Source organism: Chiloscyllium plagiosum, unplaced genomic scaffold, assembly GCF_037043375.1.
Source record: "Chiloscyllium plagiosum isolate Xiang-an unplaced genomic scaffold, Cpla_swu_hap1 HiC_scaffold_13, whole genome shotgun sequence".
Classification (NCBI taxonomy): domain Eukaryota; kingdom Metazoa; phylum Chordata; class Chondrichthyes; order Orectolobiformes; family Hemiscylliidae; genus Chiloscyllium; species Chiloscyllium plagiosum.
The window spans coordinates 31,654,659-31,757,662 of record NW_028270151.1 but is presented as its reverse complement, the minus strand read 5'-3'; the positions used below and the strand labels follow the sequence as shown (position 1 = coordinate 31,757,662).

The window sequence follows — 103,004 nt, the reverse complement described above, 5'->3', positions numbered from 1 at the left end:
CCAAAGAAATCCCCCACTGCAACTTCTACCACCTGGCCTGGCTCATTCCCCAACACCAGGTCCAATATGGCCCTTTCCCTTGTCGGACTATTGACATACTGCTGTAGAAAACTTTCCTGGATGCTCCTTACAAATTCTGCCCCATCCAGACCTCTGACACTAAATGTATCCCAGTCAATGTTGGGAAAATTAAAATCTCCCATCACCACCACCCTGTTGCCTCTACATCTTTCCATAATCTGTTTACTTATTTGTTTTTTTCTACCTCATGCTCACTGTTGGGAGGCCTGTAATACAGCCCCACCAATGTAACTGCACCCTTCTTATTTCTCAGCTCCACCCATAACACCTCACTGCTCAAGCCCTCCATAGTGTCCTCCTTTAGCACAGCCGTGATATCATCCCTGACCAGCAAAGCAACTCCTCCCCCACTTTTACTTCCCTCCCTGTCCTATCTGAAGCGCCTATATCCTGGAACATTTAGTTGCCAATTATGCTCTTCCTTCGACCAAGTCTCTGAACACAAAAATGTCATACTCCCAGGCACCAATCCAAGCCCTAAGTTCATCTGCTTTACCCACTATACTCCTTGCATTAAAGTGTATGCACTTCAGGCCGCCAGTTCTTTTGCGCATATCTGCTCTCTGCCTACTCTTCCCCTTGGTAATGCTAACTTTGTGATCCTTACAATCTCCGGTTTCCACCTCACTGTTTGGTAGTCTTCGCTTCTGGTTCCCAGCCCCCTGCCACATTAGTTTAAAATCTCCCCAACAGCAGTAACAAAAGCTCCCCTAAGGATATTAGTTCCAGTCTGGTTCAAGTGTAGACCATCAATTTGTAATAGTCCCACCTTCCCCAGAACCAGACCCAATGTCCCACAAATCTGAACCCCTCTCTCCTACACCATCCCTCAAGCCATGTGATCATCCTGCCTATTCTTTCATTTCTACCCTGGCTAGCACATGGTACTGGTAGCAATCCTGAAATCACTACCTTTGACGTCCTCCTCTTTAACTTCTCTCCTAGCTCCTTGAATTCTGCTTTCAGGACCTCATCTCATTTTTTTACTTATATCATTGGTGCCTATGTGCACCATGACAACTGGCTGTTCACCCTCCCCTTTCAGAATGCTCTGCAGCCGATCGGTGACATCCCTGACCTAAGCACCTGGGAGGCAACATACCATCCGGGAGTTTCGTTTCAGCCACAGAACTGCCTAGCAACTTCCCTTACAATAGAATCCCCTATGAATATGACCCAACGTCTCCTTTTCCCGTCTTTCTGAACAGCAGTGCCCGCCACGGTGCCATATCCTGGCAACTGCTGCCCTTTCCCAGTGAGCCATCTCCCCCAACAGTACCCAAAATGGTGTACCTGTTTTGGAGGGAGATGACCCCAGGGGACATCTGCACTGCCTTCCTACTCTTTCTCTGTCTTTTGGTCACCCATTCACTGTCTCCCTCAGCAATTATAATCTGCGATGTGACCAATTCACTAAACATGCTATCCACAGCCTCCTCAGCATTGCGGATTAGATTAGATTACTTACAGTGTGGAAACAGGCCCTTCGGCCCAACAAGTCCACACTGACCCGCCGAAGCGCAATCCACCCATACCCCTACATTTACCCCTTTAACCTAACACTACGGGCAATTTAGCATGGCCAATTCACCTGACTTGCACATCTTTGGACTGTGGGAGGAAACCGGAGCACCCGGAGGAAACCCACGCAGACACGGGGAGAATGTGCAAACTCCACACAGTCAGTCGCCTGAGTCGGGAATTGAACCCAGGTCTCTGGCGCTGTGAGGCAGCAGTGCTAACCACTGTGCCACCGTGCCGCTCCACAGTGAGTCCATCTGCAGCTCCAGAGCCATCATGCGATCAAACAACAGCTGCACCTGGACACACTTCTTGCAAGTGTAAGAGTCAGGAACGTCAGCTACTTCCCTGAGCTTCCACATCAGGCACGTTGCACATGCCACAGACCTGAGCTCCCTGCCATTGTAAGCTTTAGTTTTACATCAACTAACTAAAACCACACAATGCATTTAAATGTATGAAAGAAAAGAAATTTTAAAAAAGCCTTACCTTACAGAGTCCTTTTCCTTCTGGTTAGAGGAGGGTGGACAGGAGGGAGATACTACATGTGCAGTATCTCGGGTTTAGCTGCTGCCCAAATTTATACTAAGTCCTTACCTTCCTGGCAACCTCCTTATCTCCAATGTCACCTCCGCTCTGTCTCCCGCTGCTCCCAGACAGGAAAAAATGTTTTAAAAGTGAGCTTAATAGCAGCAATTTAATCACTGTTGATTGTTAAAAAATAATGGTCATCATGGTCTGGCCTACACGTGGCTGCAGAACCACAGCAATGTATCTGGCTCTTATCTGAGGCCTCATGTGAGATCGGTAATAAATGCTGGCCAAACCAATTAAAGCCTCATTTTGTGAGCATGTTATAAAAAGGAGAATTATGAGCTCACAATCAATCATTGTTGCTGATAAATTTCATGAACAAACTAATTAGGAGCAGAAGGAGGCCATGTGATCCTTCAAACCCGCTCTACTATTCAATAAGATCATGGCTGATTTGCATGTATTTCGCATTCACATTATCTTTGATTCCCTCTTCTAACACAGTTAAAAATATTCAATGACTCTACTTCCACTGCTTTCTGAGGCAGGAAATTGCAAAGTCATTTAACTCTAAAAAAAATCCCCTGATTTCTACCTAAAAATGAACAGATTAGAGCCCCCAGTTTTGTACTCGAGGGTGTTGCCCAATTCTGATCCACTAGAGGACACATCTTTTCCAGGTTCACCTTGCCACGACCATTCAAGATCTTATACACTTCAATCAAATCACACTTCACTCTTCCTAACTCCACTTGAAGCAAACCCAATCTGTCCAATCTTACCTCATGAGACAGTCCTCTCATTTCAGGTATCAATCTAGTAAACTACCTCAAAACCATCCTCAATGCATTTACATTGTTCAGTAAATAAGAAGGCCAAAGCTGCACACAGCATTTGAGATAAGGTTTCACCAATGCCCTGCATAACTGAAGCATAATTTGCTCACTTTTATGTTCAATTCCTCTTGTAGTAAAGGATAGAATGCCATCATTTTCTTAATGACTTGCTGTACCTGCATAAGGACTTCCTGTGACTTGCACTTTAGAACAAGTAGATCCTTCTGTACTTCAGAATTCTGCTTTTGTTCTCTATCTATATAATACTCTGCTTTTTAAAATTTTTGCATCCAAAGTGAACAACTTCACACAATTTGCTGTCTGTGAGGTCTTTGTACACTCATTTCAACTGCTTATGTCAGTATTTTAAATTAATTAGTGGAATAAACACGGAATACAAAAATGCCTGTATGAGTAATTATAACCATATAATTACCAGAAAATATAGACACAAAGAAAGTCAGGTAGGGATAAAGCACTATTGCGGTTGCAGGAACATGGTTTAAGAAGAGCAGCAGTGGAGGCTCACTGTTCTTGGTCATTAATTTTGGTCATTTCAAATGCAATGGGTTTAAAGAAACAATCACAGCTGTGATGAATAATGTATGTCAGAAAGATCAACCATGTTACCCATAAATTATTAAATATGAATTAAACATTTATTTAAACTGCGTGATTCTTTATGTTAGCGTCGAACATGTGGTGTTGGAAAAACACAGCTGGTCAGGCAGCATCCGAGGAGCAGGAGAATCAACGTTTCATGCATAAGACCTTCATCAGGAATGTGCTTTGATGTCTTTGTGTTAGGCTAACCACTATATTTGTTTTTGATGGTCTCTCCAACACTACTCTTTCCACAAGCCCTGTTATTGTTATTGCATGATTTTCAAAAGTGCAAAGTTGCACAAGAGTGCAACTATTGTGATATAGTAGGAAGGACTGTACTTGAAGCTACATCAATGTCATAGCAATGGAAGACATTCAAAGTGGAGCTTGAATGGAGAAGAACTCGGGACAAATACATTCCCAGACAAAAAAAAAAGGATGAGATACCAATATGTATATGTTGGATGTAGATTAAAATAAAATGAGAAAGCTTAAGCAAGGTGCCAAAAGCGCAATGGCACAAAAATCCTAGAGGATTATATATAGGGTGGGGTTAACCAAAATAAAAAGGAAATCAAGAAAGCAAAGAATGAAAATATTGGGAAAGAAAATCAAGGAAAACCCACAGATGTTTTATAAATATATTAAAAGCAAAAGGTAGTTACAGAAACAGCAGAAACAACTGGAGATTTTTTAAAAATGCAGAGACTGAAGATGGCAGAATTTCAATAAATACCTTTTTTAAAAATATGTAACATGTGGACATTGTAGTTAAGGAGGATTACTATGAAATATTAGGTGTTATAAACACAGCGCAGGAGAACATATTAAGATGTTCAGCATCCCTGATAGTGGATGAAAACCTAGGTCCATACAAAGGGAAATCATGTCTTACAAACTTGATTGAGTTTTTTGAAGAAGTAACGAAGAGAATTGATGAGGGCAGAGCGGTAGATGTGATCTATATGGATTTCAGTAAGGCGTTCGACAAGGTTCCCCATGGGAGACTGATCAACAAGGTTAGATCTCATGGAATACATGGAGAACTAGCCACTTAGATACAGAACTGGCTCAAAGGTAGAAGATAGAGGGTGATGGTGGAGGGTTGTTTTTCAAACTGGAGGCCTGTGACCAGTGGAGTGCCACAAGGATCGGTGTTGGGTCCTCTACTTTTTGTCATTTACATAAATGATTTGGATGCGAGCATAAGAGGTTCAGTTAGTAAGTTTGTAGATGACACCAAAATTGGAGGTGTAGTGGACAGCGAAGAAGGTTACCTCCAGATTACAACAGGATCTTGATCAGATGGGCCAATAGGCCGAGAAGTGGTAGATGGAGTTTAATTCAGATAAATGCGAGGTGCTGCATTTTGGGAAAGCAAATTTTAGCAGAACTTATACACTTAATGGTAAGGTTCTAGGGAGTGTTGCTGAACAAAGAGACCTTGGAGTGCAGGTTCATAGCTCCTTGAAAGTGGAGTCACAGGTAGATAGGAAGGCATTTGGTATGCTTTCCTTTATTGGTCAGAGTATTGAGTACAAGAGTTAGGAGGTCATGTTGCAGCTGTACAGGACATTGGTTAGGCCACTGTTGGAATATTGCTTGCAATTCTGTTCTCCTTCCTATTGGAAAGATGTTGTGAAATTTGAAAAGGTTCAGAAAAGATTTATAAGGGTGTTGCCAGGTTTGGAGGATTTGAGCGATAGGGAGAGGCTGAACAGGCTGGGGCTGTTTTCCCTGGAACGTTGGAGGCTGAGGGGTGACTTTATAGAGATTTACAAAATTATGAGGGGCATGGATAGGATAAATAGACAAATTCTTTTCCCTGGGTTGGGGAAGTCCAGAACTAGAGGGCATAGGTTAGGGTGAGAGGGGAGAGATATAAAAAAGACCTAAGTGGCAACTTTTTCACGCAGAGAGTGGTATGTGCATGGAATGAGCTGCCAGAGGAAATGGTGGAGGCTGGTACAAGCGCAACATTTAAAAGGCATTTGGATGGGTATATGAATAGGAAGGGTTTGGAGGGATGTGGGCCGGGTGCTGGCAGGTGGGCCTAGATTGGGTTGGGATATCTGGTCAGCAGGGATGGGTTGGACCGAAGGGTCTGTTTCCATGCAGTACATCTCTATGACTGTAAGTGTATCCCTTACTGCTAAGTGACGCTCAGAAAGAAATAACAGAAACTCTGACCATCATACATGATGATACACAGATGATTTTTTTAAATGCAAAAGTCTTCACCTGGAATTACTGCAATGAACTTTACAGTGGGGACATACTGCTTGTACATCTCCATCTATCTGATTGGCTGATAGCTGCATCATTCCAGCAGCAACAGGGATCAGTCGATGATCCCTGAATGGTGGACAAACAGTTGCACCCAGGTCAGTAGGTCTACGAGGAATCGTTAACTCTTGGGATGGGGATTGTGGGAATGTCATTCTAAATGTTAAGAGGGAGACACTGACAGACTGAAAGGAGTCACTGAGACAGTCAAACTCTTCTGCATCCCCATGGCAACATCCTGACCAAATAGAATCTACCAACCTGGTCTGAGAATTAAGAGCTTCTGCTAGTCAGGGAGAGACCAGATGGAGGGCAAATATGAAGGGAGCACAGCTTGACAGGCCAAGACCTGGGAATGAGGATAAACTTAGAGCAGAGAAGCACTGCTGGCAGCAGCTGGAAAGAACAAGATCAGGGCCGGAGGTAAAGGCAGTGTGTAAGAACAGTGAGGAGGAACCACAGCAACCATTTCGAGGTGGAACTTCAGAGAGAAGCAAGAGCAGCTTCAGAGTCAGGAACAGCACAAACAGAGATGGAGCCAGTCAGCTACTGCAATAGGATAAGGGAGGCACAGAGCACGGGTCTTGATATTGAAAATTAAAAGTGCTCAGGGGACACAATGGCAGTCAGCACCGGTCTGACTGACCATTTATAAAATTTTCAGTTTGCTGATGTGGCAGCTACTGAAAATGTGTAGCTGGAAAAGCGCAGCAGGTCAGGCAGCATCCTTTTCAGCTCTGATCTCCAGCATCTGCAGTCCTCACTTCCTCCCTGATGTGGCAGCTACCTTTGCTGGTACTAGGAACGGCAATCTTTAGTTTAGCTGCCTTTGGCAAGACTCACCCTACTGCCCCTAGATACATTACCCCGTTTTCATGAATTCGCTCTCGGCTAGATTTATTAATAAGCCAGCTAACCATAACTGTTTAGATAACGCAGCCAATGTTTTACAAAGTCAACAAATTCCAGTCCTAAAATTGGTCTTCTTTTGTTCCTTGTCTCTGATTTCATTTTTCTCCTGTCATACTATTCTGTGCATGCCAGAGTACATTGGCTGTTGCTCCTAATTTTTTCACTTGTGCTCATTAGATTCAAAATTTGACTAGAAGTTGATCATAAGTGAGCACTCGAGCTGAAGTCCATTTCAAATCACAGGCACAACCTCAAAGATAACACTGACTATTTGTTCTTGGCAAATAACTTGTCTAAACAGTTTGCTTTTCTGGCATCTTGTTAAACTAATCTTAAAGGATAAATAGCAGAAAACGAACTCAACTTTTTATTCACAGTCACAAAGTCTCAGATAATGATCAGAGCCAACTCCTTCTGTCACAATTAATCATGTATTAATGGGGCAGCACATCACACTCTAATTTTATAAGGTGACCATTTTGAGCAATAGAAATACAAATAGTTCTCCTATAATGTCGTAGTTACGTTCCAGCAAAACTTTGCACAATAGAAAATCTTTTAATAGAAATAATGGTGTTGATGTGAAAAGTGGGATTAGGAGCATACTAGCAATAAATATCACTTGCTCAAAAATCACCCAAAAGTCTAATGCAAAGTATAACACAGCCTGAATTAAAGTTGAAGTCATATTTGTTAATGAAACAAAAGTACATTTAAAAAATGTTAAGTAAGCAGCTCTCGGTACAGTGCCTCTCACAGAAAGCTGCTGTCTCAGCAGCTGCTATCGGCACATGGCAGTACAGCACAAAGCCTGAAACTGATATCACACATGCATGGGGCCAATGCACGCACAGAACGATAGGACCACTGGCACATCAGCAGAAAGGAGCATGCAAACTGATCTCCGCTAGAATCATGGTAATGCCAACAGAGATAACCATTCTCCAAAATACCATTCCCTAATTCTTCAGCGACATTATAGTCAAATCGCACTGCCGAAGCAGGCATTATCCCAGACCTACCTGTGTATCATTCACTTATGGTCATTCAATTCTCATCATGTATAGAATCCCTGACAGTTATGCAAGGTATTCAGTTTCAGGTAGACTGGTTGAGACTGTTATATGTTTTATAACTCAGAAATGCTGAGACAGCTCTAGTTTTGATGTGTAACAGTTCATAGTGCTTAAAATATCTGATAAATGGTTTTACATTCATTCTTTATTCTTCTGAGTCCATGCCCAAGTTTCAATAATTAAGTAATTAGGCGGAGCAATGGCTCACAGTGACCCAAGTTCAATTTTATCCTTGGGTGACTGTCTGTGTAGATTTTATGCATTCCCCCCATGTCTGCATGGGTTTCCTCCAGGTGCTCTGGTTTCCTCCCACTGTCCAAAATGTGCAGGTTAGGTGGATTGGCCATGCTAAATTGCCCATTGTGTCCAAGGATGTTGAATTAGGTGGATTAACCATGGGAAATGTAGAGTTACTAGGATGGGGTGGGTCTGGGTGGGATGTGATTCGAAGGGTCAGTTTGGACTTAATGCATCAAATGGCCTACTTCCACTCTGTAAGATTCTATGATTCAATGATATTCTATAGTATAATCAAAATCTGGATGAATTAATCCAGGACTACATCAATATTAATAGTCTCTTGTCATCAAACTCAGAACAATTGAACACTTCAGACCACAATGCATTGCAATTTAGAGCAGCACGGAAGGAACTGAAACAAAGTCACAAATTCACATCGGCAGTTCCCAGCCTCAATGAACCTAAAATAAAGGCACTTAGTAGACTCAGGGCAGGATTTTCAAAGGTCAATGGAGTGGTCATCACTGTGCTCCAAAACCATTTCAATCAACCTATGAGTTTCCCACAGAGGCAAGGGGACAGACTACATGGACGCAGCCTTTTGATGTCAGCCCAGATGACCGACCCTGCATAATACTTGTGAGGCTTCCATATCCACTCCGGTTTCTGCCAACACACAAGAATAAAAAGTCAGTGCTTCGAACACCATTACTGTGGATCTGGGAGAGATGCTGCACCCATTCCATTTTTGCAGAGCAGCTAAAGTCCCCTCATTGACTTCCAGCTGCTCACTGGTGTGCCCCTCAGTTGCAGGGTTCATTAAACAGTGAGGGTACAGGGTGGTGCATGGTAGCCATCCAGATGCCCAGGAACTTGTTGGACACACACAGGACCTCCCCAGAAGCTTCTTCTGAGGACACCACAGAGGTGACTAGACCTTCACTCCCCACCCACCTATAATACTGTAGCCTCAGTCGAGGAGAGTGAACATGCATCTGGGCAAGACACTCTCAGTAGGCATGGGCTGTCAATACCCAATCACAACCAGGGATGAAGAAGTCTTCCAGGCCAACAACATAGTAGGCTTCCTCCAGTCTAGCTATGAAAATCTTTTAGGGAGCAGGAGAGGAAGAGGAAACTTACTGGGGATACAAAGGTCACATGAATGAAAGTTAATCTTGCAAATTTGTCAATGTATATTTTAATTGCTCTCTTAAAATGTCTGCTCATGTGTCCTTTTTTGCTAACACTTCTGATTAAATCACACCTATTTGAGAGAGGAGTAGGTCTTCAGACATCCCAGAACTGAAAGAAGTCGTAATGGGTAAGCCTTGCTCATCTCCCACAAGCAAAGAGTCCTGGACGAAAAGTAGCCTTAGACATCAGGGATTCCTTAACGCTCAGGACCACAGCTCCTTGAAATGACTTGGTGGGGTTAAAATTCAAACTAGCTGTGACTTTAATAGCCATCAGGATGAAATTGTCACCAAGTCCTTCCAAACACAGATCCTGTTCCTGCAGGTAACAGTTTAGTGTTGGTGGCTCAGGCATCCATGATGTATGTCTTATTAAGTTTTGAAAAAACTGCAGGAAACGACAGTGAGGCCTGTAGATGCAGGGGAACCTTCATCTTGTGCATCTCTTCTGGAAGCTGAGCAGCAGTTACTGAGTTTTGCTGTTTTCCTCATACTTTAATAATTCCTGTCTTTTCAGCTTGACCAAGGCCACAAGAATTCCAGTCATAATGATGGCCATATCAGACATTTGAGCACATAAGTTGGGCCTGTCAGAGAGAGAACATTGTCTCTATAACTATACTCCCGAGACCTCACATCAATCACATTGCAGCCTCATATCACCCCATGATACAATGTAGAACTTTGCAAGGAGACCAATTTCATGCATCCATAGGGACCTCTGAGGTATGTCACCTTATCTAAATATATATTGTATACCCAAAGTGCTCTTGCTACATTGGAGGAGCAAAACTCTGACACACACACGCGCAAAAATGGCAGCTGCAAAGTTTCCAATGTTACCTAAGGATTATGTTTCAGAAATGCCAAGCCTAGATGATGATTATATGTCAGCTTGCTTGATTATAAGAGATAGGATTTATAATCATTTAGGAAGGAATAAGTTGATTAGGGATAGTCAACATGGTTTTATGAAGGGTAAGTCGTGCCTCACAAACTTTATTGAGTTCTTTGAGAAAGTGAACAAACAAGTGGATGAGGGTAAAGTGAAGTATATGGATTTCAGTAAGGTGTTTGGGAGGCAAATGCACAAAATACAGAGGCATGGGATTGAGCAGTTTGGATAAGAAATTGCCCAGCTGAAAGAAGACAGAGAGTGGTGGTTGATGGGAAATGTTCATCCTAGAGTTCAGTGACTAGAGGTGTACCAAAAGGATGCATTAGTAAATTTGTAGATGGCAGTAAGCTTGGTAGAATTGTTGATAGTGCTGAAGGATATTGTTGGTTACAAAGGGACATAGATAAGCTGCAGAACTGGGCTGAGAGGTAGAAAATGGAGTTTAATGCAGAAAAGGGAGAGGTGATTCATGTTGGAAGGAGTAACAGGAATGCAGAGTACTGGGTTAATGGTAAGATTCTTGATAGTGTAGATGTGCATGTATATAGATCCCCGAAACTTGCCACCCAGGTTGATAGAGTTGTTATGAAGACATATGGAGTGTTAGCTTTTATTAGTAGAGGGATTGCGTTTCAGAGCCATGAGATCATGCTGTAGCTGTACAAAACTCTGGCGTGGCTGCACTTGGAATATTGTGTACAGTTCTGGTCAGCGCATTATAGAAGGATGTGGAAGCTTTGGAAAGGGTTCAAAGGAGATTTACTAGAATGTTGCCTGGTATGGAGGGAAGGTCTTCCAAGGAAAGGCTGAGGGACTTGAGGCTGTTTTCGTTGGAGAGAAGAAGGTTGAGAGGTGACTTAAGTGACACATATAAGACAATTAGAGGGTTAGATAGGTTGGACAGTGAAAGCCTTTTTCCTCGGATAGTGATGGCTAGCAGCAGAGGACATAGCGTTAAATTGAGGGGTGATAGATATAGGACAGATGTCAGAGGTAGTTTCTTTACTCAGAGAATAGTAGGGACGTGGATTGGCCTGCCTGCAACAGTAGTAGACTGTTAGCTAACCTTAAGGGCATTTAAATAGTAATTGGATAAACATATGGATGAAAATAGAATAATGTAGGTGAAATGGGCGTCAGACTGGTTTCACAGGTCGGCACAACATCTGCGCTGCAATGTTCTGTATTCTATGTTACATTTGCTTCACTGGAGTTAATTAGTAGTCATGATTGTTTGAGACCAAAAGTTGGAATATGCTGCCAATGAAATGCAATTTAATGTCCAATGAGTGGCATTACTGAATCCAACAAGGTTTTCCTCTTCCAAAGTGAAATATAGTAAGTTCATCCACTCTCCATGCAGTGACAGCTATTGTGCAGTTGACTTTGGATCAAAGAATGAAAGGTTTCATCTTTGTGTATTTGTGGAGGACTGGGATACAAGATGATCTTTCCATCCTTCACGTTTCTTTCATGTTGGTGTCCCTGTTGTGCCCTGTGACCTTTCAGCATCTCCCATGTAGATTTAGCCCTTTCATATAAGGACAGGCATTTTTGGATTCTAGGAAGATCAAGTGCCTATGTGACTCTCTGTGGCCAACCCTTTGGTCTGGAGTTAGACGAGTCCTTGACTGCCTGTAAACCTACTTGACTACTCCCTCCCTTGATTTTTAGACATGGCATGGATAATTGCTTAAAGAATGTGTTTAAGCTGATGAAGGGCTTATGCCTAAAACATCGATTCTCCTGACCTGCTGCGCAGGATATTGCCTGACCTGCTGCGCTTTTCCAGCAACACACTCTCGACTCTGATCTCCAGCATCTGCAGTCCTCACTTTCTCCTATATTATGTTGCTGTCCAGTGACACTTCCATCCCTTGACTGTTCAGTCCTGCTCCTACTGTAATAAGCTGGGTGGGTTTCCTCTAGGTGCTCCGGTTTCCTCCCACAGTCCAAAAATGTGCAGGTTAGGTGAATTGGCTATGCTAAATTGCCCGTAGTGTTCGGTGCAGGGGTAAATGTGGGGGAATGGGTCTGGGTGGATTGCACTTCAGCAGGTCGGTGTGGACTTGTTGGGCCGAAGGGCCTGTTTTCACACTGTAAGTAATCTAATCTAATCTAATCTAATCTAAAACTGCCAGTTTTTCCCTCTACCCTAAAAAGCAATGTAATCTACAGCCTTCAAGTAAGTGCAAAGTGAGTGAGTGCTAAGAAAGTAAGTTGCATCATAATATGCTAATACGTGTGTGTGTGTGTCCATGCACATGAAACTTGCACAAGTCATAGGCATCCTTGAGTTCTGAAGTAAGGTCTTAAAGAGCTGATGTGGGATGTAAGAGGGTCGAAGGACAGGCACAGCGAGTATACCAGTTGATCAAGGTTGCTTCTGCTGGTATCATGACTGCACAAAAGCTGCAGGCTCTCTCTGAGCTGTGTCCTCCTAGCCTCTGCAGATGCCTGCTGCTTATCCTAGGGGTGCCATTGCCCTGGGATCCGCCTTTGATTTCTTTAGCATGGTAGCCATAGCTGCCAACATCCCATCAGCAGCTGAGTGCTAGACTATTGGAGGAAATGACCTACATTGGGAACATCAGAAATGAAAGAGGTTCATCGATCTCAGAGCTGTTGTTTCGGATGGCTTTACCTGCAGATGAAGGCTGAAAATACACTTCCATTCATTAAGGCATATGACCTGTGTTATCAGAAGTTGTATCTCCATTATTCATTCATCTTCAGCCTTCATATGTGCAGTAACTTGGTAATATGTTGCCTTTGACATCATTAGCCTCATTAAGAATATTACAACAGAGACAGAAAGCTGAAGCAAAGCATCCTTTCCATCTCTAGATTCACAACACAGTAAAATTAAACCATCAAAAATCATCAATTAGTGATTCCAAAAGTTCCAAACCAGATTTTTGAATAACCAATCCGAGACTTTGCAAATAATCAATTTTCACACACAAGTTTTGTATCCTAAACAAAAGAAATTAACCATTTGGGCCAGGTGCTGGCAGGTGGGACTAGATTGGGTTGAGATATCTGGTCAGCATGAATGGGTTGGACTGAAGGGTCTGTTTCCATGTTGTACATCTCTATGAGTCTATGACAAGCAGAGAAAAAAAAATTGAACAAAACCATAAGCTGATTAATATCTGTTTTAATATCAAAACTTGTATTTTAAGCTCACAACCTCACAAAAGACTGACAGACAAACATAGTTAAAGAATAAATGAAAGAAGATAACAAAACTGGCCAGAGTACTTAAATGTCATTCAGAATGCATTGTTACACAGTCAGAAATATGGAGTCCTTGGCTGATTTTCTGAAGGATCACCTTCTTCGTTTACCTAGATAAAGGAAATATGACTTCAAACGCAGTTTCAACTCTCTTTGGGCTTCCAGAAGCCAGTGTATTACGTTAGGCAGGGAGCTTTCAAATCTTCATGCTATCTCAGCAACATCCAGAATTATCTCAGAAAGCATAGTTTAAAAAAAAGACTTAATTCTGGTCCACCCTGATACACTGATCAACTCCACCTGAAGCTTCTATTGCCATTTAATAATTGTCATCTGCTTCAATATCAGGCCTCTTCCAGACTTGCTGGTATCAATTCCCAGATACTGACCTCATTAATAACCAATTTCTGCTGTCTGTTTAAATAAAAAGCACTTCCTGGGTTTGGTCAGTCTGTTAAAACCCTTTTAATTAGGGCTCAGTCTTCAGTTAGCCTCCAGGCCTTACCTCACAAACAAACAAAGCCTATCTGATATGTTCTTTTGCTTTTAATACAAGCTGTCCAAAGCCTATATTCAAGGAATAATTTCCAATTCAAAATGATTTTAAAAAATGAAATATCAGCAAGGCTCTAACAGGATACCACTGCTAATTTCCACATTATCAGAAGGCAAGTGTTCAATTTGGATCTGCCAATGGAATGGTGCAAGTCACCCTTGACAAGCATTTGAACTCATTGCAAATGGTTGTAAATTAAATATAGCTATAGCTTACAAAGGCCTGCCTCATGTGTTTATCCCTTCACTGTCCTCATACCAAGTAGAAGCAGATCCTGTGTTTTCACCCATCAAACTGATACTAACCCAGCTCACTCTGAGTGTTCTCTCAGCCATTTTCCAATTGCATTTCACTTCCAGTGATAACATGGAATTCCATCACAGCAAGGAATTCCATCATCACAACTAACCAACATCCACCAACTTCCCCACCACTCAGCTTCCATGTCCCTTTTACCATGCACTACCTGACAACCAATTTCCTCCATGTGTCAGATTTTTCTGCTCCTGTCTTCCAGGCAAAGATGTCATAAACTCAGTGTAGGTACCCCTGGTCTTAGAAGACATACCTGGCTGAAATGGTAGAAATAGGACCCAGGCTAGAAACCCAAAGGTGAGATTGTGTGTTAAGGGAATTTTTACGAATAAAAGTTTTAATGCAGTCCCCATCACTAGGTCAGACTTGCATGAGGAAATGCACACAGCCCTGGGTTTTTGAAATTCTCCGATACTTACAGAATGTTTAACAAGAATAGGTCATCACAGACAGGGTTGCATTTGTTTGGAGACCCGTCATCAGTGTCTGCCAGGTCAAAAACAGAATTCAGCAATTGGTGCAATCCTTATGGAAGTAAAAAGCCCACCTTCATTGATGTTCAGTGCCATTGAGTTCATGTAGCTCATCTCTGCACAGGCAGAATGAACTGAGACTTGGAGGGAAAAAAATCATGTGAGCTTTAATTTTTTTTTCTTCTTTTTTTATGCTCAATTTTCTTTTTTTCTTTTTTTTTCTTCTTTTTTTTACAGTGAAAGATACAAAGTGCACGAATCTTTATTCAAATTCCACCACCAGGAAGTCAGGAAAACACCCGAGTGGCCAGTGACAAACACTGCCCTTTCTCCTGGTTTTTTTTTTCTTTTTTTTGCAGGTGCGAGACACAGTGAAAGACACAAGGTGCACGAATCTTTATTCAATTTCATGTGAGCTTTAATGGTGTCCATTAGAGATCTACGCTATTAATTATAAGATTGAGTATGACTCATAAGACTTTTAGTTGAAAGCAAAGTGGAGATAGCTCACTCCTGACTTTTTCATTGGTGGACAGAGCCATCAATTTCACATTCAATTCCAGCCTTAGATTAACGTTTTCGTTTGTTTTCAATTCATAAACATCCAAGTGCCAGCACAAAAAAGGATATTAGTGATTCATACACAAGCAATAATTCTGCATATCTACATTATAAAATGTTATTTTTGCTTTAAAACAAAATGAGTCTATCAAAAGTTAGGTAAATAAATGGACTAGAGAGAGGGACAAATTGATCCATTGCAAGGGTAATGGAGAATTGACTTTGGCATGAACTTGAGAATTTAAAAAGCCTAAGAGATTAATTGAAACAATGTATTTTGCCTTTTCCAATTCATTTCATTTCGTAAAGATTTCACAATGAAAGGTGTTTTTTAGCTTTGTAATAAATCCTTTCGTTCAAGTAGCATTGAACAGCAATTAGTGTGTTAGATTTTTTTTTATTGGTTCAGGATTCCAATTAAATTCCAAACAAATGCAGTCAAAGTCACTGATTAAAAGAGCTAATCCTCTTAACAGATGCCAAGTTCTAGGCACAAGTTCATCCTTTCTCTGTTAATTTGATATAAGGATCATTCATTCTGTGATCACTGATTGCTCCAATTAATTCCAATGTTTCAGCTTTATCTCAATGATCTCATTGGTGTTTCATTGTAACTAATTATCTACCTCATTTATTCTCCAGTTTCTGATTAATGGGAGTTTCTAAGCCTTGGTTGAGGCACTTTCTTCTGAACACAGATTGAAATGAAAGAGGATGAATCTGGAAGAAGACTTCATATTTATCATTTTGGATCCTCCGACTCAACAGATGTCTATGAGCACTAAATTATAAATAGAGTAAGGAAGCTGGTTGAAAAGAAATGCAGATGATAGGCTCCTGATTTTTCCAATATAAAATTAACTTCTGAATTCAAGTTTTATTGTACTGTTCCTGAAATGTGTGAAAGAGCGTGTTCTTTCAAATTTTAGTTGCCGAGTGTCTCCATCTGACATCAGGGTACAATATAGAAATGAAAGCCTGAATACAATTAATTGGATTTAAGGAATGTTATGGCTGAAAATAATCTTAAAGCTCTTGCTGAATTTCTGTTCCTGCCCACACAAACAAAAATGTTTAAATGGATCACACTTAGATCCCACCGGCTCAACAGCTTCTACTGAGAAGAGAGAGCTGGTCAGTGCTGATGTACAGAAACTGTCCAGATGAAGGCTTTTGGTAACCTTAGTGAGACAATAGGGAGGAAATATCTCAGGAACATATGCTCAACTAAGGTATACAAAAACAAAATAGTGTAGATTCTAATAATCATAAATGAGCACAAAATAACTTGGATGAGTGCAGGAATCATCAGCTGAGAGCAATGGAGTTAATGTTTCAGACCATAATCTTTTTCCACAGCTGAAGGAAAATAGAAATGTAAGGGATATTGAAGGCAGGAGAAGAGTGTGATGGGCAGAAAGCACAGTGTAGAATGCTTGTGAGAGCGTGGAGAACAGGGGTGATTATGCAACAAAGAATTTCATGGTGCAACTACCAAAGTGTGTGGTATTGGATGCAGTAAATAAATATTGGAAATAAATAAATAAATGTTCTGTCCAAATGAGCTGTGAATTGTTGCATCAAAACCATCTGAATGCAACATTAGGACTGTCTATTGCTGCCTGTGGAGAACTCTGAGGAAAAGCATAAGTTGGAGACATTCTATAAGGACAGCAAAAAAAATGGTGTCCACAACTACCAGACCATCACTGTGGAAAAGGCCTTCCCACCCCACAGACTGCTTGTAGGAGCAAATTACTACAGACGTTGGAATCTGTACTGGAAACAAAACATGCTGGAGGTCAGGTAGCATCCATGGAGACAAAGAAAACTAACCCTTTGAATCTAGATGATGCTTCATCAGAGCTCTGTCAAGTGTTTAGCAGCTACAGTTGTGACCCTCTTGCATTCCCAGGTCTGGATAAGGGGCACCAATATGTTATACGGTAGGTAGTTGATGTTAATCTCATCCCAGTCCCAACAAAATCAGTTTGAGGTGAGTATATACTGTCTACCACACGTTTAGGTGCACTTCAGTGCAGGATTTTCTAAAGTTACTGCCATCTCCCTGCAGCTGACCATTTTCTAGGCTACCAGTCACCCATTTGAGAGATCTATAATTTATAAAAGTCTGGTCAGGCACAATTGGGCGATTCTTAGGGTGATTGAATACTTTAATTTTACAATGTTGTGAACCCAGTGATAGAAAGGCTGATTTGATTTGACTTAGCCTTAGTCATAATAATGTGAAAATTTGGTCCAATCTTAGACTGCCAAATGAACTAGGAATAAATGAAACAAAACCACAAGTTTATATTATCAATGATTCTCTTTATTTTACTTTGTGACTGATAAGCATTTCTGAAGTGGACTATAAGGTAGCACATTAACCTATTCGTTATACTGTGCAATGACACCTGTTGTTCCATTATTCTGCACTGTTCCACATTTTACAATATAATCATTTTCATCGCAGTCGTAATCCTGAAAGCGTGTCAAATCCATGATTATTTATGTGAAATTATTTTATGTATACACATGATGAGGTTTATGCAAATCAAAAGCAACTATGAGGAATTAATCAAATAAGCTAGAGGTATTTGCTATATTTTTGCCAGCACCCAAGCAACAAAGTCCAAACTTAACCTGATGGCATTGAGATGCTCATTATTCTTTTATTTTTCATTGTTTTAATTCTGGTAGAATTGAGGTTGAAGTTTGAACAGCTGCAAGCTTTAGAAAGAGAAGAAAACCAACATGAATATTGCTGTTGGTGGCTGGCCTGGAAGATAATGCAATTTAATTTCTAATCTAAGGAACACTGGACAATGTGACACCATATGTTGCCATGTCCAGGGCCGGCAGCTAGGTAGGGGTTGAGCTGCTCAGTCAAAGGAGTATTGATGTTAACCAGAAAACTACAAAGATTATTGATTTTGTTTTTTAAAAAAGAAGAGATAAGTAAATCAGTTTTAAATGGTTTTGCCAGATGCAGAATGATTTTAGAAGGATTGGCTGTTGCTTTTTTTCACTCTCTAGTTTTATATCAAGTTAAAGAATTGTTGAATGTTCTGAGAAATGAATCATAGTCTGTAAGAACTAAATACCTAGTATTGGAAGCATAATACTATTACTCACATTCTGTGGTGACTTTGAAATTAGGTACACAGTTACATGTTTGTGATTAGCTTATTTTCCAAGGATTACATGAAGGCTTAGCATCCATTGATTGAAATTGTTGTGTTTGAATTGACATTATATATCCTTTTGTTATCTTCTTAATTTATCCCTTAAATGTGACAGTCATTCTGCCTGACTGTAAGTAGGGATGTGACAGAATTGTTTAAATTATAGATATTAGTCAGATTACCTTGTTGTTTAGCTTTGTCCTACTAAAATAGAAATATTAATCGAGTAACTTTTGTTTACATTATAAACTTGGTCTCCAAGATCTATTATTAGTAAAAGTTTAATCAGGAACAATTTGGTAATTACTAGATCATTGAATATTTTAATTTCACCATGTTGTGAATCCAGCAATAGAAAGACAGATTTGGTTTGGCTCTTACCCTTAATCATAACAATGTGAGAATTTGGTCCAATCTCTGACTGCCAAAATGACAAGGAATAAATGAAACAAAGTCCAGTCAATCAAGGTTGGTTGCTTTCATGGTGTTTCGAAGACTCTGATAAGTATTGGTTAAATCTTTGGCAAGGGCTTCCATGTCTTTCCTGGGCATTTAGGAAATACCAGACGATCTGTGACTTGTTCCGTTTGTTCCTGTAGTAATTCTGAGACACCAAATGGCCCCCAACCCACGTATTGAAATGCATCAAACATTGGTGTCTATGAAGTAACAGATTTAAAGTTAATTAACTACCCTTGAAATCCATCAACAATTACAATAGGTTGCACACCATAGACAACTTGTACATTGTTCTCAGATGCTTGATAAATACTGTCAATAATAAAATATTTATCATTATTCCTGATGTGAAAAATTTATCTAAAGATTTGATGGCATTCATTATCAACCTTCAATGTGGAGGGAGGACTTCCTTTGTTGGCTATTTATAATGAAATTGTAAGCTCATCTGTGAACAATGGGTTTATAGTTAACATGCCTGGGTTAAAATGTTAGTCAAAGGTGGTTTGCATAATCCCCGGGTCCTTGAAAATTGAACACTAGCATCTCAATGATGCTGAAGTTAGTGGCAATGAGTTAACAAGAGGCCAAATATTAGTCAAAGACAACCCATCAGCAAGTGACTGCATATACTAAGGCAGAAGCTAAATGATTAATGGGCCTTGTTATTGAGGTCCAGCAAGCCTCACTTTATGGAGGAGTATGTTCAGCTGTTATCTGCAGGGTATGCCACCATGACTGCTCTGACAATTAAAAACCTCTTTCACCCCTTATACTGCCAATGGGTTTCACTTCCACTGATAAATCTATGCCCAGCCGCTGGTGGAATGTTGCAGACTATGGCTGATGGATACAGGAGGATCCAGGCTAGCAGAAAACCCAGGAACAATGACACACCAACTCAAAGGACGAGGAGCACTCAGCTCAGGCAGAGAGGATAGACTCATGGGCCACTCAGGATACATGAGGCGGATGGGTATTTTGGCTCTAACTCTATTTTTCCTGGACATGAATGAATGAATGTCAACACTGGCTCAGTGTATCGCAGGACACGGATGGAATGACAGCCAGATGCTTGAGTGGGACCTGAGGGATGCAAGGTCATCCTCTGTCTCTGGCTGCGAAAGTGTCAGCCACTTTGAGCTTCTATATTGCAGTTCCTTCCAGGAAGCAATGAATAGTCTGCTTCCACCTCTCAGTCATGTGCCCACAAATGTATCTGGTTCTTTAGAGGGACCAGGTGTCCTACCAGGCTGGTTACTGGGGAACAAGGGATACTCACTGTGACCAAAGCTGATTATACCATTGTGCAACTCCCTGATTGATTCAATATAGATACAATGTTGATCATGCTTTCACAAGGGCCTGGTGAAGTAAATAATAAGGCTGTTGAAGATGTGGGGATTATGCTAAATGGATTGACATTTCACTATCGTCCAGACAGAGTGTGCAACATAATCTTGGTTTTCTGTACTCTACACAATTGGAAGAAGCAGTGAGGGGGTGTACTGGATGCTGAGGAACTGGGGGAGAGGGAGCAATCTTTCAAGGAGGAGATTAGGACACCAGGAAGAAGAAGCTCTTCCTATCTATGACAGAGCTCAGCTATATTGGGGGTTAGATCAAAGCTAGGTGCAGCAGACCGTCTTGGAACGTCACTTGGCCATCAATGTCAGCATTTGTTTTAAATTGTGGAGATGACTTACTAACCCCATACTTTCTGTTTGCTTTTAGCAGCTACAAATGAAAGGTCATTTTTGAGTCTGTCCAATTGACCAGCTATATCTGATGTTCCCCTACTGGACCATGACAAGATGCAGGTCTCCAGTGGGTACGGGGACAGGGTAACAGTGACCTTGAAAGGGTTTTCAGATGAGATGTAGCCAAGATAAACTGTGTGAGCTGATGGTTAAACAGTGACTAGGGTGAGAGAATATCAGCCATGCAGGCTATGTGCCATAAGCAGCTTTACGAATGCTGTGAAGACCAATGATGGATTGCCATTGTTTGACAAGGTGCACAGTGGCTTTTTAAAGATGGCTCTAGAGGGATCCAGGGTTACTGGTTGTTCAGGGATAACCATACAGAGAAAGGTTAATCTGGGAACAGTGAGCAATAAGATTGATGAGAATCAGGCATGAGGACCACCATGAGGCAAGGAAGGTAATTAATGAAGCTCAAGCACAGATTTAACGTTTCAAGTACAATCTGACTCTTCTGCAGAAGTTTTCTCAAGTTCTGAAAAAGAGGTCATACCAGATTTTAAGCATCAACTATGTTTCTCTCTCCACAGATGCTGTCAGACCATTTGCGGTATTTAGCTTTTAGTTAATGAAGTGAAATTGAGTAAGAAGTCTCATTGGGATGGTAAGAAGCCTTCCAAAAAAAACTCAATACAACTTCCACTTAGCCAAAAACACACAAGATTTGCTCCAATAAGTTTCTTTAAACTTCAGACTTATTAGAATTGGAAGCAATTTGTTTCTAGATTAGAGTGGTGCTGGAAAAGCACAGCAGGTCAAGCAGCATCCAAGGAGCAGAAAAATTGATGTTTCGGGCAAAAGCTTTTGCCCAAAATGTCATTATTCCTACTCCTCGGATGCTGCCTAACCTGCTGTGCTTTTCCAGCATCACTCTAATCTAAACTCTGATCTCCAGCATCTGCAGTCCTCACTTTTGCCTAGCAATTTGTTTCTGACTAGCTGGCAATTAACTAGTAGTAATCAGCTTGTGAAAATAATTATAAATACAGAAGGCCCTCAAATATCCAAATATCAGATTATCCGAACGAGATCTCGAGGTCCCGATAGAAACATTATATCAAAGACGTGTTCCAATATTGATCACGCCTTTTGTTTACAGTGATTAAAAATGAACTCGGCTCACTGAAATGCTGCTGAGAATAGTCCTGTACTTTGGTGGGAGCCCAGGCACCGTCTCCAAATGACTTACCTCCCACCCTGTCTCTCTCCCCCCACACTCTCCCTGGAGTTCTACACAGGCTTGTTCCCTATACCCCCTTCCCCAGGTAATCTCTCCAACATTGTCCAGTACAGGGCAAAGGTGGAACCTGTCAAAAAGTTGCAGTCAAACGTTGTATGCGTGTGTGTATGTGGAGGGGGTGGGGGGAGTGGTGTTGGACGGGGTAGCACATGGGGGCAGAGCTGGATGGGGGGCAGGTGGGGGGTTGGTCTTGCATGGGGTTGGGGATGGTGTTGGACAAGCGGGCGGGTGGGAGGGGCGGTGTTGGACGGAGGGCGGGCAGGGGGGGAAGCGGCTCGCGCACAGTGTGGTGCTGCCTAGTCTCCTGAACAGGAATCAGACTTAACAGAGAACACCGAGCCCCAGAGGAAAGGCATTGAATCAATTAACCGAATAATCAATTATCCAAACAAAATAGTGCCCGCCCATCTCGTTCGGATAATCGAGGTTCTTCTGTAGATCATTTTCAAATGCTGGTTAAAAATCTAATTGATAATATATGGAGTTTAACACATTAGGGAAAGAATAAATTTTAAAATTACCGGAAATGGCTCATAGGTACAGGTTATATCCACCGCTGTGTAATTCATCCAAATCTGCGTTATTACTTCTGAGTGGCAGAACATCTATAACACAAAGCACATGATCATTTAACCTCAAAAAAGTAAAGATTTTAGGTTTCCCAGTTAATACATCTGTTATTTATGTTCAATGGGCAATTAGGAAGGCAAATGCAATGTTAGCATTCATTTGGAAAGAATTAGAGTGCAAGAGCAGAGATGCACTGCTGAGGCTGTACAAGACTCTGGTCAGACTGGATTTGGAATATTGTGAGCAGTTTTGGGTGTCATATATAAGGAAAGATATGTTGGCATTGGACAGGGTCCAGAGGAGGTTTACAAGAATGATCCCAGGGATGAAAGGCTTGTTATATGAGATGGGATTGAGGACTCTGGGTCTGCATTCAATGGAGTTTAGAAGGATGAAGGGGATTTGATTGAAACTTACTAATCACTGAGGCTTGGATAGAGTTAATGTGGAGAAGTGTCTCCTATGAGAGACTAGGATCCAAGGCACAGCCTCAGAATGAACAGGCGACCCTTTAGAACTGAGATGAGGAGGACCTTTTGGAAAACATTGCCACAGATTACTGTGGAGGCCAAGTCATTTAAGACAGAGATAGATATTTTCTTGATTAGTAAGGAGTTCAAGTATTACGGGGAGAAGACAGGGGAATGGGATTGAGAAACGTATCATTGAGAATGGTGGAGCAGACTTGGTGAGGCCAAATGGTCTAATTCTGTTCCCATATCTTATGGTCTTATGCTGTCTTAGTGAACTTGTTGATTTATAAAGCTTTAATAATTATTGAAATTGCAATTCCCCACATACTAGATGACAGTATTAACCTCCATAAAATTACTCCATTAAGTTTACCTGTGGATAAATTGCTATTACAAGACAAAAACTTACTACACTCATATGAAATTCTACTATGCACTACTTTCACAGAAGAAATGGCATTGCTTTTTTAACCCTTTCATACCAAGATAAAATGATTCAGTACGATAGCATGATGACCTTAGCTTCTACACTGAGAAAGTATGACTCATAATATTTATTACACCAGCAACAGTGTTATTTTTCAGTTTCAGTTATTTCCTATATCTCCCCGAATGGCACCCATGAAATTATCTGTACGGTGGAGGAAATCACAGCGTCAATAAGGAAATGAGGCTTGTCAACACGACCTTTATTCTGCTTCACCCACATCACTCACTTTCAATGTGAAAAGGCCATTAGTCACCCAATTACTGTTCCTCCCCAAAGTCTAATTACAGAGCCTTCTGCAACTAAGAGTCAGTTAGCTTTAGTCCCCGGGATAATAGTAAGATGGAAAATTATAGGCCAATTAGCCTAACCTCGGTTGTTGGTAAAATTCTAGAATCCATCATTAAGGATGAGGTTTCTAAATTCTTGGAATTGCAGGGTCGGATTAGAACAAGTCAGCATGGATTTAGTAAGGGGAGGTCGTGCCTGACAAACCTGTTGGAATTCTTTGAAGAGGTGACAAGTAGGTTAGACCAGGGAAACCCAGTAGATGTGAGGTAAAAACAATGACTGCAGATGCTGGAAACCAGATTCTGGATTAGTGGTGCTGGAAGAGCACAGCAGTTCAGGCAGCATCCAAGGAGCTTCAAAATCGACGTTTCAGAAGGGCTTTTGCCCGAAACGTAGATTTCGAAGCTCCTTGGATGCTGCTTGAACTGCTGTGCTCTTCCAGCACCACTAATCCAGAACCCAGTGGATGTGGTCTATCTAGACTTCCAAAAGGCCTTTGATAAGGTGCCACACAGGAGGCTGCTCAGCAAGGTGAGGGCCCATGGTGTTCGAGGTGAGCTACTGGTATGGATTGAGGATTGGCTGTCTGACAGAAGGCAGAGAGTTGGGATAAAAGGTTCTTTTTCGGAATGGCAGCCGGTGACAAGCGGTGTCCCGCAGGGTTCAGTGTTGGGGCCGCAGCTGTTCACGTTATAAATTAATGATCTGGATGAAGGGACTGGGGGCATTCTAGCGAAGTTTGCCGATGATACAAAGTTAGGTGGACAGGCAGTGAGGAAGTGGGTAGGCTGCAGAAGGATCTAGACAGTTTGGGAGAGTGGGTCCAGGAAATGGCGGATGGAATTCAATGTGAGCAAATGCGAGGTTTTGCACTTTGGAAAACCATTTCTAAATGGTGAGAAAATTCATAAAGCCAAAGTACAAAGGGATCTGGGAGTGCTAGTCGAGGATTCTCTAAAGGTAAACATGCAGGTTGAGTCCGTGATTAAGAAAGCGAATGCAATGTTGTCATTTATCTCAAGAGGGTTGGAATATAAAAGTACTGTTGTGCTACTGAGATTTTATAAAGCTCTGGTTAGGCCCCATTTGGAGTACTGTGTCCAGTTTTGGTCCCCACACCTCAGGAAGGACATACTGGCACTGGAGCGTGTCCAGCGGAGATTCACATGGATGATCCCTGGAATGGTAGGTCTAACATATGAGGAACGGCTGAGGATCCTGGGATTGTATTCATTGGAGTTTAGAAGATTAAGGGGAGATCTAATTGAAACTTACAAGATAATACATGGCTTGGAAAGAGTGGATGCTAGGAAATTGTTTCCATTAGGCGAGGAGATTAGGATTCAGCCTTAGAATTAGAGGGGGTAAATTCAGAACAGAAATGCAGAGACATTTCTTCAGCCAGAGAGTGGTGGGCCTGTGGAATTCATTGCCGCAGAGTGCAGTGGAGGCCGGGACGCTAAACATCTTCAAGGCAGAGATTGATAAATTCTTGATGTCGCAAGGAATTAAGGGCTACGGGGAGAATGCGGGTAAGTGGAGTTAAAATGCCCATCAGCCATGATTGAATGGCAGAGTGGACTCGATGGGCCGAATGGCCTTACTTCCACTCCTATGTCTTATGGTCTTATGGACCCACAAACCTTCCTTTTCAGATTGAACTATGTAAAGCCTATTCCAAGTTTTAAAAATAAATGTATTGACTCCAATATTCTTGGAAAAGGCAAGTTGAAAATGTATTCATAACATGTCATAATTGAGGTAAATTGAGTTCTCACTACAATGATTTTTGACAGGATATTTTTAGGAAAAGCTAAAAGACTCCTAACTTGGCTATCATTGACGAAGGAACAGAATTTAGGTGCACTAAAGTAGGTTGTCCATGGATAAAGTGATTTACTAAATTGAAAATATGGCAACTCAGATCTTACTAAGTTAGCTTTACCCAGAACTTGGAAGCTTTTATCAATTGACAGCTCAGCCATCTGATCTACCACTAAAGCAAAGCAAGAAATGATCATGTGTATCATGACTTCAAAAGCTTTAAAGCATTCAGATCTGTTAACACAGTTGTGCAATGGAATCCCAAGCCCACTAATGGATTCAGCTCAGCAGGAATTATGGGAAAGCAGTATTGTCAATCTCTTCCCTGAAAACGATTGTGTTGCCTAAACCAACTGTATGAAAAGTTCACCAATGGTTTCAGATGTTTGTTCTACCAGGGTTTTCTCGACATTAAGACTTGAAGATTTTTTTCTTGTATTAGGAATAAGAGAACAGTTGTTTCAGCCCAATAAAAATCCGCAGTATATTAAATATTGGAAACATGAAAGAGTTGTTTGATATTGATGTAGTTGGTCACAATTGGTGTGTGGTTCTTTCTTGGTTCAGCTGCCATTCTCTTGAGATCAGCTTCTTGTTCTCTGTCATGTGTCAGGTTCATCAACGGTGAATGCCTTCTTAGTTCGCATCTTTCCTCAAATTTTTAGGGCAAGGCATGCCTTCCTGCTCAGAGGGGATATTTTCTGGTAATGGGTGATATAAGTAATTTCGTTAGACGATGAGCTTCGTATCATTAGTGCTAGAGTTGGAACATCTGCTCAGAAATGAACAGGAAATTTGTGTGGGAGTGGAAGGATCTAGTCCTAATGATCCAAAAACATAGGCAGGAAAAAGAAGGAAGTTCCGCATTGCCAGTATGAGGAACTGGACATCAAATTGAGAAGCAGAATCTCAAAGATAGAACATAGAACATAGAACATTCCAGCACAGCACAGGCCCTTTGGCCCTTGATGTTGCGCCGCCCTGTCATACTAATCTGAAGCCCATCCCACCTACATTATTCCATGTACGTCCATTTGCCTGTCCAATGACGACTTAAATGCACTTAAACTTGGCGAATCTCCTACCGATGCAGGCAAAGCAATCCCTACTCTTACTCTGGATTATTAGCTGAGCCATTTACAGATGAGCATTGGGGAAAACAGAGAGAGAGTTTACAGAGAAAAAGCGTGGCCATGTTACTGGTGTGGGAGAAATGGGTTTGTGGAGACAGGCATCATTTCTGTGGAAAAACTCTTCTGTACAAATGGAACATCTGTGCCTGAACTATGACCTCGTGAATAGAGAGGATTTTAAACAGAATTGTGAAGGTAAGGGGTCAAACTTTGGAAGAAGTAGTAAATCAAGGAATAGAATCTTGGCTAAAGAACAATATATTAATATGAGAAATGCTAAACAGACCATATCAGGAATGGATAGTGTAAAAACCTCAAAATCAACCATAAGAAGACTAGAATTTACAAAGACAGTAAAAGGATTAAACAAAAGACTCTGTACCTGATGCATAGAGCACTTTACAAAAAAGGATGAACTGAGAGTACAAACAGGAATAAGTAAGTAGCTTTTGTTAACCATAACAGAGACATGCCCACAGGTTGACATGGACTGGAACCTGAATGCTGAAGGGACAGGAGATTGAGGAATGATGGAAAAGGTGGAGGGTGACTCCATTTGTGAATGATTGTATTAGTGCAACAGGGAGGATGATCCAAATTCAGAACACCAATATGTGAAAACAGCTGAGGTCAAAATGCAAAATGATAAAGCAAGAATACATTGGTGGAAATAATCTACAGGCCCCCTAACAATAAACAGACAGTAGGATGAGGCATAAAGGAAAAGTGAGAGCTTGTTGGAAAATAATAGTGATCACAATTGGAGATTTTAACCAACATATTGACAGCCTAGATGAGGAGGTCATAGAATATTCTCAGGATTGCTCCTTAGAACAGCAAGTTCTGGAGCTGATCAGAGAGCAGTTTATAATAGATCAGGAATCGTTTAATGAGAGAGGATTAATTAAGTGATCTCATAGTGAAGATGCCCTTGGAATAGCAGCTACCATTATTAATTGAAGTTTCAGCTTGAGGGAGAGAGGAGAGGGACCAAGACCTTTTAAAAATTTTAAATCAGGGCAGTTTCGAAGATATGAAAGATAACTGGCTAAACTGAATTGGCAAATTACATTGAAGCATAGGTTAATAGAGATGCAGTGGCAGAAATCAGAAATGTAGGGGATGTATACACAATTTGTAGAAGGTAATACGAAGTTTGGGAAACAAGTTTTAAAAGGCACTGAGATCCTGGGCTTTGAGGCAGATACAAAAGGAACAAAATTACAATAAGCCTTTTTTAAAACATAGCTGGAAATGTGTTGCTGGAAAAGCGCAGCAGGTCAGGCAGCATCCAGGGAACAGGAGAATCGACGTTTCGGGCATAAGCCCTTCTTCAGGATTCCTGAAGAAGGGCTTATGCCCGAAACGTCGATTCTCCTGTTCCCTGGATGCTGCCTGACCTGCTGCGCTTTTCCAGCAACACATTTCCAGCTCTGATCTCCAGCATCTGCAGACCTCACTTTCTCCTTTTTTAAAACATATTCAGACTCATGCAGAGATTGTTTCCATTTCTGAGCATTGTACTTTAGCAGGAAAGCCGGGCCCTTAAATAGGCTGTGGATAATATTTAAATGAATGTCAGAGATATAAGGGACATTGGTTAGAGGGATTGACTAGGTGCAGAATGTTCTCCATAGTAAAGGGACACTTAAGAGAAGAGTGGGAAGCATGTTCGAAAGGGGAGTAAATAAACAAAACTGTTCCTTTTGCAAAGAGGGTAGAGAACCAGAAGCACAGATTTAAGGTGATTGACAAGAGAAGATAAGGTAACATGAGAAAATGTTTTATGACGTAGCAAGTGATTATGATCTGGAATTCACTACTCAAAAGAGTAATGGAGGCAGATTCAAATGTGACTTTCAAAAGGGAATTGGTAAACACCTGAGGGAAGAACATTTTGTAGGATTACATAAAATGTGCAAGGGACCGGGAATATTTGATTTCATCAAATATTGAGTTCTCACATTCTTGTGCTACAATCTTTCCTCACTTATAAACATTAGATGGTGTAAGTATGTGTTTTTTGCTTGCCACAATCCAAGTGCTGCAGTCTGACCTGACACTGGGGGAAAACAAGGTGGAAGATAGTGATAATAAAGTGGAGGTGCTGGTATTGGACTGGCATGGACAAAGTTAAAAATCATACAACACTAGGTTATAATCCAACAGGTTTATTTGGAAGCACTAGCTTTTGGAGCGCTGCTCCTTCATCAGGTGGTTGTGGAGCATAAGATCATAAGACACAGAATTTATAGCAAATTTGCTCAAAAAATGCACAATCTGCAGGCAGTCAATCCATTAAATATTTTGTAAATTCCACTTTGGGAATAGAACCTGTCTGACTCAAAATTGGGATACAGCCAGACTCTAACCTCACACCTCTAATGCATTGTCTAAGCTGAGACAATACCTTTTGTTACGAAATCTTAATTTATTTCAAGACTATGACTTAAAAGAAGTTCTGAGATTTACATATTAATGAACTGAAACCTGCAACCCATTCTAAAAGATGAAAGACTTAACAACAATCCAAGTTTGTTTAATATATCATTTCAGTTACATAGCACTTACCTTTTGCTATAAATTCTGCGTCCTATGATCTTATGGTTCACAACCACCTGAAGAAGGAGCAGCACTCTGAAAGCCAGTCTTCCAAATAAACCTGTTGGACTATAGCCTGGTATTGTGTGATTTTTTTAAAAATGTTAATGAAGAGACAGCTTTACTCATTCTCAAACTCACTGATTGCAACTCACTCACAGACACTGCACTTATCTTTAAAGGCAGGATCAGCACATCAGGCATCAATGGCTCACAGGGTGGTAAGCATTACTCAAAGATTAATGAAGAACTGCCCAGTGTGTACTCAAAATAACCAGAGGAAAGGCCTGTTTAAAATTGGAACCTGGACTGTGGTTACAGCCATTTGGGCAGTGAGGTTAGGCAGGTTGTCATGGCTACTCTTTGGCCTTTCTCCCTTATTGAAGGATACCATGAACTGTGTCATGTTAACTACTGACAGTTGAAAAAAATTAAACCAAAGACAATTCTGATGTTTGAAACTGTCTTGCATGTGAGTGATCCGTGAGGTATTCATAAGGAGAAGTGAAGCAGGTTTAATGTTTAAAAGTTACTCACTTTTTCACCGTCAGCCTTTGCATCACAATTGGCAGCTCTAATATTGGAATCCTCCTTGCTGCATTCAGTTTCCTGAATTGTAAACTTCAATTCATACTTCATTCCAGCCACCACCTGTTTAAAAAAATAATTTTATTAATGCAAAATTTCAGTGCAATGTATCATTATTGTATATAATTATCATTAGAATGGCCCACATTTTGCCTCCACATTTATATTTTACTGGCTGTTTAAAAATACTGCAGAAAATGTGGAAGAAAACAATATGAGTTCAAAGGCAAATTTGACATAAAATCAACAGTTTGAGAAGGTGAGTATCTAGGCCTTTGAAACACCCAAATCATGTGAAGTTGAATTTTCTCAAGACAGCAAGCAGACAAAAAGTGGTAGTAGATCCCAGCACTTGAGATAATTTTACAATTTACTTTGGAGATGTAAAGGGGCTTAACTGAGCCAGACACCATGATTATAGTTTTGCAGATAGTGAGCTGGTGATGGCCAGGGCGCACAGACCTCATGTGTACCAGCAGATAGTCTGGAGCTCTACTTACAGATTAAATGCAAAATCTGTTAAATACTAAAAGACATTCATCCTATTACAAGCCTTTTTAACTGTTATTTATGCTACCTATACTTGGTGCTGCCTATAGCTTTGCGGATTCCACCAAGTATGCTGGGCTGGGGAAAAACATCAAAATATGTTAGTATTCTTAAGCACCTTGGCAACAGTTGGTAGTTTCTCAAAGATTTTCATATCAAAAAAGTTCAATTTATTATGAAGCTGATTTAATGGGCGCCAATGAAACTATTGAGTGGTTCCTTTTGTTTTACAGCAATGTAGAGTGTAAATTACATCATGTTCATGGTTAGACTCTACTCTGGATTGAGCTGGAGTCTCCTGCTTAGCTGGGAAATAGGAAGATCCAAAAGATGATCGGAATCAGATCTCTCAGAAAACAAAAAAAAACTACATTAATTGTTGACATTCTTGCGAAGAAAAGTCTAACCTGATAAGTGAACGTGAATACAATGTCATGCTGAAAGTAATTTGTATAGTTGCTCTCTGTGTTAAACTTTGCTACAGCAAGAGCAATTATTTCATTTAATTTGGGGTGGTCTAGCTGATGTCTTGGACATCCAGGACATGGAGGTCTTGGCCTATTCCCTATGGAAGAATGACACAAACAATTAGTATACAGCCAAACAGATAAAACTATTCATAATAGAGTCATAGAGATGTACAGCATGGAAACAGACCCTTCGGTCCAACCCATCCATGCCGATCAGATATCCCAACCCAATCTAGTCCCACCTGCCAGCCTTAAAATCATACAATGTTATTTAGTCCATCACCCCCATTATGATTTCCTGAAAGGACTTGTCACTTATTCTTATTTCTCTCTCCTTTCCCCATGACTTGCAAAGTGTTACTTTATAAAACTAATCAAATTTATTTCTAAATTCTATTATGGATTTGCTTCCACCCTTTTCTGAGGTAAGCTGTTCCATGTTCTAAATAAATTTGAAAACCAAAATATGTTCCAAACTATTCCCAGTGTTTGTAATATATCATCTATAGGTAACATGTTCCATTATTTCTGTTATATTTAGGGCTTTTAGTTTGGTTTAATTTGTAGAATTCTCCCTGCTCAAAGCATCTGAGCTTGGTTCATTCTCCACAATTTTAGCAAAAGGGATAGAATTTACATCAGTTTCCATAAATTATGAAGCACAATCTCAGAAAATCTGTTGGACCAACATAAAAGATTGGTGAATCCGAAGTGTGGTGAGACCCTAAAATATTAAGGTGTAACCCACTTCTGATGGAAGGATGGTGAAGCAGTTTGATTAGATCAGATTCCCTACAGTGTGGAAACAGGCCCTTCAGCCCAATCCTCCAAAGAGTAACCCACCCAGATCCATTTCCCTCTGACTAAAGCACCTAGCACTATGGGCAATTTAGCATGGCCAATTCACCTGACCTGCACATCATTGTGATTGTGGGAGTAAACTGGAGCACCCGGAGGAAACTTGCACAAACACAGACAGAATGTGCAAACTCCACAGACAGTTGCCCAAGGCTGGAATCGAGCCTGGGACCCTGGTGCTGTGAGGCAGCAGTGCTAATCACTGAGCCACTGTGCCACCCCAGAAGACAAACACTTTTTAATTAAAGAACTAAGAGACAGTTTCAGAATAAGTTATCCACTTAAGACAGACTGAGCAGGAATTTATTTTCTCACAGTATTGTGACTATTTTTATTTCTCCATCCCAGAGATTTGGGAGGCTATGCTATTAAAAGTATTCAAAACTGAGGTAGAACTATAGGGGAACCAACATTTTGAGAGAACAGGGAAGAAAGTGAAGTTAAAGTCTAGACCATATCAGCCATGAACTTATTGAATGGCAGAGCAAGCTTTGTAGAATCCCTACAGTGTGGAAACAGGCCCTTTAGCCTAAGACCAACCCTCTGAAGGGTAACCCACCCAGACCAATTTCCCTACCCTATATTTACCCCTGACTAATGCACCTAGCCTACACATCCCTGAACACTATAGCAATTTAGCATGGCCAATTCACTTAACCTGCACATCTTTGGATTTTGGGAGGAAACCAAAGCACCCAGAAGAAACCCATGCAGACATGAGGAGAATGTGCAAGCTCCACACAGACAGTCACCTGAGGCTAGAATCAAACCAAGGTCCTTGGAGCTGTGAGGCAGCAGTGCTAACCACTGAGCTACCGTGCTGCTTAAGGAGTCAAATGACCTATTTCAGCTTCTATTTGTTGTTTTGTCATAGGTTTCCTTACAAACAAACAAAATGGGAGATGAAATAGGTCACTCCGCCCCTCAAGCCTGCTGCACCATTCAATAAAATCATGGCAGATCTGCTTAAGGTCCAAATTACAAATTCCCAGCCATCTGATACTTTTGATTTCCTTAAAAGGCAAGAACTTGTCTCATGCTCCCATGAGGAGATTTAACAATTAATTTACCAGATCAACACTTTCCATCCCAACCTCAAATTCACCCGGTTCATCTCCGACACTTCCCTCCCCTTCCTGGACATCTCCTTCTTTGTCTTCAGTGACCAACTCCACACTGATATCTACTACAAACCCACCCTCTCCCATAGTTACCTTAACTACACCTCCTCCTCCCTGTAAAAACACAATCCCATGTTCTCAATTCCTCTGTCTGCAACAAATCTGTTCTTACTTCAAGGACCGTAATTTTCCCTGCCCTGTGATCAAAAAGCCCTCAATCACATATCCTCCATTTCTTGCAGCTCCAGTCTTGAAGCCCACCCCCCACAACCTCAATAAGGAAAGATTCCTTCTGGTCCTCACATTCCACCCGAGTAATCTTCAAATTCCACGCATCATCCTCTGTCATTTTCACCACCTATAGTCAGACCCCACCACCAAAAATATACTTCCCTCCCCACCCTTATCTGCATTCCATATGGATCGTTCCCTCCATGATTCCCTTGTAAGGTCCACACTCCCCATTAATCCCCTCCACACCTGGCATCTTCCCAAACCACCATAAGAGGTGTGAAACATGCACCCGCATCTCTTCCCTCAGCCCTGTCCAAAGCCTCAAAGAGATTTACTTGTACATCCTCCAACATAATTTATTTCATTTGGTGCTCTCGATGTGGTCTCCTGTAGATCAGAGAGACCGAGCACAAATCTACAGAATGGTTCAGGGAACATCTCTGGTCCTTATGCATCAAACAACCCCACCTTCCAGTGGCCATCCATTTCAACTCCTCCTTCCACTTCCTGAGGACATATCCATTCTGGGCCTCCTCCTCCTCCTACACAAGGCCACCTGCAAATTGGAGGAGGAACACCTCATCTTCCACCTCGGGAGACTACAACCATACTGTATGAATATTGAATTCATGAGTTTCTAAATCTCTTCTCCCCATACCCATCCCAGATCCAACCCTCCGACTCAGATCTACTCTCTTGACCTGACCTACCTGTCCATCTTCTTTCCCACCTATCTGCCCCACTCTTCCCACCGACCTATCATCGTCACTTCCTACCTTCATCCACCTATTGCCATCCCACCTACCTTTCCCCTAGTTCCACTCACTATGTATCTCTCAGTCCCCTTCCCCTGCCCCAGTCCTGAAGAAGGGTCAAGCCCAAAACGTTGCCTCGCCTGCTCTTTGGATGCTGCCTGACCTGTTGTGCTTTTTTACAGCACCACGCTTTATCAACTAAGAGTCTGTCAAACTCTACCTTAAAATTATTTCAATGAACCGACTTCTACAACATTCTGAAGTAAAGATTTCCAAAGACACACAGATGTTTGAGAGATAAATAAAGTTTCCCTCATCACTGTCCTAAAAGGGTGATCCCTAATCGTAAACCATGCCCCCTAGTTCTAGACTCAAGGAAACATCCTTCCCGCACCCACTATGTCAAGATCCATTCAGGATCTTAGAACCTTAAACAAATCACCATTGCTCTTCTGATCTCCCGAAGACCATTAGGCATAGGAGCAGAATTAGGCCATTTGATTCATCGAGTCTACTCTGCTACTCGATCATGATTCATATGTTTCTCAACCTCATCTTCCTGCCTTCTCCCCATAACCCTTGGTCCTCTTGATAATCAAGAACCTATCTATCTTTGTCGTAAATACACTCAATGTCTTGGCCTCCACACCATTCTCTGACTATGAGTTCCACAGATTAACTGCCTTCTGAAATTCCTTCCCATTTTAGTTCTAAAGGCTTGTCCCTTCACTCTGAGGCTGTGCCCTCGAATCCCAGTCTCTTCTACTAATGGAAACATTTTCTCCATGTCCGCTGTATTCAGACCTCTCAGAATTCTGTACATTTTAACCAGATCCCCCCTCATCCTTCTAAACTCCACAAAGTACAGATCCAGAATCCTCTACTGCTCCTCATATGACAAGCCCTTCATCCTCAGGATCAATCTTGTAAATTTCCTCTGTACTCCCTCCATCACTATCATATTCTTCCTTAGATATGGGACCCAGAACTAGTCACAATACTCCCAATGCCTTGTACTGTCTCTGCTCTTGTATTCTAGCCCTCTTGAAATGAATGCTGACATTGCATTTACCTCCCTGTCTGCCAACTGAACCTGCTTCTTAACCTTTTGAGAATCCTGAATAAGGACTCCTAAGCCCCTTTGTGTTTCAGATTTCCAAAGCCTTTCCCCATTTTCAAAATAATCTACACCTCTATTCTTCCTACCAAAGTGCACAACCTCACACGTTATATTTCAACTGCCCCTTCTTTACTCACGCTCCTCAGCTGTTCAAGTCCTCTGCAGCCTCCCCACTTCCCCAACACTTCCTGCCCATCCCCTTATCCTTGTGTTATCTGCAAACTTACAATGCCGTCAGTTACTTTATCCAGATTGTTAATGTATAATGTGAATAATTGTGGTCCCAACACTGATCCCTGTGGAACTCTACTACTGACTGAAAACAAACCAGATGGTCCAATTTTTCCTTATAAAACAAGCTGCTCATTATCAATTTCGTAAAACTCTTATGAACTATGCCCAATGTATTTACATTCTTAAATAAGGAGACCAAAACTATACACAATATTCAAGATGTGATCTCACTAATACTCTGTAACTAAAGCATTATGTCCTTACTCTTATTTTCACTTCCCTTCACAAAAAAGGCTAGCAATCCACAAATGTTCCTATTTGTTGCGATTTTTGAGAAGATTTGTAGCTCAGGTTGATGATAAGTATGTAAGTTAGCTCACTGAGCTTGAAGGTTTGTTTTCAGATGAAACTAACTTACATACGTTCCTATTTACCTTTGTGTCATTAATGTGCGTTGCCACCATGCCTTCAAACCCTTCATCTAAGTCATTGCATTAAATTGTAAAATGTTGAGGGTACAGCACAACCCTCTGCAGGTCCCCAATTATCCCAAGCTGCCAATTATGAATCTGACTCATATATGTACATACTCTCTGTTTTCTACCTGCCAGCCAGCCACCCAATCTTCTGTCTGTCATTGGTATGTTAGCCCCAGTGCCATGAGCTCCTACTTTGTGCAATAATGTTCAATGAAGATCTATGTCAAATACCTTCTGGAAATCACAGTGTAGTGCATTGATTGACTCCCATAATGCAGAGACTAGGAGAAGCGAGAACTGCAAATGCTGGAGATCAAAGTCGAAAAGTGTGGCACTGGAAAAGCACAGCAGATCAGGCAGCATCCAAGGGGCAGGAGAGTCGACATTTCAGGCATAAGACCTTCATCAATAATCCTGATGAAGGGCTTATGCCCGAAACATCGACTCTCCTAATCCTCGGATACTGCGTGAGTTGCTGTGCTTTCCAGCACCACACTTTTCAACTCCCATAATCCAGAGCTCATACAATTCCTTCAAAGATACTCATGCATGGCATCATATAAACACTTGTTTGAACAAACAATTATTGACGTTTGAGATGTAGCTCAATTCCCGACATGCTATTCCAGTGAGCCGTAACAGCTGGCCCATAGCTTCCGGTTTCCATTTGGACCCAGAGACTTAATAATCTGCAGCTCTGCCAGTTTGCCATTTATACCTTCCCTCGTGATTAGGATTTCATCAAGTTCCTCTTATTATACCTCATTGGGATGCCATGCTGGAAATCGAGCCCTGCTTTTTCCAGAGGAATCACAAATAATTTTTTTTTATAAACTATGTAATCATTCTCAATTTGGCTGACATTCAAACCATAGTTGATAGAAAGCATGGATCAGGTTTCTGTCCAGCACACTAATGCACTAGTTATTTCAAATAATTGGAATCTAGTTACAGGTAAACAGTTAGAAACCATCAATACCATGAATTAAAGGTCTAATCCCCTCATAAATCCCCTTATAAACTCCACTTTATGTACAGACAGACAAATGAACAGGGAAAATAGGTTATTAGGCAGTGGGGAGACAAACTAGGAAGACAGATCAGTAGTCTTTGTTCTTTGGTTCTGTGACTGAGATGAGCTTTATGATCTTTCTGCTAGCAATCTTTAATTGTCTTTCTCTGGATGCTTCCACTTATTAGTAAGAGATACAAGGTGGCTGATTCACTTATAAAAATGCTTCTGACTTATCAGTTAAAATTCACAGTTTACACAACTATTACAGGAAGATAATTTGGCTTTCTTCAGATTTCAAGTTAGTTTTGGCTGCAGACAACAAGAAACATTGAACTCTTTGCACCCTCTATCAGTAATTGTTCCAACTGTTCATTTATTTGAGAACTCATCTCAAAGTGTTGGCAGAAAAATGGTCTTTGTCATTGATAACTGGTCACTAGTCCATATACCAATCAACTTCTTGTTGCCAACTAGAGCTGCACCAGTACACCCAGTTGGATCCAAATCAACTGCATTTCAACCTTCAATTACTGCTTGTTTGTACAAATGTTTACATGATGTTGCAGTGAGAGTGAGGTTACTGGCTTTAAAAATATACAGCCACCCTTTTAAACACTGATTTTAAAGGACTCATTACAGTCCGTGGTGTTTGTTTAAAACAAAACACAATTTAAAAAGCACAGTCCTTACATGCTTTTTCTTTAACCTACAGATTTGTTGGTATTGCTGTGATATTTTGTGTCTCCTCTAGAGTGATGGAAGCATAACATTTACTCATTATATCCACCATTTCTTTGTTATATACTATTAACCCTGTATCCTCATAGTAGAGGACCAACATTCATTTAACATTTTTGTTCCTCTTTAGATTCCACTAGAAACCCTTGCTGTCTTTTTTTTAAAACACTTCTGGCTTCTTCTTATGCTCTAATTTATTAATCCTGATTAACTTTCTAGTTATTCTCTGTTTTTTGCATTCTGACCAGTCATCTGATCTGCACTTATATGTTCTCTTAACTTCTAAGGAATACAGTCAGCCTGAAAATGATTGTTCAGAACAGGTGATCATCTGAGGGTATGACAGAAAGTACAAGCTTTCCCAAGGTATCCAGATGTAACCTTTTGGATCCATTTAGATCCTTCTAGCATGTGAATTATTGATTATGCACCTGAAAATGAGATATAACTTATACTTAAAACATACACTATATTGCATTTAGCAGTTTATCATACCTGAATTTATTGTGCAGTTATATTCAGTTATTTCAGCTTTTTCTCTGAGTTTTTCGATGAACGTTTTCAACTTACAGTGACCCATAGTCTAAAAACAAGTATCAGAATTAAGAAAAAGTTGCAATTTACATATAAGGAACACCAAAGTCTGAATTTTAATTAAAGCCTACATTGTGTCAACATGCTGCTGTAACCTATAACTCAGCACTGTTTGGAATGAGATGTATTTTAATCAAACAATTTTGGAATAGTTGTAAATATTTGTTGATGGTGTTTTCAGAGTAAATAATCAGAAAACTTACAGCTTCTGCACGTGGTCTAATGTTGCATTCTTTCCAGATTGTTTCATTTCCAACAGGGCAATCTGTTTCTTGGATAAAATAATCAATACTATATATTTTTCCTTGTAATTCCTGTGAATAACAGATTTATGTCAGTAAGTATTCTTGATGCTTCAGTTTAAACAATGAAATTGAATTCATATAGAACCTGTTTATAACATTTTGAGTTCATCAAGGTTTAAAAATATTGATACAATCAATGATCTTATTCTAACTCCTAATTTAATATACTCGGCCATAGACCTGTCAAAGTAATAGAATTTATACAGCAAACTATATGGTATCCTGTATAAAGTATTTAAGTGTGATGTCTAACAGATACAAAGATTATAAATATGTTAATTATTGGGACAATCTATGTAATATAAAATGGAGAAGTTAAGACATGTTTCAACTCTTGCCTACAAGCAAGCCTGCAAGGTTTGTTTTGTATGGAAACAATGGAGCCTAGATTTCTTTACTGGAAATAAGGTAAAAAGTATTCAAGCACAGGAGAATCGACATTTCGGGCATAAGCCCTTCTTCAGGCTTATGCCCGAAACGTCGATTCTCCTGTTCCCTGGATGCTGCCTGACCTGCTGCGCTTTTCCAGCAACACATTTTCAGCTCTGATCTCCAGCATCTGCAGACCTCACTTTCTCCTAAAAAGTATTCAAGCCCATGAACAACGAGGAGACTCAAAGTTTGTGCGAAGATTTGTAGCTAGGGTGCTCGTTGTTGTGGTTCTGTTCGCCAAGCTGTCCGCTGTCAGTTCCAGCTATCCGCTGCAGTGGCTGGTATATTGGATCTAGGTCAATGTGGAATTGACATCCGGAAGCGGCAGATTCAAACCACTATAAATGCCAGAGAAAAGATCACAGAAGCGCTTCACAGGAGGCTCCCAAACACTGAGGATGTCACCTAGACAGGGGACGAAACGTCTGCAACACAAATTCCCAGCTCGGCGAACACAACCACAACAATGAGGAGACTAGTTGTGCTAATATTGGGTAAACTATTGGTATCCTGGTCTTATAGGAATGTAAAGCTTTATACATGATTATACTTAAAGTGGCTGTTTAACTGGAGATTAAATGAAGTTAGGAGCTGGAAAGACAGCTAATTTATTTTTCAACCATTAGACAAGACATATCAGTTCATGTTGCTTTATCCTGTGCTTTAAGCCAGTACTGTTACTTGCATGTTGAGATACCAATCTGGAATATCTCTGGACCGTGAGTGCCTGCATGTATACTGTCCCTGAGGATGCTTGCTCCTTACTTCTACCTCTACTTCAAATCCTCATGTATTATTTACACTCGTATAAAACAATGTCTAAGTTCTTTCTCTTGTGCTTGTTCTAGACTGGTCACTGCTATTTTACTGATGTCTGAGTCATGTGATCAGTGTCATCAACATGATTTACAGAAATCTCATCGCACCATGCACATGATGTGAAGATGCTGGTGTTGGATGTGGGATGAACAAAGTTAAAATTCACACATTACCAGGTTAAAGTCCAACAGTTTATTTAGAAGTAAACCTGTTGGACTATAATCTGATGTTGTGTGATTTTTAACCATGCACATGCTATTGAGATAGGCTTGTGAGAGGAGAACAGACTATAAATGGCTGTTGAAGGATTGACTTAGAGGGTTTTCTTATGTTACTTCTGAATCTGTCGGACATGTCAGTTTGTTAGGATCTGTGAAAGAGAGCAGAGAGCAGTCAGCAGAATTCAGGTTGGAACTTGCATTCAGATTGAAGAAGCGAGGGTCAGAAGATTTGAAATGAGGCTGGTAGATTAATCTAGCTTTGGCTAGAAGGATCTATCTCCAGCATAATGCTTACCATGAAAGTCAGTTTGAGGGTTCAAAGTTGAAGGACGATAATAAGAAAAAGAAAGCAAGCCACTGGGAGCTGAAACTAGCTTTAGACTAGTTCCTGGAGAATTAAATGCCCACTGTAGTAACATAGTATAATCATGCAAGGGGATTTTCAACCATTTAAATGTTAAGTGGGAAATGTCTTTTTAGACTCGTAACTATTTACAGTACAGATGGACGCCATTTAACACATCATGTTCACACTAGTCCACAAAGATTAGTTACTCTAATACCATTTTCCAGCTCTTGGTCAACAGTCCTGAGGCTGTGGCAATGCAAGTGAATATGTAAATACTGCCTAAATGTTAGGCTAATTTCTGACTCAACCACTCTTTCAGGCAGCCAAACTCCCACCACCTTTCTAGGTGAAAGCATTTTTTTCTCCTCAAGTATCCTCTTAGCCTTCTACTGCTTGGCTTAAATCTATGTTTCCTGATTATTGACCCCCCTACTGAAGGAAAAGTACCTTCTTAACCAACATCTCTGTGAACCACACTTCATTCAGGTTCCCTCACAAGCGTCACTGATCCATGCCTTAGCAAATAAAGGCAAGTATCCCTATGCTACCTTAACCACCTTAAGGGATCTATAGATGTGCATACCAAGGTCCCTCTGACTTTTGAAACTCACTAGGGTCCTGTCAGTCAGTCTAATCCTTTGCTTTGATGGCACTCACCAAGTGCATTACCTCACATTTTTCTGGGTTGAATACTATTTGCCACTGACCTCCCCACTTGACCAATCATGGATATTTTCCTGCAGTTGAAGGTTAACCCCTTACTACTTACCACCGTGAAAGTGGTTGTGTCAACCTCTTACATTTGCATTCAAATTATCAATGTGCACCATGAGCAGCAGAGCCGAAGGAGCATGTCTTGCAGAACCCTACTGAAAACAGATTTTCAATCACAGAAACATCTTTCAACAATCACCTTGTGTTTCTTGCCTCACTACCAATTTGGATTCAGCATGCCACTTTGCTCTGAATCCCGTGGACTCTTACTTTTCTTGTCCAGTTTGCCATGTGGGATCTTAATGGAAACCTTGCTAAAATCCATGTAGACCATATCAAATGCATTGCCTTCATCAACACCACTGGTTACATCCTCAAACATTTGATCAAATTTGCCAAAAATGACCTTCCTGTAATAAATCCATGCTGAGTGTCCTTGTTAATCTGTGCCTCTCCAGGTGCAGTCTGTCCTCAGAATTCATTCTAAACTCCCCCACTGCTGACTAGGCCTGTAATGTCCTGGCTTATCCCTTCCTAATAATGGGATGACATTTGTAAACTTCCAATCCTCTGGCAACTTACCTGAAAGGACTTCAAAATTACTATTAGGGTCCCTGAAATGTCCTTCCATGTCTCATTCATTAGCCTGGAATACGTCTCAACCAAGAACAATGGATATGTCCATTTGGCATGCTGCCAAATTCACTGGTATCTCCTCTCTCTTTTTGTTAGTTTCTTCTTCTATTTAACAGTCTTCCATCCCAATATCTATGCCTGTGTTGTCCCTCTCCATTGTGAAAACCAATGTAAAGTGTTCATTGAGGACAATCTTCCGGCTCCACACACAGATTACCTGTATAGTCCCTAATGGGATGTTTCCCTATATATATATATATAGAAATTTCCTTTGTTCTCCTTTTATTCTAGCCACCAATGCTTTCTCATGACTCCCTTACATTTCCTATTTTTTTTTCTAAATTCCCCTCTGTATTTTTAATGCTCCTCCAGGGACTCAGCCATATTGAGCCTCTGCTATGTGAACGAATCTACCCTTCTTATTCCTGTCCTTTTTTGTCTCTTGACATTTAGGGTTCTCTGGTCTTGGTCCCATCCTTTGTCTTTATGGGAACATATTTGCTTTGCAGTCTTACTATTTCCTGCTAAATGCCTCTCACTGCTCTGATGCAGTTTCATCTGCTCCAAGCAGCTGCTCCCATTCCATTTAGGCCAAATCGTGTCTTATCTTAGAAAGGTTAGCCTTCACCCAGTCCTGAACTTTTATTCTTGACCTATTATTGTCCTTTTCCATAACTGTTGTAATCTAACAGTGTTATGGTCACTATTTCCAAAATACCCTTGTTTTGGTACATCTTTCACATTGATTACTTCATGGAATCCCTCCAGTGTGGAAGTAGACCATATGGCCCATCAAATACACATCATCCCTCTGAAGAACATCCCACTTAGACGCAGCCATCCCTGTAACCCTGCATTTCCCATGGATAACCCACATAATCATAGACACTAAGGGCAATTCAGCATGGCCAATATTCCTAACCAGCACACCTTTGAACTGTGGGAAGAAACCAGAACAAACCCATGCAAACACGGAGAGAATGTGATTTTAACTTCAGTTCTATATTTCTGGCTTATCACCCATTTCAGCCCCTTGGTAATCAGCCTTAAAAATATATAAAGGTTCTGCAGCCGCTATCTTTTTGAGAAAGGAATTCCAAAGACACTCAACTCTCAGAGAGGGAACATTTTTCATCTCTGTCTGACATCAGTGCAACTGGCAGTAAAAGGTCAGTTTACAACTAGCAGTTCCCAGTTAATTGTATTTTGGGCAGGCACCATAAGTTGACCATCCAGCCTGTTTAGCACTCCTGACTAACATGACACAAATATCAAAAGATTTCTTAGATTGGGTCATTTTCATCTCCCTTCCTCTACAGTGATATATTTTCGATTGGGAGGGGAATGACTAAAGATTAGATTCCCTACAGTGTGGAAACAAGCCCTTCGGCCCAACAAGTCCACACCAACCCTCCGGAGGGTAACCCACCCAGACCCATTTCTCTTTGACTGACATACAAACACAATGGGCAATTTAGCATGGCCAATTCACCTAACCTGCACATCTTTGGACCATGGGAGGAAACCCACACAGACACAGGGAGAACCTGTAAACTCCACACAGACAGTCACCCGAAGCTGGGTCCCTAGTTCTGTGAGGCAGCAGTGCTAACCACTGACCCACTGTGCCACCCCACTAAAGGAACAGGGAAATATGATAGAACAATTGTAAGACCATGAAAGGATGGTAAAACCACCATAGGATAAAAGTAGCTCCAAATCCACTCAAGTTAAGCTGATGAACAAATGTAATTTGAACTGAAAACTGTTACGAAGTTGTGGGTGCACTGTATCATTAAGGGAGCTGAAATTTCTGGCGAGTACAAAGTATTCTGAACAAGGTAACAATGTAACATTTGGTCAAACAGCAAGCTGTTGTTGGGTTGCAATAAGACAAAAACAAATTCAAATTCAGCTAATCAGTTTAAATTATGCGCCAAGATACCAAACTCCAATCAAATTTGAATTTAGTATTTTGAAAATAGTAAACCAATGAAACGATCCAATGTTTTGGGGTACAAAAACAGAAAAAATTGAACAACTGGGGAAGAACTGCCAAGCCACCACCAAGTACAGACTGCCAGCAGAAGAGCTCTCTGAGTAGTACCTGTCTATAAGATTGTGCAGCAGAATATCAAGACCGACTTGGAGAGAGAATCTACAATGGAAAATCTATAGAGAACACTTGGAAATGCTGACTGGTTTTGAAATTTTTATTTGTAAATCTTATTTGAGATTTTTATTGGACTAGCTGGTGGCACAGTGGTTCGCACTGCTGCCTCACAGCGCTAGGGACCCAGGTTCAATTCCAGCCTCGGGTGACTGTCTGTGTGGAGCTTGCACATTCTCCACGTGCCTGCCAGGGCTTCCTTTGGGTATTCTGGTTTCCTCCCACAATCCAAAGATGTGCAGGTCAGGTGAATTGGTCATGCTAAATTGCCCAGATAGGTACATTAGGTAGGAGAATGGGTCTGGGTGGGTTACTCTTCAGAGGGTCAGCGTGATGAAGGGCTTTTGCCTGAAATGTCAATTTTCCTGCTCCTCGAATGCTGTGCTTTTCCAGCACCACTCTAATGTTGACTGTAATCTCCAGCATCTGCAGTACCCACTTGTGCCTAGAGGGTCAGTGTGGACTTGTTGGGCCAAAGGGCCTGTATCCATACTGTAGTGAATCTAATCTAATCTAGTATTGTAGAGTGGGAGATAAAAGATATGCTTCAGAGAAAGGAATTGCAAATAGTTGTTAGTTAATATTCTCTGTTAGACTTACAGAATACAGTTCTTAAAGTTTTACTTCAAATAGTGACTTTTGGGATAGTTCTTTGCCTCTCGAATTTTAACAGATTACAGCATGGGGTGAATCTTTTCTGTGTGGCCAGTTGAAATTAGCAGAGGCAGTTACCCCATGTCATAATAAAACCCAGACCATGAACTATAGCAGCAGGTCAATCTATTAGCTCAAGCTGATCTGTTCATGATCTATTCCTTTTGTATGGGCAGCTAGGTATTTTGGAAGGGCTTCAGAGGACTGATCAGAGGCCATCATGACAGAGAAGCTAAGACTACCAGTGCATGTATTCTGCCTTTTAAATGTACATCATTCTAGAGCAGCAATAGAATGGATGTCAACACTAGAAAAGGAAGATGGGGATGGCCATAGAAGATCTGGCAAAGTACATTTTAAGGAAGAATTTTGAACACAGGAGACTGGATTGGCATGAAAGACATTGCAATAGATTGAGACTTGTGGCAGTGTCTTGCTGCCTATTGTCCAATACGAGACCAGAGAAATCAAGTCTATGTTTATTATCCTTGCAAGCCAGCTTGCAATATGTAAAACAGAGGACAGTGATTATTGGCCTGTTTCTTTAGAACATAGAACATAGAACAATACAGCACAGAACAGGCCCTTCGGCCCACGATGTTGTGCCGAACATTTATCCTAGCTTAAGCACCTATCCATGTACCTATCCAATTGCCACTTAAAGTTTGCCAATGATTCTGACTCTGCCACTCCCACAGGCAGTGCATTCCATGCCGCCACCACTCTCTGGGTAAAGAACCTACCCCTGACAGCTCCCCTTTCCTTCCACCCTTCACCTTAAATTTATGTCCCTTGTAACACTCTGTTGTACCCGGGGAAAAAGTTTCTGATTGTCTACTCTATCTATTCCCCTGATCATCTTATACACCTCTATCAAGTCACCCCTCATCCTTTTCCGTTCCAATGAGAAAAAGCCTAGCATTCTCAACCTATCCTCGTACGACCTATTCTCCATTCCAGGCAACATCCTGGTAAATCTTCTCTGCACCCTTTCCAAAGCTTCCACATCTTTCCTAAAGTGAGGCGACCAGAACTGCACACAGTACTCCAAATGTGGCCTAACCAAAGTCCTATACAGCTGTAACATCACTTCTCGACTCTTGAATTCAATCCCTCTGCTAATGAACGCTAATACACCATAGGCCTTCTTACAAGCTCTATCCACCTGAGTGGCAACTTTCAAAGATCTATGAACATAGACCCCAAGATCCCTCTGCTCCTCCACCTTACTAAGAACCCTACCGTTAACCCTGTATTCCGCATTCTTATTTGTCCTTCCAAAATGGACAACCTCACACTTGGCAGGGTTGAACTCCATCTGCCACTCCTCAGCCCAGCTCTGCATCATATCTAAGTCCTTTTGCAGCCGACAACAGCCCTCCTCACTATCCACAACTCCACCAATCTTCGTATCATCTGCAAATTTACTGACCCACCCTTCAACTCCCTCATCCAAGTCATTAATAAAAATTACAAACAGCAGAGGACCCAGAACTGATCCCTGCGGAACTCCACTTGTAACTGGGCTCCAGGCTGAATATTTACCATCTACCACCACTCTCTGACTTCGACCGGTTAGCCAGTTTTCTATCCAACTGGCCAAATTTCCCACTATCCCATGCCTCCTGATTTTCCGCATAAGCCTACCATGGGGAACCTTCTCAAATGCCTTACTAAAATCCATGTATACTACATCCACTGCTCTACCCTCATCCACATGCTTGGTCATCTCCTCAAAGAATTCAATAAGACTTGTAAGGCAAGACCTACCCTTTACAAATCCGTGCTGGCTGTCCCTAATCAAGCAGTGTCTTTCCAGATACTCATAAATCCTATCCCTCAGTACCCTTTCCATTACTTTGCCTACCACTGAAGTAAGACTAACTGGCCTGTAATTCCCGGGGTTATCCCTATTCCCTTTTTTGAACAGGGGCACAACATTCGCCACTCTCCAGTCCCCTGGTACCACCCCTGTTGACAGTGAAGACGAAAAGATCATTGCCAACGGCTCTGCAATTTCCTCTCTTGCTTCCCACATAATCCTAGGATATATCCCGTCAGGCCCGGGGGACTTGTCTATCCTCAAGTTATTCAAAATGTCCAACACATCTTCCTTCCTAACAAGTATTTCCTCTAGCTTACCAGTCCATTTCACACTCTCCTCTTCAACAATACGGTCCCTCTCGTTTGTAAATATTGAAGAAAAGTACTCATTCAAGACCTCACTTATCTCTTCCGACTCAATACACAGTCTCCCAGTACTGTCCTTGATCGGACCTACCCTTGTTCTCGTCATTCTCATGTTTCTCACATACGCATAAAATGCCTTGGGGTTATCCTTGATCCTATCCGCCAAAGATTTTTCATGCCCTCTCTTAGCTCTCCTAATCCCTTTCTTCAGCTCCCTTCTGGCAATCCTGTATCCCTCCAATGCTCTGTCTGAACCTTGTTTCCTCAACCTTATATAAGCCCCCTTCTTTCTCTTTACAAGACATTCAACCTCCCTCATCAACCAAGGTTCCCTCACATGACCATCTCTTTCTTGCCTGACAGGTACATACATATCAAGGACACGTCGTATCTGTTCCTTGAAAAAGTTACACATTTCCACGACATCCTTCCCTGACAGCCTATGCTCCCAACTTATGCTCCTCAGATCCTGTCTTACAGCATCGTATTTACCCTTCCCCCAATTGTAAAACCTACCCTGTTGCACGCACCTATCTCTCTCCATAACCAAGGTGAAAGTCACAGAATTGTGGTCACCATCACCAAAATGTTCACCCACTAACAAGCCCATCACTTGTCCCGGTTCGTTACCAAGTACCAAATCCAATATGGCCTCCCCTCTGGTCGGGCAATCTACATACTGAGTTAGAAAAGCTTCCTGTACACACTGCACAAACACCGCCCCATCCAATCTACTTGATCTAAAGAGGCTCCAATCAATGTTTGGGAAGTTGAAATCACCCATGACTACTACCCTGTTGCTTCTGCACCTTTCCAAAATCTGTTTCCCAATCTGTTTCTCCACATCTCTGCTGCTATTGGGGGGCCTATAGTAAACACCCAACAAGGTGACTGCACCTTTTCTATTTCTGACTTCAGCCCATACTACCTCCAAAGGCAGATCCCCCTCAAACTGCCTTTCTGCAGCCGTTATACCATTTCTAATTAGCAACGTCACCCCCCACCCCCTCCATTTTTACCAACCTCCCTAATCTTACTGAAACATCTGTAACCAGGAACCTCTAACAACCATTCCTGTCCCTCTTCTATCCACGTTTCCGTGATGGCCACAACATCGTAGTCCCAGGTACCGATCCACGCCTTAAGTTCACCCACCTTATTTCTGATACTCCTTGCATTGAAGTATACACACTTGAGAGCCCATCTCTGTGTCCGCAAGTACTCCCTGTCAGTGCTACCTTCTCCACAGCCTCCCTACATTCTTGGACATCCTGAAAAACAGCTAGCCTACTTGCTGGACTACAAGTCCGGATCCCATCCCCCTGCCAAATTAGTTTAAACCCCCCCAAAGAGTGCTAGCAAACCTACCCCCCAGGATATTGGTGCCCTTCTGGTTCAGGTGCAACCCATCCTGCTTGTACAGGTCCCACCTTCCCCAGAATGCAGTCTAATTGTCCAAATACCTGAAGCCCTCCCTCCTACACCATCCTTGCAGCCACGTGTTCAACTGCACTCTCTCCCTATTCCTTGCCTCATGTCACATGGCACCGGCAACAACCCAGAGATGGCGACTCTATCCGTCCTAGCTTTTAGCTTTCAGCCTAACTCCCTGAGCTCCTGAATGACCTCCCCACCCCTCTTCCTACCTATGTCGTTGGTGCCAACGTGCACCACGACTTCTGACTGCACACTCTCCCCCTTAAGGATTCTGAAGACACGGTCCGAGACGTCTCAGACCTTGGCACCCGGGAGGCAACAAACCACCCGAGAGTCTTGCCCATGTCCACAGAATAGAACACACCCACTCAAATATCAATCACTTACCTTCCCGACTAGCTCTGCGCTCCAACTTCACTTCCGTCCAGCTCGCGCCACTCTCTGCTGTGAAAAGACAGTTGGCGTCGAGGTAAGTTCTTAAATATCAATCACTTACCTTCCCGACTAGCTCTGCGCTCCAACTTCACTTCTGCCCAGCTCGCGCCACTCTCTGCTGTGAAAAGACAGTTGGCGTCGAGGTAAGTTCTTAAATATCAATCACTTACCTTCCCGAATAGCTCTGCGCTCCAACTTCACTTCTGCCCAGCTCGCGCCGCTCTCTGCTGTGAAAAGACAGTTGGCGTCGAGGTAAGTTCTTAAATATCAATCACTTACCTTTCCGACTAGCTCTGCGCTCCAACTTCACTTCCGCCCAGCTCGCGCCGCCCCCTGCTGTGAAAAGTTTTAAACCACCAAATTGAAACTGCTTTATGCTGACTTTCTGAACATAAATTCATTCTAAGTAGCTATGAATCACTGAACAGTAAGTCAATGATGTGGCCTGGTGGTCCAATATGGACATATAATACATTGGGTAGGATGTTGGTGAAGCATAGAGGTGTCTTGTATTGGTGTGGCACATTGGAGTTCTAATACAGTGTGTATGGCTCTGTAAAATATGATTGTCAATATTATTTCCACAAGCAAATTCCTCATCTCAACTACTATCTAGTGAACATATGGACCAGAAGCAAAGTAATGGGAAGCTATGGGTGATATATTTTCTCCACATGATCAGTCAAAGTAACTACAACCTGACAACTTACATATATATGCTCAAAATGTTTTCCAAAAGAAATAGAAAATGCACTTAAATATCATAATGCAAGGAGAAATATTATTACACTTGTATACACATATTACACAATAATAGAGTAAACGATTTGCTTACCTTTGCTCTAGCCCTGAAGACATAGTGAAGAGCAAATTTATGACCACTTGTCAGGTTGGCATTTAATTTACGAAGAGAGAAATCTACACCAGCTAGAACGTCTGGATCATCACAAGAGATAGGCTCAAGTGCAATATCTGGATGTGACTTAAGTAATGGTATTGGTGGTGAATCAGTATTAACATATAACAGTTGAATGATAAAGAAAGCAATGTGCAGAAGTTCCATACTGATTTGTGGATATAAAAGTTACACTGCCTCCAACAAGGTATCAGCACCAAAGAGAATGTTAAACTGCTTTATATAAATATGATTTGTAAATAGGAAGCATGACAAAACCAACTTTTCAGTCAATAGTTGAAATTGCTTGTGCAACATGGTCTCACATTTGTTCTCGTTAAACAAGTCAGAGATCAGCCTAACAGGAGGGATAAGTGACCTTGGCCTGAAGATAAGAAAATAAATGTTTCAACATTGATGCTACCTCTCCATTTCCTGCCCACTCATCATCAATATCTGCTGATAATCAGAATTGATGGGAATAATCTTTGTTGTATGCATTTCTTTTCCAGTAGAACATGGGTTTCACTGGCGTGGCCAGCAATTATTGCCTGTCCTTAAATGCCGTTGAGAAAGTACCTTCTTGAACCACTGCAGACCATATGCTTTGGGTAGACCCACAATTGCTGTACAATTGTTTGCGAGTATTCAAATATAATATTTTGTTATCTCTTCTTTTGAAAAGATTTTGATTTGATTTATTGTTGTCACATATATCAAGCTACAGTGAAAAATATTGTCTTGTGTAATCAGGAAAATCATATCTTACATAAGTACATCAGGGTAATAGAACAGAATACAGAGCTACAGAGAAGTTGCAAAGAAAGATCAACTTTAATATATGAGAAAGCCATTCCTAAGTCAGATAAGAGGATAACAGCACCAAAGACCTAGAATTTATTCTAGCCCCAGGTGACCTGGTTGTGTGCAGTTCTCACATGCTCTCTGTGTCTGTGTGAATTTCCTCCAGGTGTGCTGGTTTCCCCCCACAGTCCAAAGATGTGTAGCTTAGGTAGATTGGCCATGGGAAATGAAGGGTTACAGGGATGGGATGGGTCTGGGTGAGATGCTCTTTGGAACATCAGGATGGGTTGAGTGGCCTGATTCCACATTATAAGGATTCTATAATTCGACAATATGCTGTACTAAAATCTGTTGGCACATGTTTTCAAACTTTTGTATCTTCTGCCTGATGGAAGAGAGTAAAACTGGAGCAGGAGAGGTCTTTGATTATGTCAGCTACTTTCCCAAAGGAAGCAGGAAGTGTAGACATAGTCAGTGGGAGGAAGGATGGTTTTCATGATGGACTCACCTGCTTTCACAACTCTGTGTAATTTCTTACCATCTTGGGTGGATCAATTGCCATACCAAGCTGTGATACCTCTGAATAGGATGTTTTCTATGGTGCATCTACAAAAATTGGTAAGGGTTATTGCGGACATGTCAAATTTCCTTAATCTTCTGAGAAAGTAGAGACATTGGTCTGCTTTCTTGATTGTAGCATCGATGTGAATGGACTGGGATAGTTTGCTGGTGATATTTACTCCACGGAACTTGAAGCTCTTGACCACTTCCACCTCAACACCATTGATACAGACAACTGGGGGGCGAGGGGGGGTCTTTCACTCCACTTCCCGAAGTCGATGACCAGCTCCTTTGTTTTTCTGACATTGAGGGAGGAATTGTTGTCTTTACAACATGCCACTGAGCTCTCTATCTCTGTCCTGGACTCTATGTCGTCACTGATTGAGATCCAACCCACTACAGTGATTCAAAGTTGCAGATGAGGGTTCAATGGCTGCTGCCTAAACTGAAAAGTAATTATTATCAGGGAGGTCACATGACTCTGGCAAGGCAACGTATACAATAGATAGATGTACTTCTCCAAACATCCCTTTTCTCACCAAAGATGCCAAAAGTGCAATTGTAAGTTGTTTCATTAGCATTCAAAACAATACTTTCCACTTGCAATTATACATTCCATGGTCCACAAAGAAAATGAAAACTCATTAACACAAATTAATTGTTCATTTTACTCTTTCTTTCTTTAAGGCTATTTATTTGCTATCTGCTAGTTACTGGGCTGGTGATACTTCACTGAGCATGTCTCACTTGTATGGTAATTGTTATGGCTGATCCATTCCATATGTTGGGAAATAGGGACCTCTGGGACGATGGTCATTCTGTAGTTTGTGCTATGTCATCAGTAGTTGTATGATTGTCCATGAAAGTTTCTTTGTGTTCTGTGGACCACTCTTACAGTTGTAGGCCGGCATAGAGTTTGCACTCCGGTGCCAAATTAGACAAGATGTTTGCTGGATGGTTTACAAATCCAACAAATTATTGTGCTGCTACTCATATCTGTTGGTCCCTGCTACAATTCTCATCCTGGATCTCAAGATCCAAAACAGGTTATTTCACTTTTAGTACATAGCCCATGTGCTTAACATCAGACATTTTCAATTATTCAATTTTTTCTATCCAGTTTCAGGATTATTTTATTAGCTGGGTCCTCTACTTTTTGTCATTTACATAAATGATTTGGATGTGAGCATAAGAGGTACAGTTAGTAAATTTGCAAATGACACCAAAATTGGAGGTGTAGTGGACAGCGAAGAGGGTTACCTCAGATTAGCTCAAGATCTTGTTCAGATGGGTCAATGGGCTGAGAAGTGGCAGATGGAGTTTAATTTAGGTAAATGCGAGGTGCTGCATTTTGGGAAAGCAAATCTTAGCAGGACTTATACACTTAATGGTAATGTCCTAGGGAGTGTTGCTGAACAAAGGGACCTTGGAGTGAAGGTTCATAGCTCCTTGAAAGTGGAGTCGCATGTAGATAGGATAGTGAAGAAGGCATTTGGTATGCTTTTCTTTATTGGTCAGAGTATTGAGTACTGGAGTTGGGAGGTCATGTTGCAGCTGTACAGGACATTGGTTAGGCCACTGTTGGAATATTGCTTGCAATTCTGATCTCCTTCCTATAGGAAAGATGTTGTGAAACTTGAAAGGGTTCAGAAAAGACTTAGAAGCATGTTGCCAGGGTTGGAGGATTTGAGCTATAGAGAGAGGCTGAACAGGCTGGGATTGTTTTCCCTGGAGTGTTAGAGGCTGAGGTTATAGAGATTCATACAAACCTTATCGAGGTTTACAAAATTATGAGGGGCATGGATTGGGTAAATAGGCAAAGTCTTTTCCCTGGAGACCAGAACTAGAGGGCATAGGTTTAGGGTGAGAGGGGAAAGATATAAAAGAGACCTACGGGACAACTTTTTCATGCAGAGGGTGGTACACGTAAAGAATGAGCTACAAGAGGAAGTGGTGAAGGTCAGTACAATTGCAACATTTAAGAGGCATTTGGATGGGTACATGAATAGGAAGGGTTTGGAGGGACATGGGCCAGGTGCTGGCAGGTGGGACTAAATTGGGTTGGGATATCTGGTCGGCATGGATGGGTTGGACCGAAGGGTCTGTTTCCATGCTGTACATCTCTAAGACTCTAAGTTAACTCTAGCAGTTGCACCAGATTCCAATGGTGGGCTGCAAAACATTCACTTGTATTCTCCAGTGCAAAAGGTGAACGGTAATCCACCAAATTGAATCTGCTTTTGCCTCTGACAGCAAAAACAAACTACTTGCATATTGAACACTAACAATTTTGCAAGCAATAATTGATCATTGCACCCAACTCCAATTCAGTTCACAGGTTGAGTAACAGTCATTAGTCACGGTTACAGCATGTAACCCTTAACCCTAAAAACTCTCTTTGCAAAGCATTTGGATCTCAAGAGCAAGAGTTCTCAAGGCTATTGTCATCAAAGCAGCCTCTGGGGCTGGGCACACTCTTCCAAGAAGCAGTACCAATGTTCATAGATTACTTGTACACTGATGGAATAGTGTCTTGGAACCCTTTTCTATTATGAGTTCAGCATCATTGTGCAATGGCCCGCTCAACATGTCATTTGTACAGGGCAAAAGTGAGGCCTGCAGATGCTGGAAACCAGAGTTTAGATCAGAGTGGTGCTGGAAAAGCACAGCAGGTCAGGCAGCATCCAAGAAGCAGGAAAATTGACGTTTTGGGCAAAAGCCCTTCATCAGGAATGCAGTCTATTGGGTACATAGTCATTGATCTTGTTAAGGCGGGAATGAAATGAATTGTGAACTGGCACAAAAGGCATCAGTTGCAGCCTTGATGTATTTATGGATGATGGTTGAATGTTCCTACATAGGTCCCCAGTGGATCTTTGGAAAGATGCAGTTGCAATACGGTTCAGTGCAGCTGTCACATTGATAGCCACCAGGAAAATCAGCCACTCCTTTAGGTCACAGGTCCTGCTCCAGCAAATGGCATAGTTTAGTGGCAGTGCTCCAGGACTTCTGCAGTCTGCACCCCTATGTCACATCAGTCATTTGGAGGAAATGGCATTGGGCTTGAAACATTCTGGTGTTTCTGTGTCTTCTGTGCATCCTGAGAGGACCTTGAACTGTGGCTTCCTTGTGTGGAAGCTGTTTGATAACTGCTAGAGGTTTTTGCTGGTCCTCATTTCCCCTCCCCCCACCTTGGGCATTGGCTTGCTGCTGGAGCTTGCTGGAGCATCTCTCCCTCTTCCACTTCTCTGCATTTTTTTGTTGCATTGTAGCAACAATAACCCGAATGTGGCTGGATCCATCTGTCATTGCAATGAAAACCTGTATGTGGAAAATAGGAATCTGGACAGGAATTAGTAATGTGAGCAATCAAAATTCACATCACTCTCAGAAATGATGGTTAACATACTCCTACATACAATGGGACATGGAGCCCTCTGACATCAGGGCCATGGACTTACTACTTCGAATTTTGTCATTGAACCTTATTTCAATGCATTCTACACCAGTCATAATACAAAGAGATAGTGAAAAATTGTAAGTGCTGATCAAGGACTGAAGCTTTTTCCTTCCAGCACAGCATCACCCATGAAAGACATCATTGCATACAAAAAGATCTCGTATTATTATTACTGCGGTTCACGTTGAGATGGAATCGGTTCTATGCCCCTGTGCAGTCTTTGAGGTCTTGCATTAGCTTTATGTTTTCTCTCCTTTAGATGACTCTTTTAAGATTATCTGTGATTACTGTAGCAGCGCTGGCAGTATCAATGGCACCCACAAATTCTGGTGTTTCATGACATCGCAAAGAGCTGTTGTGAAATACTTGTAGCATTATTGCTTTAAATGTGGTGTCCCTTTAAGAAGCTCAACATGCAAATGAGTCAAATACCCAGATAATATCACATGACCAGAGGCCAGGACCACTCTGTATTGTAATACTGTAGGCAAAGGATGGGTGTGGAGATTGCTCTGTACTGTTTGTACTAATTTTAACTGTAAATAAAACCACCAGAGATCTTCAAGTAGAATAAATCTACATTACTCATTTTTGTTATACATAAATGGCACAAGGGCCTTATTATATTGCTCCCTGCTTCTATGTGAGGTTTACCCTGAACTCGCTAACATCAGAGATTGGCTGTTTATTAGGTTCCAATGTCTACTTCTCTGAAATCAATTAATCTTTGTCATTGGTGGTTGGTATCTATTCAAGTGTTGTCTATTAGTAGCCTATGTCTGAAACCTGAAAGGCAAGATAGAGCAATGTTTGTTCATAAAATCAGAGTAACCTTTGCAATTGATTAAAACTAATGCTTAAAACAATCTGGCACAGAATGTTCACGAGGAACATAATCACAAACAAACCAATGAGAAGCGATTCTCTATGTTGCAAGCCTTGTTGTTTGTGGTATATATAAAATGACTTCAACCTGAATGCAGGAGGATTAATCAGTAAGTTCATAGCTGATACAAAAATTGGTGAGTTAATAAATAGTGAGATCACAGTGGGTCAGACAGCATCCATGAAGAGTCATCTAGACTCAGAACGTTAGCTTACTATCTCTCCATGGATGCTGTCTGACCTGCTGTGATCTCCGGCATTTGTTGTTTTCAGCATCTCACCGAGACTCCTTCAACCGCATCTTCTAAACCCATGATCTCTACCTCCTAGAAACACAAGGACAGCAGACTCAACCATGATGAATACAATTCCTGGCCAGAAGCGACTTGACCATGTCATTGGTCATTACAAAGTGACCACAGTGATGCAGAAATAATCACTGGCATTCTTTGAAATGTCACCTGTGAGCTATAACTCACAAAGACCATCCAAGAACTCAAGCTGTACAAAAGTCCAAGTCTGATATCCTCTCCCCTCAAACTGTACATATTTGTCAATAAGCTCTTAGATGCAATGCTGCCTTTCCAGGCTATTGAGATGAGGGTCAAACTTTCAGTTATCCTGGTGTACTTAGTCTTCTATTGGATTGTGCTAAATATATCAGAATAAGGTCCACTATGTGGACAGTGCTGAGTCCGAGGGTTGGGACTGAGAAAAGGTGGGGGGAGGGGAAATGAGGAGATGGAGAAATCTGCATTCATCCCTTGTGGTTGGAGGGTTCCTAAGTGGAAGATGAGGCGCTCTTCCTCCAGGCGTCGTGTTGCCATGATCTGGCGATGGAGGAGGCCAAGGACCTGCATGTCCTTGGCGGAGTGGGAGGGGGAGTTAAAGTGTTCAGCCACGGGGCGGTTGGGTTGGTTGGTCTGGGTGTCCCAGAGGTGTTCTCTGAAATGTTCCGCAAGTAGGCAGCCTGTCTCCACAATGTATAGGAGGCCACATCGGGTGCAGCGGATGCAGTAAATGATGTGTGTGGAGGTGCAGGTGAATTTGTGATGGATATGGAAGGATCTCTTGGGGCCTTGGAGGGAAGTGAGGGGGGAGGTGTGGGCGCAAGTTTTGCATTTCTTGCGGTTTCAGGGGAAGGTGCTGGGAGTGGAGGTTGGGTTGGTGGGGGGTGTGGACCTGACGAGGGAGTCGCGGAGGGAGTGGTTTTTCCGGAACGCTGATAGGGGAGGGGAGGGAAATATAAAGTATTTGTCTACCAACAATTGGTTGTAAAATATGCAACCAGCCCAGATCAAATGAGGTAATGATTGGTCAAGGTGCTACATGGCAAAGGAACAGAAGCCAGCTCACATTAATGCGTGGTACATAAACCATGCATGAAGAGAGTGAACAAGAAAACTGTCTGATGATAATAATTGTGCAGGGTTGTTGAGTGACAGTGACCAGAAGCAAGAGAAGTGAGTTGTCAAAGTGCAATTGAGAACAAGTGTACCTCTCCAGATGATTACAAAATCACCAGATCCATATCACATTGTCAAACTTCCAAAGTTCTACTGTAAAGTCCATTTTGTTTGGACTGTGGACAAAAAAATAGAAAAATAAATAGTGCTTTTGCCCAAGGAAAAGTGGAAGAAGATATTGCAGCTTTTAAAAGTAATTACTGAAACTCATTGTGAATTGTATCCACAGTTGCCCTTCTGAAGCAGTGTGCGTGTGCATGTGCATGAGTGAGAGAGAGAGAGAAAGAGACATCAGAGAAAAACATTCGATATGCAAAGGAGAAAATGCCTGAAGGAGAAATGATAAAAAAAAATCTTCAGTGACCTCAAACAATCTCAAGGAATGTAAAGGAACAGACAGAAAACAACTCATAGATGCCCTTCATATGCACTGGTGCCACATGTATTGAATTGATCCTTATTTCTGTTTCCCCACCCATAATAATCATGTCCTGTCTCTTTATGTGTCTGTGTATATTGTTGGATTTTTTAAAGAAGGAATAGAGTTTAAGCAATATATAGCTTAAGTTATAAGTGAGCAATTCATCTTTCTTTCTTTCCCACTTCCTCCAAACGAAAGGAGTAGCCATGGGCACCCGCATGGGCCCCAACTATGCCTGCCTCTTCGTAGGACATGTGGAACAGTCCATCTTCCGCAACTACACTGGCCCCACCCCCCACCTTTTCCTCCGCTACATCGATGACTGTATCGGCGCTGCCTCGTGCTCCCACGAGGAGGTTGAACAGTTCATCCACTTCACCAACACCTTCCACCCCGACCTCAAATTCACCTGGACAGTCTCAGATTCCTCCGTCCCCTTCCTCGACCTTTCTATTTCTATCTCAGGCAACCGAATCAACACGGACATCTACTACAAACCAACCGACTCCCACAGCTACCTGGACTACACCTCCTCCCACCCTGCCCCCTGTAAAAACGCCATCCCATTTTCCCAATTCCTTCGTCTCCGCCGCATCTGCTCCCAGGAGGACCAGTTCCAAAAACGTACAACCCAGATGGCCTCCTTCTTCAAGGACCGCAATTTCCACCGCATCTCTTCCACTTCCCGCTTCTCCGCCCTTGAGCCCCGCCCCTCCAACCGCCACCAGGACAGAACCGCACTGGTCCTCACCTACCACCCCACCAATCTCCATGTACAGCGCATCATCCGCCGTCATTTCCGCCACCTCCAAACGGACCCCACCACCAAGGATATATTTCCCTCCCCTCCCCTATCAGCATTCCGTAAAGACCACTCCCTCCGTGACTCCCTTGTCAGATCCACACCCCCCACCAACCCATCCTCCACTCCCGGCACCTTCCCCTGCAACCGCAGGAGGTGCAAGACTTGCACCCACACCTCCCCCCTCACCTCCCTCCAAGGCCCCAAAGGAAACTTCCATATCTGCCACAGATTCACCTGCACCTCCACACACATCATCTATTGCATCCTCTGCACCCGATGTGGCCTCCTCTATATTGGGGAGACCGGCCGCCTACTTGCGGAGCGTTTCAGAGAACACCTCTAGGACACCCGGACCAACCAACCCAACCACCCCGTGGCTCAACACTTTAACTCCCCCAAGGATATGCAGGTCTTTGGACTCCTCCATCGCCAGACCACAACAACACGACGGTTGGAGGAAGAGCGCCTCATCTTCCGGCTAGGAACCCTCCAACCACAAGGGATGAACTCGGATTTCACCAGTTTCCCCATTTCCCCTCCCCCCCCACCTTGTTTCAGTCAAATCCATCGAATTCAGCACCGCCTTCCTAACCTGCAATCTTCTTCCTGACCTCTCCGCCCCCACCCCAGTCTGACCTATCACCCTCACCTTGACCTCTTTCCACCTATCACATTTCCGACGCCCCTCCCCCAAGTCCCTCCTCCCTACCTTTTATCTTAGCCTGCTGGACAAACTTTCCTCATTCCTGAAGAAGGGCTTATGCCCGAAACGTCGATTCTCCTGTTCCCTGGATGCTGCCTGACCTGCTGTGCTTTTCCAGCAACACATTTTCAGCATCTTTCTTTCTTGCCATTGGTTAAAAACTGATGATAATAAATAGTGATTTCCTTGTTGATGATAAAACCTTGATGTGTTTATGCTTTTAATCTGAATTGTACAGCAAGGTACAATTGGGTAATTTGGTAGTTTATCAAATTTACGCATTTATGATGACTCCAGGAATAGTGAGGGTTGATTTCCAGTGAATTCAGTACTACGCCAGTGAATCATGACAATTCCATTTGAAATGTTAGTCTTATAAAGTTGGTTCTGCCTGTTTGTATAATTATTGAATTGACAATATATGCATATATACATCCATGTACATATTTTCAGGAATGTTTCAGTCTTTGGAAAAAGTGGGACAATGTGTCATGTCCCATGGTCTATATGTCAGTATAACTTTAATGGTCATAACATTATCATTGTATCATACTATATGGTTTATAGACTTCAGAATCCACCTTACTCAGAAGTCACTTGAAGCAGGACATGCTACTAGGAACTTGTTTCTCTGTTATAACCTATAAACAATATTGACCCATATACTAGGTGGCTGAGATATGTAATACTTCCACATAATTGCAGATGTAACGAATATCTGTTGAATTCTTCAATACCACAATATCCACTCCTGGTTCCTTATGTTACAAGGGATAATATAAGCATTGCCACGTCATTTAAAATACCCGACTGGAAGCAAAATCACATCATTAAGTATAGGAAAAAATATATACAAATGCAAAATCAGCTGGAAGAAATACTCCAGTAACTAAATTGTAAACAACTAACATTGTGATTCTTGCACAATGTGAAAGTAACATTCATGCCCCACAAATGCCAGGCAATGACCTTCTCCAATAAGAGACAATCTAATCATTAACCCTTGATATTCAATAGTGCTACCATCATTGAATACCCCATTACCAGCATCCATTGAGTTACCATTGAAATCGCAGCTGGACTCACCATATAAACACAGTGACTACAAGACCAGATCAGAGGCTAGGAATGTTCAGATGTGTAACTTACTTCCTGACTCCCCAAAGCCTGTCGACCATCCACAAGGCACAGGGGTGTGATGGATTACTCCCCACTTACCTGGTTGAGTGCAGCTACAACAAGACTAAAGAAGCTTGACACCATTCAGGACAAAGTAGTCTGCTTGACTGGCACCACATCCATAAGCATCCATTCCCTCCAACTCTAACGCTCAGTAGTGGCAGAGTATACTAACTACAAGACACACTACAGAAATTCACCAAAGATCCTTAGACAGCACCTTCCAAATCCACAACCACTTCCATTGACAATGACAAGGGCAGCAGATACTTGGGAACACCACCACCTGCAAGTTCCTTCAAGTTATTCACCATTCTGACCTGGAAATATATTGATGTTCCTTCACTGTCGCTGACTTAAAATCTGGAATTCCCTTCCTAACAGCATTGAGGATCAATGTACAACAGATGGATTGCAACTGTTCAAGAAGGCAGCTCACCACCACCTTCTCATGGGTAACGAGGGACGAACAACAAAAAGCTGGCCAGTCAGCGATGCCCATCTCCCACAAGTGGATAATAATAATAAAATGTCTTGAAGGTCTAGGAGAGGGGGGAGTCCTCTATTCCATTTCATACTGTTCAACGGTGTGGTGTTAAGACAAGGCATTGGCTGTTTTAGGGAGTTGGCAAATGCAGCAGTGACCTTCAAGTGAGCTTTGCACACTCGTTTGCCTTATGTCTCTGCATACTGCAGGCACATATCCAATCCTATTTATGAGATTGGGGATTCTCTTCAGAAATTTGTGTGTCTCTAATTTTAATATATCACCTGTGTTCAATTAAGGGATGTTGCACATTTTAGTCTAGACTCCATTTTTGTATGATGAAAAGTTTTTGACTCTGACTCTCCAGCATCTACAGTACTCACTTTCTCCCACCTGTTGTATATGTACCTTGTCTTTAAGTTCACTTATAGGGACACCATGTGACATGGATCCGTGAGCTGTACACACAGAAAAATCAGTGTCTACTCCATAAATTGTAATTTGTATTATGGTTATAAATAAAGTACTTGCTACTTGCGGAGCGTTTCAGAGAACACCTCTGGGACACCCGGACCAACCAACCCAACCACCCTGTAGCTCAACATTTCAATTCCCCCTCCCACTCTACCAAGGATATGCAGGTCTTTGGACTCCTCCATCGTCAGACCACAACAAAACGACGGTTGGAGGAAGAACGCCTCATCTTCCGGCTAGGAACCCTCCAACCACAAGGGATGAACTCGGATTTCACCAGTTTCCTCATTTCCCCTCCCCCCACCCTGTCTCAGTCAAATCCATCAAATTCAGCACCGCCTTCCTAACCTGAGATCTTCTTCCCGACCTTTCCGCCCCCACCCCAGTCTGACCTATCACCCTCACCTTGACCTCTTTCCACCTATCACATTTCCGACGCCCCTCCCCCAAGTCCCTCCTCCCTACCTTTTATCTTAGCCTGCTGGACAAACTTTCCCCATTCCTGAAGAAAGGCTTATGCCCGAAACGTCGATTCTCCTGTTTCCTGGATGCTGCCTGACCTGCCGCGCTTTTCCAGCAACACATTTCCAGCTCTGATCTCCAGCATCTGCAGGCCTCACTTTCTCCTTATAAATAAAGTAACCTCACGATTTGATCGGTCCATAATGTGCATGGTAATTGGTAGACTATTATCATTAATATGACACAATGTTCCTTAATAAACAATGATTTGGTTTTATTCATCAAATTCCAGCCCTAAAATGGGTCTTCCTATTTATTAGTCTGATTCCTGTCACATTTATTTTTGTTTGTATGCAGGGTAAACTGATTATTGCTCATTTTTTCAGACATACTAGGTACAAAATTTATAAGTTAATCATAAGTGAACACTTGAGTTAAAGTGCTTTTCAAATCACAGTTGCATGATAACAGTGTCAAGGATAACATTTTCAAGAATGTTTGTTCCTTGTCAATAGATATGGTTTAAAACATAGTTTACAAAGATCCCACATAAAAATAAAGCTGAGTGTCAAGAGTAGACACTCTGTGTTGGCAGCTCTTCACAGACATAGTTTACATAGTGACTATGTTGAGTAAGAGGTTGGATTAACTTGGTTAGCTAGACCAGCTGTCAGAGGTACTGACTGCATGAGTTCAATTCCTACACCAGCTGAGGTTACCATGAAAGATTCTTATTCTCAACATCTCTCCTTACCATGAGGCATTGTGACCCTTAGGTTAAGCCACCACCAGTCATCGCTCTCTAATGAGAGAGAAGTGTAATGGTCTGGTAAGACAACGGTGACTTTAATGGTGAGCAATAGAAATATGTCACTCATTTATGGTCATTTAGTTCTTGCTATCTGTGGGATCCTTGACAAGATGTCATCTGTTGTATATTTTATATCACAGAGCTATGCTGACAACATGACTTCCCATGTATGCAATAGTTTTCATTCGCTTAAAATGTCCACTACATGTCTACCTCTGAATTCAACTCATTTTACAAATTTGATTAGTTATTTTTGAATGTGTACTTAGGTTTATTAATCAACCACGGTGATCAACAGTAGTAACAGATGTACGTAATCAAACATAGAACCAGTGAATGGCACCTGATATGATGGAATAATGGTAATGTAACTGGGCTCGCAATTCTTGAGCTCCAGGTTAATGTTCTGGGGAAATGGATTTAAATCTTATTATGGCAATTGATTTAGAACAGATCTTCCCAAACTTCACTGCTGATTTTGAGGTTTTTCTTGAGCAAATGGGCTGCTGCATCTCTTAAGTACAACTGTAGCAGCACTTTAAAATGTTTTTTTGGCTGTAAATTCATACTAATGTTACAAATAAACGCAATATCTATTAATTTAACCATGCATGCCTGGCCTTTTAATTCTATCCACTGAGATCAATTAAAACTAGTTGCTGAGATATTTGGAGTGGCTGTCAGAGCCTACACAACCTAATTGTTTTGCAGAAATGTCATCACTAATCGATGGTCAGGTGTGTCTAGCATTCAGCTGAGGCAACAAATCTCAAATTGCAGTTTCCCACAAATGGAATGACTTTTTGTCTCAATCATTATAATCTGCAAACTGCTATTCCAAATTAAGCATTACCAGCAGTTCTATCTACACTTTGCAGCATTGTTCCTGAACTTTTCTTTTTCCCAGTTATAACAATATTGACAATATGGAGAGAAAGCTATTTAGCTAAGAACGAAGCATAATCCAATTAGTTAATTTAGTCTTTTTGCTTTCCAATTGACACAAGAAAGCAGTGTGTCACAAAGATGGTAATGCTGATTGACTAATGCTGGTAAGTAGACTGTCATGTGATGAAACCTCAAGGAATACATCTAATCAAATAAAAACCAACATAACTGCAGATGCTGTAAATCATAAACAAAAACAGCAATTGCTGGAAAAGCTCAGCAGGTCTGACAGCATCAGTGGAGAAAAATTGAAGTTAACATTTCAGGTCCAATGACCCTTCCTCAGAAAATGGGAAAGTTACTTCTGATATCCTTCCGCCAAACCTGCTGACCTTTTCCAGTGATTTCTGTTTTTGTTACATCTGATCAAAGCTGACAATCATAGGTCCAAGCCATAATTTAGGCCCAAACTCTCAATTGGAAATCTTCTTGTTGTCACTTACCACTTAATTCCATTACCTTACATCCAGGTTGAGATTAAGAAAGAAGAGTTTTATAATTGCTTTTTTAAATGATTGTTAACAAATAAATGAGTGATTTGTAAGTGCCATTGTGTGACAAGTAGGAGTTGTTCATAATTAAATAATTACAGTAAAAATAAAAGGTGAAGATTACAGTACATTTTATTTCAAGTAATCTTTGGGAAGAAATGCCAATATTTACACACAAGTAACAGCTAATATTCTTTTTAAATGAAAAGTCATCTTTAAATTTTTAAGCCTAATGTTGTTATACAAATTGTAATATTAAACTCTGCCACTTATTTCAGATTAATTTTCAAGTTGAAATTCATGAATATGAAGAAATTAAAACATAAATTCAGAGCAATTCTTCACACATCTCCAATAGTAAGAATCCCCAATGAACACTGTCATTTTTTAGTGTTTTCCATCAGCATGCTATCAGTTGAAGGAGATAAGTTCGAGCAGATTCAATATTTGGATGGAAAATCATGATCAAGTTGTGCTTAAATTTGCAATCAGGGCTTCTGCCCCATCAAGTTCCAGACATTGAAGATCAGTGCCTTCCCTGTCCTTTCTTGCTTTCTGTTTGTCTCTTTGTCTCTTCCTTGCTTGATTAGTGTGTTCTCAGAACATACCTGGGCTGACCTGGGCAGGTGTATGGATGTGGAGGGAGATTTGGGAAAATGTGATAATGAATTGTTGGACTTCTGAAAGGTCCACGATGCCTCCGCATTTGTCGTTCTTCTGCTGACTCTGCTGACTCTGCTGACTCTGATGATTCTGATGAAGATGAGTCTTTCTTCCTTGGCCTTTTTGTCTTTCGGCGTTTGGAGTTGGAAGTGGATCTCTTGAGCTTGGGTTTAAATATCTGTTCTCCATCTGAATAAGTGTCCTCATGAGGCGCTACTTGCCCACTTAATCCTCGGACTGTGACTCCCTGCAGTAATATAAAAATATCAACTTGCTGAGTTTAGAAGTGTCAATCACTCCAGAAAATCATCATAGAATCATCAGGCGACTAATTACAAGTGTCTCCTTTCTGTTGACTCTGTCTACAATAATTATTTTAGAGTTGCTTTCAATTCTAATAACAATTCACCCAAAATTTCTGCCCACACAAGTCTTTAAAAATACTGAACTTAATTGACCAGAACAATGAGTATATGAATTAGGATGACATGTTGCATCTGTACAGGACATTGTTGGAATATTGCATTCAACTCTGGTCTCCATGCTATAGAAAAGATGATATAAATCTTTTCTGAACCCTTCTAGGTTTAACAAGGATGTTGCCAGGTTTGGAGGGTTTGAGATATAGGGAGAGGCTGAATTGGCTAGGGCTGTTTTCTCTGGAATCTCAGAGGCTGGGGTGTGACATTGTAGAAGTTCATAAAATAATGGAGGCATGGAAAGGATGAATAGCCAAATCTTTTTCCCAGGGTATGGGGAGTCAAATACTAGAGGGTATAGGTTTAAGGTGAAATGGGGAAAGATATAAAATGGACCTAAGGGAGCTTAGAGGGTCGTTATGTGTGGAAGGAGCTGCCAGAAGAGAAGAGGTGTTAAAGGTAGTACAATTACAACATTTAAAAGGCATCTGGATGGGGATATGAATAGGAAGGGTTTAGAGAGATACGAGCCAAATGCTGGCAAATGGGACTAGATTAATTTAGGATATCTGGTCAGATTTGGCAAGTTCAACTGAAGGGTCTGTTCCCATGCTGTAGAACTCTAAATGTAATCAGTCCCTCTCCTATTCCATGAACCATTTTACAATTCATTGGTGTAAGGGAGCGGAATGGAAATTGAGTTGTCCATGAACCCCTCCATCTCAGATCATCAAAATAAGCATCATGATCGGGTAGGCTGGGTCATCAAGCTGCAGAGGGAAAATTCCATGTAATGAATTCAATAATGGTTATATGTCTACAGGTCCTCTGCAACACAAATGTTTATGTAATTTTTTATTGAAGGTTCAAAAAAAGCTTGCAAATAATTTTAAGGAAACCATTCAGACACTGCCACCAATGGAACCACGGTTATTAGTCAGCCATGGTCTCTGTTGCAGGCTTTAGTTTCTAGCCTTCCTTCTTTCCTCATAGCTGCTGTAAAACATCCCCAAACTTTTCATGCCAATTCCTGAGAAATGTCAAGGGCAGCGTGCAATTGTGTCATTAACAACTCAACAGTACATTAATTAGTCATTCCAATTTAGTGGGAAGGCTGCCAACTTCCACTCACCAATGCCAATTTCTCTAAGTTTTCTCATTTTGGGAACTGCCAGATGATGTTGGATTCCCAACTTAACATCATTCTGTCCTATTTTACATTTGCAGCATTGATGGGGGGAATAGCTCTCCCAAATTTCAGATGTTAGATCCAACCCAAACATCTCAAGAGGTTTGCAAAAACACACAGCAGAAGGATCCTTAATAGACAGTAGGAGAATGTTGGAGTAGTCTCTGAGATAATGCATGGTTTTGATACTAACATTACTGCTGAAGAAAATTAATTATAAACTTGAGAAAAGTTACTAGTTGTACATTGACAGATACGCAAGAAAGAGGAAAAGAAGCTATTACTTGCAAAAAAAGATACAAAATCATTAGAAATTCAACTTATGGGTTAGGTTGTTCAAAACTGAGCCACCAACTTCAACATTTTATGTGAGGAGAGGGAGAGAAAAGAGAAAGCATCACTTTCTGTCAGGCCTTCACTGGAAGTTTGCTTTTTTTGCAAGTGCCAAATGCTGGGCTTCTCATCCAGATTGTAGCAACTTGAAGTTAAATCCTGTTGACTGCGGGGGATTTACATGGGCATTGGGGCTGAAATCATGACAATAGCTTGTTGAGGGCTTCTTTGAAGAAGTCTGAATAATGCAAACCTAAAACCTGCTCCATATATTGGGTGTGGGCATTTGTACTCCCTTTTTGATTTTCTTAAAAACCTTCTCCTCTGTTTTTGGTTGCACTTCAGCCCCACCCTCCTGAACTTTGGGCACATGGTGCAGAAGAAGAAGGGTAGGTCAGAGGACCTCCTCATGGGTCTGCTCCTGGGCCTGGCCAAACTGGCCATAAACAGATGCAGGCAGCGGGCTGTGGAGGGGGTCGTTAGGGCCAATTGCCTTCCCCTCTTCCACGGTTATGTTCGAGCCCAGGTGTCCCTGGAGAAGGAGTACACAGTGCCCACCAACCCCTTGAGCTGTTTAGGGAGAGGTGGGCACCGCAAGGTGTGGAGTGTTTTATTTCCCTCTCCAACTCTATTTCAATTTAATCCCTGCCCTCTCCTTCATTTTTTTGATCACGCAGCATTGCCCTTTGTCGAGAAAGGCACTGCTTGTCACTGGCCACTAGGGTGTTTCCTTTCTTCCTAGTGATGGAAAACAAATAAGGATTTACACACTTGTTTATTCTTCACTGTGTCCTACACCTGCATACACACGACATGGGTACTGGAGTTAAATAAGCACTACCACTGTTCGCCAGAATTGTGGGGAAAAGAAAGAAAAAAACCCTGCTCCATTCCTCATTTCTTCAATTTTTACAGATGAGTCCTTTCACAGCTGTTTGTTCCTGAACTTACATATGCAAGAGACCTTAATGCACTAACTGTAGTGAAGATCAAGTTTTCTTCCTTAAGCATTCCATCATCTAGTGTTGATTGAATGGGCACCATCACCTAAGTTAATCCTTTTTGCCCTGTTTCACTAAAAAACAGACACAACTAAGTTACATTTCTACTTGATGATGCTTGATGATGCTACAGGAGAAATTTCTTGATATTTCTACTAGAACATAGAACTGATCATCAAAACCTGGTATCTACATTACAAAGATAACTAAACAGAAACAAAAACTGTACAAAACCATATTATAATCATATCTGTCACAAAAATGTAAAAAAAAAAGACAATATAGTCATAACATGTAAGAGAGCACAGTCAGAGTAGACTTTATAGTGGAACAGGAACCATGTAAATGACTGTAAAACATTCATAGAATGATTCAATTACAGACTGAGTACTGGACTTTCATAAGATCCAAATGAATAAAAGGAGTTCAGCGCAACTACCTTTGTGGCATAAATGTCACAGTTCACCTCAACCACATCATCATCAGGACTCTCCGAATCAAAAGATGCCGTACAGAAACCCAAATGCTGCAAAGGAAGGCAAATTATGATTTTTCTTGAAAGTTATTAAATCACATATCATAAATGTATTGCACTTGTCTATTTATTACATTTCTTACATATCAAGGTGACCAATAAACTGTATGCGTGTTTGGAGTTTCTGATCAAAATAGTACCATTCAGAAAAGTCAGCAAGTTAAAAGTGAATGTTGCCGCGGTGACAGAGAGAAAACACATTTGATGAGTCACTTTGGTTCACCTCATTCATCTGCTACAAGCACTTAAAAAGCACCAATCGCAGAGAATGAGACACCTTTAGGAAAGTGAAAAGGGAAGATGAAAGGAGGATATTATTTGAATTGCTAAGGTATTGCTGAGAAGCTGAAGAAAATTGAAACATCTGTGCAAAACTGCTCTGTTACTTTTCTTCTAAGCAAGGCATTGCACAGCTTCACAGAAAGGGTGACGAGAGAGAAATACCTTCAGTGTACTATTTACTCTGTAGATTGTAGAGTTCAACTCAAAGGAACATTCATAGAAATAATTGGGTAGAAATTCATTCAAGTCCATTTTGGGTCCAGAATCAAAATTACACTGGCAACATGGACACCAATTGGAAGGCCTGTAATTGGCCTATTAAAGTGTTTTTTTTAGGAGTACCTGATAACTAGCATACCTCAAAAGGCTGTCCATCCTATTCCAGGAGAATACATTTAGGCCAGTTCACCCACCAGCAGTGCCTTCAGGCTCAGTTTTGAGGTAATGGTAAGGAGACGACAGTAGTCAGGGGATGAAACGGAGGGTGGTGAACTGATCAATAATCATCAATGATCCTCAGGAGCACACTAGAGCTGCATCTTTTTCATTGACATCTGCATGACATATGGCTTGTTTCACCTATCAAAACAGTATCCAGTATTTTGTGACATATACACCCTATGTTCTACAGAGAATATTGGACGAACATGTTCAAGAAATCCAATTGCCACATGATACTCCACAGCAGTGTATGGAGAACGGTCAGCCAAGGAACAATACCAAGGATGTTTTCAAAATTCCATCCATGCAACATAAGCAGGTCAACAAAGTCCAAGAATTATTTACAATGTTACAGCTTGCAGATCCCAGTTAGACAACATATGTGGCTAACCTGACACACAACATGGACACCATCAGAACAACTGAAGCCTTTGACTCCATCCAGTGAAATGCCCCAAAAAGAATTAACAGCATCTATTAAATACCAAAACTGACACAGGTGTAATGCAAATGCCAACTACTTAAGCATCTTGCAAGAGATGTTCTCAGGAAGCCAGCACTCAGGTGCAGTCCACAAATTAGCAAATGCTTATATCAGGTGTGAGATCACATGCACTGGCATTATTCATCTTACATGTCAGTATGATTCCTCAATTTTGACACCTAAAAGAGTTTAAGTTATTGAAACACCAGCTATTATTGGTCCACTTGCATGCATGTATCTATATATTCTTATAGCCCATAGGGGACCAAGCCTATCATACAGCCATAGAGATGTACAGCATGTAAACAGACCCTTCAGTCCAACTCATCCATGCTGACCAGATATCCTAACCTAATCTAGTCCCATTTGCCAGCATATGGCCCATATTCCCCTAATCTCTTTCTATTCCTATACCCATCCAGATACCTTTTAAATGTTGTAACTGTACCAGCCTCTATCACTTCCTCTGGCAGCTCATTCCATACACGCACCACCCTCTACATGAAAAAGTTGCCCCTTGGGTCCCTTTTAAAATTTTCCTTTCACTCTAAACCTATGTCCTCTAGTTCTGGACTCACCCACCCCAGGAAAAAGATTTTGTCTATTTACCCTATCCATGCCCCTTGTGATTTTATAAACCTCTATATGGTCACCCCCAGGAAGTTGCCACGCCACACCATCAACTCTATCCATCTCCTGACTAACCTTTACTCAGACATGATGTTATTGTCAACATCAAAGATGAAGCCATGTTACTTCCAAAAGACAAAGCTCAATCCACCATTGACAGTTGTCATCATGCACCATTCACAATCAAGTAAATCCCGAATTGGAATTGAATTCAATGAAACAAAATAATATAGGAACATAGGAGGAGGAATACGTCATTCAGTCCCTCAAGCCTGTTTTGCCATTCAGTGAGATTAAGATTGATTTATGACCTAACTCCATATACAGGGGAATCTCGATTATCCAGCATTCGATTATCTGAATTTTGGATTATCTAACAAGATCACAAGGTCCCAATGCTTAGCTAAACCATGTTGTCTGGCATTCGATTTTCCGACATTCAATCAACCGAATGAAATACTCCCCGCCCATGTCCTCGAGGTTCCTCTGTACCTGCCTTTGGCCCATATCCCTTTATACATTTGCTTTTATCTATCTCAGATTTAGAATTAGCAAGTGATCCAGCATCCACTAAGATTTGTGGATCATCTGGAAAGTGAAGCATCATACTGAGTGGTGCAGCTCAATTACAGGTGCATTGTAAAAATATTGCACTATATTCAAAGTTTGTGCGAAGATTTGTAGCTCGGGTGCTCGTTGCTGTGGTTCTGTTCGCCGAGCTGGAAGTTTTTGTTGCAAACGTTTCATCCCCTGGCTAGGCGACATCATCAGTGCTTGGGAGCCTCCTGCGAAGCGCTTCTTTGATGTTTCCTCCAGTGTTTATAGTGGTCTGTCCCTGCCGCTTCCGGTTGTCAGTTTCAGCTGTCCGCTGTAGTGGTTGGTATATTGGGTCCAGGTCGATGTGTTTGTTGATGGAGTTTGTGGATGAATGCCATGCCTCTAGGAATTCCCTGCTGTTCTCTGTCTGGCTTGCCCTATGATAGTAGTGTTGTCCCAGTCGAATTCATGTTGCTTGTTGTCTGCGTGTGTGGCTACTAAGGATAGCTGGTCGTGTCGTTTCGTGGCTAGTTGATGTTCATGTATGCGGATTGTTAGCTGTCTTCCTGTTTGTCCTATATAGTGTTTAGTGCAGTCCTTGCATGGTATTTTGTACACTACATTCGTCTTGCTCATGTTGGGTATCGGGTCCTTCGTTCTGGTGAGTTGTTGTCTGAGCGTGGTTGTTGGTTTGTGTAAACCAACCAGGGAATTCCTAGAGGCATGGCATTCATCCACAAACTCCATCAACAAACACATCGACCTGGACCCAATATACCAACCACTACAGCGGACAGCTGAAACTGACAACCGAAAGCGGCAGGGACAGACCACTATAAACACCGGAGGAAACATCAAAGAAGCGCTTTGCAGGAGGCTCCCAAGCACTGATGATGTTGCCTAGCCATGGGACGAAACGTTTGCACCAAAAACTTCCAGCTCGGCGAACAGAACCACAACATTGCACTATATGTTTAGATCCAGTTTGACTGAATAATGGAAAAAGAGATTTTGAAAATTGAACAATGATCCATACAACCTTCCCTGGAGCCACAGGAACTGACAACTTTCAAGTAACTTTCAGTAGAAATCTTTTCCTTGGATTATCATTTGGATTATCCATCAGCCAGGAAAATTCCAGCAATATCCATACCTATATCATCAAATGTCTACTAAGTTGTCCCCATAACGCAGTCAAATCTCAGACAAATTAAACATGAGGGTAATGACAGTGGCAGAAAAATATGTTTTTATTTTCAACTGTAAAATCATCAAATCACCATGAACTAAATGAATTTGTTAAATTTACTTTGTCAAATATGTTATGGCTCACTGGAAATCAGGCCTCACTTTTCCTACAGTCTTCATAAAATGAAAACATTTCTAAATTTATTCGAAATTCTCCAATTTATCTCTCTTTTGGACCCAGGCAGTCAGGAAGGCAGGACCACGTTTCTGTATTTAACAAAAAATATTATTTATCACAAATAAATAGATTGTAACTACAGATAAATAATTATGACCAGCAATATACAAATCTACTAGTTAAAGCTCCAAATCCCTTAAAAATCACCCTTACAGAAACAGAAAAAGATAGGTGTTATGGACCGAGGAAAAGAGTAGGAAGACTTGTCAATAGTTCTTGGCTGTGGGTTTTACACTGAGGTGATCTTTTTGGCTACTGCTCCTCAAACTTCTTTCTCCAGGTACTTTCACTTGTTTGCACGAAGCACAGAGCAACTCATTCAGACATACAAAGTCTCTGACTTACTGATTAAGAGCCATAGCTTCCAGCAATTATTGAGGGGAAATAAATGGACTTTCTTCAGGCTTGAAGTGTTTGTTACTACAGAGAAAGAAAAGGTCCCTTCCTTTGGAAAGGTCCAATGGCTTCTGACCAAAGATACACATCCACAAGCTGTTCGGCTACCTGGGAGGCAATCACATACTTGTTGGCAGGCAGAAGGTCCTTGTCATCAACAGCCAGCCACCACCCACAGACCAATCAGCTACTGATTGCTAGCCAAATCACTGGCTTCAGTTTGTTTGTAGTAACTTCCCTCCTCCTTGAACAAGTATGAATAGCACTTACAATGATTGTCAGGTCACTTGCTTTTAAAAAGAGCTATAATCCTTTCCATAAACATTGGCTTTGAAACAGTCCTTTTCTCATTTTAGTCCACAATCAAAATTATAGAAAGGTAGAAGGATGCGGTTTCTGCTCAGAGTATTAGACCTGATTCTACCAAAGTAGAAGATGTATAGAAAATGATTACACCACAATATAAAAAGACCCAAAAATTGCCTCAATTTTTCAACTTTTATCCCCTTACATTCCAGTATTTACAAAGTATCTTATTTTCAAGATATCCTCCACAAAAACATACCAGACATATGGCAGGAAAATTATCACAGTTTTTCAATTTCTCAAAAATGTGTTAATGCCCAGCAATTTCACAATTTCAACAACCATTAGAAATGGCCTACTGAAAGCCAAACACATGTGCATCACTCTGACCCTCCACAACTATTTGTGAAGATCCAAGGATATGATGTAGAAACACAGCATGGACCAGGTTCTCAAATGATTATTTTTGATTCCCTTAGCAGAATTCCAAATCCTGCTAGGAAAGAAGGAATTCCTTTTGACCCACAAATGGATTTTATTGAATATGAATGAGAGGATTGTCTCATCATCAATCTTATACAGTTTGGTTACAGCCAAGCTGAGCAAATTCAGTAAGTTATGTTTGATGATCTGCTGTAACAGCTCAAAATGATCAGCATCAGCAGAAAACCTGAAATATTTAACATGTCTCCAAGCAACTACCTTCATTCTGGCCAATCAGAGGTGAAGTAGATCTCCCTAGGAATGTGAGTTTTAAAGGTAAACAAGTGGTAATTACAGAAGCTCTACTCCAGATGATACTAGGTCACACATGTACAGTCACATGGGTACAAAAAAAGACAGGAGATTGGTGCCTACCTCCACCTATTGGTTCAGCATGAATAAAGATATTGATCAACTCGTTAAGCCATGTGAAACATGACAATTCCATCAACCTCAACAATTGAAATTTTTATTGTATGTGTGATCGTTTCTGAGCTGTAGTGCAAGATTGTTACAGAAAGTGGTGAACTTGGCCCGGACAATCACAATAGCCAACCTCCCATCTATAGAATCCATCGACCAGGCCCACTGTCAAGGAATGGCCGCCAGCATTCTCAAAGATCCATCCCACCTTGGCAATGCTTTTCTACAACCTCTACCATCAGGGAGCATGTACAGAAGCCTGAACACATGCACCAGTCGGTTTTGAAATAGTTTCTACCCTACTGTTGTTAGAACACTGAATGGACTCCCAAACTCTTAGTATTTATCTGTACCTGTGTTTTTGTTTTGCTGCTGTTAACCTATTATTTACTTATCTATGTTATTTAACTATGTGATCTGCTTATATTGCTTGCAAGACAAAGCTTTTCACTGCGCCTCAGTTTACGTGACAATAAATTCAATTCAATTCAAAACCAAAAGAGAAAATGCTGGAAAATCTCAGCGGGTTTGGCTGAGATCAGAGGTGAAGTAGATCTCCCTAGGAATGTGGGTTTTAAAGGCTTGGTGCATCTGTAAGGAGAGAAAAGAGCTGACATTTCAAGTCTAACTGACCCTTTGTCTCTCTCCCTTGTCCACCTTCTCTGCTTTCCTTTTCTTTCTGTGTTTGACAAAGGGTCAGTTAGACTCGAAATGTCAGCTCTTTTCTCTCCTTACAGATGCTGTCAGACCTGCTGAGATTTTCCAGCATTTTCTTTTGGTTTCAGATTCCAGCATCCGCAGTAATTTGCTTTTATCAATTCAATTCAAGATTGTAGAGTCATAATGTTTTGCAGTATAGAAAGAAACCATTCAGCCTGTAGCATTGTATGCTATGGTGTTTCAAGTGATCATCTAAATACTAGCTAAATGTTATGATGCTATTCATTTCAATCACCTTCACATAGAATGAATTCCTTTGGGTGAAAACAATTCTTCCTTAAATCTACTCTAAACCTCTGGTTCTTTACAATAAATCTATGCTCCATGTTTCCTGAAGCTAAGGGGAAAAAAATCTTCTTCATCTACCTTATCTATGCCGCTCATCAGTACAGGCACCTCAATCAAGTTTCCCTCGGCCTACTCCACTCTAAGGAAAACAATCCTGTCTGTCGAGTCTCTCCTCAGAGCTGAAATGTTCCATCCAGATAGCATCCTGGAGAATCTCTTCTCTGGTGCATTCACCACCTTCTTATAGTGTGGCAAACAGAACTGCACACAGTTCTACAGATATGGCTCAATTAACATGTTATACAGTTCCATCATAACCTCTCTACTCTTGTATTCAATGCTCTAACTAATGAAGTCAAGTATTCCATGTACCTTCTCTACCACCTTATCCACCTGTTCTATTGTTATCAGGGATCCATAGATGTGCACACCAAGATCCATCTGATCTTTTGTACACCCTCGGAACTACAATTCATTGTGTACCCAAAATGCATCACATCATACTTTTCGAGATCAATTTCCATTTGTCATTGTTCAGCCTATCTGACCAGCTCATCTGTATTACCCTGTAATCTATGGTTTTTTCTCCTTGTCACTTACCACACCAGCGATTTTCATGCCCACTTCAAACTTACTAATTAAACATTTTACATTCATGTCTAAATCATAACGTACACTGCAAAACAACAAGGGACCCCGTACCAAATCCTGTGGTTTATCACTGGGCACACACTTGCAGTCACAAAAATAACCTTCAACCATTACATTCTACCTCCCTCCACTAACGGCACCTTTGGGTCAAATTTGCCAAATTGCCTGCATACATGAACTTTTATGTTCATAACCAATCTTTCTTTTGACACCTTGTCAGAAGTCTTACCTAAATCCATGTAGACAATATGCAGTACCCTCATCCACACATCTAGTTACCTTTTCAAAAACTCAATCAAACCATGGTGACTATTTTTGGTTATTCTTGTCTTTCCAAGTAGAGATTATTTCTCATCCTCCTTCAGAACTCCCTACCACTGACGTGAGAATTACTGCCCTGAAGTTCCTTGGTTATCCCTACCAACCTTTGTGAGTACTGGTACCTGATTAACAGTCCTCCAGCCCACTGGCACCTCTTCTTTAACAAGAGAGGGTTTGCCTATTAATATCAGGGCCCCTGCAATCCCCAAGCTTGCCTCCCACAGCATCCTGTGATATATCATCCAGGCCTGGAGACTCAACCAATTTCAAGTTGCCAACATTGATAATATCGTTCCTCTCTCAACTGTAATACATTCAAGTATATCACAGTCCACTTCCCTAATTTTCCTGCTGTCATTCTTCTTAATCGTAAATATAAATGTAAAATATTGATTTAAAACCTCATCTACGGCTTGCTACACATGTTTTGCATTTTGGTCACTAATGAACTCCATTCTTTCCCTGGTTATACTGTTGCCCCAATATATTTATAAATGCCTTTGGATTTTCCTTTATTTTAACCACTGGTGTATTTTCATGTTCCCTTTTGCTCTCCTAATTTAAGTAGCCCCTGAACTTTCTATTTTCCCCTAGGGCTGCTAATGCTCTCAGCTCTTAGCATTCACCCATGGGCTTTCCTTTCTTTCCTTAGCAATCCTGTACATTCCTCAATATCTATGATTCTCTGGAAGTTTTGGTCCCATTCGTTACATTTACAGGAGCATATTGGTTCTGGGCTTTCAAGATATCCTTTTTGAAAGATATCCATTCCTCTAACATAGATTTTTCTTCAAGTAGCTGCTCCCAGTCCATTTTGGCCAGACATTATAACATCATATCAAAATTGGTCTTTCTCCAATTCAAAACTTTCATTTCTGGTCCACCTTTGTTCTTTTCCATGACCACTTTAAAATTTACTGAGTTATGGTCACTATCACTGTAATGCTTTACCAATGACATTAGCTGTGATCTAGCTTCATTCCTGGAATTAGGACCAGTATTGCCCTGTGTTTGGCAAGACTTTCTACATGCTGGGTTAAAAAAGCTCTCCTGGATACATTTTAAGATTTCCACCCTCTCTAAGTCTTTACATGTTATCTATCCCAGATAATATTAGAAAAGTAGAAATTATTATCTTATTACTTTAACACTTCTCTGAAATTTGCCCCCATATCTGCCCTTTTGTCTCGCACTACCTGTTATGGAGTCTATAATCCATTCCCAACAATGTGATGACCCCCTTTTTGTTTAAAAGTTCCAGGCACATGACCTCAATTGAGTAGCCTTCTAAGCTTTCATCCCTCCGTATTGAATCCTTGATCAATATTTCAACACCATCTCCTCTTTTACCCCTCCCTATCTTGCCTAAAGATTCTATACCCACAATATTGAGCTGCCATCCTGCCCCTTCCTCAGTAATGTCATTGTGATAGCAATTATGTCGCATTCCTATGTGTTAATCAGTACTCTCAACTCATCTGCCTTACTTACAAGTCGCCTCACATTAAAATAAATGCCATCCAACTTTGCAAATTCCCTTGTATTGTAAATAAGTCCATTAACAAACATGCACAACTACAACTCATCATAATCCTATAGGATTTCATGCTGCCTGACTGACTGAACTTTCTTCAGGTCAGCATCAGGAAGACAACATAATTCTCTTCAGCTAGGATTGGAAAATCCATATCTCCAGTCCCAGTTTCACCTCTATTACCCAGTGCTCAATCATCCTGATCCTGAATTGGTCGAGCCTCTGGGTTCTGTTTGTCCAAGCTGAGCTTGCTCTGAAAGCTAGCACTTCCAAATAAACCTGTTGGACTATAACCTGGTGTTGTGTGATTTTTAACTTTATCTTACACTAAGTCCATCCTTAATACTAACTTCCTCCCATCACCAGTGTCTTTCCGATCTTCACCCCTGACTACTGCCTCCTGAAATATCCAGGCCATTTTGCTATGAAGATCTAGTTATTCAACATGTCCCTCACCTATTACAACCTCCATAATCTCCATCTCCTTTACAACACGTATTGTAACCCATCGCCTTATAAATGCTGTGGTTCGAAGAACAGGTCAGATATTAGGAATTCTGAAGTAAGTCACCTGCCTCCTGTCTCACCAAAATGTGTCCACCATCTACAAGGCACAAGTCAAGAGTTCATTGAATATTTTTCACTGCAGCTCAGACCACACAAAGAACAGTATTAATGTGGAGGTATCAGTGTTGGACTGGATGGACAAATTTAAAAATCACACAGCATCAGGTTATAGTCCAACTTGTGTATTTGGAAGTACAAGATTTCCGAGCACTGCTCTTTTGTCAGGTAGCTAGCAGGAAGACAAGGGCACTGGATGCAGGTGACCATCACTAGCTGCAAGTTCCCCTCCATTCGGAGAAATATTGTTGCTCTGTCACTGTTCCTGGTGCAAAATACTGGAATCCCCTTATGGTATTGTGAGTGACCCTGCACCCCCAAAGACTCCAATGGTTTAAGCATCACCTTCTCCAGGCCAAGTAGAAATGGACAATAAATGCAGCCTGATTAGTGACACCCCATCAACACATTTTAAAAATATCAATTTTGCAATTCCAGTTTTATCTCCTCCATCTGACCTATTCCTTCTGCCACTGTGGTTTTACACTCTATTTATTATTTTCCTAAACCTGCTCATGTTACCACATTTCTCTTCAATTTCAAGAGTCACCAAAACACACCATTGTGTGCTTGTGGTCAGAGCCATTCCAAACCCTTCTATTTTTGTTCGGCTGCCCTGGCCAACGGCACCTTGTGATATTTTGCTCTGTCAAAAGCTCTATATAAATGTTACTGTATTCGGAATGAGGGTGAACAGGGTAGATGTAGAGAGAATGTTTCCATTTGTGAAAGAATCCAAAACCAGAGACCATAAATACATCACAGTTACTCATCAATTCAATTGTGAACAGAGGAAAACTTTCTTTACTCAGAAAAAGATTAGAATGCGGAGCTCAGTAACAGAAAATGATTCAGGCAGTTGGTTTAGGTGCTTCCAAGTTGAACTAGACAAATGTGTGAGAGAAAATGGAATATGCTGCAGGGCAGGGATGTGGTATGTGGGAGGAACGAGAATCCCATGGAGGAAAATCACCAGCACACTTCAAGTGGGCCAAATGGCCTCTTTCTGTGCCATCTTACTCTGTCTACTTCTATGCATGAAACAGTTGTTCAAATAATACTTACTGCATATTTGAGAGGTTTTGGAACACACGCTGTAAGTACTACAGCAAAGTCATCTTTAAAGCAGTTAGTTTCTTGGATAATGAATTCCACAAGTATCCTTTGGCTTGGTACAGACTGCAACACAAAGAAATTTAGTTTTTTTAATGACCGATATATTGTCTATTTCTCCACTCATAGGGTACTGACAAGCATCTGTCAGCTGAGCTAAACATAACAAATTCAGTCACCAAGTGAAACTCACTAACAATTGCAACCCAGCAAACAGATAAGCTCTTGATCTAGATTAGATAGATTCCCTACAGTGTGGGAACAGGCCCTTCGGCCTAACAAGTTCACACTGACCTTGCGGAGAGTAACCCACCCAGTCCCATTTCCCTCTGACTAATGCGCCTATCACTACGGGCAATTTCGCATGGCTAATTCATCTGACCTGCGCATCATTGGACTGTGGGCGAAAACCAGAGCACCCAAAAGAAACCCACGCAGACACGAGGAGAATGTGCAAACTTCACAAAGACAGTCTCCCAAGGCTGGGATCAAAGCTGGGACCCTCATGCTGAGAGGTAACAGTGCTACTCACTGTGCCAGCATGCCAGCCCTAGAGTAATCCACCCGACCCATTTCCCTTTGACTGATGTACCTAACACTATGGGAAATTTAGCATGGCCAATTCACCTGACTGCACATCTTTGGACTGTGGAAGGAAACCAGAGCACCCAGAGTGAACCCATGCAGACATGGGGAGAACGTACAAACTCTAAAAAGACAGTTTCCCAAGGCTGGAGTTGAACCTGGGACACTGGTGCTGTTAGGCAGCAATGCCAACCACTGAGCCACCATGCTATATCTAAGATCAAGCTTAATGTTGTCTTGTTAGCAGGGAGTTTATTTCAGGGAGGCATGAACACCAAAGGGAGAGGAACGGAAATTAGGCAACTCTTCCATGGTACTGAAGGTGATGATGGAAAGGGGAAAGGATGTTGTGCCCCAAGGATCAGGTTGATCTTTGTGGGGCATTAATGTGACTTGTGCACCCATGAAATATATTTTAAAACCTTCCTGTCAGGAATAGTTACCAGTAAATAAAATCATTCATAGAATCATACAATACAGAACAGGCCCTCCCACCAACAAAAAACAACTATAAATCTACACTAGTCTCACTTTCCAGCACTTGGCCCATAGCCTTGAATGTTATGACATTGCATCTGCAAACTTTTTAAAGGTCGTTAGATTTCCAACCTCAACTACAACCCAGACACTACATTTCAAATTCCCATCACCCTCTACATGAAAATAAATGATCTTTTTCCTAGGATGATGACATCAGCGTGTACGAGGGGGCATAACTACAAATTGAGGGGTGATAGATTAAAGACAGATATCAGAGGCAGGTTCTTTACGCAGAGAGTGGTAAGGGCATGGAATGCACTACCTGCTAGTGAGGTCAACTCAGCCACATTAGGGAGATTTAAACAATCCTTAGATAAGCACATGGATGATTTTGGGATAGTATAGGGGGACGAGCTGAGAAAAGTACGCAGGTCGATGCAACATCGAGGGCCAAAGGGCTATATTGTTCTATGTTCTATGTTCTAAATCCAATCCAAACTTCTTGTCTTTCACCTTCAACTAAGGAAAACAGCTATTCTCCATCTTGTCCAAGCCCCTCATATCTTCCCTAATATTGCTTCTCGATGATAAATGCAAATTGGCAATTCATGTGCAGTCCAGTAAACATTGATAAATTATTGACAAATTGCCCTAAATTTTATGGATGGAGCTACCTGCCTGTTTCTAGTTGGGGCCTCTGTCACTTGAAGCCAAAGTAGCACGACATCAGATCAGTAAGTCCCTTCACTGTAATTGTTGGTATAGTACCATTTCCTTCATGTCTGGCGTTGAAAATTGAAATCAGCCGACGATATGGTTTTAATGCACCTTTCAGTATATTTTAGCATAGTTGCGTTAAGATGCCACCTAAAAAGTATATTGTCTTCTTTTCAACTGCAGAAGCTGATGTGAAGGGAAAATCTGCCCCCCTGTCACCATCATATCGGATTCCTCCATGCTCTTTGGTAATGACACAAGGTTGTCTATTAGGTTAGCCAATGCTTCCAGCATTTTATTGTGAATGCCCATCATGCCTGTAAGCTATCCCTTTGCATATCTTTATTTCAGTTCTGTAGCTGTATTTGTCTGAAACTTCATCCCATTCCCTGCTGAGCTACACACAAACAATCCTTTAACTTAACCTGCCCACACAGATCCCTGTGATCCCAAATCTACACAAGCCTTTAAACTGTGTGTCAACTGGAACTGGTGGCTGTATACTAAACAGCAGAATCATGTCAGTATCTCTTCATTGGCAGGAAGGGTGGGGTGAGGGAAGGGGATTATGTAATCAGCATCTTGTTTATCATGGAGGAGAAAGTGAGGACTGCAGATGCTGGAGATCAGAGTCAAAAAGTGTAGTGTTGGTAAAGCACAGCCGGTCAGGCAGCTTCCGAAGAGCAGGAGAATCGATGTTTTGAGCATAAGCTCTTCATCAGGACCTTGTTGATCAGGCCAGCAAACGGAATGAGGGTGAGGTCGAGGCTCAGTACCTGCTGAGTGCAGAGGTAGCCAGAATAATGAGTGACCTGTTTGGTCACTTGCTACATCCATGAGTATCAGACAGATGTGGCAAATTGTATACCATCCACCTCAATTAGGACCAGCATGGGCAGATCATGAAGCATGACCCTCATGCACAAAAAATGAGGCACATGAATTTTTAAGGTCTTGGTGCATTTAAAAAATTGAGTAAGTACACAAGCGATAAGGGAATAAAAAGGATGTAGGAAGGCTGAGCTGAGATACAATGGGAGGAGTGTGCAATATAGACAATAACTCAGTTTGAACTAACTATCCTGTTGATGCACTGTATACCATATATACAATTCTATGGAGAGGCAGCAAGTTGTAATTCCATTTATGGTAGCGTTATGGGCTGAATAATGAAGAATGGCTTACTTTTTCCTAAATAGCAAAATGCAGTAACTCCTTAACAATCTCAAATACTACATTAAAAATTGGTAGGTGCCTTTAATCAACTGCTTAATTATTCATAGATACATCAATGGCACAGGTTGGACTTCAACCGAGGGCCTCCTTTAGAAGTTGGTACTGTTGTATGCAAATTCAGAAGTTGATTACCGCAAATTAAACACAGCTTCCTTTAAAATAATGTGGAATTGCATTGCAAACTGAGTCTGGCTTGTCACTTTAAGAACTTGAAGATATATTAAGGCTTTCCTTGCTAGGTAATTTAATTATGGAAAAAAAAACGTACCTTTGTTAAAACCTTTGTGATATTAAAAAGTGAAAAATAATTGGTATCATTGCTCTCGCTGTTATACTTCTGAATGGCAACTTGAACAGAGCGATCCACCATTCTGTTATTTAATGACATTGTGTACCAGCATCTTCGGCATGGATTTTGAACTGAAACAACACAACAGCAGGCACGTCATGTTTAAGGGAGATGAGGAAATAAGAAAGCGTTTTTAAAGGACGTGAGGCAGCAAGAAAGTGTTCTAATGTGTCAAAGTCCAAACTTCACAACTTAGAAATGTCTGTCCCGAAGTCTCGAATTTACTGAATTTCTCCAAGACCTGAACTTTTCAGAGTTTTCTCCAGCTTTATTATAACCCTTGGCATGAGAGGAGATGTGGCCAATGTCAGGGAATTCTAACATTAGGAATTTTTTCAGAACACATCTATACCACTTAAATATCACAAATATATGTCACCTCCAAGGTGGAAGTGGTGCTCACTTGGTGGCTCAGGCCTGGGTTAGAACAAGTACCAGCAGCATGAGTCATTTATACAAGCAATAAAAGTAGGCTACCCAACCCCTCAAACCTGCTCTACCAGTCAATAAAGTCATAGCAGTTCTGATTTTAACACCAACTCCACATTCCTGCATATCCCCGTTACTTTCAATCCCTTGGTAATCAGTTCCCTTGGTACCTCTGCCTTAAAACATCCTAAGATTGTCTATCCACTACCTTTTCAGAAACAGATTTCAAAAGATTCACAGCCCTCTGAGAGAAAAATTGTCTCTTCATCCCAGTCTTAAGTTTTGTTTTAACTCTGTCCCCAGTTTCTGGAGTCTCCTGCAAGAGGAAATGTCCTTTCAACAACCATCCAAGGAAGTCCCTTCAGGATCTTACATGTTTCAACTAAATCACCTCTGACTCTTCTAAACTGAAGAGGATATAGGCCTAGCTTGTCTGGCCGTTCCTCATAAAGAAATCTGCTCATTCCAGGTATTAGTCTCGTGAACTTCAGAACAGCTTCCAATGCATCAACATCCTTCTTTAAGTAAAGTGACCAATACTGTACACAGTACTCCACATGTCATCTCACCAATACTCTGTACAACTGAGGCATAATTTCCCTACCCTTGCATCTCATTCTCCATCACAATAAAACATAACATTCTATTAGCTTTCCTGATTATTTGCTGTTCCTGCATTCTAACCTGCAATTCGTGCAGGAGGACGCTCAGATCTCTCTGTACCTCAAAACTCTGCTACCACTCACTAGTTAGTTACTTTTTTCTGCCAAATTGACAATTTCACAGTTTCTCACATTATACACCAGATTATGCCAGATTTTTGCCCAGTCATGTAATCTATCTATATACCTTTGTACACTCTTTATGTCCTCTTGGAGAAAGTGAGGAATGTAGATGCTGGAGATCATTCTTGATGAAGGGCTTATGCCCGAAATGTCGATTCTCCTACTCCTCAGACCTGCTGTGCTTTTCCATCACCACACTTTTTGACTGGTTACATCCTCTTCTCAACTCACTTTCCTACCAGTCACATTTCTAAGAAGTTTCAGTGTCAGAGCTTTTGAACAATCCTTTGCTTAGGAAGTCCAAATAAAATTGTGAATTTTAAAACTCTAACCATTTATTTTTCAAAACAACTGAAGTTTTCCTGGCACCTTTGAAGCAATTTAATGCATCGAGCTTGTTCCTACAAAATCCATTTCAATTTGGATTTTTTCAGTGAACAAAGAACCAACTCACACAACATAGTTTGGATTGCAGATCAGCTCCCTAAAGTGAGAAGGCAAGGTTTTCATGGCCAGCATTTCATCTCTTTAGGATTTTATCAGAATCTGAATCTCTTTAACTAGATCATGATCCTGGAGTCCAATGAAGAACATCCAGTAACATTCACTTTAAACTATATGTGATGACACCAATATTATTGCCATGATAAAGATGTTATACCTGGATGTTCAGAACATTGAAAATCCTTCACATTCTGTAAACCTTTTGAGATACGAATGATGATTTTACATTCACCAAATGATTTCTAATGAAAGTACAAAAAGCATAATATTGGATTAGTATCAGCACTATTAAACAAACCATGTACCAGAAGGTCATAATTAGGCTGATGATCATAAAACTGGAATGACTGAGGCATCTGAACTCAGTCTTGATGACTGCTTCACATATAGATCTATAATTGTTTGACCTCAGATCCCACACTGTAATAACTAATGGTAACAATACTGTTACCTTAAATTCAAATTCTAGTTCAATCATGCTAACATGAATGTTATTGCAATCACTGTAAAACTTTCACACCTATACAGTAAAATCCAGTCCAACAACCTTGGCACCAGCACTATTAATAACTTGTCCTATAGCAACATAACAACAATTAATTCAATGCATCTCTTACCAATGATGATGACCTAAAGGTAATTGAACACATCCTTGCAGAGTTATGGCAAAAAGGCTGGAGCTTAGGTTGGACTTGGATGACTCATTCAAAGAGCTGGAATTTGCACAATGAGCCAACTCTCTTTTCTACTTCATGATTCTGTAACTGATCCAATAGTCATCACATCTTTACTCAGAGAGTAGTCTTTACCCAGAGAGTAGTTCTTTACTCAAAGATTAGTCTGGGCATGGAACACACTGCCTACAACAGTAGTAACCTCGGCAACAGTGAGGACTGCAAAAGCTGGAAACCAGAGTTTAGATCAGAGTGGTGCTGGAAAAGCACAGCAGGTCAGGCAGCATCCAAGGAGCAGGAAAATCGACATTTCGGGCAAAAGCCCTTCCTGATGAAAGACTTTTGCCTGAAACATCGATTTTCCTGCTCCTCAGATGCTGCCTGACCTGCTGTGCTTTTCCAGCATCACTCTGATCTAAATAGTAGTAAACTCATCAACTTTAAGGGCATTTAAATGGTCTTTGGACAAACATATGGATGAAAATGGTATAGTCTAGGACAGATAGGCTTCAGATTGGTTCCACAGGTCGGCGCAACGTCAAGGGCAAAAGACCTGTATTGCGCTGTAATGTTCTATGTTCTATCTGCACTATCTCAGAAGGCACTGGGCGAGTACTTGATGAGGTAATGGGATAAAAGCAGGCTTGTGGAGTGAAACTGGACAGCTATTTTCAAAGAACAAGCACAGATACAATAGACCAAATGGCATCCTTGCTCTGTATTGTAAGATTGCATCATTAGAATTTTGTAGCACCTCCCATTTTGGAGACAAGTTGAAGAGGAGGTAAAAGTTTGCAGTATACGAACAGCATTGTTCTGGCACCTAACTGTTCATGCCCACCCCATTACAATATCACCAACACCCGTGGCAACAGAGACATGAACCAGCCAAGTTACCCCTGAGCACTTAACATTTACAGAATGGAACCATTATCTCTAGCATAAAATCCAGCTTTATAATTCTACAGCTAGTCCAATCACATTCATATTTACACCATGAACAAAAGTCAAACAACCATCATACCAATGCCACAACTTGACAAATAACCTGTTATGATAAACTGTGACACAACTAACATGGTAAGCCTCACAACTCGACAATACAATTAGTCAAAAAGTCGTCACTTCTATAGTATAACAATGAGTCCAAAGATCCTCACATGTATATCACAATAACCACTCAAACAAACTTCATATATAGCAACTAGCCAACTAGCTGTTATATCATGATAGTGTCAAGCAGCCCATGTTTCTTTTATTTAAAAAGTAAAGGGCAAAACTACAAATACTTTAATTCTGAAATAAAATAATAGCCTGCAGGAAGCACACAATGCATCACTCATGTCTATAACAAGGAGAAGAAGGTTATTGATATAAAGCGATAAGTATAACACTTGATCAAATCTGATTATATTGTTTGTTGCTATTTCTACTGTGTTTATGCAAACATCATAACCAGGCAAAAGAGAGGACTGCAGATGCTGGAAACCAGAGTTTAGATCAGAGTGGTGCTGGAAAAGCAAAGTAGGTCAGGCAGCATTCGAAGAGCAGGAAATCGACATTTTGGGTAAAAGCCCTTCATCAGGAAGGGCTTTTACCCAAAACGTCGATTTCCTGCTCTTCGAATGCTGCCTGACCTGCTTTGCTTTTCCAGCACCACTCTGATCAGGAAGGGCTTTTGCCCAAAACGTCGATTTTCCTACTCCTTGGATGCTGCCTGACCTGCTGTGCTTTTCCAGCACCACTCTGATCTAAACATCATAACCAGTCTGACTAGGAGATATCTTTGAATGCTTAATATTCACTAGGAATCTTAGGAAGAAACTATAAATGATTGGTTCTTTACCATTGAGTGAAATGGTCGAATTCCACATCTTTTCAATGGCTTGGAGCTACTGACGGGACATTGGGTTTCAAAAACGTCAAACTCCAAATAATAGCTGATCTCGTATCGTTCCTGAAAACGTTTAAGAAATTGAAATAAATAAATTGTGTCAAACTTTTGATGTTCAATTTCATTCCTACTATTTACTTTATTGTGGAATAAACATATTCACAACTTCAAGGGATTGACCATGATTAGTGGCACTCTTGTAACTGAGCAGAAGGTTGTGGATTCAAGACACAGTCTGGAAACTTAAACACAAAATCTAGACTGTCAACTAAGCATTTTTTTTAAAGTGCTGTATGATCAGATCTGTCATCTTTCATATGAATGTTAAATGAGTGCCTTTCCTGTTGTTTCAGGTGAACACATAAGATCCCATCATATGATTCAAAAAGAGCAGGTGAATCATCCCTCGTGACTTGGTCAATGCTAGAACAGGTTACCTGGCCATTTACTCTGGCGCAGGGCGTCAAAACTATACAATCAACCATGAAACAAGAGTTAGTTCTATGAACAATATTGCGTAGTACATCGTGCAGTGAAATTGTGAGGTATCTGCAATCAGAGAGCAGCCATCTTGGCTTTGCTTTGAGCATTTCCTTCAGTTTCTAAACCATGAAGTGGAGTGTGGATAGCAAGTTTAGGATTATTTCTGCTCAGCAGCTCCTCAGCCAAACATTGGATTGGTTCCAAGCAGGTAATTGGATCAAAAGGAGGTAAATAACAATACAGCCAGAGATCCCTGTGACGTAAGGATCACCACCACCTAAATAAGTGGTACTGTGCTCACTCTGATTTGCAGCTCTAGTTGGTACTGCAACAGCCAATCTGTGCCAACATCCCTTATGAAGTGGACAGGATTCACCCTCTGCTCTTCAGTAAAGCCTAGATCAGAAAAGATTTCCAAACCCACACACTGTCTCGGTCTTGTGTGCTTTCCTCTTCTTATTAAAGCCTAAGCCATATTTTTCATCCAGCGAATATTGACTGGGGTAAGTTTCAAACACAAAATCCTTCTTTCCCTTTAATAACATTCAAAATGGTGTCAGCTCTGCTCTAACTCACATTCCCATTAAGATGTTGAACGAGAGGAAAACAGCAAAACTTTTGTGAACAGTTCACATTTTGCAGAAATCATATCTAAAGGTGCCTCCGTGCTCTCCTGACACAGATCATGGAAAATATCTGATTCGGATTTCCGAAGGAGAATTATTATTTACCTTCCTTTAGTAAATCTGCAACCCACCTGCTTTTCCTGGGCATTCTTTAATCTATTCAGTTTGTATTTGAATCCTTTTCTTCGGACATTATTGATGAAATGAACCGCAAGGTCAGCGGCTTTCACTGCTCCCACCGCGTCACAAGGAATTGCAGAAAAGGTAACAACTTGGCGATAAGCAACAACAGGCAAGTTATAGAACTGAATGCAGGTCACTAATATGACTAACCAATTCATGATGCTGAAAGACTTGAGCAGATAGTCACGAGTTCAATTCCAATAAAAAAAATACAAAGGATAGAAAATTAAATAAGTAGGTTTAATATTATTTCTTACAGTAATTTTCAGCCAGGGAACATGGAAAATAATTTCGCATATCACTGAAAGCCTCCAGTAAATAGAGATAATGGTCAAGACCTCCTAAAAAAAATGAACCCTGGTGTGTTCGATTTTGCAAGGTTCATTCGGTCCAATAAAGTCAATTTTTTATTGCAGGAGTGATTATGAAATCCATCAGGATCTGACCCAGATAAAGATCATGCTAGAAAATGCTGTTGTTGACAATTCCTGTAGAGTCCAGAGATGATATGGCAAGACAGGTACATTAATAATACTGATTAATTGTTTTGTGCAAGGCTGTATAATGATTTCATATTAGTGAACTACATCCAACCTTTGGAGTGCTAATTGCAGCATATCTAAATACAATTACTGGCTAATTGCTTACATGCAATGTACTTCGCACACATCATGATTTTTGATTGGATGATGTGCTTAGAGCCATTTAATGAATTATAGGGAGAGGTCCCCAATTTACAAATGTCTGAATTACAAACTGTCATACTTAAGAACGCAATCCCATTCAAGAGTGTGATTTCAAAAATGCCACAAGCGAATGTTTCCTATACTTACAAAAGGCAACTTGATATAGTCTTGCATTGTTTTCTGACTTGTGTATAAATTGACTTTGAAGCTGACTCAAGAACAGAACCCATTCACAAGATTGTCTGTAATGTATTGAATTGTGAAAATGAAATGATCCAATTGGAAATGACTGTTGAATCTTTGCTACCAAGTTTGAATTTTCACAAGCGTTTCCAGTTTCCACAACAGAAAGCTTTGTGAAAGAGGACAAAGGGAGGGAGATTTTGGACCTTTGGGGTTGCAAACAAACTCCATTTCTGTAGGAAGAATGAACAATTCTGTTTTGAAAATAATGTGCTAAAGATGCAGAAGAACTGAAGAAGTCATTTAAAACTGCCGCTAGTTAGCAGACTGAGACACAGAGGTGCCATTTGGAATTCTACTGAGCAACACACTGTTCACATTGGGTTCACTGACCCTTGGATGTTCTGAAAGATCTTTACATTGCTGAGGCTAAACGCCAGCTCGCGGACACCTCCTCCTACTGCCCCCTTGACCATGACCCCACCTCCCACCACCAAACCATCATCTCCCAGACCATCCATAACCTCATCACCTCAGGGGATCTCCCATCCACCGCCTCCAACCTCATCGTCCCACAACCCCGCACTGCCCGTTTCTACCTCCTGCCTAAAATCCACAAACCTGACTGTCCCGGCCGACTTATTGTCTCAGCCTGCTCCTGTCCCACCGAACTCATCTCTGCATACCTCGACACGGTCCTGTCCCCCTTAGTCCAAGAACTCCCCACCTATGTTCGGGACACCACCCACGCCCTCCACCTCCATGATGATTTTCACTTCCCCGGCTCCCAACGCCTTATCTTCACCATGGACATCCAGTCCCTGTACATCTCCATCCCCCATCACGAAGGCCTCAAAGCCCTCCACTTCTTCCTTTCCTGCCGACTCAACCAGTACCCTTCCACTGATACCCTCCTTCGACTGACTGAACTGGTCCTCACTCTGAACAACTTCTCTTTCCAATCCTCCCACTTCCTCCAAACCAAAGGAGTAGCCATGGGCACCCGCATGGGCCCCAGCTATGCCTGCCTCTTCATAGGATATGTGGAACAGTCCATCTTCCGCAGCTACACTGGCACCACCCCCCACCTTTTCCTCCGCTACATCGATGACTGTATCGGCGCTACCTCGTGCTCCCACAAGGAGGTTGAACAGTCCATTCACTTTACTAACACCTTCCACCCCGACCTCAAATTTACCTGTCGCAGACTCCTCCCTCCCCTTCCTAGACCTCTCCATTTCTATCTCGGGTGACTGAATCAACACGGACGTTTATTATAAACCGACTGACTCCCACAGCTACCTAGATTACACCTCCTCTTACTCTGCCCCCTGTAAAAACGCCATCCCATATTCCCACTTCCTTCGCCTCCACTGCATCTGCTCCTAGGATGACCAATTCCAATACTGAACAACCCAGATGGCCTCCTTCTTCAAAGACCGCAATTTCCCCTCAGACGTGGTTGACGATGCTCTCCACTGCATCTCCTCCACTTCCCGCTCCTCCGCCCTTGAACCCCACCCCTCTAATCGCCACCAGGACAGAACCCCACTGGTCCTCACCTACCACCCCACCAACCTCCAGATACATCGTATCATCCTTCGTCATTTCTGCCACCTCCAAACAGATCCCACCACCAAGGATATATTTCCCTCCCCTCCCCTATCAGCGTTCCAGAAAGACCACTCCCTCCGTGACTCCCTCGTCAGGTCCACACCCCCACCAACTCAACCTCCACTCCCGGCACCTTCCCCTGCAACCGCAAGAAATGCAAAACTTGTGCCCACACCTCCCCCCTCACTTCCCTCCAAGGCCCCAAGGGATCCTTCCATATCCGTCACAAATTCACCTGCACCTCCACACACATCATTTACTGCATCCGCTGCACCCGATGTGGCCTCCTCTAAAAAGGGGGACAGGCCGCGTACTTGCGGAACATTTCAGAGAACACCTCTGGGACATCCACACCAACCAACCCAACAGCACTGTGGCTGAAAACTTTAACTCCCCCTCCCACTCCACCAAGGACATGCAGGTCCTTGGCCTCCTCCATCGCCAGACCATGGCAACACGATGCCTGGAGGAAGAGCGCCTCATCTTCCGCTTAGGAACCCTCCAACCACAAGGGATGAATGTAGATTTCTCCAGCTTCCTCATTTCCCCTCCCCCCACCTTATCTCAGTCCCAACCCTCAGACTCAACACCACCTTCTTGACCTGCAATCTTCTTCCTGACCTCTCCGCCCCCACCCCTCTCCAGCCTATCACCCTCACCTTAACCTCCTTCCACCTATCGCATTCCCAATGCCCCTCCCCCAAGTCCCTCCTCCCTACCTTTTATCTTAGCCTGCTTGGCACACCCTCCTCATTCCTGAAGAAGGGCTTATGCCCGAAACATCGATTCTCCTCCTCCTTGGATGCTGCCTGACCTGCTGCGTTTTTCCAGCAACACATTTTTCAGCTCTGATCTCCAGCATCTGGAGTTCTCACTTTCTCCCTGTTCTGAAAGAAGAAAACAGAAGCAATAACATACATATACATGGAATCATGTGATCCCATCCGAATGCTGAACTATCATGTTGTTATGATGCAAAAACGATCCCAATATCACATTATTAGGTCAGGAGAACAAGAAAGAGATGGAAACTCCACCAAAGTGTCATGATCAATGGTCAGATTCCGAGTATTGTGGGTATTGTGTGATGGAAATCAGAGTCGAAAAGTGTGGTGCTGGAAAAGCACAGTAGGTCAGGCAGCATCCGAAGGGCAGGAAGATCAGGGGCTTTATGCCTGAAACATCGATTCTCCTGCTCCTCGGATGTTGCCTGACCTGCCGTGCTTTTCCAGCATCACACTTTTCGAATCTAGTTTGCACCTATGATCATCCATCCAATATGTCCTGTTGCCTCTCAGATACAAGGGTTGGGGACATAATGGAACGGCTGGGTAAACATCTCGGAAAAGAGGGTAAACAACAACTGGCTTTGGTTCATATGGGAACTAACGAAATAGGGAGGAACAGCTTGGAAAATTTGCAGAATTAATTTCCTACGCAATGTGTGCAGGAGAACTTGCTGGAACAGAACATTTCTAGCCCTACCAGTGAGGGAGCTGTACTGGATCTGGCCATAGGAAATGAAGCAGTCTAGTGGAGAATATCAGAGTAGAGGAGCTTTGGGAAATAACAATCATAATTAAATAATTAAGTTGGCAAATGATAAAAGTCAGTCACTGATTATGAATCCTGACTGGAAAAGGGTAGATTTTAGAGATCTAAACGTTGGACTGGAGCCAATTGATTAGAAATGCATTTCGATGCATGAAACAGTGGATTGAAAATGGGGGAATTTTAAAAGCCAGGTACATACCTATAAAAAATGAATACAAGGTATCCAAAGCTCAAGTACCCTGGATGACTAAAGATAGTAGTGAGAAAATAAGAAAGAAAAATGAAGCATGTAATGCATTCTGGATTGATGATATCAGTAGAAATCAGAACAAATATCTCAAATGCGGGAGATAGGCTAAGGCTGGAATAAGGAAGGCTAAGAGAGAGCATGAGGAAAAATGATAGGCTACAAGAAAACAAGTAGTAATATGTTCGTCAAATATATTAACAGTAAAAGATTAGTGAAGGATAGACCCAAAAGGATCAAACAGCATAAGCCGATCACTGAAGTAAAGGGTATGGCAGAGGTACTAAATTAATTCTTTGTTTCTGTCTTTACCTATTTAGAAAATTATGAGTGACCTAGTTGAAAATGTGGGGGTGAAGCAAATGGACAGTAAAGTGAGAGGTAAAGAAAGGGTGCTAAAAAGGCCGGCAGCACTCCAGGTAAAGAAGTTGCCCTGATGAGATGCATCCTAGGTTACTGAGAGAGCTAAGGGAACAAATTGCAAAGCCATTGACAGAAATCTTCCAGGCATCTCTGATCAAAGGATTAGTCCTGACTTGATGATTGCAAATGTGACACTGTTGTTTAAGAAAGAGGCAAAAGATAACCCAGGAATCTAGAAACCTGTCAGCTTGACATCAACAGTGGGGAAACTATTGGAGAACATGATACAGGATAAAGTAAACATACACTTAAGTAAAATTAAATTAATACTAGAAAGTCGACATGACTTTGTCAAGGGTAGGTAACATCTGACAAATTTGATTGAGTTATTTGACAAAGCATCACATGCAGTAAATGAGAATAATGCTTTGAATTTGCATATTTGGACTTTCAGAAAACGTTTGATACTGCGTCACATGGCAGATTGGTTAGCAAATTAGAAATATTTGGGAATGACAGATCTTTGGCAACATGGATTACAGGTTTGCTAAAAGATAGGAAACAGAGCGTAGATATAGGTAGGCATTCCTTAGATTGGGGATGAGTTGACTGTGCATTCCTAAGCAATCAGTGTTGGGACCCTTGTTTTTGCTAAAAACAGAATTCTAAACTTTCTCAAAATTTGCAGTTGATACTAAGCTACGCAGAATAGTGAATTGTGAGGATTATGATGGACAACTTCAGAGATACATTGAAAAGTTACGTGAGAAGAATTAGTAACACATAACACACACAATACATAAACACACAGGCTATAAGTAAGAGGTGATAAAAATTAAAAACACACAGATATAGATCAATCTCTGAATTGTTTACAGAGTAGTTGAGTGTACTATGAACTGAACTGGATTCTTCCATGGTACTTTGTTTTTCCCTCAAAAAAAAATATCCTGTCCCACCTCTGAAGTATGGTTTGTGTAGAGACCTGTGCTGTTTTTGTTTTCTCGCATTAAATCCCCTCTAGTCTGTAAAAGATCTGACAAGGCTTCATCTGGGACTCTGACCATGATTGTGAGTTAGTTCTACCTTCAGCCTCTCATTCACAGAATTCTTTGCAATAAGGTTCACTTATGAACACATCCATGCTTTCACTGGGTATTTCCTCCAGTTAAATGTTTTATGTTCTATTCATAAATTTCCCCTCACACTGAAGTATGCATCAAACATCCACAGAATTTCTTCAGATAGAGCTGCATTTGCACCAGTCACCTGTTCTATAATGATATACTTTGCCATGGTCCTCACCACTCACAATTAATGTACTAACCTGGCCCATTTCCTTTTTTTATCTAAGTGTGAAACTGTTCTATATTTTATCAATTTCTTCTTCTAAACATCCCATTCCCTGAGTCAGGTACCATCCATCAATCACCCAGAAATGATATATTAGCGACCATGCCTTATCTGAACTCCTGTAACAATTGCTTGCTGCATCTAGTTAAAAATCACACAACACCAGGTTATAATCCAACAGGTTTAATTGGAAGCACACTAGCTTTCGGAGCGACGCTCCTTCATCAGGTGATAGTGGAGGGCTCGATCGTAACACAGAATTTATAGCAAACATTTACAGTGTGATGCAACTGAAATTATACATTGAAAACTTGATTGTCAGTTAAGCCTTTCATCTGTTAGAATACAGTGATAGTTTCACTTCTTTCATGTGTAAATCACAAAACCTTTTTTTAAAAGTTGCATTCTTGGGTTAGCTAGTTAGTGCTCACACCATCCGGACTCGAGGTTGGGTTTTCAGCCCTTTGCTCCAGCTGCAATATTTCCCAATGTCTTAGTGAATCTCGAGCAATTTTTTTTATACTTCTTGGCCATGAAATTCTCTTCCATTTGCATTTGACTTCTGCTTTACATTATGCTGGCTTTCTGCTGCCAAAACTGTCACCAACTTGTTGTCTCTTGCCTTTGGGGGTCTAATTCTAATTAGTTTCCCAAGTATTGCTTCTTGAGTCCAAGGTACTTTCATTTGGGACTTAGCAATAGATTAATAAATGCACACATTCTCTCCAGATTATCAACCAATTCTAATTAATTTTTCTCTTCACATATCTATTGAAGCACTTACAGTCAGTCTCTATGTTCCTTGTCATTTTATCAAGATTTACTCTCATTCTTCTGAACTCCAATGAATTCAAGTCCAATCTACTCAACCTCACCTCACAAGAAAATCACTTCACATCAAGAATCAAAAGTTCTTCTCTGGTCTGCCTCCAATTCCTGTTTATTTTTCCTTAATTAAAGGGACCGAAACACAATATTCCCCACAGTGGGATAAGTAGTGCCTTGTGTAGTTGTAGTAAGATTTCCCCACATTTATACTCCATTCCCTTTGAATAAAAGCCAAACATCCATTTGTTTTCCATATTATCTGCTAAAATTGGATTAAGGACATCTGACTGACCTACCTATCTGTTCTCCTGCAGAAACCCAACAGTCTAACTCCATAAGCACTCAAGTGATGTTGCACCACCCTCACCCTGCAATGATACCTTAAACTCCCACTCACAGACACCTGAATCTCCACCATGGATTCCTATCCTCTCCCAAACAACCAAACCCCAGATTTGGATTGCCTACCTATGACAAATGTCCCATGTACTCACCTATCACCCTCCTGCTACATGTTCCCATCACCCTCTTGGTACCCTATCACTTATCCACCTGACTCACCATCTCCCACTCACCCACCATTCTACACCTTTACTCACTGGACACCCTACCCTCACAAATCTGGCATCCTACCATCTCCTTCCCATGACCCTAACTCCCCCAGTAGACCTGTCATCCTGCCCACCTCATTTACCTCACACATTTACTTTCTACCAGCAGCTGTCAAATTGATTTGGGACTTTTAAACATACCATATGGTAACTAATGCTGAGAAAAGCCTATGCTTTCTCTAACAATGCATTCTACTGCTGTCTCTCGAGGACCAGGGGGGCAAACTTTAAAAATATGGGGAATGTCCGTTAAGTCTGAGATGAGGAGAAATTATTTTACTCAGAGTGTTGTGAAGAGTGTTCCCTGCCATTGTGGAGGCTTTGTCTTTGAGTATGTTTAAGGAAAAGATTGATAGATGTCTGATTATGCAAGGTTATGGTGATGAGGTGAGTAAAGGCATTGAGGTGTTCAGTCAGCCATGATTGTAATGAATGGTAGGAATAGCTTGACAGGCTGAATGGCCTACTACTGTACCTATGCACCTATCTTATTAATTTGAAAAAGTAATGCTACCATGTCCAAAAAGCAAGCAAATGAAAAAAAATGAAACCTTTTGTTTCAGACTTTCTTTTCCTTGAAATTTGCTGAAATGCTAGTTTTAAACAGGGCTGATATTTCCAATCCAAACTTCAAATTCCCATCATCATCAATATTAGTTTTAGATGCTGATAATTGCACTTTGCTTGGACCTGATATTTTGAAAGATGGAGCAACATGGATAGCGTTGTCAATATTTGGAAACATCTGTGCCCCTGAATGAAGCACAGATTTCTGTTAATGTTTGATACATGTGATATCATTTTTGTAAGCTAAGTTCACACCAAGGGCAGCACAGTGGCTCAGTGGTTAGCTCTACTGCCTCACAGTGTCAATGACCCAGGTTCCATCCGAGCCTTGAGTGATTGTCTGTGCTGAGTTTGCACATTCTCCCCATGTCTGAATGGTTTCTGCCGATGCTCTGGTTTCCTCCCACAGTCCAAAGATGTGCAGATTAAGTGGATTGGCCATGCTAAATTGCCGATAGTATCCAGGGTTGTGTAGGTTGGGTGGGTTAGCCATGGGAAATGCAGGGTTTCAGGCTGAATCTGTTGGGATGCTCTTTGGAGCATTGGTGTGGACTCGATGGGCCAAATGGCCTGTTTCCACACTATAGGTGTTCAAGTAAAAAAGACAACCATGGTCTTCCAGACTCTCTGATCATAGTGACAGTGGATGGCCTTGTTGGTGGAGTTCTGGTTAGACAGAGTTTGAAGTTGTCTGGCTGCTTTCTCTTATATTTCCAGTTTCTCAGATTTCTTCCTTTAATCCTTCTGGTAGAAATTAGTAATTCCAAACCTTCTTCATGGGCTACAAGTTCAAAGAATTCCATTTGAATTTATTTCGTATTTTTAAAAATAATCTTTTACTTCTAGAGTTAACCAGTCCAACAGTCTTTTGGCTGATCTTGCACATCTACCCTCCTTAAAATTTAATTCACTCACAGCAAGTCCTATTCCTCTATCATCCTGAGCTCACTGACCCATCTTAGGGAAGTCCCTTATGAAGATCCTTATCAAAAACTTTCTTTTAGTCCATACAAATAACATCTATAGACTTTCCTCTGACCACTACTTTAATCACATCTTCAAAAACATCTATAGGATTTATCTGGCAAGATGTATCTTTTCAAATCCATGCTGGTTCCCTCTGATCAGCTGAAAATTTTCAGAGTGCTCGTTCACTTTTATTTAATAATAGAGAACTTTGGAAGAGTTTGGAGGAACTTTGAAAGAGAAGCATCTCCAGTGGATGAAATACAAGATTTTGTGGAAAAGCATGTAAATGTGGATCATTATAAAACCATATCAAGACAAAAGTTATAGTTGTTTACAAGTGAAGCTAATTGCTGTGGTCTGGTGGCCAGTTATCAACATCATAGGTTCTCTGTCTGGCAACAACCATGTAATAAGACAGAAAGAAGCTAGTCAGACCAGTAAAGAAACCAACAAGTCTGCACATTTAGTGCTATCGCAGCAAAGGGGTCTCGTACCTGACCATCAGGTCCATGGCCTATAGTGCAGAACTTCTCAAGAAGGACTGTAAAGTTGAACACGATTTTATCTCTTTAATTTTCTGCTTTAATATTCTATGTTTTGGTTTACTTCTCTGTGTTTTAAGACGACACTGGAGAATGGTGACACCAGATAACACTTTTCACACTATTTTGTGACAAAATACACATGACAATAAATAAATCAAATCGATAAATCCAAAACAATGTCTCTCTCAGTCCTCTGCAGTAATCCACTTCAAGCTTGAAAATGCTTACCTTTTCTTCAGCAGATTCTGCAAGTTGTGACTTGGAATCAGATAAGTCAGAGACCATTCATTAGTAAACCAACCACTCTATGCCCCTTGCAAACCAGTGGAATCATTTTGTAAAAGGAGGATTAAGAAGAGACCTTTAGATCATCAAGAACCAACTCAATACATGTGAATAAAAGCTATGGGGGGGGGGGGGCAGGAGTGTGTGTGTGTGTAGTTTATAAGTTAAACTCCTTATAATTTTTAAACTTTTAACTTGTACAGTTAGTTAATTTAATTGTTTTACCTGTAACTAGAATCTATTTTCCTGTAATTAGTATGATTCGCATGAAGTACAGAAAGTTAGATCTAAAAATCAGGTAGTTTGGGGATTTTTCATATTTCATTTCTTGAAACTTTAACTTCTGTGATGGCTCTGGGAGCAGTGGGGCTTTATTTCCAGTACATTACCCATGAGTTGTGACACTTTTGTTTATTTCTATCGGAAAGCTCTACATTAAGCTCTATCTGCCATGTTCTTTTCCTATTCACTTAACTTATGTATATCCCTTGCAGATTCCAATATATAGGAAGAACATTGAGACAATGGGTAAAAATACAGCATAGATTCCCTGGATACATGAGAAAATACAAAGAAAGACACAGGAAGTGTGATTGCTCTCATTAAAATGGAAAATATTATAGTGTGCTTTGATGCAAAGCTGTAAACTGCAATGGAATTGGAAAGAGTTGATGTATACAGATTGTTTCAATTTGTTGAAGATCTGAAATAAGGAGACATAGATTCTTAAGGGCCTGGATTTGTAGTCTCCTCAATGAGATCTGCATGCAGGCAGTTAGTTTGTCAGTTTTTCAGCATTATTTCAGAGGCCCTCGTGTAGCACAGTGGTAGTGTAAAACCCCTGGATCAGGAGGCCCAGGTTCAAGTCCCACCTGCTGCAGAGATGTGTAATAACATCTCTAAACAGGTTGATGAGGAAAAAATAGGTCAGCATTATTCCACCCTCAAGCCATTTCCCCAGAATGGAATGATGGATGACTATAATAACCACCTACAGGAACTAAGTGTCCAGTAAATGGATTAAATTTCTACTTACAGCCAATTGTCAAAGGCTGAATTATCAGGTTGGCCTAGGGGCCCCCTCAAGGCATAATGTTCAAAGTCTGCTGCCTGGACTCAGTCTTCTGGCAGCAGATCAAACAGCCAGCCGTCCCTGCTTACATGGCTCCAGCTATAACTGCAGGATTGTATAGAGTGAAGGCCTAGAGCCTAGGTCTCCTCATAGACATATAAACAATGTATATCTTACAAATATAACTTGTCCCTGAGTGCTGTCATGCAACAAACTGCCTCCTGTTTAAGTCAAGAAGTTCTTCTCATCAGTAGTTTCGCATTAACACTGAAAACCCCTGGTAAAAACAATGACTGCAGATGCTGGAAACCAGATTCTGGATCAATGGTGCTGGAAGAGCACAGCAGTTCAGGCAGCATCCGAGGAGCTTCAGCAAAATCGAGGTTTCGGGCAAAAGCCGTTCATCAGGAATAAATTCCTGATGAAGGGCTTTTGCCCGAAACCTCGATTTTGCTGAAGCTCCTCGGATGCTGCCTGAACTACTGTGCTCTTCCAGCACCATTGACTGAAAACCCCTGGGCCTAGTCAAGGAAAAAGAATGGTCAGTGAACTACCCTGACCACAAGCCGGTAGAGATTGGCATCACACATCATCCACAATGATAACCCAATTGCTACTGCTTCTTCAGTACGCTGTTCAAAAGCAGGTCTAACCTACAGTGCCACGATCCCCACCAAGGGTAAGGTATAATGGCAGCTCCACACCAATCCTCCAGCTAATTGAATCCCCCACAAGGGAGTTCCAAGTTGCTGTGACAACAGATACTTTTGCGTAAACAATGAAAAGTGCCAGCACTCCAATTTCTTTCCATCAAATGGCTGACCACAAATCCCACTCTTACCACCTGCTATTGACATGTATTGGAAGGATTACAAGTTAATCCCCAGCCTGTTTGGTTATGGTACAATCACATCTTCCACAGCCACTGAGTCCTGGAGTAGTACTTGAACACAGAGATTCTGGATCAGAGGCAGTCACACTACGCAGTGTGCTAAAGGATGGGTTAAGGGTCTCCTTTTTACATGTTGGACAACTGGAGGTGGGATTGGATCCTCCATCACTGCCAGGTGACTGTTCCAAAACAGGTCCCCAGTCATGGCCCTATTTAATACCAATGTCAGGGTCCAGACCCAAATGCCAAAATCCTCCCCAAGTTGTCAGCAAGCAACTTTGTGTTGTATAATATAATTAAATGAAGAGAGTAAGAAAGCGAATCCTTATTAACAGACAGAATAAATGTTCTATTTGAAAGAGTTTGAACAAGACCAGATAGACTGCATAATATTGTATATGAGCCTGTGAATGCATTATATATCAAATTATGGAAGCAAACAATTTATTGCAAAGTGCTTTATTGTTTTGTTTATCTGAATCAGTTATACACAGCTTTTACAGATGTGTTTTCTTCATTCTCAATATAACTTACTCTCTAATTTAAAAAAAAATCGGATTTTCTGCCTTCAGGGAATCTCCTTGTTGGATGGATATATTTCATAGCCTGCTTAAATAGAATGAACAGTTCCTCTAAAGTGCCTGGCCCTACCAGGGCAAGTATTTTGAGGTGCAGGCAGCGTTGGAAAGGTAATTTCACGTCCTGAGCCAATAAAGAAACCAAGCGCACCTTGCACTTCCTCAGAGGATTCAATTCTCCTGGGAGTTCCACTTCGTGGTTTCAGCTGTTTAATGCGATGTTGCTGCTCAGGACTGGATTGTCTCTTATTTCGTTGTCCTTTTCTTTTACTGTTTCTTTGTTTGATAGGGCCTGCTCCCACTACTTTAGCTGAACTGACCGCTACCTTCAGTAACATAAAGACCATGTCAGCTCCATCAATGCCTTCCAACAAGCCCCCACACAACATTTAAAAGCCAATCACTTACATAATAGGTCGAGTATATTTGTAGGAGAAAGTGAGGACTGCAGATGCTGGAGATCAGAGCTGAAAATGTGTTGCTGGAAAAGCACAGCAGGTCAGGCAGCATCCAAGGAGCAGGACAATCGACGTTTCGGGCATGAGCCCTTCTTCAGGAATGAGGGTGGTGTGCTAAGCAGGCTAAGATAAAAGGGAGGGAGGAGGGACTTGGGGGAGGGGCGTTGGAAATGCGATAGGTGGAAGGAGGTTAAGGTGAGGGTGATAAGGTGAGGGTGATAGGCCGGAGTGGGGGTGGAGGCAGAGAGGTCAGGAAGAAGATTGCAGGTTAGGAAGGTGATGCTGGGTTCGAGGGTTGGGACTGAGATAAGGTGGGGGGAGGGGAAATGAGGAAGCTGGAGAAATCTGAGATCATCCCTTGTGGCTGGAGGGTTTCTAGGCAGAAGATGAGGCGCTCTTCCTCCAGCCGTCATGTTGCTATGGTCTGGCGATGGAGGAGTCCAAGGACTTGCATGTCCTTGGTGGAGTGGGAGGGGGAGTTGAAATGTTGAGCCAAGGGGTGGTTGGGTTGGTTGGTCCGGGTGTCCCAGAGGTGTTCTCTGAAACGTTCCGCAAGTAGGCGGCCTGTCTCCCCAATATAGAGGAGGCCACATCGGGTGCAGCGGATGCAGTAAATGATGTGTGTGGAGGTGCGGGTGAATTTGTGATGGATATGGAAGGATCCCTTGGGGCTTGGAGGGAAGTAAGGGGGGAGGTGTGGGCGCAAGTTTTGCATTTCTTGCAGTTGCAGGGGAAGGTGCTGGGAGTTGAGGTTGGGTTGGTGGGGGGTGTGGACCTGACGAGGGAGTCAAGGAGGGAATGGTCTTTTCAGAATGCTGATAGGGGAGGGGAGGGAAGGGAAATATATCCCTGGTGGTGGGGTCCGTTTGGAGGTGGCGGAAATGACGACGGATGATACGATGTATATGGAGGTTGGTGGGGTGGTAGATGAGGACCAGTGGGGTTCTGTCCTTGTGGCGATTGGAGGGGCGGGGCTCAAGGGCGGAGAAGCAGGAAGTGGAGGAGATGCGGTGGAGAGCATCGTCGACCACGTCTGGGGGGGAAATTGCAGTCTTTGAAGAAGGAGGCCATCTGGGTTCTTCGGTATTGGAACTGGTCCTCCTGGGAGCAGATGCGGCAGAGACGAAGGAATTGGGAATATGGGATGGCATTTTTAGAGGGGGCAGGGTGGGAGGAGGTGTAATCTAGGTAGCTGTGGGAGCCGGTCGGTTTATAGTGAATGTCTATGTTGATTCGGTCGCCCGAGATAGAAATGGAGAGGTCTAGGAAGGGGAGGGAGGAGTCTGAGACGGTCCAGGTAAATTTGAGGTCGGGGTGGAAGGTGTTAGTAAAGTGGATGAACTGTGCAACCTCCTCTTGGGAGCACGAGGCAGCGCCGATACAGTCATCGATGTAGCGGAGGAAAAGGGTGGGGGATGGTACCAGTGTAGCTGCGGAAGATGGACTGTTCCACATATCCTATGAAGAGGCAGGCATAGCTGGGGCCCATGCGGGTGCCCATGGCTACTCCTTTGGTTTGGAGGAAGTGGGAGGATTGGAAAGAGAAGTTGTTCAGAGTGAGGACCAGTTCAGTCAGTCGAAGGAGGGTGTCAGTGGAAGGGTACTGGTTGGGTCGGCGGGAAAGGAAGAAGCGGAGGGCTTTGAGGCTTTTGTGATGGGGGATGGAGGTGTACAGGGACTGGATGTTTTGTATATTCGAGTATATTTGTAAATCTAATTAGCAATCTGGTAGAATAATAAGTAGTCTTTTACCATCAGTCACCTGCTGGGCAGAATTTAAATTTGGCAATGAAGTTTCCACCTGACAGTTGTAGAATCAGAAAGAGTTCTGTGTCACTTCTACTGGAGATTGTCCAATGAAATTATAAGTACTTGTCAGGAATTTAATTGGCCAGCATTGACCTTCTCTGGGATTCAAGCCCCCTTGGGAGGAGTAATCCTGCCCCCCAAGAGACTCTACCATTGAAGGAACCAGAAAGAGGCCTAAGTGAACCACACCTTGTGAACGAGGGCAGGATGAGGTCCACCAGGAGGTGTTCTCCTTGGTTGGATAAGCACATCGATGATGATGAGATAGTGTAGGGGACGAGCTGAGAATAGTTCACAGCAACATCAAGGGCCGAAGGGCCTGTTCTGTGCTGTATTGTTCTATGTTCTATGGGAATAGGGGAAGTCCTTTAACTTTGGGACTAGACGCATGGGAAATTAATCCCAAAATCTTTGTCAACTATATTGAGATTCATATTATGAATTTTAATCAAATTTCCAGTGATTGATTACCTTTGGTCTATAGAGCTCACAATTCACTTCCACTTTCTCCTTCCCAGAAATAGGTTTATACACAGAGGCCGTGCAGAAGCCCTTGTTCTGCAAACGAAGAAGGTAACATGGAATATTAGTATTATCTGATTTCAAAGTGTTCATTGGATTTATCCAGCTAGATATTAAATACAGGGGAGGTTGACCGCTGCTTCACAATCCTATGCAGTAAGTTGAGCTGGCGGAATGTATTATGATATTAATATTTATTGGGCAAATTGAATGTTTGGCAACAATACTTACACCAGTAGCAGATTCTTCTCTACTCCTTGGACAATCTTGAAGCTTGGTAGCTTTAGTACATACAGTTTCTTGGATTGTAAACTCAACAAATACTTTCTTCCCAGCTAAAACCTGAAGGAAAATCATGCAAACGTTTCCATTAGTAGTCATTACTGTGAATGATTAGCATTTGCTATTGAAAAAGAATGTCTCCAATATAATCTCAGTGCAATATTTAATTGTGTATACCCATGTCTCCTATTCTGTGGGTTGTACGTTGTAACCTGCATACCAATGTGCCACCATCAGCATAGAGAAATAATGCCTGCCACTGCCTCTTGCAATGGATGAGTTATACCATAGGGACAGTGATGTGTCAATATATTTTTGCCCAGAGATTCAACTTTACCAAAGTTGAATTATATCTTCAACAAGTTGGATCTGTTGGAACGATGGGTCTTAATGTCAGATGGCCTTTAGCCATTAAACTATTCTTGGTAGGCATTTGATGAATGTCTGCCTTGATGATTTAGAGTAGAAATGTATCCTGCACCAATGTACCTCCCAACTTGCTGTCATCGTGTG

General features: G+C 41.5%; 2 protein-coding genes and 1 pseudogene across 4 annotated transcripts in view; all 3 read right to left on the bottom strand.

The window, feature by feature from the left end:
• Nucleotides 1-17,641: 17,641 nt before the first annotated feature.
• Nucleotides 17,642-49,602, bottom strand: LOC122556055 (kininogen-like). Its single transcript, XM_043702461.2, has 7 exons — nt 49,313-49,602; nt 38,319-38,429; nt 38,017-38,104; nt 30,905-31,062; nt 29,898-30,011; nt 22,503-22,586; nt 17,642-19,178 (listed from the first exon to the last, which is right to left on the bottom strand). Exons 1-7 carry the CDS (start codon nt 49,538-49,540, stop codon nt 19,032-19,034), a joined length of 930 nt encoding a protein of 309 aa, XP_043558396.1. The 5' UTR covers nt 49,541-49,602; the 3' UTR covers nt 17,642-19,031.
• Nucleotides 49,603-63,443: 13,841 nt separating this feature from the next.
• Nucleotides 63,444-87,257, bottom strand: LOC122556056 (antihemorrhagic factor cHLP-B-like; annotated as a pseudogene). Its single transcript, XR_015759015.1, has 7 exons — nt 87,022-87,257; nt 85,734-85,844; nt 83,371-83,455; nt 81,415-81,566; nt 78,081-78,194; nt 67,374-67,460; nt 63,444-64,239 (listed from the first exon to the last, which is right to left on the bottom strand). The product of XR_015759015.1 is annotated as an antihemorrhagic factor cHLP-B-like (transcript).
• Nucleotides 87,258-99,285: 12,028 nt separating this feature from the next.
• LOC122556058 (fetuin-B-like) overlaps nt 99,286-103,004 on the bottom strand; it is a 15,483-nt gene continuing 11,764 nt past the window's right edge. The window contains exons 5-7 of one of the 2 annotated variants that reach the window (XM_043702464.2): nt 102,441-102,551; nt 102,159-102,245; nt 99,286-99,746 (exon numbers count right to left, since the gene is read on the bottom strand). In XM_043702464.2, the coding sequence (XP_043558399.2) occupies nt 99,453-99,746; nt 102,159-102,245; nt 102,441-102,551 (492 nt within the window). In that variant the 3' untranslated portion in view covers nt 99,286-99,452. The remainder of the gene's footprint in view (nt 99,747-102,158; nt 102,246-102,440; nt 102,552-103,004) is intronic. The other variant, XM_043702465.2, reaches the window with a different exon arrangement.

What these genes read in the sequence shown, in the direction of transcription:
- LOC122556055 (XM_043702461.2), bottom strand. Translation starts at nt 49,540, where the DNA reads ATGGAACTTCTGCACATTGCTTTCTTTATCATTCAACTGTTATATGTT. An exon ending in TATTCACGTTCACTTATCAG is followed by an intron (nt 30,012 to 30,904) that starts GTTAGACTTTTC and finishes TTTTTTAAACAG; the next exon opens with GTGGTGGCTGGAATGAAGTA. An exon ending in GTACCTATGAGCCATTTCCG is followed by an intron (nt 19,179 to 22,502) that starts GTAATTTTAAAA and finishes GTTACTTCATAG; the next exon opens with ACACCAATGTTTGATGCATT.